Here is a 141,335-nt window from a genome sequence, read left to right on the forward strand (position 1 = left end):
TTAAACAGTCCCTGTTTATCTTTATTATTCGTATTTAACTATTTCAATTATTATTGAATTTTTAAAAATCTGTCAGAATTGTCGATATCTAAAAAAATCTCTTCAACCGCTGTAATAGAGTCCTCCGGATCAATATTACCTGTATTATAACACCTTTTAGATGAATATCGGGTATACGTTCATTTCTTTACAAAAATACGCTATTATGGCTTCGTCTTTGTAGAACACAGCGGTACTAAGTTGGTCAAGGTATTTAAGCTTTGGTATGATAAACTAACCTTTTTGTGATTCCGCTTATTATGAATTGAATATTTGATTGAAGGAACAATCATAGAATCATTTGCGTGTTTCACTGAAGCACCTGTATTTAAAATCAATGGCGGAAATGCGAGATGATGCGTTTGAATTCAAATCATGCACACATAAGGATGCAGAAGGTGTTTGTTTCTGAGTGTTTCTATAAGCAACAGCAGAATGTGCACATGTGTTCTATGCAATCTGATAAAGAAAAACAAATATTGGAGATTAACCTGGGGTACAATTAAGTTTTGAAAAAAAGACATTTCGAGATGACAATTTCTTTTTAACGTTGTTATTTACGAACATATCATAAATTCAAGTAATAAAACGTGGATTCAATTATCTAACAATTGCGACAATAGGATATACATGGTTTACAACAATACAAAAAAGAGGAAAGTCAAAGTCTTCAAAGAAATGTGGTTTTGAAATGAGAATATTATACAATACAAGTAATATGATTTATCAACTTGTAATTTAAAACTGAAACAAGTTATATTGTTGTGTCGTACGAACTGAAGTGTAGCCATATGATATTATACCGTTGACTATATTTACTATACCGACCTGACTTACATACCTATCTATTGAAGGATTAACGGTCGGGGTGATTTCAACGATAAATAGGATAATATTTACATTCTTTGTTAGGAATTGTTTGCCATAATTTGTTTATTAAATTTAATATATATCTCTGCCACTGCTATTTGGTTAGAGATCTAGGATTGTACGCGTACTACCTGTACGTGCCATCGATCAAAACAGATTGACACATTTACAGAAATGGATTAAAATATTTAATAGCTAATCTTAGCTTTAATAGCATTTTGTGGTGGAAAAGCTTGGATTAAGTGGTTTGCTTTTAATTAATACAATTAATTCTAGATGGTGTGGATTGCAATTCTTTAGTGGATAAAAGTCAATGATGTGAATTTACATGAAAAAGAAAATGGAATGTTATAGATATATTACTTCTCATTACAAAAAATGTGGTAAACAAATGTGCAATAAATCATGTGAATGCATGCAATAAATGACTATTTAAGTGACATAATTGCACACAAAGAAGCTTCGAAATCCAAATATGAAGGAGGAATTGTAAAGTAATATGCCTAGCATTATAAAAAAGTTATCTGGACGTGCAAGATCCAGCAAGCCTATAGAACTCTTGTCACCGAAGCCTTTTGTTCCGCCGCGTCCAGTTCAAAATGGAAACGTAAATCATGATATCCACCAGGAGCTAGCTGCTGCCTCGGCTGAAGTCTCTTCTCCAAAATGGAAAGTTTTCAGAACCGTAAATAAGGCTCCAAAAAGCGTTCGTGCTCCAAGATTAAGATACAATCGTACACCTGTTAGACAAACTGTCGGAGGAGAATGGGCGCTGAGACAATGCGAGGTACGATTAATCTTTCAATTTCTATAATTCTGATAATGAAAAATTGGAATTCAATTTAGTTTTTCTTCTATTTATTACATATTTTGCAATCATGTACTTGACACGGTTTCATGATCAGTTGATTCTGGCCACTGGGACTATTATTTTTACGTTAGTATGGTGTCCAAGGTTTATAAGACAATTTGTATAATACTTTTGTCGCCAAAATATCTCTTTCTCGGTTAAGCTCTTTTTAAATAGGTTAAAGTGCATATCAGGAAAAAATGATAAAAGATAAAAAAAAAAAGTCTCTTGCTTCTTGATGAAAGGGACTTTCCACAAGGTCCCTTTTAATCTGAAACTACATCTTAACTTGGAGAAAAACTGGAAATGATAAAGAGGAGAAAGAATGGGAATGAAACGAGCTCATCCATTTGTTTGATGTGTTTTATCATTTGATTTTTCCATTTGATTAGAGACTTTCCTTTTTGAATTTTCCTCGGAGTTCAGTATTTTTGTGTTTTTACTTTTCACTGCCAGGTTACATGGTAGACGCAACAAAAAGGTAGCTGGTTGTTACATCTTTTTCGTGTGCTGTAAAAACAAGTATTGAAAGAAAGTAATCCGTGTTCAACTATCGGAGGGAGGAACACAAAAAAACAAGACAGTTTTGTTTGCAAAGTTAGAAACTTGGATAGTTCGGCGAAAAATTGGTCGTGCATTTCCCCGTTAACTAATCGGAGATAAACAAAGAATATTTAATGAATACTTAAAATATCAAATAGATAATAAAGATAAGGCGTTGACAGGTTTTAAGTATCGTATAACTATAAAGATATTCACACTACTAGGCCAAGGAAGAGACTAGTGAACTGAAACAAAAGACTGAAAACAATCCACATTCCATATGGTTACCCTTATTAAAGGGGTTTCAAAAAGTCAATTCACCACCCTTGTTCTGAGTCAATATTGAGGTTAATATCTACAATTGGCACACATTGCACTGCCAGCTTATACGGTAATCGGCATATTATCTGGTTCGATAACAAACGTTTATATCTCGATTATCTAGCAGTGTACACGCACCCTTGATTAGGTGTATACTAAGTTCCGTAAAGGAATTTCTTCTTTTGAATATCAAAATAAAATTGAGAATGGAAATAGGGAACGTGAGAAACAGACAACAACCCGGCCGACCAAAGAGCGGGACATAGCTGGAAAGCATATAATGGAAATACATGTACATGCAATCAAGTGTGTCTGCAGAGACTCTCCTATGTTCAACTCATTATTCGACAAGTACCCACAAATTGTAAAGTTCCAAGGATGGATGGATGGAGGTGTCTATATGTAATCCTTAAAAATGCACATTTATCTAGTCCGCCAATATTTACAAATATCAATTTGTAAAATGCAGGCAAAAGAAAAAGCAGATATGTACCATACTAAAAGTAATACATCTTCTCTTTAGATTGCGACCGATGTCTGATAGAGAATTTAAACCATACATTTAACTGACTGACAACAGAGGCATATATCATGTATATATAGTAGATCATAGTATTATATGTCTCTGCTGACAGCAATCATGAAGCATTCCAAGTTATAATATATTTCTCAAATTTTAAAATATTAAAGATTCGAAAATACACCTGCTTCACACGACAACTTCATAGGAACACAACGAAAAAGCCTGAACTTGCATATATATGTTAGGCAACAACGATAAAACTCGAGTGTGCATGGGTAAACAATTTTCCAGCTTGTTTCTTTATTTATAGAAAAACGACGGAAAAGCTTGATATAACACATTATTTGATGGTTGTAGCATATAAAAAGGACACCTTCTAGTCTTTATTATTTATTTTTTTAGAATCATCTATAAAAACACATAGATCAATCGAAATCGAAAGTTATTAAATGCCTTTTAATATAAGAGTTAAACAACTAAAAAAACATTATGGAGTAAGAAGTTAATTCTAGTATAATATCAATATTTCAAACTAGTAGGTATCTCGCATTTGATTATAAGCCGTGTAAGATCTTGTAACTTGAATTATAAATGATTCGAGCACTGTCTGAAGCTTTTAGTGACTACATGCTAGGTCTTAATGGTATCATTTAGTATTTTAAATATTAATAACTTAACTAAATATAACTTTAGGTAGTCTACTGTAGAAAATTTTGGGGAAAAAAATAACTAAAGTATAATCAGTCTTGAGACATATATAAATAATATGGTGGTTGGTAACATTTCCCGCCATAACACAGCCTAAGTCCAAATTACTTCCCCTGCATATTTTTCCTTGTTTACAATTTTGGCTGCAAGATGAACAGAGGATCAAGCACAACGAGTGGAATAATTTCTGTCATCGCTCATCATGAGAAGAAAACATATCTTATCATTAGTCTGTTACTAAACATATCATATAATTTAAGTTTGAATGACGATAAAATTGAGAAAAAATGAAAAAAAGGGGGAGGGGTGCTGAAATTGGAAACAACTTTTGAAAGATTTTTTTTATGTATTGTCTAGGCAAAGTGTAATCATTGTTTAAAGCACATGTGTCTAGATGTAGAACGTTTTAAAAGTAATGGCTAGTCAATGGCAGGTCACCAGATCAAGAACTTTTCATAAAAGGGGGATGGGGTTGGTGCTGACTGACCTAAGGACAACCCGCTCCAGCTATGCTTCAGTGATTCCTTATCCCCCCATGGATCCACCTATGCAAGCGGAGCAGTGCTTTATTTCCCTTCTTCCATGCTTTTATAGGAGATATTCTTCTTTTTAAAGTCCCCTGTTTCTAAAATCATTCACATGCTTAAAAAAGAGGGGTGAAAGATACCAGAGGGACATTCAAACTCATAGATTGAAAATAAACTGACAACAGACAAATAATAGTACACAAGTCACAACATCGAAATTTCAAACTAAAGGCTAAAAAGGTAAATTCTTAAGTTATCATAGATCATTATACATATCATGCTATGTATATATATACATGTATATTTATATTCATAATTACTCTAAATATCAGCACAATAATGTAATTCTTTAACAAATCTGACAGAGCTGTTTGTCCTGATGATAAATATTTCAGATTACAGAAATTATACCTGAAAATACAGGTGTTATATATACTTAGATAAAAGACCAATAATACAATACTGTTAAAGCTTGTTTGAATAATATTGGGTGTTAATATTGTAGTTAAAATATAATGATGACATTTGAATGGTTAAGGGATTTTCTTGATGCAAGATAAATGACTCAAAATTAATGTTGACACGAAAACATGTGACCAATATTGGACAAATAAACCTCTGTTAAATCCCCTTTTCCGTTAACAGTTAATAACTTGATGGCAACAATTTTACTACAAAATGACAAAGAACAGTTATGATACATATATACAAGGTATACTGTGGGAAACAAATTATCTGATTTTGCATTGCCCGTTTAAGATTCATAAAAAATTTTCTTTACAAGAAATTTGTAAAAGCCATTGTAATAATTTAGTGGAAATAGAAGTACATGAATTAGGTTTATAAAATAATCACAGTTCTATTATAGAATAAAAATATTATTAATATAAAAGTAAAAAAGTCTCCAAGTATCTTTTTTTTTGCATCATGGTACATTTGTACATTGTAACAAGTTAACAATCTGAACAACATAAAATCTTGCAAATGTTTTGTTTCCTGTTGGCCTAAACCTTATTAATCTGTGGTTAACAGACCTTTCTTCAGGAATAATTAGGAGATAACTGTATTGTATTTCAAGCTCCGACGGCACCGATTCAGGATTTAATGGTCGCAAATTAAGTTTACGGGCGACGCATTAACAGAGACAGTAAAGTAAACAGGGATTTGCGACCATCAAATCCCCAATTGATGCTGTCGGAGCTTAAAATACAATATTGTTATCTCCATTCTAATGAAACTGACGGAAAACAACGTTAAAACATGTATTTAAAATCTGTTATATGCCGTCTGCGCTTGCACGTACGTCCCATAGCATCAATTGTCAATTGATGCCATGTAAATCAGTGATGTTATCCAATCAAAATGAACGTTACAAATGTTGTTGCATTTGAATTTGCCTTTGACTGCTTCAGATCATCTGTACTAAGCTACGAATTGTTTGATCAGTTTTGTGCACAACTTTGGTAGAGCTTATTTGGAATTTCTTCTGAAAAGATAAGTTATTTTGATACACATAAAAAAATGTTTCTGACTGTTGTCTGTTTTAGAAATAGGTAGCTTTCTAGATATTTTCCAATATTATCACTTTCTTTGATAGAAAAATGAGGAAATATGGTTAGATTGACAATGACAAAACTGTCTACCAAAGTTCAAATGAAGAAAGAACTGCCTTCAACAATGAGAACAACCCATACAGTATAATCGGCTATAAACGGCCTGACATGGAAAATGTGAAACAATCAACTCAGAAATCTAAAGGTTTACATGTAGTTTATAACAAATCCATTTAATAGGGAAAAAAACAAATATGATGTGATGTGGATAAATTATATCGTCTCAACTCTGCAATGGAATATCCATGATAGCTTAATAAAAGACTGTAACAAGGTTACTTAAAGGAAATCAAAGTTTAATTACTTCAGAACTTTCCTGGTGTATAAGATTGCAGTACTTTTAAAACCACCAAATTATTGATATTTATTCTTGAAGTATTTGACAATGTTATAAAGCATTTTCATTTAGCAGGGTTCAAACTAGGCTATACATTTTACAGGGTTTTGTTTTGATTTTAAAAAAATAATGTCATCAACAAAAATTATATCAGAATTTTTAAACTTTAGTTATTTTGTCTAACTGTTTTAGTTGAAAACATTGATTTTTTTTAAATTTTTTAAATTGTTTATTTAAAAAAATCATAATTGAGATGTGTATAACATTAATACACTGTTTTGATTTTTTTCAAGTCAATGTCAACAACAAAAAATTATTAAGGAATTCTGAACTTTAAGTTTGAAAGGTTATTATTTCTTCTTTACTTAAAAAAACATCTAATTGAGACGTGTATTAAATTACACAACAACCTTACACTTCTCATGTGTTAATTGGTCTTAATTATCAGCTGAGTATAAGGTAATATTTTTATACTGTTATGTGAAAATACTATTTACATGCACTATTTAAAACCCTCTTTTGTATACTGTTGAAGAGATTAGTAGGCACGCTTAATAACTTGTATGGCTTCTTTCAATAAATCCTTCTAGTCCCGTATTTATAATCACCCTGAAGATTTTTAACAATAGTTATTGGAAAGCTGATCCTTTGGTAAAACAAGGCTCTGTTTTAGACTATAGATACTTTTGAAGTTGATTTTGGGTAGACTCATCTTTGTACATAATACAGGTAAATTGATCATTCAGGTCGCGTTGGAACATGCAGGTGTCATTATCGTTTTACCTGTAAATGGAGAGAATTTAGAAAGATTTTAAATTCAAAGGTGATTTTTACATACCAATATGATAGGAGTGTAGCATGGATTTATAATACCTTATACCTTTATATTGTGAAAATATGTGAACAGATGACTTTGTTATATGTTTTATTAAAAAGGAGTGAATTTCTTTGTAGGAGCATACGACGTGGGTGAATGGTATTCTGAAAGAGAAACATTTACCAGTGATCGGGGATTTACGTAAAAGTATTGGTGATGGGACTACCCTTGTGATTCTAACAGAGGGAGTTTGTAAGTAATGGTTATCTATAAATAGACTGTTGCATTTGTTATGGGTAGGAATGATAGAATGTCTTAAGTACTAATTTCCAGGTATAAATTGTTCTACATGGTTTAAAAAATATCCAGAAGTTGAAAAATGTGGATAACTTTTAAAATTCTTACAGCAGGAGCTAACTGCCAAAACAATGGGATTCTATGTAATACAAAACTTAAAAAAATATCCCTTTCCACACACAATATTTAGAAACCCTTAATATCCACATTCAAACATCAGTGTGAAAGGTACATTCAAAACACATAACTTTCATAAAGGCTAGTTGTTAGTTCTAGATATTACCCTTAACTTAATCAATAAAAAAGTCTTATTTGATTTCTTTCACTGTGACCCTGAACTTTCCATTCTGCACTTGAAGTCAAAGGATTAATATATGTTATTCAATATCATATCATCTATATTAGGTAACAGTGACAGTATTTTGAAGTCAAACTGAAATGAAAATTAAACTTTGGGGTATGGATATTGAAGGAAAGAATTAGGTTGGTAGCGGTGACAGTATTTGTCAAATGGTGTTGACAATTTTTTGCGTTCTAAATTCATGAAGTATATGTACTAATAAAAATTAGCTACCAAAATATCTATTACGACAATGATACTTGTGACTTTTGAAATTAGAAAGTTATTTTAATACAACTAAGAAAACACATTAGTTTGAAGACAAGCTTATCAATTCACGTTGTACCACTTGTCCTATTCAGGTGTTGGTTACTTTTCAAATTATGACTGAATTTTCACCCCTTTGTTTCTTTTCAAATCATGACAACTAAACTTTCACCTCTTTAATCTTTACAATAATAACAATAGTTTTCAATCCTTTTCTTTTAAACAATACGAGACAGGTAATAAGGAAGTCAAAACAGGTATAAATTTTCCTTTGTAAAAAAGCTTTTAAAAAGTACTACTTTGACGCATTCCCCATTTCCTTTCTCAATTTTACTATTTTGTTCTCTTCTTTTGTATGCTGTATTCTTCAAAATGATTTTTAACTGCATTTTTTTCTGAAGGAAACACCATAAAAGTTTATCCCTAAAGTTAATGGTTGAAATATGTAAATGCAGATGATCTATAGTGTGCCACTCAGCAATATAATAGCACACATAATTGTGTCCTTCATATAGTTTTTACCCATAAGAATCATTATTATGTATATAAACATCAAGTTCTATAGTGTAAAAAAACAGACATGCATCTCTTCAATAATATTTTTTAAACTAGTTCACTAATAAATATTTGCTCCTATTTTATCAAGTTACAGAAATAATTATATGTTAGAAATGAACAGATTGAATAATAAGCCTTATGACAAATTATAAAAGCAAACAAATACAACGAACAAAGCCTTTACTTAACGATCCAGTTTCTACAACATTTAATTTTTCGTGATTTTATTGACTTAAACTACATTTAACTTTCTAAAATTTTGATGATGCTTTAGAAACGTTCTTATCTGTAAATACTGAAATTGATTTCCTTGTCTGTCAATGGTATATTTCACCATATTTAATGAAACACCACTACAGTATTCAATGGAGTGAAATTATATGTTCCATTTGTTGAAAAAACATTCAATTTATAATTCAGTATAGGACTAATGTGATGATTATTATGGTAAATTTGTCAACGTAGAATAGGCCCCATACCTGGATAATTGAAAAATGTGTTAAATGGGACCTGTCAGGTATATAATACTGCTGGCTAGGTTAACCATCAGGGTTGTAATGAGTTTTCATTGTCAGTTTAGGAAATACTATCAAGATGTTTACATTTGTTTCCATGTAGTAAAATTGACCATTGACTCCATTCAGTGCTATTTTGTAAGTTGTTTGACATGAACAACCCAACATGATATTATGCTTTATGGGTTGTTTATGTCATTGCTCAGATGTTTCACAACTTCTTTTCTATACATATGGTTTACACAAGTAATTGTTTGGGGCCCTTTTATATAGCTAGCTGCCGTGTGTGCTTTCCTTAGGCTCTGTGCTGAAGACCATACTTTGACCTATAATGGTTTACTTTTACTAATTACGACTTGGATGTAGAGTTCAATAATTGTCTCATTGGACCTCATACCACATCTTCTTATATCTATTTATGGTATGATATTAAATTGTGGCCATGTAACTCAAACCTGAAAGGACTACTAAATTAGAAGCTAATAAAATAATTTATTGGAATCTAAATTCAAACCAACACTGAATATAGGCAAATATAAGTCAGGAATCTGATGTACAGTAGTTGTCGTTTGTTTATGTAATTTATATGTGTTTCTTGTTTCTCGTTTTTTATATAGATTAGACTGTTGGTTTCCCCGTTTGAATGGTTTTACACTTGTAATTTTGGGGCCCTTTATTGCTTGTTGTTCGGTGTGAGCCAAGGCTCCGTGTTGAAGGCTGTACATTGACCTATAATGATTTACTTTTATAAATTGTTATTTGGATGGAGAGTTGTCTCATTGGCACTCACATCACATCTTCCTATATCTAAATGATTAGAAAATTCTTAAATTGGCGCATGTGGGAAAATTGTGAAGAAGATACCAAGGGTGTCAATAGAACTCATAAGTAAAAGAAAGACTAAACATTTTAACGGTATATATGCACATACACAAGATTTATAATCAAGAGTCCTGAAATTTTTTTATTGGATTCCTGTAATTATTTTAGGCCTTGAATGAAAGTCAGGGTAATTCTTTCAAATAGTCAAAGTCATACCAGAAATCAAGCAACAAACTTAACCTTTATCAATAGATGTATAGCATTCTGAAATTTATATTAGTTTCAGGTCAAATGTTTGTCCTTCCTTTCAAAATTATGTAAGTGGGTACAATTTAAATAAATTGTTGCTTCCACTATATTTTGTTATTCATATTTTAACAGATTATTAGTAAATCATCTGAACTAAAAGGGTTATGAGTTTAGTACTAAGATGTTGACTAGCTTGCTTTATTCTAGAATATGAATTAAATTTCTTCTTGAAATAAATTGAATCACAGTCTTTAATGAAAGCGTTCATGAAATAAAATGATAACAGTCATCCTTGATGGTAATTTGCCTTTAATCAGTATAAACAGAAATCTATTAATTCTGGCACCACCCTGTATAGTCATTGCAATATAAAAAAAATCATCTGCATTAGAGAAATAAAATGATAACAGTCATCCTTGATAGTGATTCGCATTTAATCATTATTATCATAGGTCTATTACTTCTGGCACCACCATAATAGTCATTGCAATATTAAATTTAAAAAAATCATCTGCATTAAGAAAATAAAATGATAATAGTCATCCTTGGTAGTGATTTGCATTTCATAAGTATTATCAGAAGTCTATTAATTCTGGCACCTCCTTAAAAGTCCTTGTAGTTTTAAATAAAAAAAAACATCATCAGCCTTCATGACTTTTCATTACAATATACATGTCTGTTGCTGAATTAATGGGTTCTATAATGTCAAAGTAAAGTAACAAATTATTTTTAATATTTAATTTACGTTTGACATTAATTGATTTTCTTCATGTTATGATATGTATGTTATTTTCCATTATATAAAGGTAGCTTTTATTGACTTCAATCAACTTATAAAATCTATGTTGTATAGGTTTTTTCATGCAGTGTTTTTTACTTGATAACTTTTATTAGACGAAATTAGAATAAAAACATATATGAGTTATTAAAGTTATTTATTTTTTGAAAGTTATTTTTCTAACGATTTTGCTTTTTATTGATGATTTCAATTAAAGGGTGTTTATGTTTCTGGTGAGGCATTTTTTAAGCATAGACTTTGAAGGAATCAATTTCTTTTCTCATTCCTTTCTGCAGTTTGTACATCTAGTAAATAGATAAGGCACTTATTTTTCCAGGTGGGTGTTTTCCTAAAGAAGTTATGGTCAGACCACATGTTTTTGTACATTATATTAATTCGTAGTATGCATGCTTTTTAAATGAATACCCATGAGACAAGTACCTTTGAAAAAGGGAACAACCAGTATTCTTTGCTTAATATTTTCAATAAAAAAAAACCACTTTAATTTCAAATGAGCAAAATTAAAAGAATTACACATACAAATGTATTAAGTACATTCACGTTGAAACTAATTTTCAGTGGCAATAAGATCTAAAGTTACTGCCAAATAATAATATGAGTTTCAAGTGGTTCTTTTATAACCATAATTTTACACTGAATGAAGTTTGAAGTACAGTAATATATATTCCTTTATATGGGCAGAATTGGACAGGAATAAGCAGTGTATAGACATTATATAAACAATGTTATGATCTTATACAAATATTAGATGTTTGAGTCATAGCCAACAATAAATGTTGACAGTTGTGGACATACATGGTTGAGATTTGTGTGAGGGCCAAATTGGTTTAAGAACTAATGTATTATTGTTTAAAGAAAAATAGAGGTAGATTATTTGAAAGAAATCACGAAGATCCAATTAAAGTATTTATTTTTCAATTTATCTACAGCATTTTTTTTATTTTTACAAATTAAGCTTTTCTTATTTTATTTTTCAAGATGACACTGATAACTGAACACTCAAAATCTTCAATAAAACATGCAACTGTAAAAAAAACCATGCAGTTTAATCCAAGATTACTGTGGTTTCATTTGTTTCTTGTATATCAATTTTCATGGATTGAGAGAAAATTGCGTTTTCATAGATATTTTGTTTTTTATGGTGTTACAAAAGTCTGCATTCAAGCTTATAATTTTTCTCTTCATTAAACACTTGAATTAGATGTTAACCTTTTCCCAAGAAACCCATGAAAATTGATATCCGAAATTATGACAACACAGTGTTTGAAACCATCCGAACATTTATGAAGGCTTAGCTTTGTTTGGTCTTTGACAAGACTAGCTAACATCACATCCTAAAGAAATATTTAATTTCTCAATGTTAGTGCTTTTATTTAAATGTAGCCCCTTTCAGTTTGACATACATTTCACTGCTTGACTACCTTTTAGAATTAAGACAGGAAGACATCTAGACAAAGTCTATCTTGAAGCTGTATGATCTTTTGACAGTGCAAGTATTATTTTACTCTATTACATAAGCTCAAAATCACCTCAGAGGTACAATCTTAAAGCTGACGTGTACTGCAAAGTGAGTTATTTCCCATTTAATCTTATGTTGTAAAAATTAGCTAATTTGCTTAATGATTTAAGATGCCTTGTTTTTATTACATATAAATTTGTATACATAATATTTTAAAGATATGTAAACAATAAGCTTTAAAAACCCTTATAGACCTCAAAAAATTAAATTGGGTATGAAAGCTTTAAACTGTAGATTATTAGGATCAGTGATTAAGTATAGATTACTGATCAAGCTTATTGATTCCATGAATTATAGAGGTGAAAAATAGTAGTTCTATAATCTATGATGTTTGCTTGTTAAAAAATATTTGTCCATTTTGTCATTGTACCTGAATTTGATTACATCATAAAGACAATTTAAATATTTCTGCAGGTGTTTGGTTTAAATCATCACTATTTAGATATAATGTACAGTTATAATTTAAGGTGGTCTAAGATTAACTAGTCCTGGGAAGCTTTTTTTAAAAACCAAGTAGTCTTTTTCATATCTAGGCAAAAAACAAGTGGCAGATAGGAGAAAATGCCATCTATTGTTATTCAAGTAAGCAAACAGTTTGATTATTCTAGCTTGTCTAGTAGTAAAAAAAAACTTCACAAAAGAAAGTAATAAATGAGTAAAACTAGAAAGCATTCCTTTGATAAAAAAATGGATAAATTTACTACTGTAAAAATGATAACTTGAGAATCACTTGGAAAAGTATTAATTTTATTGTAGCTGTATGAATTTATTGTTTCTACTTTGTATAGTTATGTAATTGAAAATATTTGTATCCTAGTTTGACTAGGATTACCTTGTACAGATCAAGTTTCACCACATGCAATTGTGTCAAACAGATGCTATATTTAGAACTTGTTATTCCCATTTGATCTGACTGCTAAAGGTTTATAAATAATTGATTGGTCCAGGTATTAATTCATTGTTGACTTTATGATATAGCTGTGCAAAGATGTGATGAGTTATATGCACCTTGCTTTTTTCCAGTTTCTTCACTTTCAAAGGTGATTATGGCATTCATATATGCACCTTGCTTTTTTCCAGTTTCGGCCACAGACCACAATTAATTCCTCTATCAGTTCTTTAGAACGTTTTGTATCATTAAAAAAATTGCACCGAATCTTTTTGTCTAATTTTTTGTGTGTGTAATGTATAGTTCAAGTCCAAAAATATAGCCAAAATTCAGAAAGATTGCTTTCACACATCTTACAAATTTAGCCAATACACATCCATACCCCTATTGACAAGTCAAGAGATGTTCCGAAAACTTTAAATATTACCTTTTTGCACTTGGCCTAATCACTCATTCCATATCAAAATCAGTTTAAATACAACATGCAAACAATTATTTCACCTCTCTTCTTCCATTTCCACCCAAAAAAATCGAAGAAATGAGTGAGGAAGGGAAAGAAAAAAAATTAAGGCAAAATACACTGTAATTAAAAGGAACTATATTCGTGGACAACGAAAATCGGGGTCATTAATTGTGGTCTTGGGCCTATTAGGGGCCTAAAACTTGACCAATTCTAATAAAACTTGGCATGATTTAAGCTTAGTATATTATAAAACAGTTTACAAATTTTCAAAGCCATATGATACCAAATAAAAAAAATGTGGCATTTTTTATATCTGAACTTTAGGTGCTGAATTGTGGCGTTGAATTAGAACAATTTCAACTATCAAATTTGAGCTTCTAAAAACCAAAAGATACCAAGACAAACACTTTTTAATGTCTCTATGTATAAGTTAACATCTATTTAAAGCAACAGAAAGCATACTTCATGTATCAGACTTATGAAAAATGGCCAGAAGTTAATTTTATATGAGCCTGTGCCCAAAAATAGAGGTTTTCAAATAAAGTGAGGCCTTATATCAAATGTAATATTTTTCACTTACAACAATTTTCTGAAGTTGTTAAGTTATCAAAAAAACTTTAGCATGTTATAAATGTACTTTCAATGGAAATATAAGTTTCAAATAGCATAACACATGTGGATAAAATGGTCTTTAGCAATGTCTTGCTTAAAAAAACAGGTTGTCAATTTAGGCCGTTCCCCTCATTTGCATATTAAAAAGCATATAAATGATATGGGAGATGGATATATGCTTCTTTTTGCTTAAATCTGTGCTTAGATATGATAAAACATGGAGCCTGGATGTAACAAGACTGTCACTTTCAACTATATATGTAGACAGTATGGTCTGATGCAAAGTTTATTAACTTTACTGTTTAAAACCTGAATGAAATTTCAGCCTCAAAAGGCCAATATTTTAAGCACTTGCTATCCAACAGAAGAAAATTAAGGTAGTCTGTGAAACAGAAATTGTTAAACAACCAGTAATAAGTGTTTTTGATATAGATTCAGTGCGATCTGTTTAGGAATACAACTTTTAAGTGCATAGAACTTCACATTTCACCTGCGGCGTATACTGACCATTAGACTTAGACTACAAAAACAGCACATTTTGCACTCCTTTTATGTTTTTATCTACTTTTTTTTTGTGTTCAGAGTTCACAAATGAATAAAAGAAGTGAAATAAATACCACAAACACAAATAGATATCAGAAAAAAACCTCCCAGAGAGAAATTAAGCATGCTGTTTTTGCAAAAATATTGAAAAAATTGAAAAAGCTACATTTTGGGCATTTAACCTGAAAAGTGACTTTTTCACAAAATTTCTATCAAATGAAAGTGAAAATCATTTCTTCTCATGTAGTTTGACAAATAAATACCAATAGATCATTCAGAGAAGATGTCAAAATAAAATTTCAAAATTTGCTGAAATGCACCTCTTAGGCCACAGACCACAATTAATTCCTCTATCAGTTCTTTAGAACGTTTTGTATCATTAAAAAAATTGCACCGAATCTTTTTGTCTAATTTTTTGTGTGTGTAATGTATAGTTCAAGTCCAAAAATATAGCCAAAATTCAGAAAGATTGCTTTCACACATCTTACAAATTTAGCCAATACACATTCATACCCCTATTGACAAGTCAAGAGATGTTCCGAAAACTTTAAATATTACCTTTTTGCACTTGGCCTAATCACTCATTCCATATCAAAATCAGTTTAAATACAACATGCAAACAATTATTTCACCTCTCTTCTTCCATTTCCACCCAAAAAAATCGAAGAAATGAGTGAGGAAGGGAAAGAAAAAAAATTAAGGCAAAATACACTGTAATTAAAAGGAACTATATTCGTGGACAACGAAAATCGGGGTCATTAATTGTGGTCTTGGGCCTTTCTTCACTTTCAAAGGTGATTATGGCATTCAGAGGCAGATGCAGAATTTCAGATTCAGGGATGGGGTGCAAAGATACTATAAGTAATAGTTCAACTATATTTAATGCATAGATAGATTGTAAGGCTGTCATGGTTCATCTGACCTTGACCTCATTTTCATTGTTCATTGGTCAATGTTAAGTTGTCTAGGTTAAATCTGTTTCTTAGAAACTATAAGCATTAGGTCAACTATCTTTAGTGTATTGAATGACTATAAGGTTTACATGTATTTTTTGTTTGCTTATCTGACCTTGACCTCATTTTCTGGGATCTGTTTTAAGTGTATGTGTTAGTTGTAGTAAAAGTAGTAAAAGCTATATATTTAGGACTATCACCATATTATCCAGAGTTAGTATAGAAGGCGAGACATTTCAGTGTGTACATTCTTGTTTATAAAGTAGCATTAATATCAGTACATCTCAGTTAAATGATAATGTTGATGCAGTGCCCTCTATGTCATGGTCCAGCAAACCTTGAATTAATAAGCAATGTTGCAGCCCATCATGTTGTCTTTTTCTGAATTTTGGCAACAGGCAAGACATATTTCTGTGTCAACAATTTATAAAAAAACATGCAAAAAAATCATTTAGAATTTTCTTTTGTCTAATTTGTAAATTGCACAGTAGCTGTCAATTTCAACAGCTGTAATATGAATATGTCAAAATGTAACTGTAGCTATATTTAATCATTGTTTAATCATGGCATGTATATAGATAATGCTCCTTCATTAAAATGACAATGGAACAACCAGACTAAATGTCATGTTGAAAAATCAATAATTTGAGCATTCAGTAAATAGGATAGTATAATTAATAGCAAATTGATATTAAGCAGAAAATAGAATTGAGACAGATAACCATCTATGCTGTTGACAATGCATTACTTAGTATATTAATGTATACTAAATAGTATACTGATAATCAGGAAATTGGCATCAGAACTGTCTAGTACCAATAGATTTTACATAGATAGACTGTTTGATTGCCCAGGCCAGTAGCTTTACTTAGACTGCAACATCTTTAGGTCAATTGACCGTGGACATTTCTATACTGTTAATAACATGCCCTTTTGTTTTTTATGGTTTAAACGCCTTGTATTTTAAGCTTTTAAGTCTCTGGTGGACAGTTGCCTCATTGGCAATCATTCACGGCTCTTTATTTTTCTCCTTAAAAAGCTAATGCTAAAACAAATGGTCAGATCAATGGTCAAAAATGAAAAGTTAAATGTTCTTCAATGCAGATCCTTCTTGGTTAGTCTCGATTTTATAGTGATCTTAAATTTGAAGTTATTGGGACTTATTACTGATTAAAGCTAGATAGCTAGATCACTCAGTAGTTATATATGTGAGAGTCTTGATCAGATTATTTTGGAAAAAAAAAGCAAAAATGTCTCCTTAGATAAAAAAAAATCAACTTACTTCATAAAAGACTATTATCTGATTAGGGTGCTTCCCCTTAAACACTGCTCTTGCAATTCTGTCATTTGATAATCTATCCTCTGTCATAGGTAACTGTGCTTATTGATCAAATTTTTTTCTGTTGCGTTCTTCATTGGTGAACTTATATTGACACTCAGTATAATTAAAAGATGACAATAGATAGGGTTTTATTGACTTTATATAGTGTAGATAATAAGGCTCTATAGACTTTTATCTTCAAACTCTATTGTCAATCATTACTATGGACATTAATTCCTATAACTAATTAATATTGTACAGTATATTAAAATAATTACAAACTTTGAGATGTATAATATTCTTGTGGAGGCTGAGGTATGTTACTTTTATGTATATAAACTTTATTTTTGTTATTAGAGTTGGAAATTTCTAATTAATTATTCAGGAATAGCCTATTTCTGATGTCAAAATAAAACTTTACTTCAAAGAAATGTTGAAGACTTTTTTTGCAGTTAAATTAATGTATTGTTTGTGTGATTGTGACATTATTTCCCAAGTACTTTATGTGATGATAAGAATATTTGTTCCCTATAGTGCATTGCTGCTGAAAATTTACAAGAGGTTTCTTAAACATCAGGAAATAATGAGGGCATGTCAGTTTTGGCTTTAAAAAAATGTTATGTCCCATCTAGGGTCTTTATGTGTTTATCAGTTTGTGCTTTCATTGTTTGGCCGTCCTGCTTCAGGTTAAAGTTTTTGAAGATGTTGAAGTCCAATCAATATGAAACTTAGTGCACATGTTCCCTATGATATGATTTTTCTAATTTCAATGCCTAATTTCACTGTTCACTGAACATAGAAAATGATAGAGGGAGTGGGGCACCCATGTACTATGAACACATTCTTGTTTTATTTTTGACTCTTTTTCTTGATTGGTAATAAAATTAATTGATTGCTGCTTGCTTAACATTCAATGGCATCAATGACATAAGCAAGGGGGATATTGCTCTTAGACTCTGATGATTTAAATTTAAATTAATATTTAAAGAAGTTGTGTAGTGCTTTTCATTCATGAACATTGCCAGCGCATGATGAACATTACTAAAATCAATTTTGAGATAATTTATCAGTCATACAGATATATATTTTGTAAATGTAGCCATACATGTACCTCTTTTCATATTGAATTTGTGTAAAATCTAAAACTTGACATGGTTTGCATTAATGCATAAATTCTCAATCTGAATTGAATTGCAACCTTTTGACATTGTTTTCCTTTCAAATAAAATATATGCCAATGGCATTCATACTAGTGGAAAATAACCATTTAAAGGTAAAGATCTAAATGTCTTTAGATTCCATCAAAGTATGTACTAAAATATTATAGTCTTTTATCAAAAGAAATTAAAGGTTTAGGTTTAGATTTTATCTAGTAAAATGTATAAATTTGTTGAAATGTGGCATTGTTTACATATACAATAGTTCTTTTCTTTCTTGGGTTAATATTTACTAGATATATAACATGATAGGACTGATTTACCTTCAAAATAGAGATACAGTGTTCATATGAAAAGTTTTATAAAGTGACAGATTTGTTTGGTATTAATCGCTTTGACACGTTTTAAAATGAGGTACAGGTTGAATATGTTCATGTCCTTGATAATGAGTTAATATAGAACAGATGATTTCATTGAGACATATATTTTTAAAATGGAATAAAAAATATAGTAGTCAACTTGTAGACTCTAGGTATGCATTTTCTCTGATGACCCTGATAGAAAAAAAAATGTACTTTATTGGTAAGGTCCATGGATTTATAATTGTAACTGCTTATCACATTTACAGAGTTGTCTTCTGTAAAGAAGCGTTGGTTTGAGAGGGTTTGGAAGGAGATTGTAACTTAGGATGGAAATGGATACGATGGATTGGAAATAGTTTGAATAGAATTTTCTGATGCTTCTTTTGTCAAGAAAGAATGTGTTAAAAACATCACTGATAGATGAATAGTTTAGATACTTCAATTTGATTCTTAAAAGATACTCAAACTTAACATACCAACAAATAAGTTTGTTTATTATCAATGCATAGATAATTCACAGTTTGGTCCAAAAGCAAATCCTAACATGTTAGAAATTGATTAAATGATATAAAGTTAAGATTTCTCTACTAAATGTAATTTGAAGGACATCTAATAAATTGATATAATTGGAATGTTTGATTACAGGTAAAAGGTGTCAGGTAGATAATTAACTTAATTTCTTTGAAGTTTGATTATCAAAGATAATAATGATAGCTAATTAACGAGGTGTTGCTATAATGCCCCCTAATGTCTAACACTTTCAGTTAGATTTTGGCAGTTTGTTGAACATGGTTCTTTTTCAGATCATAGGTTCTGAGGATTCTGACAGTCACTCTGATAGTCACTATAACTTAGGTAGGATTATTAATTTCTTTTTTTTGGGGTGTGGAAAATTTCAAGGACTTACATACAGGAGCCTATTTATAAAGAAAATAATATCTTTCCTTTTAGTTCTTTGATTTCAATAGACTTCAGAGCAATTTCTTCTCGACTAATGCAGTATGGTTTGACATAAAAAGGAAATACATTTTATTCTCATGTTGAGATTTGCCAACCTTTTTAGAAAAATAGCAGATTAATTCCTCCATAGTTCTGATACATATATTGGAATTGTCTACTTTTCGCTTTCTAGCCTGTCTACATCTTTATTTTATTGTGCAAGGCCAAATTTCTGTCCATATCAAATATATGGTCATTTTCAAGTAACAATCCAAATTTTCCTGACTTTTTCTCAGATGACCTCAATTAAAAGACCTACATATTAATTTTATTGTTGATCATTTTGACTGCAACACACATGAGATATTTGCCACTGGACAGTAAGCAACCTACCTACAAAGTGACGGATAGCTGTAATTCTCAAACTGCCTGGCATACTGACATGATGGGGTGTATCTTGTTCTTTATGAGGGAAAATATAGCAACATCAATATTTTTCTTCCTCTTTCAAATGAGATCCATAGGCGGATCCAGGGGCCAAGCCCCCCCCCCCCCCTCCTTTTTGTGGGAAAAATTTGGTTGATTATAAAGGGAATCATTGGAGCATGACTGGAGCGGGCCCCCTCCTTAGGTCAGTCAGCGAGCCCTCCTTAGGAAAAGTTCTGGTTCCACTACTGAGATCAACACTAAAACTGAAAACAATTATGAATTTAAATCGATTAAGCTGTAAATTAAATAGACCATGTCACAATAGTTTAATATAATATTACCAAATGTAAAAGGAACTTAAACATAGTGAAGCATACTGCTTCATGAGTTTAACACTACTTTATTTTCTGGATGATTTCAACACAATACAGGTTATATTGATATTTTAAGTTGAAAAATTAACTTTTAATGAAAGTAATCCAGGATATAACAAAAGAATCAGAGGTCAAAGTCAATATCTGTAAACTAGTGTATATTATTGATATTTCGAAAGAAAGACTATTTGAATTATATTTCATATTTTAAAATTGTATGAATAATTGGATACTGATTTCAACAATAACTTCAGAATGTTCAGTACTTGTAAGAAGTAAAACGGATATGTCTCAATTTGCCTTTTCAGAGGACTATGGATAATCTCATTGTGTGTACACCAAGATAAAAAGAATTTTACATAATTGGTTGAATTTCCAATGTTTTAAACCCAAAACAATTTTTGGGTGTACACTTTTGAAAATATTACACAGTATGCACTAGATTCTGAAAAGGCGAAATGCTTGTATCATCACAAGATGAAAAGTGTTAGAACTTCAATTTGAATCATATTTAAAAAAAAATTCCATACAAAATATAGAGAGCATATTTCCTGGTTGATTTTTTAGTACCAATATAAAGCCTTTAATTTGATTGTTACAAGACAAAAACTTTAGTAGGAATCAAACAACCGTTACTCAAAGGGAGACAATTGAAATTCTGAATCATTGAAAATCATCTGTGTGTGTAGATTCTGAAGAGTATTTATCTTACACCTGTCTTATTATTACCCTTATCTACTGATCAATATACATCTCACTTAATTAACAGTCTATTGTACAAATATAGGCACATAATAAAGGATCGATTCTACAATGTTGACCATCATGGCATCAGGGTCAATTTAATTAATAGAAATTTCAAATATTTTCTTTTTTATTATTTATTCAAAAGTTTCACTCCAAATATAGATCTTATTAATGAATTGAACAAATATGGATTTTGTGTGTATTCTAATTCACCTTGATAATTGTGATTTTGATATTGATAAAGAATCATTTCCAGTTCCACGATCAGTTCATTGTCTTTGTTAAGCATCTAAATTCGTTTATTATTCATTAAAAGTTTAACAGATTGTCAGAGAAGAAACAAAAAGAGCATAGCTTAGCAATTAATATGGATTAAAACATGAATTTTGTATGAGAAAGGGAAAACTTTAATTGTAGTCGGAATTAGTTGTTTATATATATAGTCATATCAATTTTGTATTATAGTCTTTTGAAAGGTTGGGTTGACTTTATTTACCAGCTAGGCATTTCTAGGGACGGCAAATCAAATGGTAATCTCAGTTTTTATGACATCTTTCATATAAAAGAGTTTTTTTTCTTTCTTGTATCAGATTTTTTTGTATTCCAAAGATAACCAGCTAGTGAGGATATATCTATACTATTATTAAAGGTAAAAAGACTAGATACTTTTCTTTTTAAAAAGGGAAAACGTACAAGATGAGGAATATAAAATAGTTACAACGGTAGAGTCAGATGTCCAGATATTCTACATTTGTATGGGTATTCTTATGACACTGTACTGGTAATATAATTATAGTTTATTAGTAATGAAGTATTTTGTTATATTTTGCAGGTAGAAGATCGGTGCCAAATGTTAACGTAGAAATTGCTAGCAAAGAAGACCGAGTATACAATATAACAAAGTGCTTGGAAGTTTTAGGATCTACTGGAGTTGATTTAACTGCTATTGATGGGGAAGGTAAGAGATTTCTAGTGTAAAAGATACAGACTTATAAAACATTTACTGTCAAACAAGTGAGAGGTTTAGCTAGCTATAAAACCAGGTTTAATCGACCATAGGGATGTGTTTGTACCAAGTCAGGAATATGACAGTTGTTATCCATTCATTTGATGTATTTGAGCTTTTGATTTTGTCATTTGATTAAGGACTTTCTGTTTGAATATTCCTCAGGTTCAGTATATTTGTTATTTTACTTTTTACTATGAAAAAATAGTATTCACAAAAAATATATGAATCCACAGTATTTACTTTCAGAAGAAAAAATATTTTGAAACATTATTATATCTATAATGGATATGTATATATGTCCAGCTACATTATTTTAAAGACTTCTTTTTCTTTATGACTGTGATATTGTTCATTTTCCTATCCCTTCATTGCCACAGATTTGCTTTATAATTCAGAACTTATTGCTTTTGACTTAATGTAAATTTAATGCACTACATGTATATATTACTTAAAAGGATATAATTAAAACCTGCATTATATAATGTTTTTTTTACCTAGATCTTGCTGATGGGAATCTAAAGACAACATTGATGTTAGTAGGGAACATCAGACAACATTTTGAGGTGAGGCAAATTGAAAATTAGTAAAACTTTTAATTTTGTCTGTCATGTTTTATTAAAAAAAAGTATGCATATAAGTTGTTATTTGCACTGAAACAGGATGTAATAAATACAAATTGGTAACGTTTTCTGGATATTTAATCAATTTTGATGCAAAGGAGGAAGACATAAAGGAAGAAATTAATTTATTGTTTTTGGTTTAGCAAGATTTGTACTCAGAAAAAGGAAAATAATATGCAAATTAGTTGTAATATCTCATTTTGGGGTTATAATAAAAGATAAAGCATTTCATGTTGATGCAGTGTACAATGAAATTAATTCACATTCCCAATCTGTTCAGTTTAATGTGCAAGTTCTTTGTTTGGGGTTTTTCTGTAAAAAATAATAAATGTATGACACTTTTAACATTTAAGGTAGTATATTTTAGTAAGACATGGCATCTTAACAATAGAATATGAAAATAATCATCAGGAATTGATGCTTTATACTAAAAAAATATGCTTTGAGCATCTGTCAGGATATTATATATTTAAAAGCATCTTCCAGGGGAGAATAAATGGTAGAATTATTCAAGGGTAGAAGGTGTTAAAAGTTTGTTTTTCCTTTAAACTACAAAAAAAAAATATCAAAAAGTGAATTAATATTTTTTTATTGTTACTGAAAATTAAAGCACTGTCCTGTAAATAAGTTGCCCAATCATTTTTGTACCACGAAGAAAATTAAAGTTTTATATAAAGCAATGGGAAAAAATATTTAAAAAAAATGCTTTACAATAAATTAAATCACTCATGCAGCAGCAAATATTTGATTTGAATTAATTTAATAAAATTAAATTTAATCAATTATACCTGCTTTTATCAGACTTTGTATGTGTATTAGATTATATTGTTGTCTGGGAAATTTTAATTACTATATCGATTCACGATACTGAAGCAATTATTGAAAAGCAGTGCAATCTAAACCTTATAATAAAGTTTCAGATGTCTTTAAAATGCATGTAGTAAAATGAAACCTTAATGGCAAATCAGTTTTGGCAGAAATTCATTTGAAATTCCAATGACCACATGTAAAGCTTAATGGTGTACAATTTTTAAAAATTAAATGTCAACATTTTAAAATTTATATTCTTTACCTTCTGATAGAACATACATACATTGATGCAGACTACCGGTATAACAAAACTTGAACAAAATACACAAACAAGTACTTAAGAAATAATATATCAAAACTTAGAAACTGTCTCTAATATTGTTTAAATTCAAAATATTCTATTTATCATCTGCAAGTGACAAAACTTTTTAAGTGACCACATGTTTTTCTCTTTATTGTAGAAAGAACAAAATTATGCTCCAATAAATCAGACAGAGCTCAGAGAAAAAAAGATGCCAGGGGCTATAACTCTTCCAGGTAATAATGGTGTGAGCGAGCCACCTCTAGGTGTAACAGGTATTTTGACTACACACAATTCTGCACATGCTTGTGTATATCAAATTAGTTGATCTTACTTTTCTCAAGGTTATTTCTCATGCTATGACCATTAGTGTTATTTTTCCTCACAGCTATACATATTTTTTTCTGGTTTATATTTTACTAGACATCAGATATTTTTATTTTTATGCACTGCTATTCTCTCTGTTAGTAGAGTTTTGCTTCTGTCTTGAATTCTTTGTATCATTTTCCTTTAAAAAAAGTAGTGCAAGGTCCAGATTTAGTACAACTAGTATGTAAAAGGTTGCTTAGTGTGGGATGCATTTATCCTTTGATGCACTGTTTTTTAAACTTATTTTGTTTTAAACATTCTACATTTCTAGTTTAATCATCTTTTTTTTCCTCAATTAGAATTATTTACAGATTTGCTTTATTGTAAAGTACAAACCTAGTATAGTAAAACCTGTCCAATCTGAGCTGTAGTTAAACTGCACTCCTTTACCAGGATTCCTTAGTGAGGGGGATATGACTTTTATCAGGGATCGGGTGTTTTTAAGCTAGAAATTTCTGGATTTACCCTTTCGGGATCATGGAATTCTTTTTTTTTTTTTATTTCGGGAAGTCAGGATTTACTTTATTTAAATTCGGGACCTCAGGATTTCGTGTTTTTAAGCCCGGGATTTCGGGATCAGGACCCCTCCTATCCCCCCTCCTTAGTGATTTAAATAAGTAACCTAAAATTTTCAGTTTAGTATAAAGGACAGATTATACTGTACAATCATTGTGTCAAACGCTGCTAGATGTATTCTTTGAATATATGTCTATATGAGTAAACATGAGTCTGGACAATATTTGATCAGTTATAATTTGCTTACCTTTAAAGAAACAAGACAAATTTGTGAAAAGTTGCTTGTTCTATCTGACAATTGCACATTTCATTTTTGACAAAGCACATTCTATTTAAAAACTCCTTATAATTCTTTCAATTCTTCATAGTTTTTACAAAGACAACAGTTTCTGAAAGTTTGTTGGAAATAAATTTTCTATGTAGTTAGATGAAATGTTTTGCTATTTTCAAGTATTATTTTATAAGAGTCTGATGAATTTGAAATAAAGTAAAGTATTTATGAAGATAATAAAAGAAAAAAAAAGAAAAGGAAAAGGAAAAAATAAACAGAACCAAAAATTGCCTATTCATACTATTTTGTTTTTCAATTTAGATGAAAAGACTACTTACCAAAGAAGAATTATAATCCCAGCAGAAGATCTTCTGCCAGGAACTATGGGTAAAGAAGATGTCCGACCAACAACTCCTGGCTTACCAGGAATGCTTGCTGTAAGTGTTGATAGAAAATTAATTTCTCAAATAAAGGAAAATAAATCTAGGGGTGGAATCATGTAACTTTTAACAAGGCATTTCTAAAGCATAGCATATATACAAAGCAATAGTTCCAACCTAGTTCAAGTTACTGAAGAAGTGAAAATAAGATTTACACTTTCATTTTAGGCTATCTTTCTCAATACATATTTTTTATTATATCAAAAAAGAGTTTTTTTTGTTAATAATAGTTGTGAAGCTGGAATTCTGAGTAAAATACTTGATTGCAGATTTGATCTTCCGAACATTTGCATCAAAGTAATATTTAATCAACATCCTTAAAGATTTATAAATATTATAAAAGTTTCAATGAACAAATAACTTTTCAAAATCATGTATGAGTTATCTCCCTTTAAAGAATAAATTGTATTTTTCTTCTAGTCTTCAACAGAGATAACAATGAATGGTGTATCTCAGTCAGGGGTTGAGGAGAGACGCCAACAACAACAAATCAGATTTCCACCCAGACCACACAGTGCCAAACCCATCCCTTCACCTAAACCCCCAGGGAGGGGACAGGGTGTGACAAATGCATGGGCAGATGTTCAGCCAACTGGAATGGTATGATATAAAACATTTTGCAACCAATAGTAGTTGATATTTTAAACCTTACCCAAAAAATTGATGTTGGTAGAAGAAAATATGATTATGATTTTTACCTTGTTTGGTGTTAGTTTGGTTTTTCTCTTATTTGTTTTTATAGATGCAACATTTTATGTTAGATTTATTCTGATAATTTCAAACTGAAGATCTTTTCATTTTGGTAAAACATCATTTAGTGTGAGCTAAGTTAAAATGAAGTGAAATGTTTTTGATTCTGTTGTTCTACTTTTCATTTATATGAATTTTTAAATCCCATGCTAGACAAAAGCAAAAGGTACAGCTAATGAAAAATATTTCTGTTTGCCAAAGAATTAGTAGCAATTGAGAGTTAAGTTTGGTCAACTGCTAATTGTATTTACAGAAAAATTAACAAAAGACTGTCAGCAAAGTAAAAAATAAAAGCACTAAAAAAATTAGGTCCATTGGCAATTGAAAGAAATTAATATTCAGTCTAAAATTGAAGAAAAAATTCTATATAAAGGATCTCTTTTGCTTTGCGTGACACCGTTGACCTTTGAAGTGAAATCTGCTTTAAAATCTCCTTTTGGGGTAATTAGCTAGTTCTTTAGAATGAAAAAAGACTCTATTTACTTTTAGCCATTGAGTGTTGAAGATAGATTAAAGTCCTTAATAACAGGACCTCCTACACCTAGAACAGCTGCCACAGTAAGTTATGTGTGCTCTTCTATTAGCTGTCATCTACAGAGACATTTGTCTGCTTCCACACTTATGCTTTCTGCTGACCAATGTTTGTAAAGCTGCAAAATATATTTGATTAATATGCATTTTGAAATACATTGACAGAAATATCAGTTAATCGAAATATTATGCTTTAATTGTTTTTCAGTGCATGATTGTTTATTTAATTTAAGCATGTAATTATAATCAAATAATACAACTTCAATTATATTCTGTAATGAGTTAATTTATTGTTTGACTAAGTTAACAAATGCTTTGTTTTATAGCATGTTTAATTTATACAAATATTTATTATGTGTTTAACCAATTATTAATTTATTTCTCTTCTATTTATGACTCACATTCCTATAATCTTTATCTTTCGACAAACTTGAAAGGATTTTTTACATGAAAACCTATGTGGTACCTTTTCTTATTGGGATCCATGCTTCAGATTCATGTTTCGATGTTTTCAATAGATTTTGAAATAAATGTTATACTGCAATTGTTAGTGGCACAAAAAACTCTGTTTTAAAAATTAGACACAAATAAATTGATGTGTCCCTAAATGTGATGTAAGTTTATCTTTCTAAAAGTCTCCTTTACATTGCATTTAAAAGAATGCATTACATTTGAAAGTTTTTTTTATCTGATTTCAAATAATAAAAGTCAATAATAATACTTTGATAATCAATGGTATTTTTAAATGCATTGTATTTAAAAAAGAAAAGTAGTTCAAAATCCTTAAAGTTTGTCTTGAACTAATCTGGCATATATTTCTGTTGTCGTAGCAACCTGCACCCTTTTCACTGTTTCACAGAAGAGTTGCACCTGCACATGTAAATGTTGTAAGTTTTGAAGTCAACCTTTAATAATACTAGAATAGTGCGGAAAAAAATTAATATGGTGGTGATAGGTACAAGCCTTCAATGCTTTTAAATACAACAAAAATTATCCATGTTTGTCAAGAACACAATTTTTAGAATTGATATCCTTATTGTTTCATATGCAGAAAAAAGAAAAAAAAAATGATATGACACACTAATATATTTTGTTGACTCAACAACTTGTTTCTTATACGTTTTCACTTACCTGACACTTTTGTCAATATGGATTTTTTTCACCGATCACAGAAAACTTTATTTACATAATATGATTAAAGAAATTCTAATCCTAAATCTAATATCCCTCTAAGATTGACGTATCAGTGTATCTTTGGGTGGAATTTGTTTGTTTTAATCAAATTGAACTATGGTTTATATCCATGTAATATTCAATTGCTATTTACAAGATATTCAGTATCTGGTTGGTTTTGTTTACATAATAGGCAATGTTGCATTTAATTTTTCAGAATAATAAAAGTTTTGAAGATGGAGAATTGATACAACCTCCACCGAGGCCAAAGAGTGCTATACCATTTGACCAATCAGGCAGACCTTATAATGACATCCCAAAGTATGGTGGTAAAGGTCAACAAACATACATTGTAAGTCTATATAGTATTTGTTTACAACAAAAGTTCATTTTTTGAAAAAGGAAAGAAAAGAATACACCTTATCGCTATTTAGTCCATTCCCGGAAAAACAGTCATTTATACAACTTCCTGTTTAGGTCACGCGGGCTGAAAATGGAGGTCATCAGCAGTGAACTGAGGGAGGAAAAACTTTAGAAAGTGATCATCAAGAAACTTTGATAAAGTATGATCCCCTTTTTCGAAATTAAAATTGAAGTGAAAAAATATTTTGTTTGAAGTATTTACAGTAGTTTAAACAGGTCTCAATAAAAAGTATCATGCATGGTGAATTGTTTAAACAGGGTCCCAGATAGCTTCAACTGGATGAAAAAGTTGTGTAATTTTAGAACTTATCCGGAATGGAATAGATAGTGATTAGGTGTTTTAGATATATAATTTTTTTGTGTGTTAGTTTTATATTTTGATCATCCATTCTATTTTTTAATAAATTTCTTAGCGTTTATAATTTAGTATGAGAAATATTAACGTAAGATGGAAGTAAAACCTATAACTGTCTCCTCTGATCAAATTAAACATAAGAATGTATTAATAAGTTTGTTTGTAAATTTGAACACATCTTTGTTTGTTACAAGTACACGCATAAATGAGGGTCACATAAATTCTATCTACAACATACATGTTTCAGTTATTCCACTTTGGGGTCTGCATTATCAGTTTAAGTTCAAGGTTACACAATATATTTTGATTTCATGGTTATATTTCCTCATTGTGTTCTCTTTACTATTCCACTATAATAAATATGTCTCATTCTATCATTTATTTATTCATTCATTCAGACATTCATTTTTGAATGAATATACTTTTTTAAAATATATTTTCTGCTTCATTCATCCATTTTTTCCCTCATTCATCTTCTATCAAGAAAGTTAGTTTCCGTCTTTATTCATCCATTCATCCATTCATTTACTCATTCAAGAAAAGTAGTACTTAAATATATTTCTTGTAAATTTTATTTATTCCTTTTATAGGAAAAGGTAAGAATGAAAGTATAGCATTTCTTTGCTGAATGGAATATAATGGTTTTTAAGTAGTTAGTAATTTTGAAGGATCGGTACACATAGTGATTGAAATGATTTGCATATATATCTATAAATTTGGAGGTTTATAGTAGTTTATAGTTAGAATAGAAAGGTTGAAAAGAATCTTTAAAAAAGAAAAGAGAGTGAGAGGAAATGGGTTACTTCAAAGACTTCAAAGGTTGTAGTAAACAACCTACTCCTAACTTAATGCTTCACTTCAAAATTTTTAAAAGTCTTAATGCATTTTATGAATGATTAAGTCATACCCCTTTTTATGACTTTTAAAATCAATTAAAAATTACATGTATTGATTTAAGAATTAAATATCCAGAACATTTTATAGAGGTGATACATAGCGTTGTGTATGACTTCAGTAAAGATAAACAATTCTGGCAGTCAACTGTCATCTGATTTATAATGTCTTTGGAAGATTCAATATTATCAGAAGATTTGAATAAGGTACTCATAATTCTTCAAATATTTAATTAGGTAAGCTGTTGTTTTGTCAATACTATCAGGAGATTTTGTTGTGATACATGTATTGCTTGAGAAATTGTTAGATTGTGTGTATTCAACTGACAAAGATATATACTTGTAAGCTATTCTATATAATTTATCTATAGAGTGTTTTTCTTTACAGTGCAGTGAACTTTTTAAATACAAAAAACGTTATTGATTTTAATGGTTTTAGACATGTAAACTTGAACTAGGATTCTTTGCACAGTATAATTGGACTCTCTTATTTTCGGTGTTCAACAATGAAAAGTTTGAATGAACATTACACCATGTGATACAATCAAATTCCTAATTTAAACTTCAATGCAGTAAAATAATATTTGATCTGGAAATAGTCTGTTAAAGTATAATATATAATCCACAAAAATATCAAATCATTGAGTAAAACTTGAAAAGAAATGATCGTTTTGGTTTCATTTGCTTCTAAATTAAATGCTGGTAATCTGAAACGAAAACAAATAGCATTGTGTTGTAAATAATGTAATTCAAATATATTGTAGCCATCCAGACCAAATGAAAGATGGCAAGGTTCTAGAGCAGATGCCTTGATAGACAGACAACTAGACCAGTCGCCAGTCAGACATAGCGGACCCCCTGACAGACCTTTACGACCAGGAGGACAGGATAATCCAGCTTTTATGCCTGAAATGCAGCTCAATAGAAGCAGAGAAAATCTAGGGCCTCCTATCAGGTAAACAGAATCTTTTTGATGTTTAGGTTGTTTTATTCTGATATTTTACTTTTAACTTTTATTTTATTAACAAAATTAAACATTTATTTTATTAATTTTACCTTGCTCCAACAAAGAGTGAGCATATTCTGGTAAACCCCCTTACATGTGAGCATTACACATTGCAGTCTCAATTTTCTTATCAACTACAACCAGAGCTTCATATTGTAAGATATAACATGTGAAACATTTTCAGATGTGACACTTATATATAATTCTGGATTGCTTCATAAATGTATGCTCTTCACATTGATTTACATATGAGAAAATATTAATATTTTTCTTACAACAAAGCTTCTCAATATTTAAAATTATAGCTTCATATTGACAATAATTTGGAAGCTATGCTGTGTGACTTATGTGACTTTTTTCCAGATACATTATTTTTCTACTTCTATATGTTCTTCATGTTGATGCATGTAGAAAAATCAAGATGACATCACTAAAAATTCAATATTACCGATAATAATGGAGTATTATTTACATACCATCAAAATGTTTTTTTGTTTGATCTTTTGAAAGTAAGAATGTGATTTAAAGGTTCATGATATGGCTTATGCACACACTTTATACTTTAAAACTTTAAAAAAAAAAATATGACATCTTTTTAATATATTCTTGCTTTTATACTTTGTTTAACAGTGGAATGAAAACAGGATCTGAATTAAGAGATGCTTGGAATAAACTATATGGAGGTCAAATACGTCCAGAATCAAGAGGACCAACATCATACCCATCAGAAAATCAACTTCATGTCCGTCCAGATTCACTTGGTGTTCCTAAAAACTTTCCTGATCACCGAGGGATCATACATACTAGGCCTGATACTCATAGTATGCCTCAGGTCCGTCCAGATCCACATGGTCTCTCCCGACTAGAGGATCCAATGCCCCATGTTGTACTTCCAAATAGACTTGATGATCCTCATAGTATACATCAAAGTAGAATGGAGGACCAGCAGACAAAGCCGTCCAGTTATCCATCACATTTTCATGTAAGTACATCACAATGACTTTTTATATACAGCAATTTTGTCCTTTCTTAACACATGTAGTACATTTTATATTCAGAATACAATTTGAGAATGGAAAGGGGGAATGTGTCAAAGAGACAACAACCCGACTAAAATGAAAAAAAAGGTCAAAGATCACCAATGATTCTTTTACACAGTGAGATTATCCATCACCTGGAGGCAGAATTTTAAAAAAAGTATTTGTTTCAAAACATGGAATTAACATGCTGTATGAAAGAGCAAAACAAAACATCATCTGTGAAATGCACTACATCTTTCACTACCTTATTGTGACTAATTCACCTTTAAGCTTTGACCTATAACATTCTTTCTTCAAACTGATTTTCTGGTTCAAATGTCAACATTGCTATCTGTTCATTTCTAAATGTATTGATATTAAGCACCAATTACATTTTAAACTTGTTGAATATTTTTAAATAATATTTTCAATCAGAATATATTGAATTTTTTCAGGTGAAATTTCCGTCCAGTCCTCCATATAATGAGATTTCAAATAAACCTGGTGCTAGTCAAGGAGGAAGACATAGTCCGTTGGGACAAAGTTCAAGTGCTGGCACACAAGGACAAGGGTCAAATACCTCAATTCAGTACAATGGCAATGGCAATAAAGTACTGTCAAATCATGTGTCATTTCAAACATTTGGAAAACCTACATCAAATCAAAAACTGTCTGTGTCATCATCGCCTTCATCGCCACAATCTCCACCTGGAATAGCTCTAGGACCGTCATCAAAATATCCTGATTATGGTGAAAAATCGGCAAAAGTGAAACAAGGATATTCAACATTTGACATTCATAATCACAAAGATATTGATGATGATCGGGACATATTAGATATGAAATCAAGTATATTTGATTACAATTCGGAACCGTCATCCCGATCTGTTACGCCACCTCTACCTCCATTATCAGCATCTAATTCAGATTATTCTTCCAATAGATCTAGTCCACAGATATCGCCTCAACTTCCACGTTCAAATAGTGCTACTCATTTGTCTTCTACGAAGACTCCAGATTTAGTGACATCTGCAACAAGAACTAACGGTGAAAAAAGAATAAGGCGAGCATCTGGATCACAGTTTACGTATAGGGCAGATAAAAAATCAAAACAGAAACAGACATCAAAACATGTATCTTCTGGAATAAAAGGTAAGGAATTTTATGTTATATTGTTCTTCTTTAATACACTATTCCATAATTTTCTTTGCTATGCTTGCAGATAGATAGATACATTTTAGATTGTACTATGTTTTCAGATATTTTAAATGATTTTTCTTCTACTCAAGAGTTCTTACAAAGTTCTTTGTTATAAAATAAAAGTCAAAATCCCTTTTGTTGTCAACAAAAATCATCTGTCTTACCTTTTATTGAGGATTCTTCATCCAGGTTGTATTTACACAAATGTAGCTTCAGTTTGAAGTTGTAATGTGAGAAGGGAGATAACTCAATATTTTATAATGAAATACACTATTAAATGGTAATAATACAATATCAGTGATTGTACAAGTCAAACATTTAGAAGTATTGAAAACAAGTATTTGCTGAAGAGAAGGTATGATAAGGCTTCTATTGATCTCTTTGTATTCTAAATTAAAATCAGAAAATGGCAATACAACCTGAGGCTGTTCAACATCCACTGTCTATACAAAATACTGCATATCTCATCAAATTTCTAAAGAACTTGTGAAATACTTTACCATGTGCTATATTATGAAGTTAGTGTTTTAGTTACTGGTGCTTTTATTACAATTTTGTATTTTTTGTAGCTGGTATGTTAAGTGATGTCAGAGAATCTGGAAATGAGAGTGATCTCCCCTTTGACATTGAGGATACAATTTTAACAGTAGATTCTCATGATGCAGAACCCATGAATATGCATGAAAATCTGGCTTCAAATGATATGAATAGAATGAGAGATCAATTAAACAATCTGGAAGAAATGTATCAACAAATGTCTAATCAGATGGGAACAGAAAAAGACATAGGGACGGTAAAGTCCCGTAGACGATGGAGTCTTGGAAGTTCTGACACAAGTTCTTTGCAAAGACCCATATCAAGGAAGTTCAAATCTGGTGCTGGAAGTCAACGACCTCATCATCATCATCATAGAGACGCTAAGTAAGTTTTATAAAAAAAGATAAAGAAATAAAAGTACAAATCAATGCTTAAATAGTATTTAGGCCTAGAAAAAAAAATCTGAGTGTCTGGTAACATGAACGACTCTGGTTTTTAGCCCTGACCCTAATTTTTTTATTGGATTTTCAACAAAAAAAATGGTATCAACCGACCCTGTTTTTGACACAGGCTTCTGTTAACCGACATAGTAATTTATCTAACTTGCTTCTACTTGCACAGGAAGACAGTAAAACATTTTATTAATGTCAAAAGGTATTCTAAATAGGTTAAAATCTAAGAAATTTGGACAGCAGGTGCTTCATAAACATTGCAAATGGCTGCGCTTCCAGTATTTGAATCTAATTACAGACCTTGACTTCTAAAAATCATGATAATTTTCCAGATTTCGTTCACAATATCAAAAATAAAATGTAAAAAAAAAAAGGGTAAAAAAATTGATGCCAAAGAAAATAAATGATTCAGCAGTAGATGAAAGACAAGCTGTACATGTGTACAAGGAATATACAATGTACATGTGCCTTAATTTTCTGAGATCAGTTTGTTCAAGAACAGATATTTTAATAAAACGGTTAAAAGTACCATGATAAAGTAAATGTCAGATTGATAATACTATTATTGATTCATTTTAATTTTTTAACATTAATTTTATTGTAGAGCAATTAATAAAAGATTTCAGAGACTAGAATCACATGTGGTAACTCTTGCCAGGAGTGTAGCACATCTGTCTTCAGAATTAAGGTCCCATAACTCTGTCACACATGAAATTGATGCATTACGGAAAGAAATACAGGAATTAAAAGAAGAGCAATTTATGGCAAGCCAAAAGAACAGAGCTGGAAATTTTTATGAAAATGACTTTGAGAGATTTAGAGGCTGGGTACCTTCATTGACCAATCCTAGAAGAGTTAATAAACTGACAAAGTTTTTTGGTCAAGAACCTCCTTTATTGAATATTTTCTTGAAGAAATTAGGTTATGAAGTAAGTAAAATTTATATATTACCTTCTCTTCCCTTCCCTATAAATGAAAATAGTGCATTAATTAATTGAAATCTGAACTTTTTAAATATAACTTCAACCTGCAATTTATAATGTCAAGCCAAACCATTTAAGAAGGGTATAATATCACATGTTGCAAGTTCCAACAAAGGTAAGACAGCTAGATGCTAGTTGGTCTAGTTACCATTTAGTTCAAACACAGCTAAGGTAAGATGGTTCTTATCGAAAAAAGTTTATTCTCAGTAATTTCCTGACTGGGTAGACAAGATTAGAAAGTTAAACCAATTTTGGTAGTACTAGACGAACTAAGACTGGGAATACAGTAGACTCTGGAAAATGTAGTATCAAGAGTTCAGGAAGGGTTTGCATACTGCATATGAAATAACTTAAATATGCCATTGAGAAGCTAAAAAATAGTCGTGGATCATACTAAACTGTGCAAATTGGCTGAAGCCAAAAAATGTATATATTCTAAATGGCACAATATCCGTCTCCTGTTGCTCAGTGCTCAAGTTGGCATTAAAATCAAGTCTCTTATATAAGGTGAAAATGAGAAACCCTGGAAGCAAAAATTGTTTTGAAATCAAAATGGCATGCATGAATTTCATTTCTAATGCATTCATTTAGTATTTGCAGCTTAAAAAATCAAAAAGATTATATATTTACACATTCTTTATTTTTTTCAGAAATACTCAGTTAATTTTGAAAAAGAGCACATAGGAATGATAGAATTGCCATACATGACAGAAGAAAGATTAGAGAAGATTGGTGTGCCCATGGGACCTCGACTAAGAATATTACAAGAGGCACAACTTTGTTTTAGACAAGAAAATTTCAATATTTATATTGTGTAGCACATATTGTTATAAGACAAAACAACCAAATATAGCAAAGGAATATTGGGAAATAAACCTAAAATCCATCTAGAAAATCTTGCAATAAATTTATTATATGAAAGTTCGTTGAAAGTATGAAACTATTTTGGATCCCTTTGAATGTTATCCTTATTTTTCGTTTCGTTTAAGTATTAGTAAATATCATATTTTACAGATAAAAGTATAAGGGTACTGTTATAAAGAACAGTAATGAAATTATTGAAATTTTGGTAAGTTTTGGGACCATTTATTGGTGTAACACCACTAATTCAGGCCCGGCCAGAAAGCACATACCAGAAAGTAGTACATATTTGACACAAAATAGTTCCTACGCATGGACATAACTTTCAAAATATTTAGAATATTTTATTAATCTTGGTATCAAATGAAAGCTGCATGACTGGTGATCATTGTAGAACAATTTTTGACTGATAAATTTGAACAATACAAAAATGGCATGAAATTTAAAAAGAAGGGTACATTTTGCCTTTTTGTCAGATCGGAAGTACCTGTTTTGGTACATCCGAAGTTCTGGGAACCAGTTCTTTCTTATATGCAATGTAAGGTATGTTGATTTTTTCAGTACAGGACACCAGAAGGTGTTGCTTTGACATGCAATGATTGCCACTTTATTTGAACTTAAAATAAAAGAGGTGTGCCTGCTTGAAACGGAGGAATTTAACATAGAAAGCAATGGGACCATGAATTAGTGGTGTACTTCCTATTACAGAAAATCACCAGAAATCCAATTTTTAGAAGTTGTACCTATTCCAATGAAAATAAGTCAAATATGATGTTAGTTATCATGTCTAATCATTTTTTTGGGGTCAACAGTCCTGCTTATGGGAAATTTAAGCTCTTAAATTGGCATACTCAAGTATGTTAGCCTTTTATGGTCATACAACATGCCTGCAGTTAAGACTTGACTCCAAGTTCTTAATTTTGCATTTTTTCTGATTGAAATTAATTAAACATATGTTTTATGACTTGTATATAGAAAAGAATAGCTCTTGGTCAAAGTAATCTTATGATTTTTCAAGTTTTTTTGTTTTTCTTATGGTAGCCTTTTACAATCTAGGCAAATGGTATATACTCATATAAGAATTCTAAAATATCACTGTACATGCAATTTTGAACCAGTTTAGCAAGTTATCTAGCTGAGGGATATTTAAATTGCTCTTATTAATATATGTTTTACCACAGAATTATGGTTCATACAAAAAAAAAAGCCTTTTTCCAATTTCAAGGAAAAAGGGGGGATAATTTCTCATTTATGTCTTAAGTTTGGACTAATATATTTTTATGTAATGAAGAACCTCTGATAAAAATATGACTATTAGTCAGCTCAAAGCTTTTCTAATAGAAATTAATAAATAAAACAGTGGTATTGAGAATAAAACAAGTATATTGGCCACTGGTAATATACATATGCAGTTTTCTTTGAATAACCCATATGTTACTACCAGTCCAATTTGAGCTTTGAAGTAATAAAATAGTCTTTGGACTAAAGCTTCATATGTTTTTTATTGCTTGAAATAGATCATAGAATGAAAAAAAGTAATGAACAAGTCAATATAGCAAGTTTGGTTCTGTTATAGGTGTAACACCACTAATTCAGGCCCGGCCAGAAAGCACATACCAGAAAGTAGTACATATTTGACACAAAATAGTTCCTACGCATGGACATAACTTTCAAAATATTTAGAATATTTTATTAATCTTGGTATCAAATGAAAGCTGCATGACTGGTGATCATTGTAGAACAATTTTTGACTGATAAATTTGAACAATACAAAAATGGCATGAAATTTAAAAAGAAGGGTACATTTTGCCTTTTTGTCAGATCGGAAGTACCTGTTTTGGTACATCCGAAGTTCTGGGAACCAGTTCTTTCTTATATGCAATGTAAGGTATGTTGATTTTTTCAGTACAGGACACCAGAAGGTGTTGCTTTGACATGCAATGATTGCCACTTTATTTGAACTTAAAATAAAAGAGGTGTGCCTGCTTGAAACGGAGGAATTTAACATAGAAAGCAATGGGACCATGAATTAGTGGTGTACTTCCTATTGCTGGCTTAAATTTTATGTTAGTGTGAGTTGTTTTGTTCTAATGCAAAACTTCAGAACATAAGATAAGATTATGTTATATAAGTGACAACAAAAAGAAATGCATAGCTAAACTCATGTCTGTATTTCAAAGTATTTAAAAATAGATTTTAACCTAGCTTAAGCATAAAATGGGTATATATTTTATAAGGGTATTTAATAGAGTGTTATGATGTATTTTGACTATAATTACAAACAGTTTTATATTGTGTTCAATCTATCATTTATAAACATTACTAGAAGATGACTAACACTTCCTTATACATTGTAAATATCTAATTTATATTTATAAAATTATGTTTATATGAAAACAATGTGTGATTATCATCACATGAAAGTGAATAAAATATGTAATAACAAGATAACACATTTTTTTTTATACTTTATTAAGTCCAATAACAGAAAAAAACAAATATTTCTTCAATTCAATATTTCAAAATCTGACAATAATAACTGAATTATTTCTCAAGAACAGATGTCATCTTTCTGAAGATAGAAAATGGTGTGTTTGAGGTTTTTTATTGCTCAACTCCAAATTGTTCAACTGTTGATACTCCTGAAGTTAATAATCACACAATAGAAAACATCAAAATTGAACAATGAGACTCTTTCATGTATTATCATTAATATCCTGGAAACCAACAACAAATTAAGTTTGATTTTATATATTCTTATCATTTTTCTACGGGTAACACATGAATCAAAAAAGTCCACACCAATTTCACAAGTTGACAGTTTTATGCAGCATAATATCTGTCAAAACAGGTAAAAAAGAATTGGAACATCACAAGGGGCATACAAAATTCATAAGTCAACAAAAAAACCCAATCAAAAACACTAATTTTGTCTTCACCATCTTCATTGTTAATTTTTATATCTAAGGAGAGATATGACACAACTTAACTATGATAGCCCTTTTTAGCTCACCTGGCCCAAAGGGCCATGTGAGCTTATGCCATCACTTGTCGTCCGTCGTCTGTCGTCATAAACTATTTCAAGAATCTCCTCCTCTGAAACTACTAGGCCAAATACTTCCAAACTTTAACTGAATGTTCCTTAGGGTATCTAGTTTATAAATTGTATCCTAAGTTTTTATCTATCAACAAACATGGTCACCATTACTAAAAATAGAACATAGAGGTCAAATGCAGTTTTTATAAGCCCGGGACGGGACGTATTATGGTATACCGTTGTCTGTCCGTCCGTCTGTCCGTCCGTCGTCCATACTTTGGACAATAACTCAAAAACACCTTCACCAATTTCCATGAAACTTAAGTGAATTGTTTATATCTATTGACGTAAGCTCCCTTTCTTTTTTTTTAATTTCAGATTTTAAGTTTTGGATTTATGGGGCTTTATTCATAAAAAAAGGGGTGATTTTCAACACTTCGCACAATTACTCAAAAAGGCTTTCACCAATGTCCATGTAACTTTGGTGAATTGTTTATATCTATTGATGTAAGCTCCCTTTCATTTTTTTTTTATTTCAGATTTTAAGTTTTGGATTTATGGGGCTTTATTCATAAAAAATGGGGGATTTTCAACACTTCGGACAATAACTCAAAAAGGCTTTCACCAATGTCCATGAAACTTTGGTGAATTGTTTATATCTATTGATCTAAGCTCCCTTTCAATTTTTTTTAATTTCAGATTTTAAGTTTTGGATTTATGGGGCTTTATTCATAAAAAAGGGGGGATTTTCAACACTTCGGACAATAACTCAAAAAGGCTTTCACCAATGTCCATGAAACTTTGGTGAATTGTTTATATCTATTGATGTAAGCTCCCTTTCAATTTTTATAAATTTCAGATTTTTTAAAGTTTTGGATTTATGGGGCTTTATTCATAAAAAAAGGGTGATTTTTAACACTTCGGACAATCACTCAAAAAGGCTTTCACCAATGTCCATGAAACTTTGGTGAATTGTTTATATCTATTGATGTAAGCTCCCTTTCAATTTTTATAAATTTCAAATTTGAAGTTTTGGATTTGTGGAGCTTTATTCATAAAAAAGGGTGATTTTTAACACTTCGGACAATAACTCAAAAAGGCTTTCACCAATGTCCATGAAACTTTGGTGAATTGTTTATATCTATTGATGTAAGCTCCCTTTCAATTTTTATAAATTTCAGATTTTACATTTCCGTGTTATGAATTTTTTTGCTTAAAAAAGGGGGGATTTTTCCAATTTTGGTACAATAACTAACACTTTCACAAAATTTTATGTATGGATGAAAAATTAAGACAACAAACTTAGTTAGATTTGAGGTAGCCTTAATAGTGCCAATTTTTTTGTGCATTTTTATTTATTATTTTTTTTTTTGGGGGGGGGTGTATTTGACAGGGCTCACACTATTTCTAGTTGATCATATAAATTCATTTAAAGCATAAAAGACAAGTTAAAAGAGCACCAGGCGTATCATGCGCTTAAGGGCAGCCCTTTATTGGCTTATATCTCAAAAACTAAATCAGTAAGAGCAAAAGTGACAGGGAGTCAAAGTGATGAAAAGGTCAAGATCTATCAGCCCTGAAATTTTCAGAGGAATCAAAAAACCTATTGTTGGGTTGCTGCCACTTAATTGGTAATTTTAAGCAAATTTTGCAGTTTTTGGTTATTTTCTTGAATATTATTATAGATAAAGATAAACTGTAATCAGCAAAGTAAGATCTACAAATAAGATATAATGACCAAAATTGTAAATTGACCCCTTAAGGAGTTATTGGCCTTTAAAGACAATTTTACACAATTTGTTCATCATATTTGTTAACTTTCAAAAATCTTCTTCTCTGAAAGTACTGAACCAATTGCAGGTAAACTTATGCTAAATGATTCTAAGGGTATCTAGTATAAAGTTTGTGGATTTTTTTCGTGTTTTGTAAAAAAAACATGGCCGCCATGGCTACAATAGAACATAGGTTAAAATGCAATTTTTGGCTTGTATTTCAAAAACTAGAGCATTTAGAGCAAATATGTTGAGGAGTTTAAGAGTTTATTAGGTCAAGATCTATCAGCCCTGAAATTTCAGACAAATCGATACTCATTGTGGGGTTGTTGCCACTTAATTGGTAATTTTAAGCAAATTTTGCAGTTTTTGGTTATTATCTTGAATATTATTATAGATAGAGATAAACTGTAAACAACAAAAATATTTATCAAAGTAAGATCTACAAACAAGTTTAATGACTAAAAATGCCAGTTGACCCCTTTAGGAGTTATTTCCCTCTAATAATAGTTTTACACAATTTTTCATTGTTTGCTAACTTAAAAAAATCTTTTTCAGTTAAACTACCGAACCAATTTCACTTTGACTTAAAACTTAACAATCCTTAGGGTAACTTGTATTAATTTGTGTTTTTTATACCCCCCAAAAAACAAAGTTTGGGGGGGGGGAATATAGGAATCACCCTGTTCGTCCGTCTGTCTGTCCATATGTCTCGTATGCGCAACTCCTCCTTAATGGATTGACCAATATTAATAAAACTTCACACAGTTGTAGTACACAACCTGAGGATGTGCATGAAGGAAAATATTTCTGGTCGGAATTATTTTAAGGGAGATAATTGATTTTACTTAGTTAAATATAGCTATAAATGGCAACAAGTCTGTAAGCGCAACTACTAAACAGATTAATCAACATTGATGAAACTTTACACAGTTTTTTGTACACAATCTGTAGATGTACATGAAGGAAGATATTTCTGGTAAGATTTTTTTCAAGGGAGATAAGCACAACTCCTCCTAAATGACTAGCAATATTAATTAAACTTTACACAGACCCAGTACATGACCAGAGAATGTGCATAAAGGAAGATATTCTTGGTCTAAAATATTTGAAGGGAGATAATTAACTTAATTTATATAGATTTAGTTATTTTTTGGGTTTCTACACACTGACTTAAAATATGCAAAGAGAGATAACTCTAATTATTATTAATTTTAAATGTTCTTTCATTTCATTTTACTTCAAGAAAAATAGCCAATGTTGCTAGGGGTAAAATGCATTATTTTTGCCTGACTGTGTGAAGAAAATATGACAGATACAAAGAATATTTGAATGGCATATTTTAGCACACACTGAAAAGCAAAAATAATCATTGATGAATGATTTAAACAAAAATATTGAAGGTAAGCGATTCAGGCTCTCTTGTTTATAAGTTTAATGTGTCAATGCAGTTAACATACTGTCACCTAACTTTGATTTATTGAGTGAAATCAAGTTTATAGGTTAACGTGAGGTAAAAGGATAATGCTAGCTTCTTTTTATTGATCACGGACAAATTTGATACAGTAAGCTGTGCTTATTGATCTATAACAATTGAAAAAAAGGAACAAAGTTACTAAAGGTTTGCTACATATACGACCATTCGGTTTTCCATTTGAATTGTTTCATGTATTGAATTGTCATGTTTGGACCTTTTTACATAACTGACTATACAGTATAGGGGTTTTATCATTGTTGATGGCAGTATACTATAGTGATCCATAGTTGTGTGTATCCAGGGTTTCGGCTAGCTCCAATCATAGTGGTATCATTTTTAGTCCTACGTTATCTCTAGAATTTTTTTGATTATCAAATGGGACATCCTTGCGATGAACTTGTGGAGTAAAAGAGCATCAAAACCAAATATGTAAGTGTTTCGATTAAGAGGTTCTATGAGGCAACCGATGGTCAGGTTTTTTAAATTGATGCAACACTACTTTACCGCTGTTCAAAGAAAATACACATCAGGTAGCATTCAAAAACCGAGGGAATAGCATAATTTGAAAAGAAGCGACACCTGGCCTTGAAGGCATAAAACTTTGCTCAGTGCTCGGAGCACATAAATCATGCTCGAAACATGAAATCCAGCAATTTGATTGGTTGATTTTCAGGTCTGAGTACAAAAATCATGCTCGAAAGTTTTATGACCGGGCCTGCTGGTTTAATTGTGAACATGAATGACGTCCCCTGCGTTGCATGCATCTCCATCAATGTACATCCACATTTCGTCAAAATGTCTCAATTCGGAAAGGGATACTATAGTTACAAGAATGCACACGGTGAAATGTTGCACATCTTGACTAACCATTGATATTATGTTGAGAATTCTAAACTTATATAGCTTTACTACAATTATCGTATAAACTTAACATGATAAAAAAAAATGTGTACACATTAAGGCAATATTTGATTAATTTATCAAAGTTCAAATCGCATAAATCGATTCAGAAGGCAACTCATTTATACAAACACTTGGGTCATTACATGAACTCCAAAACGAGCGAGTTCGAGTGCGTCGACATTGTGAGAAGCATCTGCCATGCATGTGTCACCACAATTCGAATCATTTTTAGTCAAAAAGTTACAATCAGTACAGCTTAGATGATCACTGGTATCTCCAAAGAGCTGAGGCTGTGGAAACATTCTAGTATCATTAGTGATTTGAGACACATACATATCGCAACAGTCAACCGATTCGTGATGGTGAAGGTAACACACATCAATGTTGTTTCGATTTTAGTCGTTCCTCGTAACTCTGTTGATGCAGTTGAGATATGAAATCACACATGGTGGAACAGTTGGCATAATACTGCTGAAAATTAGAAATTGAAACGATCACAACTGCCATATACTCTAGTTTGAAGTCGTCCATCTGTGACAATATCAAAGAAAAGATCAAGATCCAAATTAGACCTTCTAAGTCTTGGTAGTATACCAAATCTCAATGTCGCTAGGACAGGACATCATCAATATATTTGAAAGGAAACAGAAAAGATTGTTGCGTGATGTTCAATTTATTTTTGGCATTGAGAAGATTCTGAGGAAGATCTGCTTTAAAGAGGGACAAAAGATACCAGAGGGATAGTTAAACTCATAAATCGAAAATAAACTGACAACGCCATGGCTAAAATGAAAAAGACAAACAACCTATATAGGCTGTCGTAAACTAATTGTCTTGATTATGTCTGAATGGTTTTCAATTTCAAATCTTTCATAAACACAGTGTGGGAACGGAACTGTACGGTTTTCTAATAATTTGGTCATTCGGGAGACTGTCAAGCGGTGCTCCGGCATTCGCAAAATAACAAGTTGCTTGATGGAAACTTTGACGAACTCTTATGTTACTATAGAACGTTTCTGCTTCAAAATTTGATAGCTAAAACATTCTTTATGTAAATATGAACCAATAAAATAATTAGAAAGATATATGCATCAAAACGTTTTCCTTAGAATGGTGGAGCTCCGTGTAAAACGATCAAAATTGTCACACAACAGCGATCAAATATGTCAAATAAACATCGAAAAATCAATGTTTGCTACCTGAATTTTCACATGTACCTTTTCTGATACATAGTCTTACCTGTCTGAAAGTTTCAAAGCCATTGTCTTAGTTGAAATCCAAATATATTCATTTTCCCCATGTCGGATATTTTTATTGACTGTACAATCGCTCGGAAGTTTACTGTAATATCACTCGGAGCCTTCCTGTACAATAGTTTGGAGCTATTCTTTTCATCGTCTGGCCAATTAGACTACTCCGAAAGGAGAGTAACATACTTTACCTTGTTATGACTCTACGGTCCAGCTTGCAAGCAAGCTTTTCTAAGGTATTAGGGGGGGGGGGGCTATTGATTTTTTTTTTCTGGCAAACTTTTTTTTCCGAATGCGTCGTAAAACAATCTAGGCAAGTCGAAAATTATTCCTTCTTTCAATTTTAGTATTACATAGAGTGGTAGCTCAGAATCAAAAACAAATTATTTTTTTCTCCCAAAACTGGAAACAAACTTTTTTCTCTCCAAAAATCCATTTAGTCGAAAAAGCGAGACATAGCGATCCTACATTCCGTCGGCGTCGGTGTCGTCGTCGGCGGGGTCCATAAATATTCACTCTGTGGTTAAAATTTTTGAAATTTTAATAACTTTCTTCAACTGTACGTGATTTCTTCCAAACTTGGACAGAAGCTTGTTTGTGATCATTAGATAGTATCATGAAGTAAATTTTGTAAAAATAGAATTCTATATTTTCCGTAAGTTTCCTATGAATGGACTTAGTTTTTCTGCCGGGAAACATTATATTCACTCTGTGGTTAAAGTTTTTCAAATTTTAATAACTTTCTTAAACTATCCTGGGTTTGTACCAAACTTTGACAGAAGCTTGTTTTTGATCATAAGATAGTATCCAGAAGTAAATCTTGAAAAAAAATTAAGTCCATTTTTTTCGTGTTTTACTTTTGAATGGACTTAGATTTTCTGCCAGGAAAAAAACCCAATTCACTCTGTGGTTAAAGTTTTTAAAATTTTAATCACTTTCTTATACGATATTTGATTTGTACCAAACTTAGACAGATGCTTGTTTATGATCAAAAGCTAGTATCTAGAAGAACATTTTGTTAAAACTTTGTTTCTGTTTATCTACATTTTACTTATAAATGGACTTAGTTTTTCTTCCAGTTAACATTACATACAATCTGCAGTTAAAGTTTTTTTTACCTTTCTTAGATTCATATTATCTATCCTGGATCCTGGACGGAAGCTTCTTATTTACAATCAAAAGATATTATCAAGGGGAATATTTTCATTGATTTGTTTCCTCTTTTTTGTTGAGCCTGCAATTAACAGCCAAAGTAGGCGAGACACTGGGTTCTGCGGAACCCTCACACATGATGATCCGATCATTCATCTGATTTTTTATAGTTTGGTCTTATGCTGTGCTAGTTTTGGAGAGAAATGAGCGCACACAGACATTTTTAACCCTGCCAAATTCTTTATGTACCTGTTTCAAGTCAAGAGTCGTTGGTTCATGTCTGTCATATATGTTTTTGGTAAATTATTTTATTATGAATTAGGCCGTCAGTTAAGTTCGAAATGTATTTATTCTTATGTTTCATGTTGGGACCTTTTATAGCCGACTATAATTGCTTAAATCCATTTATTTTTTGAACTTTGACAATCATATCACATCTCCTTATTTTAATATTGAAGATATAAATGTGGTTTGATAAACCAACTGTTTCGTTCATTTGTCGGATGCCATAGTTGGGAATATTGAAAAGTTCCTTAATCGTGACATTGATATAAAAAAAAAATATGTTGAAGGATTTTGTGTTTACTCTGTCTTTCAGATATCAAGTCCTCTCTCATCCTTGATAAAATTTAATTTTACTGGAGCTTTTTCAACCAGTAGCTATAACATGTAATAATCAGACATCTCATTTGAAATTATACCACATCTTCTAATTCTAATATCATGTTTTTTGACATATAGATCTACGTGTCTTTTCTAGGATCAGTGGTTAGCTACCACCCTTCTACATTCGAATTCCTTGTTACAATATCCCGATCCTGTGATGAAAAATTCTTTGTTGTATTATTCAAACATGTATTTATAGTGTTTTTTTAAATTGCTGGTAAATAATATATTAAGTAAAATTCAAAATATGATAATTACCCTTCCAGAGAATCTAGTCACCTTTTCGGAATACATAAATATTTATTTTGTACGAGGATCATTTTCATTTTCATTTTAAATTAGATTCTTAACATATTTTGTACTGTCCTTTTATTTTTGTCTTGTATTATTTCTTATTCAGTGGTTGTTTGTTTATGTGTTACATATTTGTTTTTCGTTCATTTTTTTTACATTAAAAGCCGTTAGTTTTCTAGTTTTACATTGTTATTTCGGGATATTTTATAGCTGACTATGCTGTATGGGCTTTGATCATTGTTTACGACCGTACGGTGACCTATAGTTGGTAATTTCTGTGTCATTTTGGTCTCTTGTAGAGAGTTGTCTCTTTGGCAATCATACCACACCTTCTTTTTTATATCTATTTTACACATTTTGTTTTTGTCTCTGATATAGTCACAATAAAAGGGTTCCTTGATAGAATCTTAAATGTCAAAATAACTGGTTATATGCTTATTTTCACTTCAAATACCATATATGAATATAATAGGACAGCAATAAACAACCAATGCAATGCATATACAATGAATTTAATAGATTTGGCCAAGAAATTCTACAGGAAAGCTCCGAGTGAGTGTACAGGAAGGCTCCGAGTGATATTACAGTAAACTTTCGAGCGATTGTTCAATCAATAAAAATATCCGACATGGGGAAAATGAATATATTTGGATTTCTACTAGGACAATGACTTTGAAACTTTCAGACAGGTAAGACTATATATCAGAAAAGGTACATGTGAAAATTCATGTAGCAAACATTGATTTTTCGATGTTTATTTGACATTTTTGATCGCTGTTGTGTGACAATTTTGATCGTTTTACACGGAGCTCCACCATTCTAAGGAAAACGTTTTGATGCATATATATCTTTCTAATTATTTTATTGGTTCATATTTACATAAAGAATGTTTAAGCTATCAAATTTTGAAGCAGAAACGTTATATAGTAACATAAGAGTTCGTCAAAGTTTCCATCAAGCAACTTGTTATTTTGCGAATGTCGGAGCACCGCTTGACAGTCTCCCGAATGACCAAATTATTAGAAAACCGTACAGTTCCGTTCCCACACTGTGATAAATAGCGACTGAAATCCACTCTGAAGAAGTTTTACGGTCACCTTATTCGTGATTTGGTTTATCGGTAAAATATGTCGTTTTTTTATGATTAAATTATGTGCTATTGAATGGACTCTTATTCACAGCATAAGACAAACTTTTAGATATACATTTTCTGTTTTCACGCGTCTGGGTGGACACTTTTCATAGATCACTTTTATAGTTCGTGTCTCTGTGTGTTGCATTGTTGTTTGTGTTTTGTTCATTTCAGCGTTGTTGCTGTTTCGTTTTGTTCCTCTTACTATAATTGATGTTTACCTCAGTTTTAGTTTTTACAGGGATTTTTCTTTCAATCGATTTATGACTTTCGAACAGCGGTATACTACTGATGTCTTTATTTATGGCTCACATAAACGCACCCTGTCTGGTTTCTTTCTGAGTTCCTAAGAAGTCCTCAGTTTGTGTTGTTTACCTTGATTGGTGTTTCTTAAGTTTGTGTTGTTTACCTTGATTGGTGTTTCTTAAGTTTGTGTTGTTTACCTTGATTGGTGTTTCTTAAGTTTGTGTTGTTTACCTTGATTGGTGTTTCTTAAGTTTGTGTTGTTTACCTTGATTGGTGTTTCTTAATCGACGTCTGAGATTTGAACATTGGTAAACTACTATCCCCTTATTTTTGTTTATCCTGGTACTTAAGAGGATGATGAAGTTATTGCCTTTTCCAATCTTCTTTAAATATTACGCAGCAAACAGCAAATGCCACAAACTCATATATATGCAGAAAATGTTAATAGAAGACCAGCGCTCCAAATATAACTGGTTGGTACAAAACTTTGGCTAAACAACATGCTTTAGACAATAGACAGGAGACGTTATTCTAAAAGAGTTGATAGTTCTACAGGACAAGATAAAGTATGGTCATATGGTAGTTTTTTTTTAGTTCATTGATAATGTTCGACTTTGAAGTCATTTCATTTTGTTATAACCATATAATATATTGTATTTGAGTCGACGGGCATTGCATGTTGAGAAGGTTCTGCTTACCCTTCTGTAACATCTGAGATCCCCCTGTTTTATTAAGGTAAGTGATACTCAGTATTTAGTTTTGTTTGGTATGTCTTGTAGAGTTGTCTCTTCGTCGGTTTCGGTTTTTCATGGCGTTGACAGTCTGTCTTTGGTTTCTATGTTTGAATATCCCTTTTGTATCTTTCGTCTCTCTATTACTATCTAATCACTATATCCTGTGGAAGTCTGGTATACTACTCAATAGTAATATATCGGATTAAACAATATTACATCTAGGGAACATTAAACAACAACACATGGATAATTTAACAAACAAAGCATATCAAACACTCCCACAAAATTTGTAACATAGCATACATAATTCAGTTAATTCGTTAGAAAAGTCTGTGAGAGAAGAAACAATTACCAGTTGTAATAAGAAAACTAATTAGTATAACAGTGTGTGTTTTGCAAGTCATAGTTATCAAGGCCAGGTCTTTTTTTGTTGGATTAATTTGTTACATCTTTGGGATGTATGTCTAGTGATACAGAATTTAAATAAGACCTGGAAACTGGAGTACGTATATGAAATAATAACCCTGAACACGATCTAAATAGCAATCTACTGTGGAAGTCTAGTGTTTAGAACAACTTTTTGGAATTTTGTTTTTGTTTCGATATATAACTATTTCGATCTTGGCGTCACTGATGAGTCTTATGTAGACGAAGCACGAGTCTGGTGTACTAAATTATAATCCTGGTACCTTTGATAATTATTTACTGGTGGACGCTTCATCACCGAGAGTTTCATCAGCCCAGTAGTCAGCACTTTCGTGTTGACATGAATATCAGTTATATTGTCATTTTTATAAATTTTATAAAACTTTTAATTTTTCGAAAAACAAAGGATTTTCTTATTCCAGACAAATTTTACCTTAGCCGTATTTGGCACAACTTTTTTGAATTTTGGAACCTCAATACTCTTCAACTTTGTTTTTGTTCAACCTAATTAAAATATTGATATCTGATTACGTTATACTATTTATAACGTAATCAGAGATCAATATTTTAATTAGATTGGTTTTTGTTTGGCTATATAACTATTTTGATCTGAGCGTCACTGATGAGTCTTATGTAGACCTAACGCACGTTTGGCGTACTAAATTATAATCCTTGTACCTTTGATAATAATAGACAGTTGAGAAATGCCTAACCCTTTAAGCTTATGTAGTTATCCCTCTTTAGAAAATGTTAGTTGGAAGTATTATTGATTCAGTGGTAAAGTCATAAAATAGAAAATATAGGTATACGAATGAAAATTGTTCTACAAAGATATTACAACTTCTACGATGTCATTTAACTTTGAGGAAACTAGCTTTTCCTCTTGAAACAGTGTTCCATTTGGATGTTAATTCAGGGAACTGATCGAAATGTGCAAAATTCCGTTCGTTTCATATTTTTAAAACGTATTTGTGTACCCAATGATTTTATTTGATCATCAACTTGATGTTGGTGTTCATTGGTTTTAATCAAGCTAAAAGGGTAACTTTACCCCGGATTAACGACGACCTTACAACGTATCCCAATATTTACTTTTCACTACGGTGTCAGCAGTTGTTTTTCTCTTTAACTGTTACGATATTTTCAAAGTTTTTTAGTTTTTATGGTTTCATATAGATGGTCTTAATTAAGTTTTTCGATTGATAACCGTTATAAACAACACTTTGATATAAATATACCCCTGTGTCATAAATAATTTACGACTATACAGATTGTTTAATGGATTGGCATTAATATGACAATGTGCTCATAATAAGTGAATAGTTCCCTAGACAAATGAAACATACTATACTCTATTTGTTGATTTGTAGAGATGTGCTATTTATATTTTACCCTTGTGTGGAATTAACGCTTTTATCTTAAGCAAATTTTACTAAAATTGTGATTTTTATCGTGCAGTGTTGTCTTTTGATATTAATTATCCAGGTTGTTTGTTTAAAATAACTTACTTCAATATGTACATGAATTTTTACATAGAAGATTTCTCGTTTACCATTTTTTTTCTTTAAATGTCATGTACCAAGTCAGGAAAATGGCAGTTGTTATCTTATAGTTCATTTCTGCGTGTTTTGCATTTTCGTTTGTGTTTTGTTGCACCTCTGTGTTTCTTTTGACATGTTGTTTTCCTCTAATAGCTGCTGTGTTTCCCTCTGTTTTAGTTTGTAACCTGGATTTGAGTTATCTCAATCGATTTGACTTTTGAACACCGGTATACTACTGTTGCCTTTATTTGACATAGAAAGTATCTCGATTACCTGACAAGGCAATTTCACGACTCCTACTTTTATGAAAGTCTGTTTATGTATAGAACTGTGGGTAAAAAAAATGAAAGAGAAAATGTGCTTTAAATAAAGAATAAAATAAAAATAAAGAGAAGTGAATGATGTTAAAAATATTGAAGAGAGAAATATGGTCTAGAATTTCCAGAATATTGAAATAAAGATATCTCATCCAAACTCATATATAATCATGGACATGTGTGCTCACTTGAAATAAATAACTAAAACAAAGAAAGTACATAAAACATTTTTAAATCTCGTTAAAGTATTTTTTATAGTAAAAGTTCGAGGCATAAAATTAAGATATAAATTAATAAGTTTAACATAATACTATAAAACAAACATGATTTAAAATAATCCATGAGAATAAAAGCACCAATGAAAGCAGACTACCGTATAACATATCTAACAAACAGTATACCTTAACCATGTGTTAGTTGACAAATGTTAGCTCAAAAGTCAAGCCTGTTACAAACTACTAGACAGAAATGAAAAAAATGTTAGTAATGGCTAAGATTGGCGAAATCCTATAGCATTTATTATAAGATTCTTAAGCTTATTCCAGAACAATTATGTATGCACATTCTGTATAAATAACTGTTTCGAAATGTTGAAGAAAAAAAACTTAAAATGACCTGAAAGGCAATTTTTTGGGGTGATTTAACGTTTTTCAGTATTAGAAAAATAGAAATGTACTTAATAACTTTATCAACTGTAATTCTAAAATTAAGAAACATATGATGCAAATGATTTAACTTTATATGATTAACTTCTCAATCTAAAACAAAATAAATAAACAAATATAGTCAAATCTGTTGCAACCAAAACAATGTGAATTCAAACTTCGTTTATCAAATTTTAAAAACAAATTAACTGTTTTTTGTTGATTTGTGTAAAATAAATCAAACTTTCAAAACAGACTATATAACGTTACAATAGTTTAAGCTTTTAGTAGAAACTGAACCCATTTCGATTGCAACAAATTTGACAAACATAACAAAATAACCCAAGTATTTCAAAAACAAAAACAATATACATGTACTTATAAATTCAGTAAAATAATCTTCCTAATATATTAGTAAACAGATCTTTCCAAGTATTGCATTTTTGTCTATTTTCTTTCTCCAGATGAAGAATAATATACTACCTACAGATCTAACAATGCTTTAATTTCTTGAACACATTATTATGAGATATTATTCATTGAACTCTTTGATTAAATTGCTTAAGTGATTTTTGTATAAAATAACCATATATAAATCGTATTCAATTAATTACTTCTTTTAAAATCTCTGTGATATACACTCTAATCATTTCATACGTTCATTTAATGGCAAATATATACATGAAATCGATACAGTGATTAGAATCAAATGGCACCAGCACTTTTTCTCGTCATTATTTCAAAAGTGTTGAAGAATGGATTATTTTTTTCTTGGGGCTCCGTTACAACGTGGAATATGTCTTTCGGCAGTGGTTGGGTTAAAAGATCGTTTACAACTAGGACATTGCACATAGTCCGGGTTCTCGGTGACAGGAGGTGGGGGAAGACTTGACATATCTTGTCCAGTTTTCTCCATCTCTGAAACCTTCTTGGCATATCGTAGATTTTCGATAAAACTTTCGTGTTGTTTCCTCCAGTCTTTCTTCTTTTTCTGAAATAAAGATAAAATAAAATTAAAAAAAATATCAAATCAGTTTAATATATGTGAAATATGACAGCCAAAATTTCAATCCTTCACTCCTCTCGACCCACTCTCAAAACCTTGTTGTTTATCTGTCGCCTTCTTTATTACGAATGTTCTTTTCAGTTTCTTATCATCTATAATATCTATACAGGACAGGAACTTATTGCACGAGGAGTACCGAAGGTATAATGTCTTACAAAGGCCATGTGCAGTACGGTCATGTCTGAACAGCTAAAGTTAAAACCCTGCCAAAGAATCAATGAAAATTTGCATGTGATTGATTCAGTTCCAACATTGTTGACCTAAATGCTAAAGTCAAATCTAACTTAGTTGCAAAAAAGATAAATTTAAGAACGTTTCATAAATATGTTTTCATTTTGCAATAGTTATGCGAAAATGGTGCCAATATTTTATTATTAATACTTGAAAAATAGGGCTAATCGGGTCTTCGAAAATATCTTAATTCCATTTTAATTAATCTAGTGTGTCAAGCAAGGAAATTCCCCTTATGTATTTGTAATTAAAAATGCTTAGATTGTGACTCAACTAAAACCAGGCCCCGATGTATTATAATTATAGTCGCTTAATGCTCTTTGTCGCTTTCTTGGCACAACAAAAATCACGCAGATAACGGTGTTGTTATAAAATAATATACACCTGTATTAATTCTTTATTTATATTGACACGTAACATAAATATTGACAAAAAAATTACAATTTGGTAAGTATTAAAAGTTATCAAAGGTACCAGGATTATAAAAACGTGTTATTGCTCGATTAGTGGCTTTTAACACCCTAAACAATATACCATGCAAAGTTAGGTGGACAACCACGAATATATCCTGCGTTATCATATGTACTTGACCGACAGGGAAATGGATTTGTAACAAACTAGCAGTAACACGGTAACAGTTCACTTGAAGATACATCATACTATTCAGACATTATTCTAACCCCGAGGACTCCAGTCTTTGCTAATACCACGTGCTTGAAGTAAACACCAGTTTTTAAATGAATTGGTGTGACACAGACGGGATTTGAAGAACAACTGTTCCATTAAAAAATATGCACCAAACGCATATTCGATACGTTTCGGTGTTATTTGCAACTTGGTCGATACCACTACTGAATTACTCTTGGTCCCCGAGATAGCCGTCAACCAAAGAGCAAAGACACGTATTTATTTGCAATTGGTTGTTGCAACAACATTTGAATAATGATCATTTCCAGTAACGATCATAAACACCGAAAAGCGCATCGAGCATCGATAGATCAGATGGCACAACATTGATGAAAATTACTCTATTTGTTTGTTATTCATGTTATTAGCATATATCTACCAATTGATTAAAATATAAAAAAAATATAAGCTATTAGTTATAACACATATTTTTTTTCCTTTCCCATGTTATATTTGATTTGAAAATGTTCACTAAGGATAACTGAATATGTATTTAAGTGGCAATGTGTTTTTTTTAAAGAAATTGTCTCAGCTTCTACTGCCCTGACGTAAAAAAACTGGCTAGTCAGTGTTTTTAAATATGTTTACCAATATAATGCATGTGCTTCGATAAAACATGTCTATTTAAAAAAAAACACCTATACCCATGTATGGGGCTTGCATTACAAAACATATGTATATGTATAAGGGCTTATTTCTCAAAACATATATGTAACAAACATGCCAATTTGTATTAAAAGGGTTACTGTTACATTTTTGTACATTCCATAAAGCAACAAATACGTCTGCAGTTGCCACAAAATAAGCATCAAACACGCAACCTACCCTGCTACTATACTGAAAATTCAAGTAAAAGAAAAATATGTATATTCAAAATGTCTTGCATATAACTATGACGAAATCTCGTGTTTATATAAAGGAGGCATGGCTCTAGATAATTACCACAAATGAATTGCATACTTTTTTTAATTGTTTGGAGCAATAATGATTCGGGTCTTTTAAGGCCTATTTTAAAAGTTACCTGGGTACATTTTCCTATACTCTCTTTCTTTAGATGGAAAATATACGCTTAAAAAGATTTGTATCTAAACATTCAAAGCAGTTTATATGATGCAGGGGAGATTTAAGACAATAAAGTTTTACACCTTTCGGATATTACAATGAATGTTGGCATATACTTACAGGTGGTGTCTTTGACCTCATTTTAGGATTCTTGACATATTTTTCCATATCTGTTCCAGCTGTTCGTAATTTTGTTGGATCAAGAATCTTTCTTTTCTTTGTTAAATTGTCACAAGAGTTCATATGTCTTTGAACTCTGTCAGCGGCAAACTTTCTTCCACATTTGGAGCATGGAACAAGTTTTACTCTAGAACTTTCAAATGCACCGTCAACATTAGCAGCATCAGCATACATACTGATGTCAACTTTAAAGTCTTTAGGAGGAGTTGATTCTCGTTCATAGTGAGGCTGAGTATTTTTGGGGTTTCCTGAAGGCCGTTTCACTTTGACTGGCTTTGGATGTTTTGGAGGTGTAGGTGCAACCCTGTGTCTACTATCAGATCGAACAAAGTCGTCGTCCATATTGTCCCTGTACGTATCACGATAACTAACATCACTTTTATGTGTTCGGTTTGTTCTATTCGTCATCATTCTTGATTCTGCTTCAAGTCTTCTTTGTGCTTCATCCTCACGTCTTTTTCGCGCTTGTGTCGTTATTTCATCTTCTTCTTGTCTTCTTTGTTCTTCGTCGTCCTTTCTCTTACGTTCTGCATCTTCCTTCGCTTTCTTTCTTCTTTCCTCTTCTTTGCGTTTTCGTTTTTCCATTTCTTTTTTCTCCTACATAACAAGTTTAAAAAGAGATTAAAACTAGTGCAAAATAAATTAGTTGTAAGTTTTTACTTTTTTCTCTTGATTTATAAAATGCCTTTTGTTGTCATGAATGCATTGAATATAGCTAATATTACATATTCTAATATTCTAAAACCAAAAATATGAACAAATTAATCAAACTTTAACAATGGCAATGCTACAGTAATCTGTTTCCTACTTCCAATCAATAGTTAACAAAATTACATACTAATAGGCGATTACAATTATTCATTTTGTATTTGAAAACGTCGATGAAATTTGAAAGTGTAAGGTCAACTAAACTTGTTGAATCTATATGAAGTGTCTTCAATTTTATATCAAGTCTTGCTATGAAGCCACGATTTCTACTCACCATAACTTCTTCTTGCTCTCTCTCTCTTCTCATTCTCTCTAATTCATCTTTCTGTCTCTGAATCTTTTCCATCAGTTCTTGTTGCTTGGACAAAATTTCATCATCATCGCCTTCATGGATGTTTTCTTCATCGCTATCGTTTTGCATACGACTGTGCTTTTTCAGTCTTTCGTTTCTTGATTCATCTTGTTCTACTTGCCATTTCTGGAAGTCAGTCATTTTAGATCTTTGTGATGAAGGTGACATATTTGATCTGTTTGTTTTTATCTTCTGTTTCTGTAACTTTTTCAGTTGTGATAAATTGGGCGGTGGTGTATCGTCACTAGGTGACTGAGTAACTGGACCGTACAATTCGACCCCAGAGTGAATCCCGTAGGGAGCTGGGGCACTTTTTGGGACAGATTCGTCATTGGATTTAGGTTTTTTGTCCTCTTTAGTCCAAGGTCTTCCATGAATTTGAGGTTTCCTTGTTATCGGTGGTGACGCATTGTTTCTGTCGATTGGTGCTAGAGGATTAGCTTTATCACGGCCCATGGCATTACGATAGCCGTATCCACCTCGTTTTACTTCATTAGGTACTTTTCTTTTTTCGAAGAAATCTGTTTCACCGTATTTCTGTTCACTTCGTTTTTGTTTGAAATGTTGATTAATAGTTGGAATTTGAGTTGCGATGCCGTTTCCTCTTTCAATTTCGTGGCGTTCACGGAAGAAATCTCTAACCACTCCTTTCGAATTTACTCTGTCTAAAGTTCTTTTCTGATTGTCTTCGTACAATCTGACCATTTTCTCTTCTTTCTCTCGCATAATCCTATCGTGATAATCCGTCTTAAGTTGCATAAGTTTTGATGGCCTTTTGGCACTATTATTCACATTTTCCATCTCAATGCCCGGCAATGGTTGTCGAGGATGGGCAAATCTTGGTATTTTTGACGGACCTCTGTAAGCAGGAGGGCGTTCTACGACTGATCTACTCATCTGTGCTTTGTTGTTTAATAAAGTTTCTGCAAAATAGAATTGGTTCAAATCAAAATTGTAACTTTTAGTAGACCGATAATCCATCATTTTGCTCTTATTGAAATTTCGAATTCCTAAGTGCAACTATTCCAACAATACTCTTAATTAATACAGAAGCAATCACTGAAACTCTAGCTAAGAAAAAGGATAGGTTTAATAAACTTTGTACTAAGTTCCAATTTGTATGACATTAAATTTACGGAATATTTACATGTTACCATAGTGACGTAGTGTGAATAATGCATGCTCAATACCATTAACCATGTTTAACTACTTTCCTCCAAGGATTGACATAAAAATTATTTCCGTTCAGATATTGATTTTCGTATAAAGCAATAAATGTAAGTAATTGTAGGTATCTTATAAGGAATTTTTGTTAAAGATCTAATAAAAACTGGCACCATTTTACATACATTATTCATACAATCTTCTGATTAAATTCACACGAAAGGTTCCATGTTTAGTTCGAGATGCCACTTTAACGGTCGTTCATGATGAATTTAATTAAGATTGTTACCAGTTTTTTATATATATGTGTTACGTTGCGTACCTATAAAATGTTTGAAACGACGATTTACCTCTAGAGCTATTGGTGTGGTCCATGCTAATAATGAATACCAAAAACAAAGCAACCATTCCATATTTATATAAAATGGATGTTCTTATGAAGAGCTACAGATGTAGAGTTATTATTGATTTATATTCATACCTAATCTAAAATTAGCGTTAAAAGTTTTTTTCTTCATTAAATCAGTGTTGCAATACAATTATGCTTATCATGATGCTACAGTACTGTCATATATATCATATTGACATAAATGTAACGACAATTCAATTATTAAAATAAAATGTAAGGAGCTTATTTACATGTTATTCTAATTTAACTGGGGTTCAGTGTAATAAAAAAATATTTAGCGGAACTTTGTCGTAATCGGGAAAACCAAAAATTACTAAGAGCAGATCTTATCAAATCATATTTAAATTTTAAGGTCAGTGTTTTTCGACTGGAATCTTTTAGTATTTAGATTCAGTAAATTTGTGTTGAGCTCATCTATTAAAAATTTGTTCATTGAATGTCTTCGCATTATAGTGGTGTGCTCTAAATGCTTTTAAAAGTACTATTAAACATGAGCGTTACTGGTTAAGTACGGTATAACTATCATGGTTCCAGCAAGTAACCTTTCAACAGCTGTATAATAGCTTGTTTCACTATAACTTATATAATTAAACATATCTTTATTTCGAGATTTAAAAAGAAATTTAATTTCCAGAAAAAACTTCAGTTCTATGTTACAATCGTAATGCAAGTTCGATTATTTCTTATACCACCAAATTAATAAATTGAAGAAGTACAGATCGACATGGTTTAAAGCAATGAAATTCTTCTCTTTGTTCTCGTCTCCACACAAATTGTGTTTCTTCAAAAAAGAAGCAAATAACTGTGATAAATTTGTATATATTTAGTCCATAAAGGTAAGAGATTCGTAAATGAGAGATTGGAGGGAATTTAGATGCAACTAGAGCATACTGAATTTTATGTTTTATTAGCAAAATGTTATGTGTAACTTTTGTCACATAATGATATTTGTCACTTTTATCAAAATAATATAGTTACGTAGCTTTTATCCAATGGAATATGTTACGTTTATTAAAATGAGATACATGCATGCGTTGATAAAATTGTATGAACTTATATGTGAAAGTTTTATCAAAATTGTGGTTTCTTCTATAATAAATGGAATTCATGCAAAAAAATACCGCAGTGACATAAGTATAAATAATAACAAAAAAATATATATATTACAGCGAATTTTCAATAATTTCACTTTAACATCGATTTCTCAAAAAACTTCTTATTAAATTACTTTTTTTTAAATATGTGCTATTGTGACTCGGTGATATATATTTGAAGTTAGTAGATGATTGACCTTATGTTACAAAAAAAAACGTTGAAAAACTAAAGGCACAACAGTAATTGTCGAAAATAAGTCATGCATTATTTAATTATTTTAATTTTTCAGCAAAAAAAACCCCTTATAACGCTGATAAATTTAAAGAAAATTAGTTATGAAATCTTTATTTAAAAAGATACTGTACCAAAGTGCTATACATTTGCAACCATCTATTTTGACAAATTCAACAACAAATTTCACGTAAAAAAAAATGTATAAATAATTATAATTTGCACTTTTACAATTGTTTCCCAAATGCCCTAATAGAATGCAAAGTTTTGTTTTTTTTCAAATTCCGAAAGATCGCGGAGCCCATTTGTGTTCGTCTTACCTCAGTTTCGGACACTGTAGATTTGATCAATACAATTTGTCAATACATGGATTAGTCTAAATCTTATGTGTCACTTATAAAGTGCACTGTTACTTATATATTATATACATGAAATCCCGTGATTTATATTACTGGCGATTACATATGTGCATAATCCAGTTGCTATATATACAGTACGGATAATCGATGGTAAATAATCTTATATTTATAAAAAAAAAAATCCAATAAAGAAACAATAGAAGAATGATAGAAGGCATGATCCATATAAGATATTCTCGAGTTGCCTTTCTTCCAATAATAAAATCCTCAGCATGTTGCCTTATAGTAGATATCCTTGTATTGTCTTACTACAACTTATCGACTTATCACGTTGCTTTCATTGGGGATTGTCTTGTTTGCCTACCACTAGATATAAATGCGCATTGTCTTCATTAAAGATTCTCTTCTGGGCCTAATATTCTATATTTTAAAAATCAGCCGATGTCGTCTCCGAGATCATCATATTGTCCATCTAATATAAAATCATGTTGTCTAAATAAGAAAACATCGTGTTGTCTTGATATAAAGGATAAAATCCTCGTGAAGCCTTAATTGGGAATCCTCATGTTGGCTTCTACTTCGTAAATCACGTTTAAGCACGCTCCGTTGTGAGCATATATGTTATCCTCATGTTGCCTGAATAAGATCGCCGTTTTACTACTAATGATCAAATGTTACTGTTGACTTAGATAGATAACTTCGTGTTGTCTTGCTAGATTTACTAGTAAAACATCAGGTTCATGGTTACCTCATTACTACATACTAAACACATAGAAGGAAGCAACAATCAATGCAAAGCATAAGAGAGTAACCAAACATGTACGTCACTTTGAGGTCTTAAGATTGCATTAGAATCGATGATACTTTTCCCAAACTCCTAATAAATATAACTTTGCTTTAATATTGCAGTTTTATTTGGGCGTAACTGGACATTGATTACGTCTTTTAATTACCAACTAAATTCATGGAGCAGTGAGATTTGGGATGAGGGGTCACTATAGATATTTCAGAGAAAAATGTAGTGCAAATCGGTGTTGGTCTTTATTTTGTAAATATGGTGATTCATTGATTATAACAGACCAATTGGTTAAACTGTTAAATAAGCGATGAGAAAGAACACATCCATTGGCATTGTCACACATCTATATATCTGCTTGTCTACGAACAACTGTAGAAAAATATCGGAGGCAATATATTTATGATTTTATTTTAGAGCACAACTTTTCTCTGCATAACACACCAAATTATAACTTTTTAGAGTAATTAAATATTTCTGATTTAAACGTATTGGTTCAATTGTGTTTCATAAAAAAGTAAGGCTAATATAGATGCAAAAGAATTGCTTCAGGAAGGGATAAATCTTACCTTTGAAAACAGATTAAAAAAAAATATTATTGTATTTTGTATTGACACTTTAATTGAAGTTCTTGCATGGTGACGTGAATTTTAACAGAGGTCAACTTTCTTAAGCTTATGTGATCCGATTTTTACTCTTTAATCTGATTTGATTCTTTATTCGTACAAAGCGAAAACCCTAAATAAATATATATCTACAGAGGAAGAATGATGATTTTGTTAATGGCATAAACCCTATTCAAAGTGAGTGTCTGAGTGAATACAGACGGAGAAGAACATTTTGCTTCAAACATGTATCTACCGGTAGCCTTGCATGGTGATTCACATTTCCCACAGGGAACAACAAATTTGCTCAATTTTACACTTAGACTCAATATATAGTTGACAGTTGCTTCAATATTATATATTCAGGATTTACGTGTGATGCTGGATCAAGGGTCTTTTACGACACTGAGTGTCCTCTTAAAAAAATTACAGGACTCCATCATGACTTGATTCATTGAACATAGAATTTTTCATTGATCCTTTCTGTTTCTATATCTTTTCTTAAATTTTGGTAATGAATGCCACAATGATCGGGTTTAGTTTTAATTCTTTAGAGTAAGGATTTGTTCTGGATTCAACTGAAATGTGGTTTGTTTGTATGGATATTGTGAATATCATCTATGCCCTCTCTTGTGAAAATTTCAAAATTAAACAATAGATATATTACTAGTACCAGAAGTCCAGTTTAGTAATAGACTTCTGCTAATACCTTATTCTTTTTTGTTTATCTACAAAAAGTGGAATTTATCTACTGTTAAAAAACGATGTTCGGTTCCATTGTTAAAAAACGCAGATGGGTAGTACATGTAGTAACGGAACTTGAAAGTGCTGGTATTATAAATTGCATTGTATGGATAATATAAAAAAAAAATGATGATGTCTATACAAAGACACGTCGGATTGGGAAGATTTTCAGTGTATTTTGAGAGACGATTCGATATTTCTTTGTCAAGTCTAGTTACTTACTGTATTTAAGTCATTGAAATATAACGTTTTAATCAGAAACCAAGTGAACATTCAGTTAAAATCTGCTCAGGTGAAAAGATCCCTATTTTTTTCCAAAATAAAGTCTTGCTCACGATATATTGGTACAAATGTCGGTAAGCTGAAATGAAAGCTTTCTAGATGTACATAAAAACGCGAGCTAACAGCTAAGTTCTGTACGAATTTAAACAATATTAAAGTCATATGAAACGAGTCTGTGATGAAAAATAATGTTTATCCAATTCTTGAACCAATGCATGAATACATCATAAACTTAGTCCTCTGTGCACGATTTTTTCATAGTTTTCCGATTATCACCTTATAGTTAACAAATAACAAAAAGCATGGGCATTGAGCACGTGTTTAACATGTACAATCAGATAATTGTTTATTTTAATGACAGATCCATGCGTATTGCGATCACCGGATTTTTACGAGGAAGGTTACGCTCAGGTCACTATACGGAAAATATGTCGGCGAGTTGCTTCCTGGAAGCAAGCAATTAAAAAATAAGTGAAATTCTTTCAAATGTGGACAAATTAAAGAATTTCCATTAGAAAAAAGTATATGTACACAAGTTGTATAGTGAAAACTATCCATTTATTTATAAAACATATGTGCATATTTTGTTTTAATTTGAGGTTTCTAATGACTTCAAAAGATGATAGTCGATGTTTTTTTAAAAACGATTAACTATGGAAGCGTATTAGGGACATAGAAAAAATAAAATTGGCAGTGAACTTTTTTTTCAAAGTCGAAATTTTTACATTTCAAATCTCAAAATTACGACTTCAACTCGAAATTTAAACCTTTCTTATCTTAAACTTTCAACTTTCTAAAATCTTGAAATTTCAACCTTTTTTTTACTCGAAATTTCGACTTCTTTTAAACTCGAAATTTCGACTTTTTCTAAACTCGAAATTTCAAGTTCTTTTAAACTCAAAATTTCGACTTCTTTTAAACTCAAAATTTCGACTTTTTTAAAACTTAAAATTTCGACTTTTCCTCAGTATTTATACGTTTCAATTACCACATTCACAGTCATTTATATCAACGAGGCGAAGAGCCATTTACATCATTAACTTCATAATATAAAAAAAGAAGATGTGGTATGATTGCCTATATGGTACTTGAACTGTACAAATTAAAATAACGCATTATAATTGACCTACTTAAATGATAATACAACTTTGTCTATTCAACTTATAATACTTGTACCAACAAGGATATCTGATAAACAATTTTTCTTCATATTTTGAGTCCAAATAGGTTTTATTTAATGAATGGCTATTATTTATTTTGAATTTATTGAACCATAAAACTAATTTTTGACTCTTCACATTGAATAATCCGCAAAGCAGATTATGTAAAATGTGAAGAGTCAAAAATTAGTTTTATGGTTCAATAAAATCAAAATAAATTATTGCCATTCATTATAAATAAATTTATATCAAAAATAAGGCTCAAAGAACTTTTTATATTATTTATCTTGACAATAACAATGTACGTGCATGCTGGCGTATGAATACACAACGTCAGAGTGGGCGTGTCGCCATTAAAATTGGCAACATTGAAAATAAAACTAATAATTTTAACCAATCAGAAAACAGTAAATACACAAAATTTATTTATAAAGTATTGAGTTGTCAGTCTTTGAGCCCGATTAGGTCTTATAATACAGTATTAAGTTATCAGTTGATATACTAGATGGGTATTGCCTTTTTTGTATCTGTTGTCTTAAAGTTTATTACATTTGTCATCCCTAATTCTCCTGAACTTAGAATTTTTTTGGAGAATAATTGAGATAATTTATTTGAATGAATAAAACAAATCTCTTCTGTCCTCTTGTTTTTCAAGAAGTCTTGAACAATGTATAATGGACTTTAAAATATTTTAATAAATGGCAAGATCTATATGTCAAGCAAATATATATTTTCAGTTTAAATAGACATACAATGTAACAATATGTCAGTTGTTGAATAGCTAACTTTTTATCATTCATATCAATACAATTACCTAGTCCTCATTTCATATAAAGGAAAAAAGAATCAAATTAGTAACTGTAATGTTTTGAAACATGTTTACTCAACAGCTTTAAAAATGTTTGGTCATGAGGAATAAAACTTCTTAAGTAATTATGAGTCATAATATAAAAATCGTTTTCCAAAGCTTAAGAGGTGGATTTTGGTAGTTATATATGAGTCAATATACACTGGTTCTTTAAATACTTATAAACAAAATGACTTACTATTAATTAATCCATTTGGATAGTTTAGTCCAAGTGGCATCAACAGTGCCATTTTCAAATCTTATTACACTAAAAATTATCAAATGTGCATGTTCATCACCAAACTGATTTTTGATGCTTGATTAAGTGTCAAATAAATCATGTTCATACTAACAAATTAAGCCTTCAAAATATTCTAATCATGTTGAAACATCACAACAAAAATTATATGTAATTAAATTAGTGATGAAGTGACACAAACAACATTTAAAACACTTGACAATTAATCTATACAAATTGTGTTGTTATAGTAAGACAATAAATTGAATTAAACTTATATTTAATAGATATAGATCAGAATGTTTACACTATGAAAATTAAATGAGATTCAACATGGTGCAAGATTGTTTTAGCAGATAACAAAAATGTTGACAGTTTAAAACAACTGTATTTTTGTGTTATATACATTTTGTATTTGTTCGTCTAGTACATATGCATATATGAAAACAATAATAACAACAACATCAATGTGCACATTACATGTATATAGTATGTCTACTAGTTAAAAAGTTACAACATTGAACTAGAAATTGCCAATGATTTTTCATATCTTAGTATCTCATTCAGAGGAACAAGAAGTTTTAAATGGCTTCTGTCTTGTGCACTATAAGATATATATATCTTTTTTACATACATTTTATATTAATTAATAAGCACCCATACTGAATATTTTTTTAAGGGTATCCAAGTCCATCCACAATTTTTACATACATTTTATATTAATTAATAAGCACCCATACTGAATATTTTTTTAAGGGTATCCAAGTCCATCCACAATTTGTACATACATTTTATATTAATTAATAAGCAGCCATACTGAATATTTTTTAAGGGTATCCAAGTCCATCCACATTTTTACATACATTTTATTTTAATTAATATTAGCACCCATACTGAATATTTTTTTAAGGGTATCCAAGTCCATCCACAATTTTTACATACATTTTATATTAACTAATAAGCACCCATACTGAATATTTTTTTAAGGGTATCCAAGACTATCCATATCAAGCCATTGTTTTCATTGTCTTTTGGTATGTTGATGATTCTGAATCCACACTACATGTACCTTCACTAGCATCTGCATCTTCATCATTATGGTGGTTGTAACAAAAGTAATTTGTTGGACAAAAATGATTGAACAGCTTACCAGGAATTTATAGTAAACTAATTATGAATTACAAAAGCTCTTGGACAATAATAGTAATGGGTAGAATGGATAAGGAACATATTAATTATGAATGTAACAATAATGTTACCGTACCCAGGACTATCCATTTAGTTTTCTGATCTTTACTCAGTCTGCTCTAGTGGACCCAGAGACATATAATTGTATTATATGTCTCTGGCGGACCCAAGGCCAAGGATTCACTATAAATGCATATCCTTGGTAGACACTTTTATATATTATTCAATGTCAGGTTTAGACAGGGACTTTCTATTTAGTATGACAGTACCATGGTACCTGGTTTAGGTTAGGGGTATGATTTATGGTAAGGTATGGTTAAGAGTAATGTTTAGAGCAAGGAATAGTTTAGCGGAACCCTGCATGGTCCAGGTCCCTTAGTTTTAATGAAAGCCGACAGTTTTATCAAGATACTACTATCGTAGTGTAAAAAATAGAATAACACGATAAACTGAAAAAGATGTTCTGAACTTCATTTTAGAACAGAGGAAACAAAATTAATACCGTTGGTAAATTAAATTAGCATTTGATTAGTCATAAATTTGAGGTGTCAAATACTCACCTGCGTTTTTATGTGACACCACAGAAAACTACGATCTGCAAGAATGAGATCATATGGTGGTCGCCATATTGTTTACAAGTCCTAGGCAACTACAATGTCAAAGGTCAAATGTATTTTTTTTTCTCTTTAAATGCAATGAATTATAAGACATGTTGAAAATTACGTTTTGTAAATAAAATAAGACCAAGATAACATATAAAGATATATGAAAATAATTAAAAAGCATAATCTCGTTAGCGAGAGACGCACTACTTCCGGTTCTTCTAGCAGACAGCAAAACATTTGAATCAGCATAAATGAACTCAAATACTGCCTAATGCTATTTATTGAATGTGTGTAAACAATTTGTAGCTGTCTCCTTTTTCTTAACTTATATTTGAACGCATCAACATTTACGGAAATCAATTCACTGGTCATTTAATAGCATGTCAACAACAAATATTACAATAAAATTATTTATGTTCTATAGTTCATCATCATCAACACTACACAATACAGAATATTCTTATCAAAAACGAGTGAGATACCTGATTAAACAAACATTCTGTATTTCCCACTTCTGTATATGGCAGATGGGTACATTTCTGATTCCTTTCAGCTATTGGTCTGCGAATAAGAGCGCATTTGTTTCTAACCTAAACGATTACGCACAAAAGCAAAATAGTCGCGTAGTCGTTTATTGGTGAGACTGTAAACGATAAATTTGTTTCTGCATCTGTCATTTCAATAATTACGAGCATGTGTTGTTTTCACAAAGTCCTGGTTATTTATTTCCCGCACTGTAAACTGTTTGTTTACAGTGCGTGAATATAATCTATTTCTGTCTGACTACACGGTGTCCATAAAGTTTATTAAACGCTGTATTTGTTTCTAGCAGCTTAATTTAATGTTTACTAAACGATAGTCATCGATGACAAAATTTCGGGTTAGAAACAAATGCACTCTTAAGTTAGTTGCGCTTGCTGAGGAGTGCAGATTTAAATTCCTCGGTTGTAGTGACGACACTACCAAATCCTCTATCTATCTATCTATCTTCCCGTCAAGGAGTGGACTCATATTTGAGTGTATATACTCCAGCGTGAGTGAACAGCTAAAAACCTTCAAGTATGTACAGTTAAAAAGAGGTCTGTATGTACAGTAAAAAACGGTGCTGTAATTTAGATGTGGAGTAGTGTCGACATGCTGACATCTTGGATGGCGTGTCGAAAGTGTTCCACAGACGGGAAGCTCAGATATCTGGAGGTATGTTGTTCCAGGATATGATGGTGGCTGGGATGAATGAATATTTAAAGCAGTCCAGTTTGGTCCTTATCTGTCTGATGTTATTTGACATGGAACCACGGGTTCTGGTATCATGATGGCAGAGCAGGTGTTGAACAGGAACTTCTACAATATGGTTTATTATCTTGTAGAACATGATGACCCTGCTCCTGGCTCTCCTATGTTCCAGTGGTACCCAACCTAGTTGCTGAGTCATCTTAGTCACACAACCTGGTTCCCTCGAGAAAAAGTCCACCATTACGAATCTAGCAGCCTGGCCTAGATGGCTCCAATTGAATGGTGAATCATTAACATCAAGGGTTAAAACTTTTGTTTTTGATGATATTATTTTGCACAAACTAAATAAATGACTATTAGTATTATGCTCATCTGAAAATTTCTGTGTCAGGAAGAACTGAAACAGAAGCTAATAGTTCATGTCTAAAATCTGGCCTATGTTAGTCTTGTATGATTTTAAATTTTAGTTTCTTGTGTATAATTCAGAGTTTAGTATGATGTCCATTATCACTGTACTAGCGCGTATTATGCATATTTTGTAGGGGCCAGCTATAGGACACCTACGGGTGCAGGAATTCTCGCTACATTGAAGACCCATTGGTGGCCTTTGGTTGTTGTCTGCTCTTTGGTCTCTTTGGTTGTTGTCGCTTTGACACACTCACCATTTCCTTTCTCAATTTTAACAGAGAATGAGTGTTTAGGAATATTAGATTGAAATCTTTGTTGGGTGACTTTGTTGCTATTTGTCTTGCCACTACATGGTTCTATGTTGTGAATCATCTTCAAAGTAAATATTAATTATTCCTCTTTAAAAAGAACCTGCAAAATAACAAATTCACTAACATCGCTGCTGCTGGTAAAATAACCATTTGAATTACTGGTAATATATTTTACTAAACATGCTAAGGCCACATCAATTTGATTCCTTGTTCGACGGACCCGCCCGCACCTATTTTTCTCAAAACAGATTTTTTTGTTTAAAATTTATATTCCCGCATCCGGAAATGTAATCATGTCCATTTCCCACACCGCTTTTTTGGTAAATATTATAAAAATATATCAACATTTGTTTTAAAAAAACACAGTATAACCTGGCTGTATATAACGATTGTAAACAGAAAAGCACACCACCACAATTCTTAAATATCTGTTAGAATATTTGTTTCAGCATGAAACCTATTTATCCAAAGAAGGAGTGCTGCGATATAAATTTATAAAAGCGGAAATATATACCTATAAAGAACAAAAAATTGGTTTCTTTCCCCCTTACTTATATTCCCTATCAAAATATGTTCATTTTTAGAATAAAGTACAAAGAACTTCTGAAGGATTTGCCTTCAATGGCAATTATATTGTATGCTGGCGAAACAAAACTATTCATAGCCACTGCATGTTTATGCACCTGTCCTGATTGATTCAGGGGCCTGTTGTTCAGCAGTTATCGTTTATTGATGTTGTTGCTTGGTATTTTCCTGTTTGGATATATAAATTAGATCGTTGGTTTTCCTGTTTGAATTGTGTACGCTAATAATTTTGGAGCCCTGTATAGCTTGTTGTTTGGTCTGTATCAAAGCCCTGTGTAAAAGGTCGTACTTTTACCTGTGTTTGTTATTATCAGGTTAAGAACAACCCTCCCTCAGACAAGGGGTCATTTTACTGATGTAGAAAAGAAAATAGAAATACAAGGATTTGTATAGTTCTTCTATGCAAAACTTTTGAAAACTTACAATTTTGTACTCAAAAAGAGGAGAGTTAAATACATCATATTTTAAACAACTTTTTCTAAAACACTTATTTTGAATAATATTAAACTGTTAAAGTCAGGGCCGTAACTAGCCTCTTGTAATAGTGAGGCAAAATATATTCGCCGAGCGTAGCGATGCGAAAAATTTTGGGCAAGGGGTCTGGGGGCCGCGCGTAAGGCCCCCAGAAGCTCTGAGCGAAATAATGTAAAATCGTGCATTCTGAGCGTTTCCTGGACTCTTTCTTACATAGAAACATAATGAAATTTTAGCTATTTTTTTCGACAATATTTTGGTCTCAAAGCAAAAACATAGATTCATTGTAATTTAAGACTTCAAGTCTTTTTGGTTTAAGGGACACCATTAAAAGACCGATCTGTTGGATGAAGCAAATATCGTAATTCTCATAATCATTTATACTAGATCTGTCTGTCTGTCTGTTCTTGTCTTGTATTGTGCTTAGACTTTGGTGATTTTTAATGACTAGATTAAACTATAAGTACTAATACTGCTTAAATCGACACTACGGACAATCTTGACCGTGTTTTACGGTATTAGTGATTCTTATTGTTGAAGACCCTCCAGCAACTTTCAAGATGAAGAACAGGAATAAAAACTTTGACCATTGATCATTTGTATTTTTCCTATGCATTGATTTTCTGTGGGATTAGACCTGTGCACGTTTTACTTTACTCCATATTCCTTTATTTTCTGTATAAGGATCTGAACACGACTTAATGCAAGTTTAACCATTCAATGTAAAAGTTCATATTGCAATACATTATTGTTTTTTTTCAAATTATTTGATACCCGGAAATTGGTGACCTTACTTTAATTTAAACCATGTCAGCTATCTAGCCTTATCTACCAAAAAACCAGTTTTGTATTCCTTGAAATCAAATTCAATTCCCCATGTAGGAACGAACATTTTTATTCTGTGTCCAGTCATCAGTAGCATCGTATAGTCTTAAAATATTTTCTCGCACACTATCTTGACATCAGAGGACATGCAACATTGCAAAATCTGACATTTATAAATGAAAGTCAACACTCCGACTATAGTAATACAGTATTGGACAATAAATGAACAAAAAAAAAAACCCGGAACACTGAAGTACAAACAATAGACCATCAACTGAAAACTAAAAGTAAAATAGAAACATGGTTCACGAAAAACATGCAGGGGCGACACCAGAGAGTGAAGAGAACTTGCTTCTTGCTTGACACTTTTAGTGAATACAATTTGATATATATGAAGACAATCTTTTGTTTCATCATTTTTTATTTATTTTTTTATACGACCGCAAATTTTGAAAAAAATTTCGTCGTATATTGCTATCACGTTGGCGTCGTCGTCGTCGTCGTCGTCCGAATACTTTTAGTTTTCGCACTCTAACTTTAGTAAAAGTGAATAGAAATCTATGAAATTTTAACACAAGGTTTATGACCATAAAAGGAAGGCTGGTATTGATTTTGGTAGTTTTGGTCCCAACATTTTAGGAATTAGGGGCCAAAAAGGGCCCAAATAAGCATTTTCTTGGTTTTCGCACTATAACTTTAGTTTAAGTCAATGGAAATCTATGAAATTTTGACACAAGGTTTATGACCACAAAAGAAAGGTTGGGATTGATTTTGGGAGTTTTGGTTTCAACAGTTTAGGAATTAGGGGCCAAAAAAGGGCCCAAATAAGCATTATTCTTGGTTTTCGCACAATAACTTTAGTTAAAGTAAATAGAAATCAATGAAATTTAAACACAATGTTTATGACCACAAAAGGAAGGTTGGTATTGATTTTGGGAGTTTTGATCCCAACAGTTTAGGAATTAGGGGCCAAAAAGGGACCCAAATAAGCATTTTTCTTGGTTTTCGCACCATAGCGTTAGTATAAGTAAATAGAAATCTATGAAATTTAAACACAAGGTTTATGACTATAAAAGGAAAGTTGGTATTGATTTTGGGAGTTTTGGTCCCAACAGTTAAGGAAAAAGGGGCCCAAAGGGTCCAAAATTAAACTTTGTTTGATTTCATCAAAATTGAATAATTGGGGTTCTTTAATATGCCGAATCTAACTGTGTATGTAGATTCTTAATTTTTGGTCCTGTTTTCAAATTGGTCTACATTAAGGTCCAAAGGGTCCAAAATTAAACTTAGTTTGATTTTAACAAAAATTGAAACCTTGGGGTTCTTTGAAATGCTGAATCTAAAAATGTACTTAGATTTTTTAATATTGGCCCAGTTTTCAAGTTGGCCCAAATCGAGGTCCAAAATTAAACATTGTTTGATTTCATCAAAAATTGAATAATTGGGGTTCTTTGATATGCCAAATCTAACTGTGTATGTAGATTCTTAATTTTTGGTCCAGTTTTAAAATTGGTCTAAATTAAAGTCCAAAGGGTACAAAATTAAACTAAGTTTGATTTTAACAAAAATTAAATTCTTGGGCCTCTTTGATATGCTGAATATAAACATGTACTTAGATTTTTGATTATGGGCCCAGTTTTCAAGTTGGTCCAAATCAGGATCTAAAATTATTATATTAAGTATTGTGCAATAGCAAGTCTTTTCAATTGCACAGTATTGTGCAATGGCAAGAAATATCTAATTTCACAATATTGTGAAATAGCAATTTTTTTTTTAATTAAGAGTTATCTTTCTTTGTCCAGTATAGTAAGCAAGAAATATCTGCAAGAATTTTGTTTAATTGGAGTTATCTTTCTTTGTCCAGAATCAACTTAAATCTTTGTTATATACAATATACAATGTATATTCACTTTTTACTACCAACTGATAAATTTAAATAATCTTTACCATTCAGTGATTACAGGCAGTTTTTTTACATCTTAATATTTTATGATGTATTTAAATGAGTAGTAATTGTTGCAAACGCCATTAGAATATTTTAATTGAAATTAGTTTTGGAATAAGGGAAAGGGGGATGTGATTAAAAAATTGGGTTCAATTTTTCTCATTTGAAATTTCATAAATAAAAAGAAAATTTCTTCAAATTTTTTTTTTGAGAGGATTAATATTCAACAGCATAGTGAATTGCTCTAAGAGAAAACAAAAATTTTAAGTTCATTTGAATATATTCATTCTGTGTCAGAAACCTATGCTGTGTCAACTATTTAATCACAATCCAAATTTAGAGCGGAATCCAGCTTGAATGTTGTGTCCATACTTGCCCCAACCGTTCAGGGTTCAACGTCTGCGGTCGTATAAAGCTACGCCCTGCGGAGCATCTGGTTGAAATTTAACATGAGGCATTTGCCTCATTTGCCTCAATGTAGTTACGGCCCTGAAAGTAAATGTGTTAACATGGTTAAAGTCCAGGAATATTACAAAATTCTTGGACATGTTTTGACCATTTAATACTAGATAGATGTAAAGTTCTTTGAGAAAATATGAGCCCTTTTGTACAAACAAATACATTATAACTGATATAACTTATATTGATCACTCATACAACATGAAAAAAGGGATATTTATAACATTAAGGGGTTGCCCCCAAACTGAATGACTTAGATGAAGAATTGTCCCATTGTCAGTCACACATACATAGACCAGATTTAATTATTTCTTGGTGAACAGGGAAAAAATACTTCAGAAATTAAAGAAATGTCAAAGTACAAGTGATAAATCAAGTTTTAATATTGTCAAAACCTACTATTTTATGTTTACAAAAAAAAATTATAATCGCTCGCCTTTACTTTTTAAGCTTTGCCTCAATAATTTGCAAAATAAATATTTTTTTATTTAAATTTTCAAATCGCTCGCTCGCCCCAAATTTTGGAGCCCAAAAGCCATAGAACAAGAAATTACCTAAAGGCTTTAAATTTAAACATTTTTTTTTAATATTTGCTTGTTCTATATTTTCAGTTGTTCCAGTAGATGTATGGGGGATAGAATAACCAGTTTACCAGCTGATGTTAGGTCATTACTGAGGACAGGAGTGGCAATTACAAATGTTGCCCAGTGCGTTGAGGAGTTAGTTGTCAATGCTTTGGATGCAGGTGCCACTTGTGTGGCCGTTAGAGTAGACCTACCATGCTTTAAAATTCAAGTGGTAGATAATGGTAAAGGAATACGACAAGATGATCTACAGGTTGTTGGGGAAAGGTATTGATACTGATGACATTGATACATCATATATAATAATTCAATAAAAATATTACTAAAAAAAAATCATCAAGAATTCTCACTCTTACATTTTTTGGAATTCATAAATTTTATATGGAGGGAAGTGAGACTCTTAAATATTCATGGGAGTCTGACAAAAAGATTCCCTCGTTGGCAGATAATTGATATAGAGTAAGAAGGTCATAATTTGAGACAGTAAATATTTGTAAAAATAATCAGAATACATGTACTGATTTTTAAAAAGTTATAAAGTTAATTGATATCCTGGATTTTCTTGCTGTGGACACAATTTTATTAAGATATACATCTTTTTGAATTGAAAACAATTGTTTTGCTCCATTGGAATGTATAGATATTTACTACTTAAACTTAATGAAATGATTCTTTTAGGGCTTAAGTTTTCAAATTCTTTCAGGTATTCGACAAGTAAATGCCATGAAGTAAGTGATTTAGAAAATTTACATTACTATGGATACAGAGGGGAAGCGTTGGCCAGTCTTCGAGATATTACTAGCATATTAGAGATCAACTCTCGCTCACAAACCAGTACACAGACTTTCTGTAAAATATTTCAGCAAGGGAGAGCACTCCCAATCTCTGATTCTACTGTTCCCAGATCTAGTGCAGGGACCACTGTTACAGTACATGATCTGTTCTACAACTTACCAGTCAGGAAAAAATGTTGTAATCCAGCATTGGACCTGGAAAAGATTCGTCAGAAAGTTGAGAGTATTGCTCTTATAAAACCATCTGTTTCATTGTCATTGCGAAATGACGTGTCTGGTCATGTAGTTTTACAAACTCATAAAACAAATAATATTTTGAATACATTCACTTATCTTTTTGGACCTGGTAAATCTAAAAGTCTAACAGAGGTTTCTGGAAAAGAGGTTGACTTTGCTGTAGATGGGTACATAGGGAAAAAAGGTGCCAACAAAAAGGACTATCAGTTTATTTACATAAATGGGAGAAATGTTCTCAAAACAAAATTACATAAAGTGGTTAATCATCAACTATCAAAGTCATTAATATTGAGAAGGAAACTTGAGCTATCGACTAACAAATTCAGGGGTCACATTATGAATACAAGCCCAACTAAGACTACTGATCAACATGGTATTTATGTATTAAATGTTACCTGTCCTTATAAAGAATATGACATTACATTTGAACCAGCAAAAACCCTTGTAGAATTCAAAAACTTTGAAATACTTCAGCATTGCTTAGAGAAAACTGTGACAGATTTTCTGAAGGAGCACAGTCTTCACTTAGGGATTCTTGCAGAAAATTTTGTGAAGAAGGATCCTAAAGAAACTTTGGATGACAAAAATGGAAAAGAAATAACTTCAAAGACAGACTTTGTTGGGTTGAAATTTAAACCAGAAATAAGTACAAAAGATAGAAATGGATTGTTTTCGAAAATTGTGAAAAGAAAAGTAATATCTGACATATCATCATCTAGTACATTAAGTGAAAGTCCTGACACTGGTTTAACTAGTAATGAAAAAGAATCAAATACAAATGATACCATTGATATGTTAAAAAATGATGAATTTTTTACTCCTTTAGATCAGCAAATGAAGGTAACAACTCCAGGTTCTCCCAGACTTGTTGTTTTGGATTCAACCACAGAAACACAATCAAATAGAAATGGAAGCACATGTTTGGGTAAAGACACCAGCCAGGACAACACAATGTCGTCAAAAAGAAACGATAGCTGCAGTGATGGTGATTTAAGTGAGGATCCAATACCTACCCAACAAAGAGTCAAAATGGCCGTCAAGAAAAACATTATTTGTATTGATACACCTATAGTAAGGGAAACTAAAATTAATGTGTCATCTTTGTCTAAACTCAGAAAAAGAAAAAGTTCAGAAAATTGTACTTTATTAACAAAAAGCCTTCTAGAAAAACAAAAGAAATTTACAAGGTTAAAAGAACATACATGTTCAGGAGAACAACAGGGAGACACTCTAGCTGATACTTTAGAAAACCAAGACTACAAAAGCAAAAATTGTAGTACTGAGTCCAGAGCAATGCAAAATGATGTACCTGTTTTCACCTCTTCACTACAAGGACTAAGGAAGCTTAGAAGTAAAAAACATGGGAGTATGAAAAGTCAGATATCTGAGAATTCTCTTCAAGTGCTAAGAAAATATAGATTACAAAGTCGGGCAACAAAAGAGGATCAAGTTATTAACCAACCAACATGTAATACAAAACAAGGTAATGATAGGACAGAAACTTTGTCAAGTAATTGTGAAGACAAAAGTGAAAGAATTGTCACTGATGCTGAACCAGTTCCTGGACATTTGGTGGAAAAAGCAACTATTTTTAAAAATGTTAAACAAACTCTTCATGACAATGAAAACCTGGATGAATATGGCAAAAGTGACTTGTCAGCCTCTGTTTCTAATTTGACTTCTGTGAAGCCTCACAAAAAATTCCTTTGCCCACCTGTTGATGGAAAAGGGGTTGATGATGATAAATTAAATGATCAGGCAAATTCTTTGAAGAATACCAATACAAATTATGAAATGCAACATGAGCTCCAACCATCAACCAGTACAGATTTCTCTAAGTCTAGTCCAATTGATATTGAAGAGGCATGCGAGTCCATTGAAAACTGTGTTGCAGAAATCGAAAATATAATTTCAAAATCAAATAACAGAAGTAATTCAATGAATATTCCACAAGAGACATTTAAATTTTCACCATCAAGAGAATATGAAAACTTTACAACCAAATCAGAGGAGAAATATAGCAAACCTAAGTCTTTTATGAGTTCTGATAGATTCATACAAACTGTTCATTCATTTTTACCATCAGAAGGCAGTCAAAGTTTCAATAGGACTGAATCCTTGCCAGCTTTTCAAACAAATTATGCTGATACTGTCAATCAAAAATCCCCTGATGCTGATTTATTTTATACAACTTCACCACCGCACCAGTCAGGCAGGCAAATATCAACTTTCACTTTTAATCAAGACAGTAGCAATCAACCATCATCATCACATATTGCAACTGTACAGAACCCAAGCTCTTGGGATCATTTATCCGAATCTAACTCTGCTTTGAAAGGTAAAGGCAAAATCAAGTCCTTGTCATTATACAGGGGCAATAAAGACCAAAGACTTGAATCCGATATAGGAGAACATGATATTTATGAAACAAATGAAAAAACTAAGGAAATATATTCAGTTTCCAAATTTGCCTCCAAAAATCAAGATCTCAGTTTTTTATCTTACTTTGATGTTGCAGAATCAGAAACTCAGGAAGTTCCTCAAACATGTGATAGTCAACATATCTGTGATAAAAATGATGTGCCATTTGATGTTTACATGCAATTTATGTGTAAAAAAGCAAAAATAACTTATGATAATGAAATAGACAGTTCATTAGTATGCAATGAAACCATGCCTGACGTGGACGAATCTCAACCCTTCTACAGACAAACACAGGAATTTGTTGTGTTAGAAGATAGTGGCATTGACAATGAGTACAAAGAAATGGAAATCTCTGATGATGAAGATAATGAAATTGACATTAAATTCCAGAAATATGTTCCTAATTTTGAGAGAAAGACATCCGTTTCACCATGTTTATCAGAAGGGTTTTCACCTATAATAGACACAGAGGAATCTTCACTCTCAGATGAAGACTCTCATAAAAACAGTGGCCGACATTTGGAAGAACAAGAAAGTCAGACAAATTCTAGTTCTAGCAACTACTTAACGAAAACAGATCAAACATCTGATATAATCAAAAGTATGACAATGAAGAGTAGTCTTTATGAAGAATCTGAAGATTTGATGGAAAATCAACATGGAATGCCATCAGTTTATATGCCAAAGAAATTGTTTGCATTAGACAATGTAAAAACATCAAAGCCTGCAAATCAAAACAACCCTTTATTAGACCATGGTACCATTTTCAGGGAATCTTCAGGAACAAATTTTGAAGACAGAATGGATTATTCAAATGAGATATTTTCAAGTTCAAACTCAACAAGTCTTCACTACAAGCATCAACACAGGTCATTTAATTCAAATTCTATCACAGGAAACACTAATTTAATCTCTCAGAGTTCTGATGAAATGTTTGGTTCTAATACTAAAAACAGCAAACAAATTCCAAACCAGCATTGCAGTGAAACTGATTCTCATGGTATTATTATGTCAGAAACTGACGAATTACAAGAAGTGTCAGATATAAATAATGGGTGTCGTAAAGATATTAATATAAGTGACAAAAATATTCTATGCCATTCACCACCTCCATCGACAACAGTAAGATCAGATGTAGAACTCTTTTCTCCTGAAGGAGATAGTGAATTGAAAGAAGTTGAAACCCAAGTAACAAAAGTTGACAGTGATTCAGCAAAATTAATTACTACACCAGGTTCCAAAGGTAAAATGACCACCACTGAAGATTGTTTTTCTCCTGATGGTGATTCAGAACTCAGGAATGTACAGTTAGAATGTAAAACCTGGATAGAAATGACGGATCCAGTGTCTGGTAAGCATGTCATATGATGGTTATTGAAAAAAATATAAATTGAAATAAATGTAGATTCACATAGGATATAGCTTTTAATGACAGGCATGAGGTCTGTAGTTTTGAAAAACAAGAAAACACTGAGGACCTGAAACTTTTATGATGCTGTTCATTATTTTATAAGTCACTTATCCATCTGTTAATTAGGACAATTCTTCTGGTTGACCAAAGTTATGTTTTATTTTATTGATCAATCACTGCTTATAAATTTAATGTTCTAAGAGGAAATGTTTTTTTTTCTTTTTCTTAAAATAATATCCTGGGTAACTAAATGATATTATCAGCTAATAGCAACAAGGCTTCAACATTATTTATAAATATTCCAAATGTTTTATTTTCTATGCAAGTTTATTGCAGAATAAAGAAACATTTTCTTTTTATTTTCCAGGGACTAAATTGTATGTCAATACAAGAAGTGGACACAGTGTTAAATCAACAGAATGGACACCTCCAGAGGATAGTATTCAACATCAAACAGGTACAGCTTTCAGACATATCTATTGTGATTTTGATGAAGAGTTGTCTCATTGGCACTCATACCATATATTCTTATATCTATATACATGTATTAACCAAAAGATAGTAAAAATTGTCACATGTATAGGAAATTTTTATCCTGAAAGAAAAAAAGATTTTGTGAAATATTTCAAAAATTTTGTAACAATGGTTCAGTCTGCACTAGTTTGATGCCCCAGATTAGTAAATATTGATTCAGATGTGTAAATAAAAAAATTTAATCTATATATATATTCATATAAGTAAAGGTTTTTAGTTTCCAGACTAGTAGATGAAAAAGTTTTTGTGCAGACTGATATTGGTTATGATGTTCTTTGCAGATAATATATCCACACCTGTACATAAAGAAAGGAATATACCAGCTCTATCTCCTGAATCAAGTAAATCATTGAAGAGCTTGATGGATCAACATTTATCTAAGGATGATGATGATTTAGCTTCAATTAAGTGGAAGAATACAGATCAGATTAACGGTGGTAAGCTTTGATTTAGTGATGGTATATCAAATTTTTTTTTAGTTTATTATTTACACATTAAACTTGCATGGTAAACTTAACTTTGGAATTGGAATTACTTTTTAGCTTAAATATTTCTACAAAGTATAGATATATGCCAATTTGATGATAACATACATATTTCGACTTAAGGGGGCTCGCGGGTCTAAATCGAATTTTTTATTTAATATAGGATTTCGATACATTTTTCTATAAATGAACTTTATCTTATACTTAATAGAAAAATGAAATAAAAAAATGGGGTTACCGTTCATTTACGCTCACAATCTGCCTCCAAAACAAGCATGCATTTTTATTAATGTCCTTTTTTTCTGTTGAACTAATAGAAGAAATATCGGTAATATCGAAATTAAAAAAGAACTAAATTACAGAAATCGCTAAAATTTTACAATTATTTAGTTTATGTACAGCTTATTCAAAAACAACAATAAAAAATATAGATCACCGATGAGTTAAAAAAGATATTTCAATTTTATTGCCAAAAAATGGCATTTTTGCACCAAGGGAGATAATTTGGAGCTTTTTCAGTGATATCTACATTTTCAAAGTCAGTTGGGGCCAAGATGAATTGATTTTTTGGAATGATTTTTGTGCAATATGATAAAGTACAAACAGTTAAGGTGATTAATAAAATTTGTAATGAAAAAATAAATGTTTTATTTTTTTTCTGAAAATGTTATAACCGCGAGCCTCCTTAAGTTAAAACTGCATATTATTCTGACGTTCTCTGATCAATGATTTAATCACTAAGATTACCATTGATTGCACCTTTTTTAAATGTGTGCATCTATCTGTTCATAAGATTGTCATGTATAATGTTTAAGTTTTTGGTAAAGATAGTTTACCCATATCAATATGAAACTAATTACACATGCTCATAATGGTGTGTAACTTTGATAATTTGTGCAAATAGGGTTTTTACCATTGAACAAGGAATTGTGATAATGATACCAGGATAAGGTGTCCATTGAACACACATTATTGTTATAAAATTCATAATTTGTCAGCTATTTGAAAAGGAAGACTTCTAATTCATTTCAGTTGATTTTATTTTGCAAATGTTTTAACCCGTGGGAAGGAGCTATATTTAGTTTTCATTATTGATGTCATACAACAACAACAAAATATGTGAATTAAACACTGTTTTTAGCTCACCTGGCCCAAAGGGCCATGTGAGCTTTTCCCATCACTTTGCGTCCGTCGTCGTCTGTCGTCCGTCGTTGTTAACTTTTACAAAAATCTTCTCCTCCAAAACTACTGGGCCAAATTAAACCAAACTTGGCCACAATCATGATTGGGGTATTCAGTTTAAAAAATGTGTCCGGTGACCCTGCCAACCAACCAAGATGGCCACCATGGCTAAAAATAGAACATAGGGATAAAATGCAGTTTTTGGCTTATAACTCAAAAACAAAGCATTTAGAGCAAATCTGACAGGGGTAAAACTGTTTATCAGGTCAAGATCTATATGCCCTGAAATTTAAAGATGAATCGGACATTTCGTTGTTGGGTTGCTGCCCCTGAATTGGTAATTTTAAGAAAATTTTGCTGTTTTTGGTTATTATCTTGAATATTATTATAGATAGAGATAAACTGTAAACAGCAATAATGTTCAGCAAAGTAAGATTTACAAATGAGTCAATGTGACCAAAATGGTCAGTTGACCCCTTTAGGAGTTATTGCCCTTTATTGTCAATTTTTAACCATTTTTCGTAAATCTTGGTACCAAGGTGAGCGACACAGGCTCTTTAGAGCCTCTAGTTTTGTTTACTTTTCAGAAACACGTAAAGTAGAGGATCTGTTTAAAGAATGGGAAAATCCTGTTTTTAATATGCCAGCAAAGGTATTTTTTTAGAATCAATGTGTTTTTTTTAACACTTCTTTATTGTCTTTATATACACTAAAAATCATGGAACCGGGCTTATAATATTGTACACCAGATGCCAGTTACATCTATAAAAGATTCACCAGAGACGCTTGAATCATAAGGTTGAAAAGTTAAATAAAGTGTCCATTTTCACTGAACTAGAACACAATTTTTTTTAGGGGCACCCTAGAATTTTTTAAATGGTAGTTTACTTTCAGCTTCACTGGTACCATTAAATTGTGATTCTATCTTTTGTATACAGATGATACATTGAAGGATGATATAAATTTTTTCATACACCTTTGAGTATTGGATTTAAGAAAATTATAATTTATTTTGGTTGAGAGCACTTGCGAAATCTGAAAAGGGAGCTATGCAGTTTCAGAAGTGTTTTAAAACAGGGTCAGTAGTTTGAAAATGTAGTGAGTTATCAATATCTCCCTATTTTGTAAAAGCTGTAGACTTCATTTCTGAACAATCTGCAGAAAAATCCAAATCTGAGATCTGAGACTATCTCAACACTTAAAAGCCCTGCATCTGATTTAATACAGAGACTTCCTCTTCCCTAAATAGCCCAGTATATTAGGGTATATAAACCTACTGAAAAGAATTTTGCTTTCAGCCCTTGAGACTGCTTCTTATTTTATAAGCTGGCTGTTTTTATTTTGTTTCCTCTCTATTTTGTTTGTATTACAGAGCATGCCAACAACACAGATAAGTCACATGACAAGAGCAAGTACCAAAGCTCATCAAGCATTGAATCCATGTGTCTTTGATAAGGATATGTTACAGAATTTTAAGGTAAATTAGTTTGATTATCAAATAACTTCTAAATTACTATTTAGAGACAGAGTTTTATGAGTCCCAATTCCTTAAAAATTGCCAATTTATGTGATGTGACATTTATTTATCTATATAATTCATTCTTTTTGGTAATTTTTATAATAATTATGTTTGTAACAACTTATAATCAAGAAAATATTCAAATAATGCACCATAATGTATTCAAATAACAAAATTGGATGATAAAAAAAACAACCTAAGATTTCAAACAACAATGCACTTCAACATGAAAATGTAATTTACCTGAAGAATCCACAGAGAGGGATAAATACCTTTTTTCTTCAACTGTAATTGTAGACACATTTATTTTTTTCCTGATATTTGCCCAAATAAGTTTTCAAATTGTTGTTCAATGTACAACAATAAACCTTAAATCTCTGAATTCAAAAAGAAAACAAATGTATATAAATGAAAGATAAAGAAATTTTATATAACCTAGGACCTGGAAAACATTTGTCTATGTTGTGAATGTTCCAAAATTGATCCTGACTGACAAATATGACTGATGAGGCCTTTGATGTATGGGAACCAATATAAATATAATGTTTTACTTTATTTTTAAAAATGTTGTATTAACAAAATGTATATTGTAATCTAATTTAGTTATAAAATGTAATCATTATTTGATGGAAATTAATCAAATCAAATATTGAATTAAATCGCAGTTGTAAGTAAGTATTAGATAGATATGTATTGAGCTCATAAACAGTTTTTAAGTATGTACATTCCCCATTTCCATTCTCAATTTTACACTTTAACTCAGTTATACTAATTTAACATGTATTGCAGGTACTTGGACAGGTCGATAACAAGTTTATTGCATGTTCATTGCAAATAGGAGGTATGTTATAACATTAAAACATATGCATGTAAAGAGCAAGAAAGAAAATGTAAGACTTTTTTAAATGACAGCATATATATTGTTAACTTTTAATATAATCTTTACAATTATGCCTTGTTTGCATGCAAATTTTACCATGAATATAGAGAAGCAGAACAAGGGAAACAATTTGACATTCTCTATTATAAAAAATACTTTAACTGATTTATCTCCCCTTATGTATCAAAGTAGAAAAATATGGAATCAAACAAAATGTTTGTGTTTTTGTGAAAATACAGTCATAAATATGATAAAACATGTAATTTTCATGAATATTAACATTAACATGAAAATTCTGTCACATGAATTACATACTACTCTCAAAATTTGCACATTTCATTAAAGATCTTGACCAATTGTTATCTGCTACTTCAAAATCCATGATTGAGGAAGACACCCAAGCCACCTTAAAAGTGTTTTGTTTGATTAGTTGAAATAATCAGTTTATAAGTTAGAATATCAAGATCATTGTAAGAAAAAAGACTAAATGTACTGTATATTATAAAACAGTTGGTTAAACTTATAGATAAATTAATTGAAAATGGTTTCTATCTACAGAAAGTCCCTCCAGTGATAAAGAAATGCTGTGTTTGATTGATCAACATGCAGCCCATGAAAGGGTCCGACTTGAAACTTTCACCAAAGGTAAAAATCAGTATCAGAATGTTTTACAGTAATATTTAATTGGGGCTATATTGCAATCCATCTTGTTTCTTCTAATAATAATTATTAACACTTTTCAGGAACTACTGAACATAAAGATTTCATAATTGATCAGCTGTTTAACAGTTGTAAGTAGCTGTTAATTTGTTAGCAGTTTGTGTTCAGTCAAGACATTTTCTATCTGATTTCTGATATTTGAAATTTTCAATACATTGAATAAATTTAAATCTTTATTAGGTACACATTTCTTGAGTACTATTATTTGGTTATAAATTCCTATTAGATCAACAACTCCACTAAATACTTATAAAGTATGAGCGTTTTTTTTTCTCTTCAACATTTCTTCTCTGTTTTTCCATTACTTTGAACTGCATGTTGGGTATGCTTAGCCAGACAACACTTGTAATTTCTTGTTGAAAGCTGTCAAGCCAAGGTTTAGCACAGGTCCATCTATTAATTCTCTTGTTAATTTACTAGTTTATGAACAAAGAGTACTTCTGAATCTCTTGTAAAGTGAATGATAAGAATATAACGCACCTTAATTTGTATATGATTTTAGAGGCTTATAAAGTGAAGGATGGTGAAAAGAAGATTTGTTGTACAGAGCTTGTATCAGATGAAGAATTGACATTTCCAGAAGAGGTTATTAGAGTCATTACATCATTTATAGAAGAATTTAGTAGAATAGGTATGGTTTGCAGTCCTGTTTGTTATCCTAAGCTATGTGTTTACATGAATATGAACTTTCACTGAGTTGATTTATCTTGTAGTACCGTCAACTTTTGATTTCAACCACTGATGTCTCAAAGTCGTCATTTGGTTTATTTAGATTCTGTGAAGAAATTGTAAACAATTCAAAACACTGTTATGCTCATTACAACAACTTTGGTACACCTGCATGCCACAACACACAGACAAAGATCGAATTTTGACAGATGGAATTTTGACAGTGACTCATTTTTCATTCTAGGGTTATGCCCCATTATAACTTGAAAAATTATGAAGCTTACACACATTCTTCTTTTATTTTTACTAGCTATTGATTTTTTTTTAATAAAACTGAAGTATTTCTAAAGGAAAGCTGTGTTTGCTATAATGAAACTCCCGTTTGGGGAGTCACCAAAATATTATTTGTTTGAAAAGAATGTACATGTGTTGAGGATGACAATTATCATATACTTTTCTTCACTTCGTTTTTGACAGAAATGGACTTTTTTTTAAAGTGGAATATCAAAATGTTATATGATTAAAAACTATTTGGTTTATAGGTATAAGATTTTCATCAGATAAGAACAAAAGAGATAGTATCAAGCTACATACAGTTCCATCATGTTTTCTACAGAAGGATCAAAGTAGTGGGAAGATAAGAAAAGATGCATCAGCAATAAAAGCTTCAGAGGTTAGTTTCTTTTGTTTTACATTATTGCTTTATGTTTGAAGACAATTTGTTCATTTTGTTTCACTGTAGCAAATATGCTGTGAATAAAAAAAAGATACATCAGTTGTATTGCAACAAATACAGTGTTCAATATTGATTTCAAACAGAATAACACTTAATCTGTTTGAATAACTAAAATCAAACTAATTTTAAGCTTTCCTTTTGTTAGATAGGTAATATTATATGTACTTCACTATACCAAATACATATATAATTGTCAATACTTATATTAGATTTTTGAGATTTTCTAATATGAAATGAAGTATTCTTCTTCCTATTATTAACTTCTACCAAGAGCTTCTGTTGAAATGAGAAATACAAGAAAGAATTAAGTGACATTTTAGGTATTCAATTTAAATATTACAGTGACTTGACTGTTCGTGTTGCTCTCCAACTATTGCAACTCATTCAAAATTTTGCATCATTTTGCAACACTAACAGTCAAATCACTGTAAACAGAATCAGTTTTATATAGAAATTTTTTGATAATTAAATTTTTGGCACAAAGAATAATGTGAGTAGAATCTTTTTTTCTTTTAAATAATCATTACCAATTTCCTTTTGTTTGAAGGTGGTTTTTAACAACCTTGTTTTCCTATTAGGTTCTTGCACAGTCGGTAACTTATTATTTATATATTTGTACTTTGCAGGCTTTAATAAAAGAATATGCTGAGGTAAGTCTTTTGATATATAACCTAAAGCTTTTATTTCTTATCTTAATACAATGCAGGAAAAAAGAGTTAGTATATGTCGTATCCAATTATTTAAATTGGGGTTTCAGAAATCATTACTTAATCAATTTTCCATTAATGTTATTAAGAACCAAATGATTGTATATAAATGCTATTCATCTCTACATTAGAATTATATTTTTGTCTGTTTCAGGTTTTACAAGATACCAGAGGTTCGAGAGGGAGGATGCCAAACACTATACATAAAGCACTCTGTTCACAAGCTTGTCATGGTAATATTTTGATATTTTAAAAAATGTAGCTTTGTTTTTTTTTCCAGTTTTGTCAACAGACAGTTGATTTACATTTGTTAAAAAAAAAAGAATTTAAAAGAAAAAAAAAGAAAAATAAATATAGATCACTTTTTATACTGAAACTGGTAAATACTTGACAGGAAATCTGGTGGTATTTTCTATAAATATAACAGTTGCCTGTTGACATATAATCTCAATGGCGATAAACAAATAATTTCGGACGTGTAAAAGTCTTTTATTATCAAAATTAGAATTGGTATGATTGCCAGTTAGACTACTCAGAATGACTCTCAACAAGGGACCAAATGACATAGTAGTTAGCAATGATAAATCACTGTAAAGCCTTCAACAATCAAGCTATAAAAATTCTGAAATAACAAATGTAAAACAATTCAAACGAGAAAACTGATGGCATGATTTATATACAAAACAATAAACGGAAAAACTTATATGATAAACAGCAAAAAATTACAACCACTACATTACTTGCTCTAGACATGTAACAAGCACATACAAAATGAGGCAGGGTCAAACATGTTTGTGGACACCCAAGCTTCCACTTAACATGATACTCTGGTGTAACATCACAAAAAACAAAAAAATCACTGGAAATATGCTCAACTAATTGGAATTATACAAATCACAAATGTAAAAAGACAATGTACACCATTTGGTCCATGTATGAAGATGTGCATTAGAGGAGAGTTGAAAAATTCTTTAGATTTTTCCCTGAGTAAAGAGGCAATTAGCCCTGCATTACAGATAGTTTTTGTATCTAACTTGCTTTATAGTAATTTTAAATTAAATATTTTAGGAGCTATTAAATTTGGTGATCCTTTGACCCTACCAGAGTGTGAGGAACTGTTGAAGTCATTGTCTAAATGTAAACTACCATTCCAGTGTGCCCATGGTAGACCATCAGTTGTTCCTTTGATTCAGCTTGGAGACAGACATCAGGTTTGTTTAAACATATCTTTAAATTAATTATGTTTACTACCTTTCCAACATCTTATGGCAAACTTGGTTCCCTGGGTTTAGGTCAAGGATAGGGTTAGAATAAGCTTTAGAAAGCTTTCATCTTTTCTTAATGACGACATATAAATTATTTTTCTGTGTGCTTGTGCTGATCTGCTCACATACTGCTATTCTGATTCAGCTTAAGATTACAGTTGACACTAAAATCTTTTCCAACTACTAGTCTAAAGACCAATAACTTGACATTTTTTTATGTGTCTTAACTTAGTTTTTGTGGAGCCTGCAACTTTTGTTGCAGAAAGCTCGACATAGGGATAGTGATCCCGCGGCGGTGGTGTTAGCTCACTTCTTGAAAGCTTAATATTTTAGAAGGTAGAAGACCTGGATGCTTCATACTTTGTATATAGATGCCTCGTGTTATGAACTTTCCGTCAGTCACATGTCCAATGTCCTTGACCTCATTTTCATGGTTCAGTGACTACTTGAAAAAAAAGATAAGATTTTTTGTAATGTTAAATTCTCTCTTAATATTAGTAACTGGATAACTATATTTGTTATGTGCGTACCTTGCAAGGTCCTTATGCACGTCAGACAGTTTTCACTTGACCTCGACTTCATTTCATGGATCATTGAACAAGGTTAAGTTTTGGTGGTCAAGTCCATATCTCAGATACTATAAGCAATAGGCCTAGTATATTCGGTGTATGGAAGGACTGTAAGGTGTTCATGTCCAACTGGCAGGTGTCATCTGACCTTGACCTCATTTTCATGGTTGAGTGGTTATAGTTAAGTTTTTGTGTTTTGGTCTGTTTTTCTTATACTATATGCAATAGGTGTACTATATTTGGTGTATGGAATGATTTTTAGGTGTACATGTCTAGCTGACAGGTGTCATCTGACCTTGACCTCATTTTTATGGTCCAATGGTCATAGTCAAGTTTTTGAGTTTTTGTCTATTTTTTTAATACTTTATGCATTAGGTCAACTATATTTGGTTTATGGAAATATTTTATGACCTATATATCTGTTACACAGGTTTTATTTGACCTTGACCTGATTTTCACGGTCCATTGATAATTGTTAAGTGTTTGTGTCTTGGTCTGTTTTCTTAATTTATCAGAAATAAGTCAACTTTACTTGTGTATTGAAGAATTGTTAGCTGTACATGTTTGCCTGAAATGGTTCATCTGACCTTGACCTCATTTTCATGGTTCATTGATCAATGTTTCGTTTTCTTGGTTAATGTTGAGTTTATGTGACAGTTGTAATAAAGCTTTATATTAAGGTCTATCAACATAATAACAATGATTAGTAAAGAAGGCGAGACATTTCAGCGTGTGCACTCTTGTGCAAATATTTAGTAGTCCTATTAAATAGATTTTTCACTATAGTGTCTAAGGTATCAGGACTAGGAACTAACAGTGCAGACTGTAAAATTTAGCCACATCATTTTTATTCAATGGTTATTAAAGCATATGTATGATTTGACATTATTTTAGAATTTAGACAACAATAAAGGACCTCCTTATCTATATGGTAGTTGATCTTAATTCTAGGTTTAAAATGCTATTCAAAGGATATTTTAAAAGCCAGCACACACTAATCAATGCTTGTATTTATTTAGTACAGGGAAATTAAGAAACATATAACAAATTGTCTATATGAATATATATAAAAAAAAGGAGATGTGGTATGAGACAACTCTCCACTTAAGAAAACCATGAAATCAAAAATACACAATATGAAACTTTTTCTCAATCCAATAAATTTGGTACCCACGAAAATAAATGAATCCACCGTATATATAATCTGCTGTGAAATATCATTTATTTTGTTTCTTATAAATATAAGATGGATGCATCCAACCAAAATTGAAAGACCTGAACACTCACACACATAGCTGTATTATTTAATGTTTATACATACTTTCAATAATTGTACTCTATGATTTTGTTGTGGCTGTTTATTTGCAAAGATATTTTAAAAGTAAACATTTTAAGAATTTATCATTTCAGGAAAGGAAAAGACCAAATTTATGGAAGGTCGCTAAGCATTTGCAGCAGTGATGAAAATGTTGCAGACACAAGATAAAAAAAAAGACCAATATGTACACTTGTTAGCTTTTTATAGTCTAGTTATGTAAAGATCTATTATCAATATTTTACATTTTATGTAAATGCCATCAAAAAAGCCTTTTACTGGCAGTTTCCAAAATTGATAGAGTGTCCAATAAGTGTTCTTTATTAAAGCTTTTGAACTATGTAAAAAAAAAAACTTCACTGAAATTATTTTGAACTGTTTGTTTATTATGCAAATGATAAGACATTCAATATATCAGAGCTAAAAGTCCACTTTAGGGAAATTCCAAAATGGGAGGGAAGCTTTGGATGATTGGTGCAAAATTCTGCAATCTACCAATTTCAAGACTGTCAACTGGAATTCCAGAAATATACAATTCATATTCAGCATTATCTTATTATTCCTTCATCGTGGTATTGTAGTGTTCACATATTTATTCAGATACAGTTCAAACGAAATAGTGACTTGAATAACTTGTTATGATTCTTAGGGTGTATGATTACAACCCCCTTGCTATATAAGTATGGTTTGATTTTATTAGTAGGTCCTGGGATTGCCTCATGAAGTTGCTGTGATAAATTTGTAGTCTCAATAACTTACAAGTAGAAACTGTTGATTGATCATTAAAATAGGTTAGCAATGAAAACCCTTTTAAATTGTCAGTTGAAACAATAAAATAAAGAAAAGCTCTATAGAAATCAAATTGAACACTTGAAAAGCAACTCTTTGTTCAATTGATTGTTTTTATTAACGAGACCTTTTGATAAATAAAATTTCACAACTTCTATTTGTGCAGTTACTATAAGATTTGATAGTTTAATGTGATTTGAGTCGTTCATCAATGTTTTGTAGTGATTGGTAGTGTGAATTTCTTATTCATTTTGATTTTGTAAAAATTAGTGATCAGGAAAGTTAAACAAACATTACTCTCTTGTGTATTAATGATAACTTAAGAAAATACAAATTAAAATACTTTTATATTTTTTTGGATGAGAAAAATTTAATCTGAAACCCTTGTTTTTTGGAATCTTTATATTTTGAATGCCGAAACATTGTATCTTTTGGACGGTTGTAAAAGATGAATGCTAGATAATAATAAGTTAAGATGAGAGTTTCTATTTTTTTAAAGCGTTAAAAATGACACTAACCATGAAAAGAATATTCAATTATTCATTGTCACACCAACTTGAGTTTGTCTCTGAATTTAGAATTTTTCCTAATTTTGATATAGGCATATATGAGTAAGTTTAATTTTAAGTCTGATAAGAAATACAGGCCCACTTCACATTGTTATAAACAAAAATATGCTGGTTATATTGTATGAATATTACCTCAAACATCTGTGATAACTAACTGTGATATTTTATTGTTTAATAAAAATAAAACTTCTATTAATTGTTTTGTTTGAACATATGCCATTTCCTCTGCTTGCATGAAAATATTTAAAACTTTTGCTTTTGACAAAAAAAATTACACAAACATGTCAGCAACCAAAAAAAAGAAATCAGACTACTGGCTTGACTTTAAAATCTCTCTGATAAAAACCTACAATAACATTCAAAAGAAACAAGAATACAAACAATAAGGAAAATCTCTGAAGAGAGTCACCTGGAATATAGTTCTGAAAGAACTTGACACATTGTACATGTAGCATGTAATCAACGTTAGATTATAAATTTGATCCATATTATAAATTGGAGGATATTGAATTGATATACCTATAATTTATGCACATAATTAATCAACAGACAAATTGAAGTTTTCGGAGAATATACAACTTAAAATAATATAACAAAACAGAGATGTTGTATGCTTGCCAATTAGACAATAGTCAAATAATGACCAAAGAAGAACAGCTCTCATTTTCAGACAACCAATAACTATAAAATGGCATACATAACATGCATGTGGATATATTATTCTGCAATCTAATAGAAAAAAACATGAAAATTATGCTTTCATAATGGATTAATGCAATAAGTCCTTGTAAAATAATTTAGTTCAGGTTCTTTTGGTAGACCCTTTATGGAAGATGCAGCACTTGTGTACAGATTAGTGCTGATTGTCTTAAATTTAATCATAATCTGCTTTTTGGTATACAGTTGCATTGGATATTCTGGCTTGAAATAATCTGAATTGCTCAGTTCTGTGTGTTTCCTGCATTTGATTATTTTGTTTAACTAATAATTCTTGACCGAGTCATGCTGTATGCTTTTATTAAAAGTATTTTATCCATCATTAAGCCAACAAGTGATGCCCCTTCATATAATACACAGCTGCAATAATCCTGAAAGAGTCTCTGCCTTTTATTAACCCTTTTGCTGCTGGAGGGACACATGTGTCCACACTGACTGTGCTGGATGGATGCAACTGTTCTTGATTAAATTTATGCAAGCTTCTCATTGCTGTATCTTTTTCAAATAAAAGACCAATGATTAAACAGTGTCATAATTTTCTCAGTTCAATGGGTCCCCAATGTAAAGGTCATCACGGGTGATGTCATATATCAAATGACGTCATTGTTGAGTCATATTTTCTGACACATGAAATGCAACCTTGATAAACAACTGGCATCAAGAGGGTTGAACATAGGACATATTCAACTCAGCATGGTCTTTATTGGGTTTTTTTACTGTTTAGCTCTTAGATACATAACCATACAGCATGGAGTTTCATGCATATAATTATACCAAAAGCAGGTCATAAAATCATAATTTTCATTCTAAAATGCATCTTTCAGTGCATACTTAGGTCAAAATTACTTACCTAACGTCTATCAGCTCATTAAAGAGTTAAATTTGAAAACTAAAGAGCTAAACTTGCAAGCAAAATATATTAAATAAATCCAGTCACTGGTCACTCTGATGAGCTTGATTCGTTCTAAGATCTTCTAATATGAAACATTTACTGAAAATAAGGTTTATAAGAATTGACATTGTGAATGCTCTCAAGTATGTTATCCAATATGTAGATATGATATTTATAAGCAATGTCTAACAAAATAAAAGCTATGAACGGTTGGCACTGATTTAAATTAGTGTCTCATCCATGACAGTCTTGAACATTAAAAGTAAATATTAAATAAAAGACACTGCTATTTTAGTGTTTGGTACAGGTTTGCTGTCACAGTTCAACATATGGGGGGAAACCAGAGACCTTTCTTTTGTTAGAAAACCCTATTAAACATTCCAACATACTATCCACACTGATCTGTGTCCACACCTGTATTAAAAAATAAAATAAAAAATGTAATCATCCAGAACTCTTCACTAAAAAAAACCATATGTATATGTCTTGAACTATTTAGACCACTCTTCACAACAGTGGCAGATCAGAGGGGATTGGGGGTCAGGGGGTTTGAACCCCCCTTTTTTTCTGGACGATGTATGCATTTAAATGGGGACATATAGTTTGACCCTCCCTTTAAAAATGGCTGGATCCACCCCAGTGTTATTCCAATTTCATCTGCATTAAACCTAAGATCAATATATATTTACCATGCAGTCCCACTTAAAACTAAGGTAGAGCCTGTATTTCATTCCCCTGCACCAATTCATCCCCAGAACCCAGAAGTCTGTGAAGGAAAACATACACATGATGTGTGTGGTACACGTGCTATATTTAGGTTACTGGAATTATACCTCAAACAGCCTTTAATGTAAGTTAATAATAAGCTCCTTTATACAAATATCTACTAGTAAAATGGTTATATGTTTTTGAGATCTTTTTGAATTTCAGGTTTGTTTGATCAATATAATTTTAAAAAAAAAAGGGGTGTACAAAGAGTTCTACAAATGAGTGTTATTGATGTAAATGGGGACACACAACTGGTGAAAATATTGTTTAATTAAAGTTATGAAACAGAATATTTTGAAGGATTTAAAAAAAAAGTTGGGGGGGGGGGGGGGGGGGGGTTCTAGGGACAGTGGCCAGAACTTAGAATTTACATAAATATATTCTATAATTTTCAGTGGCCGATCCAGAAATTTTCATAAGTGGGGGCCCACTGACTGACCTAAGAGGGGCCCACTCCAGTCACGCTTCATTGATTCCCTGTATAAGCAACCAAATTTTTTGCCAAAAAGGGGGAATAAATTTAAAGGCCCTTTAGATTTGCAATGGTGTGTTTAGATAATTCAAAAGGATTTTTAATTAGCACTACCTCTTTCCTATGGCAGCAGGCATGATTTTTATTGGATTGACTAATATTTTTTCTACATCCTTGATTAGTATGCATGAAATGTTTGCCACTGAACATTTATCAAACAAGAAACTATCAATCTTAACATGGTTTATGTGTTATATATTTGTTTTTTGTTCATTTTTTTATATAAATAAGGCTGTCAGTTTTCTCTTTTGAATTGTTTTTCATTGTCTTATCCTGCCCTTTTATAGCTGACTATGTGTGATGGGCTTTGCTCATTGTTGAAGGCTGTACGGTGACCTATAGTTTTTAATGTCTGTGTTATTTTGGTTTCTTGTGGACAGTTGTCTCATTAGCAATCATACCACATCTTCTTTTTTTATGGTGTATATGTGGTAACTAGCAATTTTTTATATTACCGGTATTTCCTTTGAATTAGATTTTGAAGTAATTTATTATATACCTGATGAGTTTGATATATTTAATTCTTAGTATGGTTGAAATATAATATCAAAGTAAGATTGTGTGATCAGTTCAAACAAACATGGAACGAGACTATTCAAAAATGTTCCAAAGCCTTGAATTATCGTATTTATAAGAATTTATTGTGTTTTGAAGAATATTTTAATATTTTAGACGAAAAAGATTTTTTGACATTATGTAAATTTAGAATATGTAACCATAAACTTCCAGTCGAACTTGGAAGATGGTACAATATAGAAAGGGAAAATAGAAAGTGTAATTTATGTAAGCTAGATATTGGAGATGAATTTCATTACATTATTAATTGTTCACATTTTAGAGAAGAGAGAAATCAATTTATAAATCGAAATTTTAGTATAAGGCCAAACATTATAGTATTTACTGAAATAATGTCGTCTACAAATAGGACAGATCTCATTAATTTATGTAAGTTTATACAAATTATAAACAAGCGAGTGTGTCCTCCTGAATAAGTTCTTTTTGTCTTTGTTGTTGTATATATTGTATATTTATGTTTATGTACTTAATATATTGTATTATACATGCATGTCTTTCATGTACCTATGTATTTGGTGATGAGAATAAAGATATATATATATATAAAAAGTATTTATTGAGTAGTTTCTAGTCATGCATCAGTGGTTATATTGAGTTATATTTATTGTAAGACTTCATCATGGCTCAGTGAGTTTTGATAGATTTTTTATAACTCTCTAGGTTTTACTAGTATGTTTTATGAAAACTCTGTTCTGATTGATAATTGGTTAATTAAGTCATATGTCCATTTTGGAGGGAAATTCTATTGTTTTGTCAAAATAGGATTTATTTTGAACTGAATAGTGTATGCTGTTCTATGATATAATTTGTATTCATATTTGGTGGACAGCTTATTTTAATTTTTGTACAAACATAAGGTCAGTTTTCTCAACTTATTGATAGGGATCTCTAGAAACATGCAAATGTAGAAGAGTTGTATATATATGCAAAAACATACAGCAGCCATATTTTACTTATTTTAATCAAAGTTTTTAATATTTGCACAGTTTTCCCATAGAATACTATAGTAGTGTTATAGGAGATTTAATTCTTATGTTTGAATTAGAGAGAAAATGTATTTTTGAAGTCAGAATTATTGTGCATGAATGATAGATATATAATTTTAAAGAAGTATTTCCATGTTCTCAGAGAAATAATATATTGTAGATGTTAAATGATGTGTGAATTAGTACATGCAGCTATATCATTATATTAACAAAAAGTCCAAAATAAAGTCTTTGAGTTAAACTATTAGTATGTTTGAAAATGCTATGCAGATGTGATTTAGATCATTAGAATTGTGTTGGTTATATTTATATTTTGTACAGGACCACAATGTATACTACTAATGATCTGGTGATTTTGCTGAATAATAGGAGATGGACCTTTTTCATGTTTGTACAATATACATGGTAAGATCAGTGTTTTCAATTATTTTAGTTAGTCTGTCTTCATCAAAGCCGAGTATTAGAACATGCATTCTGTTCATTATGAATTGATGAACAAAAACATTATAGAAAATCAACAGTTCAAGAGAAAAATGAACAGATACATTTAAACTTACTTTTAGAATGAATTTATTTAAACTCCTATAGAGCAACACCAACAAAAATGTCTATGTTGATCATAGGCGTTATTCAAAATTCAACTGATGTTGTAATTTTGATTTTGACATTTAAGGGATAATTTGCAAATTTTTACTTGTCAGCTAATTATGTTCATAATACCATAAAAAAACATATTCACCAAATTTTGTCTGGATATGAACAGCAATAAAGGAGAAAATTGAGAATTATTAATTTTATTTCTTCAAACTTCCTGACTTATGTGACGTAGTTTAAATCTTTAAGCATGCCGGGAGTGAAAATAATCTCATTTTAAATCTTAATCGTTAAAATCATCTTATAACGCATTGACGACGTTTGGTGTAGCTATTAATCAACTAATAATTAGGATGGAATAGTGTTCAGCTTAAAATAAGAATGTATGATTTATGTTTTTATATTTTCTGAAATGATTATAGTGATCAGTATTTTTTTTTGGAAGGGGGATAACTCTGTAAAAATTAGTCTTTTTTGGGTCAGGTTTTGGTTGATTTTTTAAAAATTTATGTAAATTATGATAATTTGATGGGGTTATAAGTTTGTATTTGCATAATTTAGCCTTCTGCTCATGAAATGTACAAAACCAACCAAAGTGTTATGGGTATATACTTTTAATAAAGATGTGCATTTTTCATTAAAGAAATTGCAAATTTGTGGCTTTGTGACTATTTTGAAAAAATAGTGTGACAATTGGGTATTGATTATATCTGTATAATATATTGTTCAGCATCTAACTTGTTCAAACAAACTTTAAATCACAAAAAGAAAAAATTATATGATTAATTATTTATTTATTAAATTTGAGATTCTTTACCTTTACATGTTGACAAATTCCATAAATGTTCAACTAATGAATTTGTTAAATTGTGATTGTAGCTTGATAAAAGATATTAAAACACCTTAAGAGTTGTTTGTTATACTTTAAAGACAGCCAAAATATCAAAAATCAATACATTCTGTTGAATAGAAGTGGTAAAGTAATAATTTTATCCTATTTCTGCCTTTTTTGCAGAGTTATCTCCCTTTTTCAACGCAAATCTCCATAGGAATTTAAAATCGTGATTTTTTTTAGTTTTCCTCCAGTAATATCTTATGGGACTTTTTTCTGTGCATATTTGGGGTATAATGATAAAGATTAAAACTCTAAAATCTTCTGTTGCAATTACTTTAAGGTTGGGTCAAATTTATGCTAGATTGACTATATTCAAATCTAAAGAAGAAACGTCATGGAATGGTATAAAAAGGAATTCTATCAGAAGAATATGTGGTAGAATTTAATATGTTAAAAATTAAGTTAATTTAAAGTCAGAAGAAACCTCAAATTAAAAAAAATAATGCATATGTTTTTTTATAACTCAATGGATAGTTTTCATTATAAAACTTATCTACATATACTTTTTTTCTGAAGAAAATTCTTTAATTTTTTCATATTTAGAAGAAGTTTACTTTATTTTAATTGCTTCCTTCCAGGAAGCATTCCCCCCCTGACATATTTTCCATATGCAAAGTGACCTCAGTGTGACCCATCTCGTAAAAAGCCGGTGATCACAATACGCATGGATGTCCTTAAAATAAACTGTTATCTGAATTCACATGTTAAACATGTGCTTAATGTCCATGCTTCTTTGTTGATTTTTTTGTTGATTGTTGACAAACAGGTGACAATCGTTAAACTTTTGCTTCAAAACACGAACTTTTATTACCTGCTATTTATTCACAACAACACTGACCGATTAAAAAAAAAAGACAATTATACGAAATTTATGCGAAAAAAATTATAAATTCGTGCACAGAAGACTAAGTTTATGATGTTTGTATGCATTGGTTCAAAAATTGGAAGAACATTATTTTTCACCTGTCTCTTGTTTCTTATAACTTTAAGATGAACTTGATTTTTGAAGAACAACATTTCTCATTGTAAACAATCTTTATATAGTTTTATGAGGACTTATAAATTAAAATCATGAAAAACCAGTAATGTTACTGGAATGAATAGAGTTATGTCTTCGTACATAATATTTGTATTGTTTTATAAAATAACTACACAATTGTCCTATTTTTTACCAAAGGTGTTATTTTTATCATACAACCAACAGGAGGACCTGGCTACATGTAAATATTTCAAAAATTGTTCATATTTATTAATCCTATTTAATTCATGTTTGTATGCTTTGCCTGAAATCATTATTAGTGACTGAATCAAATGACTTATTTTCACAGTAAAATTAATAGAAAGTAAACATGAAGAGGTTCCAGTGTATGTCATAAGGGGAAGCAATTATGAATTTTGAAATTGGTATAAAGGAGAGATCATACACTGGAGAAGACTTTTAAGTGTACAGGTAGGCATCTTGATTGGTAGATTTTAATCGAATGAATTAAGGAGATGTGGTAGGATTGCCAATGAGACAATTATCCACCATTGTCCAGATAAAAGCAACTCTAGGTCACCATACTGCTTTCAACAATAATCACCACCAATACTGTATGGTCAGCTATGCAGGCACAGCATTGTTTGTGTAACTGTTCTATGGCAACTAAATGTGTCACACATAGTCAAGACAAGACAAAAAAAGGAATAATAGATCTCTTAACATCTTAAGTAGCATTAGCTCATTTGGTAAAAACTTATTGGAAAGGGAAGGAACTATTGCTGGAAAATAATGATAAAAAACTATTGTTGATAATGGACCAACATTTGGCTTTGCAGCAAAACATCTGCAGATTTAAAGAGTTGGTATACACACATGAAACAGGAGCCTCGATATTATATAGAAATAGAAATACTAGGTAGATGGTAAACCTTGATGCAAAATAGGACTGTAAAGCGTAATAATTAGTTTTTGACTTCCAATGTCAATCTATCATTAATTTGACCCTAACCTAAAAGTAATTGCAACAGAAGATTTTTAAGTTTAAATCTTTAGCGTTATACCACAAATATACACAGAAAAAAGTCTCATAAAATCTTACTTAAGGAAGATTAAATGATTTAAATTCCTATGGCGATTTGTATTGTAAAAGGGAGATAACTCAGCAAAAAAGGCAGAAAAATCAATAAAATATTATACAAAATTATAACTTTACCTCCTCTATTCAACAGAATGTATTGATTCTTGATATTTTAACCATCTTTAGAGTATAACAAACAACTAGAAAGCTGTTTTCATATCTTTTATCAAGCTACAATCTAGATTTCATTTTTCATTAGTTGACCATTTGTTGTATGTCAAGGTGAAGAATCTCAAATATAATAAAAATAATTAAGCATATTTTATTCTTTTTGTGGTTTAACAATTCTTTAAACAAGGAAGATGCTGAACAAATATAATATAAAGATAAAAACAATACCAAATGTTCACATTATTTTTTTCAAAATGGTCACAAAGCTACAAACTTTGCAATTTCTTTAATGAAAAATGCACAAAATTAAAAAAAAAAATCCCATAACACTTTAGTTTTGTACTTTTCATGAGTAAAAGATTATATAATATAGTTAAATAGGAACTTATAACACCACCAAAGTATCATACTTTACCTAAATTTTAAGAAAATCAACCAAAAACTGACAAAAAAAGACTCAATTTTGCAGAGTTATCTGCCCTTCCAATGTTAATTTCCATAGGAAATTAAAAATGCTGATTTTGAGTTAATAGATAATCATGTTCATTTTCCAATTTAATATAAATTTCTTAACTGAACTTTGCTTATGAAGTTTGGTTTTAGGATGATTTAACTCCAACCAGCAGCATAATTTAGGATTATAAATCTTGTTTTTACTTTACAGTATGAAGAGAGAAGTTCAGGACAAGCTTTTGTTTGAAAAGGAATCACAGCAGCAAAGAGTTCACCTTGAAATAAATGGTCTTAGTACAGCACTGAATCATGAGACAATAATTCATATTTGACTGTTATTACAAAGAGTGGAAGTATCTGACTAGCATTTATTTGTACTACATTTATCATATGAAGACTTACAAGGCCAAGAATCAGATGTTACAAACAAATGTGTGTGCTTTTAAAGACATGAATATCTTAATTTTACTTTCTTCTTGTGATTTGAAAAGAACTTCAGTGTATGAAATGAAGAATGTTCTTAATACTTTTAATAGTTACATGATTGTAACCTTTAATCTATAAAAGAAAAAGAAATGTTAGAAAAGTGTTTTTTTTTCATGTCACTTTTATATTACATAGATATAGGAAGATGTGGTGTGAGTGCCAATGAGACAACTCTCCATCCAAATAACAATTTTAAAAAAGTAAACCATTATAATTCTTGTATACTGAATCTTGATAGATGTGCCTACAGACATACCACTTTGAAAAATGTATATATATGTATCCTTACTTTATCTTTATTTCATAGATTCTATAAGATGTTTTTGTATGTAAGATGAATTGTATATGTGTTCATAGATTTCATTAGTTTACATCACAAAATACTACAGTTGACCCCTCAGCCAATAAGAAGATGTGATAGGATTGCCAATGAGACATTACTATTTCTAAAGACCACGATCCAATATATTGAATAAATAATAAATTATCATGGATTTCAATACAAAAGAAAGTTCACCATATAACATTTGAATACCATTTATACTACAAGTTATGATAGTTTACTGTTTTGACATCTTCCTGTATTTCTGGTTGAGCTGTATTGTTGAGTTTCTGTCACATTGTGTTTACAGTATGGTCATTACTTTTTCCATACTTTCAAAAACCTTTTAAGAATAAAATTGAGAATGGAAATGTGGAATATGTCAAAGAGACATAAACCCAACCAAAGAGCAAAAATTAGTCGAGGGCCACCAATGGGTCTTCAATAGAGCGAGAAAATCCCACAACCAGAGGTGTGCTTCAGCTAGCCCCTTTACAAAAATATGTACTAGTTCTGTGATAATGGACAGGTTAGTAAAACTTGACTCATATAATACCAAGAAAAAAACTTTTATATTATTATACTGATATAATTGAATTGCAGTAGATCCTTCAGTTTTTACATTTAAAATTAGTTTTGGTGACGGACATGAAAAACATGACAACGTTATGTATCAGTAAGCATTGGATACTTGTGTACACGTATGGGAAGTTAAGTCGCCTTCTGTGTTTAGGGTTCACAGATACTATACCTCCCATTTAGGTATAGTAACGTCCCCTACCATACGTTCCACAACATATCCACAAATTGAGAGTGAGGAGGCTCAGTTAAAAACATATCATATCCACGGCGTTCCATATGTACCAAGTAACCGCTATTACTGGTGCAAACTGAGCGGGGCTCAGTTAGAATGTGTACCAAGTATGTCCTATTACTGGTACTAACTGAGAGTGCGGTGGCTCAATTTGACCGATTTAGGTCACTCTGTATGTACCAAGTATGTCCTATTACTGGTGCAAACTGAGCGGGTGCTCAGACAGCATGTGTACCAAGTATGCCCTATTGCTGGTACTAACTGAGAGAGGTGGCTCAATTTGACCGATTAAGGTCACTCTGTATCTACCATATGTACCAAGTATGTCATATTACTGGTGCAAACTGAGTGGGTGCTCAGACAGCATGTGTACCAAGTATGCCCTATTGCTGGTACTTACTGAGAGAGGTGGCTCAATTTGACCGATTAAGGTCACTCCATATCTACCATATGTACAAAGTAACCACTATTATTGTATAGCAATATAATATTTCCCACAGAACGTAACCAAAAGTTAGCGTGCAATAAATTCTAATATTGCACTGGTGCAATAAATCTTTAAAATTCATGACGTCATCAACGTTTAAATAGAGAATAATACATGGCAAAATCCGTATCATATGTCGTATCATCCCGAGACATCAATATTAGCACAAGGGCCTTTTGGCCCGAGGGATGATAATGGTCGAGGGTGATACGGCATGTGATACGGATTTTGCCATGTATTATACGCTTTATCATATATTTCAACAGAAGAGTATAATATTTTATGAACTGTTTTCTGGTCCATAGCACTGGGTTACCTTCAGTGCTACTTGTTTCAAAGGCCTAAAAGAACTGCTCAATTATTCGAAGCACCATAGTTACCTTACAATTTGCGTGCTGCTGTTTTTAAAAAATATTTTGTTTATTATTGTATTTATTTTTGTGTTTTGTATTTTTTATAGTTGCATTTAGTGTGCCAAAAAATATGAAAACTTGACGTTTGTGACGTCACATACAAAACAATGACGTCATTAAAAAAAATGACCTATTTTGAGGAAAATTTTTCTTGAGCAAAAAAAAAAAACCAACTGACTGTAAAAAAAAAAAAAAAAAAGTAGGGATGCGATAAAGGGTAGGGGTGTGATAAAGGGTATGCGATAAAGGGTGCGCATGAAAGTTGCGCGATATGGATTAAACAGCAGGCTATTTATCACATATGCAAAACTACTGTATTTACTACTAAACATATGATAAATCTTAGTATAAACCAATTTTTAATTTCAAATATTATATTGCTATACAATAAAAGGGTTATTGCATGAATATTGGGGAATATTGTCCCTCGTAGAACATATATTGCACTCGCAAGCTTGTGCAATATAAAATTCTACTCTGGACAATATTTCCCAATATTCATGCAATAACCCTATATTACTGGTTAAAATGGGAAGGATTTTCTATTTTTGTAAATCTTTAAATTTGGGATGTTTAACTGTTTTTGTACAGGTTTTAAATGGGATGTTTAATCGTTTTTCTAAAGTTTTTAAATGGGGAATGTTTAATTGTTTTTGTAAAGTTTTTTAATTGGGGAGATTTAACTGTTTTTGTAAAGTTTTTAAATGGGGAAGTTTAAGGCTTTTGTAAAGTTTTAAATGGGGATGTTTAACTGTTGTTTTTTTTTTAAGTTTTTAAATGGGGATGTTTTACTTCTTTTGTAATGTTTTTAAAAGGAGATGTTTAATTGTTTTTGGAAAGTTTTTACATGGGGATGTTTTACTGTTTTTGTAAAGTTTTAAGATGGGGATGTTCAATTGTTTTTGTAAAGTTTTGAAATAGGGATGTTTAACTGTTTTTGTAAAGTTTTTAAATGGGGATGTTTAACTTTTTTTGTAAAGTTTTTAAATGGGGATGTTTAATTGTTTTTTAAAAGTTTGTTTAACTGTTTTTGTAAAGGTTTAAAATGGGGATGTTTAACTGTTTTTGTAAAGTTTTTAAATGGGGAAGTTTAACTGCTTTTGTAAAGTTTTAAATGGGGAAGTTTAATTGTTTTTGTCAAGTTTTAAAATGGGGATGTTTAATTGTTTTTTAAAAGTTTGTTTAACTGTTTTTGTAAAGGTTTAAAATGGGGATGTTTAACTGTTTTTGTAAAGTTTTTAAATGGGGAAGTTTAACTGCTTTTGTAAAGTTTTAAATGGGGAAGTTTAATTGTTTTTGTCAAGTTTTAAATGGGGAAGTTTAATTGTTTTTGTCAAGTTTTAAAATGGGGATGTTTTACTGTTTTTGTAAAGTTTTAAAAGGGAATGTTATTGTTTTTAATGTTTTTTAACGGAGATGTTTAATTGTTTTTGGAAAGTTTTTACATGGGGATGTTTTACTGTTTGTAAAATTTTTAAATGAGGAAGTTTAATTGTTTTAGGAAAGTTTTTAAAGTGGGATGTTTAACTGTTTTGTAAAGTTTTAAATGGGGATGAACAATTGTTTTTTTAAAGTTTTAAATGGGGATGTTTAACTGGTTTTGTAAAGTTTTTAAAATTGAGTTGTTTAACTGTTTTGTATAGTTTTTAAAAGGGAATTTTAACTGTTTTTGTAAAGTTTTAAAGGGGGATGTTTAACTATTTTTATAAAGTTTTTAAATGGGGATGTTTACTGTTTTTGTAAAGTTTTTAAATTGTAATGTTTAACTGTTTTTTGTAAAGTTTTTAAATTGGGATGTTGAACTGTTTTTGTAAAGTTTTTAAATGGTAATGTTTTAACTGTTTTTGTAAAGTTTTTAAATTGGGATGTTGAACTTCTTTTGTAATGTTTTTAAAAGGAGATGTTTAATTGTTTTTGGAAAGTTTTTACATGGGGATGTTTTACTGTTTTTGTAAAAATTTTAAATGGGGAAGTTTAATTGTTTTTGTAAAGTTTTTAAAGCGGGATGTTTAACTGTTTTTGTAAAGTTTTAAAATGGGGATGTTCAATTGTTTTTGGAAAGTTTTTAAATTGGGATGTTGAACTGTTTTTGTAAAGTTTTTAAATGGGATTGTTTAACTGTGTTTGTAAAGTTTTTAGATGGGGAAGGTTAATTGTTTTTGGAAAGATTTGATATGGGGATGTTAAACTATTTGTTATAAAGATTTAAAATGGGGTTGTTTAACTGCTTTTGTGATGTTTTTTAAAAATGGGGATGTTTTACTGTTTTTGGAAAGGGATGTTTACTTTTTTTTGTAAAGTTTTTAGATGGGGATGTTTAAATGTGTTTGTAAAGTTTTTAAATGGGGATGTTTTACTGTTTTTGTAAAGTTTTTAAAAGGGGAAGTTTAACTGTGTTTGTTAAGTTTTTGAAAGGGGGGATGTTTAACTGTTTTTTGTAAAGTTTTTAAATGGGGAAGTTTAACTGTTTTTGGAAAGTTTTTAATGGGGATGTTCAACTGCTTTTGTAAAGTTCTAAAATGGGGATGTTTAACTGTTTTTGTAAAGTTTTTAAAAGGGAAGTTTAACTGTTTTTGTAAAATTTTAAATGGGGATGTTTAACTGTTTTTGTAAAGTTTTTAAATTGGGATGTTTAACTGCTTTTGAAATGTTTTAAAATTGGGACGTTCTTCAAATTTTAATTTGGGATATTTTATTGTTTTATCAAAAGTGTAATTGGGATATTTTACTTTTCATCACCATTTTAATTACCTTTTTTATTTAAAAAAAAAATAACAACTTGGTTGGATACGTCGTGCAAAACGGAAACTTAAAACTGGTACATGGAAAGGAAGAGGCAGGTGTCTTACAGTTGGGATTTGTCTTGGTCTGCAGGCACCTTATAGTCCGGATCATCAACAGTTCAGATGGCTAGTGCAAGCAAACAGGTTAGTTTATAACATTTGACTTTTAAAACATTTTGTATTACAATTTGAAGTACCTATTTTTGTTGAGCTTGTGTCTTTTGTCACAAAATCGAGACATAGCCATCCTTCATTCAGTGGTTGACAACATCAGTGTCCACTAATATTCACTATGGTTAAAGTTTTTGAATTTTTACAGCTTACACCAAAAATGGACAAGCATAAAAAAATCCGGTTTATCTGTATTTTACTTATAAATGGACTTTTCTGCCAGTTAATATTACAATCACTCTGTGGTTAAAGTTTTTAAACTAAATTTCTTAACCTACCCTGTAATTGTATCAAACTTAGAAAGAAGCTTGTTAATCTTCAAAAGCTAGTATCTAGTAGGAAGTGTTATTCTCCTACTCCATGCTTTGAAATAGCTGGGAGTTACAGTTTGGGAGTTACATTTTTTGCGTCTGTTTGTCGTATTCTCTTCAATATGCTTACCTAAATCTTTATTATATTGCAACTTAACCTTGATATATGGTCACTTGTTGAAAAAGAAATAATCCTTTTGATTCTAAGGTCACTACAAGGTTACGGTCATAATTGCCAAAAAAATCAAATAAAATTTGAGCAGAAAAAAATAGGTTTAAAAATATTTCAAAAACAAAAACTATGCTGTGAGATTTTGCTCTTCATATTTAGAATGTGGGGGTATTTAAGCTTATGTATAAAAATTATAAGATTTGATTGCTTATTTTTTTTAAATTTCAAGTGCTTTCTTACTTCATACAAGATATATGCTTTTGTTAAAGCTTTTCCACCCAATGAAGTTATTCAAGGAAGCATTATATCTTCTCAGTTATTGTTTAGCCTGAAATGAAAGTTGCAGTATGCGACACATAGTTTTTACTATCCGGTGGCATTTAAAGCTTTATATTTCAATAGGTAGAAAACCTGGATGCTTCATATCTTATACGCAGATACCTCATGTAATAAAGTTTCCATGTGTCACATGTCCAATGCCCTTGATCTCATTTTCATGGTTCAGCAACTCTGGGAACAGCATATTTGACATCAATATATGTTTTGGAGCAATTACTTGAAAAAATAAAAGTTGTCATGTGAACTTGTCACTCATTATAAGTATTAGGATTTCCATTTTGATATATGGATTCCTTGCAACTTCTACATATCGGACAGATAGGGTTCACCTGACCTCAACCTTATTTCATGGATCAGTGAATAATGTTAAAGATAAGTGATTAGGTCCCTTTCTCAAATACTATCAGCAGTAGGTCAAATATATGTGGTGTATTGAACAACTGTAATGGGTACATGTCAGCCTGGCAGGTTTCATCTGACCTTGATGTCATTGTCATGGTTCATTGGTTAAGTTTTGTTTTGTCTGATTTCAAGTACTACTATCAACAGGTTAACTAAATTTGGCATATGGAATGATTGTTAAGGTGTGTATGTCTGTCTGTCAGCTATCATCTGACCTTGACCTTATTTTCAAAGAGCATTATTTAATGTTAAGCATAGTCAGCTATAAAGGCCCCGAAATGACAAATGCTAAACAATTCAATCGAGAAATCTAACGGTCTTATTAGGTACAAAAATGAATGAAAAACAAATGAAAACCAAATGTGTAACACATCAGCAAACTGTCTGACAGCATGTAGTTAAACCTTTATCTGGAAGACTTTCAACATAAAATCAATGTTAGTAAACCAGCCGAGACATTTAAGCATGTTCAATCTTGTAAGTAAACAAGTAAACATAGTAAGAAATGGTAATTCTGTTGTTTCTGTTTGTCTAGTATTTCGAGAAATTCAAAGACAACTTTTGGTTAGACTGATAGCAAATGACATAGTTAGCAGCTCGATTGTAAACAATACTAAACCTTGAAATACCAGAATAGGAAAAAGAAACAAACATTGCATTCGATGCACCATTAATCATTTGGAAACTTAAGATTGATTATGTTTGTCATGGTTCATCACTGTCTGTACCGATCATAAGATCATAAGCTTAATTTCACTTCTTTAGGTTGCTCTTCCCAAAGCGAGTTTAAGGATGTCCTTCCACAGATTCTGAAAAGGTAACATGTCGAAAAAATATATTCTCCAAGGTCAAAAGTCGGTAAAATGAAAATAGACTATTGGATTTTTGCTGATACAATAGTATACTAAATTATAATCACCACTAGGCATATAAGTAATTAACAAAACCTTCTACTGTATTTATAATCTGGTAAAAAAAAATTAGGACTATCAGTATGAGGACCATCATCCTTGTTTGTAGGATGAGATAATTTTGGTCATGCATTTTATTTTATTGTACATCAAAATTATAGATATTGAATTGAATTTCTTATATTTTTTCTCTTTTGTATGTCAGAGTTAATTTTGATAATGCTACTAAGGAAATATGTTTTTTGTTACAATAAGTATGTTACTATAAAAGATTTAGATAATATTCATTCCAAGGTCACATGAACTAGAAAGCACATTTAACAAAGGAAAACCTTTCCACACACAAATTCCAAAGTGGGTCAAGTCCACCCTGAACCTTTTTTGTTACACTTAAAGGGAAGACAGGTAGAACCTGTGCTTTATGATTGTAAGTATTCAGCTGTGTAAAGAACATTGAATAGTACTGATCTAGAAAACAGCGGGGATATAAACTTGTTAGAATTGGAGAGTTCACTTCTACTATAGCCATATGAGTTTTAAATTTACCAATCAAACAAAAGATTTCTATAGGCAGATCCTTATTTTATAGACAGATTCAATGGAACTGAAGTTCTGACCATTGTTGAGGAATATGGGCTAACCTACCTCTTAAAATTTGATTGCAGATTAGACTAGAAGATTGTCTAGGATCCTCCATATGGAAGACACAAAACTGATAGAGTTAGCTATAACCTCCCTCACATCATCATTATTCTGGACATCAATCTTCCAAGCCTGTCCTCGTGACTAGAAGATTGTTTATGATCCTTCATAAGGAAGGCACTAGACTGATCGTGTGAGATATATAACCATCATCACACCATCAGTATCCTGGACATCAATCTTCAAAGTCTGAGGTGCTTTACTCTCTTTCACTTCATCTTTTTGGTTTTCTGCCATTTGATGAAGCAGAAGATTTGAGTTTAGCTGTCCTCTTGACTAGAAGATTGTCCAGGAACCTCTATTAGGAAGACCCTAGACTGATAGTGTGAGACATAAACATCATCACACCATCAGTATCCTGGACATCAATCTTCAAAGTCTGAGGTGCTTTACTCTCTTTCTCTTCATCACTTTGGTTTTCCGCCATTTGATGAAGCAGAAGATTTGAGCTGACATGTCATCTTGACTAGAAGATTGTCCAGGAACCTCTATTAGGAAGACCCTAGACTGATAGTGTGAGACATAAACATCATCACACCATCAGTATCCTGGACATCAATCTTCAAAGTCTGAGGTGCTTTACTCTCTTTCACTTCATCACTTTGGTTTTCTGCCATTTGATGAAGCAGAAGATTTGAGTTTAGCTGTCCTCTTGACTAGAAAATTGTCCAGGAACCTCTATTAGGAAGACCCTAGACTGATAGTGTGAGACATAACCATCATCACATCATCAGTATCCTGGACATCAATCTTCAAAGTCTGAGGTGCTTTACTCTCTTTCTCTTCATCACTTTGGTTTTCCGCCATTTGATGAAGCAGAAGATTTGAGCTGACATGTCATCTTGACTAGAAGATTGTCCAGGAACCTCTATTAGGAAGACCCTAGACTGATAGTGTGAGACATAAACATCATCACACCATCAGTATCCTGGACATCAATCTTCAAAGTCTTGAGGTGCTTTACTCTCTTTCACTTCATCACTTTGGTTTTCTGCCATTTGATGAAGCAGAAGATTTGAGTTTAGCTGTCCTCTTGACTAGAAGATTGTCCAGGAACCTCTATTAGGAAGACCCTAGACTGATAGTGTGAGACATAACCATCATCACACCATCAGTATCCTAGACATCAATCTTCAAAGTCTGAGGTGATTTACTCTCTTTCACTTCATCACTTTGGTTTTCCGCCATTTGATGAAGCAGAAGATTTGAGCTTACATGTCATCTTGACTAGAAAATTGTCCAGGAACCTCTATTAGGAAAACCCTAGACTGATAGTGTGAGACATAACCATCATCACACCATCAGTATCCTTAACATAAATCTTACATGTCTATTCTCTTGACAAGAAGTGTGTCTAGGATCCTTCTTATGGAAGGCATTTAAACTGATGGAGTTAGGTGTAACATACAATACACCATCAGTATATTGGATTCAAACTTCCATGTATGCCATCATTACAAGAAGCTTATATAGGGTCCTTCATTTCATTAGGCTTATAGTTTAAGATATAATCTTCCTCACGCATTCAGTATCCTGGACATAAGTCTTCCATGTCGGTCCTCTTGACTAGAAGATTGCCTAGGATCCTCCATAAAGAAGGCATTATACTGATCGTTTCAGATGTAACATACCTCAAACCATCAGTATCTTGAACATATCTTTTTTCACGTCATCACTTGGTTGTCTGCCATGTGAAGAAGCAAATGATTTGGGTTCAGCTGTCCTCTTGGCTTAAACTTTGTTGAGGATCCTTCAAATAAGACTGATAGTGCGAGATATAACCAAAAACCTGGAACTTCAATTCTATTGGGTCTGTCTATCAAAATTTATTTAGCAAGAAATTAAGATAGAAGGTTGACTTTTGGCATAGCAGAAGTAAATCCTCCAATTTAACCTGGTTTTTATCCCACTGTTTTCTGGTTTGAAAATTTGAGTTTTTTTTTATAACCATTGTTCATAATAAAAATTTATATCAGGAAAAAGAAATTCTGAGATAATATTTTACCTCAAATGGGAAGTTTTAATTCAATAGAAGATAACTGATAGAGCATATAATAGAAAAAATAGGTTTAAATTAAAATTTAAGTATTTCTTTAAAAAACTAAATTTTAGGCTGTTGACTTTATAAATTTGTAAAATATATATTTGTGTTAATTCTAATTCTTTTTTAGGTTCTTTCAGTAACTTTGTTGTAATGGATGAGGAGTAAGACTTGGTGGTCTAATACTGCTAATAAATTAGGTAGGTTTATAATTCATCATAAAATAAATTTAAAGGAAGTAAAATTGAGAATGGAAATTGGAATGTGTCAGAGAGACAACAACCCGACCATAGAAAAGAACAACACAAGATTACCAATAGGTCTTCATTGTAGCGAGGGGAAATTCCCGCACTCGGAGGCGTCCTTCAGCCGACCTCTAAACAAATATATACTAGTTCAGTGATAATAAACGCTATACTAGACTCCAAATTGTACACAAGAAATTAAAATTAAAAATTAATACAAGACTTACAAAGGCCAGGACAGGCAAAAATGCGGTGGGGTTAAACATGTTTATGAGATCTCAACCCTGCCCCTATACCTCTAGCCAATGTAGAAAAGTAAGTGTTCTTTACTTCAAAGTTGTTAAAGGTCAGGGACCTGTTTACCTTCATATGTTTTGCAGACTTTGGCAGAACACTGAATCAAATTCCCACAAACATACAATTGTTCCTCAATCCATGGGAATTGACACCCACACAAATACATTTGCTCCTCAATACATTGAATTGTTACCCACAAAAATACAATTGTTACTCAATCCATGGAAATTATTTCCAACAAAAATCCAATTTTACTTCAATCCATTGATATTGTTTCCCACAAAAAATATAGGAATCTGCTGTAATATACCTACAATGTTCCAACATTGATTTTTTTAACAGATATATCATTTTACTTTTCAGGCCAATTTATCATAATATGTCAGTATGGATTGATGTTAAAATAGCCATTGGAGCTGACTTTTAAGGTAAGAAAGAGTATATCAATAGTATCATCCTGTGAATGCAGCTCCTGGGACCATTTGACAGACAGCTCTAGTAATTGTTTGCCATTGTGTGTAGTTGATCACCATTTTTACAAGAATTTAACAATATTTATATATTGTACCACATTTACAGGTTGTGACTCAATTGATTTATACATTTATACTTATACAGCGCAGGTGACATTTCACCACTGCAAAGCAATCTTGATTTTATTTCAGTATTATTTTGTGACTATACTCATAGTTAATGTTATAAAGATTTCAATTGATTACATAGATGTTATGTGTTGGTTTTGATGGGATGGTGTCACATTGATGCCTCCTTTTACCTTGATATGTTATAAATCACCTTTTTACCTGACCTGGCCCAAAATGGAGATATTGACCTTTTAAAAGTCAATTTGTAATTTTTTGTAATAATGACACCTTTTGACACCTGTATTGGGTATTACATCTATGCTATCCAATATGAAAAGGATATTCATAAGAATAGCTGACTTAAATTTATTTGATGAAATTATTGTTTTTCGCAATGCATTAATACTTTGAAGCTTATTTTCAGCATTTTATTGGAAAATTCTATGCGAAACAAGGATGCCAAAAAAAATCCATTGATGAAAGGGTTAAAGTAAATTTTTAACAATTTTTTCATAAATTTTTGTAATCTTTTACAAAAGTCTTCTGAAATTAAAGCAAAAGTATAACGGTTGCATTATTTCATGTATCGGTTGTATGTAAAAAATATCAGGTGAGCAACAGAGGCTCCCTTGAGCCTTTAGCTCTATATAACATGTATAATGTACTTGAATAAACCGACAGAGGTATTTTTAACAATTTTGATTGACCAACCCATTTTATATTCCAGGATACAGCATAACATCTTGTCCATAAGGATTTATGTTGGAAATGACCATTGACATTGACTTTTTAGGTAAGAAAAGGCTGTTACAAAGATTTATAAACTTTTTGTATTTAAAGATCATGTACATGCACAGGATTTTATAATCTTCTTACAATTAACGTTTTTTGAAAAGGGTGTCTCAAAATTTAGAAAAGCAAAATAGATTACATCAGAAAATGTCTCTTTCTTTTGTTATCAAGAGGTGTCAACGTTTATTTGGCTAAATTTTGTTCTTTTGTATAAAAAAGTCTGCAGTTCAAAATGTATGACAATGATCACTTTAAGAGAAATTGATGAAATTTAAACCTTTTATTATAATTCCCAAATTAAATCTCTGAAATAAAGACATTTGTATGATACCGCTGTTCAAAAGTATGAAATGGATTGAGAGAAAACAAATCTGGGTTACAAAAAGAAACCGCATCAACAAAAGATCAACAGAAGCACTGAAGTGCAACAAATAACACATAGAAACAGACTATTTGATAACAGTTGCTATGTTCCTGACTTGGTACAGACATTTTAAGAAAAACACATATATTAACCAAACCTCTTGTTTATGTGATATGCCAGACAACTTGAAAGTGTCTTAATTCTTTTTCAGTCTACCATTACCATGATAACTATGGCTGCATAAAAGAAATGTGATTATTTTGTATTCTCTTAATGCTGCATTTGAAGTAATTGACCAGCTGATTCTGATTGAACATCTTGAATACTCCTACGGAATATCTGATAATGCCTTTTCATGGATTAGATTTTACCAAAGCAACAGGACATAAAACTTATCTCTAATAAATATTGATAATGATGATATGCAGCTACATTTTGGTGTACCACAAACTCTGTATCAGGATTGCAAATGTACTGTATGTTTTTTTAACCTATTCATGAAATTTGCAAAGTCACAATATGAACTAATGTTACTACCCTGAAGATAATGAGGTGTGTTTTGAATGAACAAAAGACTAGAGGCCAGTGTGACAGACATAATTGCATAGATATATGAGTTCAAATATGGTTTTTTTATGGAATTAACAAAAGTTTTAAACATTTAAGTAGAATTTGAAAACTTATTTAATCTTGCTTACCATGACTTGATAAGTCTCTGAATTCGTTTATAGGTATTTTCATGCAGTTGTAATAGTATTTCATTTGTGTAGTTTTGTTTGATTTATTGTTTCAAACTTTTTATTGTATCTGAGGTGCCATATTTAATTTTGTAAATTGATAAGATTATTGGTTATTTTTTGTTCTTGTGTGACTTCTTAGAGTAGTTTTTGTAAGATAATTCTCTTCATAGATATTGTATAAAAATAATAATTCTTTCAGTAAGAGTAAAGAATGAAGCCTGCAGGTCATACTTAGGAAATTTTGACAGAAATTCCTACTCCTTGTGTTTTCCCTATGATATAAAACAAAAGTGTCCTTTATAACATTTTTTTTTGTCTTAAATGAGAATTCTTCAATAGCTCATAAAAAGGTCATTACTATAATCTAAGCAGATTATACATTTCTTTTCTAACGATTTGAGACCCAAATATAAGGTAAAAGTCTAAGTCATCCTTTTCCGGTCATTTAAAAAAAAAAAATATCTTGAATACCTATTAATATTTTTGTTCTATTTTGCTCGATTTATGTTCTTCTGATTTATAGTATCAATTTTAAATTCCATATTTTAAAATTTCACTTCACTACACCCTTAAAAAAATGTTAAATCCCATAAAAAATATAAGCTAAAGGAATCTTTTTTTGGTTTAATTTTTAATGATATATTAAAGATGAAAATGTCTGTATTTATTCATCTTCGTCTTCCATCCAAAACTCCAATACAATATAATCTAAAAAGTGAATCCCTGGATCATGCATGCAGGGTTGGGTTTAGAGAAAACACAGAATTAAATGTTTTATAAGAACAAGACTTTAGGGATCGTACAGTGATTTAATCGGATAGACATATTTTGGTTCCTATGGCACCTTCATCAGGATTAAAACTACAGAAGAGTACAAAATCCTGTAGTGTTAATTTGCATTTCATAATGACACCGTCAGGATAAATCAGGAATAGAGAGTGAAGGTAGATGTGAAAGATAACTGGATCAAGAATGTTAAATAAAATATGTTTTTGTAAATTTGGACGACATTTGACTTGCAATTATGTATCATTTGCACCACTGGATGTAGTACAGACTTGCAGTCCCGTACCATTTCAACACTTGAAAGAGTACGTTTGTCTGAGCGAAGCCAATTGGAAGCACGTACCTCTTAGTGAAGCTAATTGGGAGCACACCCTCTGTCATGTTGCGAAGCTGATTGGAAGCAGTATATATATACCTCTGTCTGCTTAAGTTAATTAGAAGCAGTACCCCTGGCAGAGCGGTCCCAATTAGAAGCATGTAACTTTGAGTGGAAGCCAATTGGAAGCATGTACCTCTGCAAAATTTGATTTAACACGAGTTAACAAATTTTATTTAACATTCTTTTTAAAGTTAACTTTCATACCATCTTTCATTTTTTATTTATTACTATTCCCCCTGTTGACATTGTGAAGTGCAAATTGTCACTTCACCTTTTTGTACTCTTCTGTAGTTCTTATTCTGATGAAGGTTCCATAGAAATTAAAACATGCAAATATAGTTTAATACTCCAACAATCCGTGAAGTATTGTTATAAGGGCTTTAGAATTATCATAAATGAATCTTTTATAGACCATTTTACTGGGAATTTCACTTAAATGTTACTTTTTAAAATGTAAAATACAATAAGGAACTGAGAGCTTTACCAATATCTTGGTGTCTGTCATTATTTGTCTGATGTAAACTATTTCAAACATCTTCTCCTCTGAAACTACAGATTCCAATCAAACCATGATCCTTATGGTATCTAGAATAAAGTTTGTGTTTTATTTTATGTTTTGTCCAAACACATGGCCGTCTTTGCTAAAAAAAAAACATAGGGATAAAAAGCATTTTTTTGTCTTATATCTCAAACACTAAAGCATTTAGTTCAAGTCTGACATGGGGTGAAAGTGTTTATTGGGTAGGTTATATCAACAATGATATTTTCAGATGAATGAAACAACCCACTTGCTTGCTACCACTAAATTGGTAATGTTAAGAATATTATGCAGTTTTTGGTTGTTTTCTTGAATATTATTAATGATAAAGATAAACTGTAACAACAAAAATGTTCAGCAAAGTAAGAATTTCAAATAAGTTTTTTATGAACTAAATTGTCAATTGACCCCCTGATGAGTTATCACCCTTTAAAGACATTTTTTCCCAATTTGTTCTGACATCTAGTTTGCTTTTTTTTTTAAATCTTCTCCTTTGAAACTGCTAATTCAATATCAGCCAAACTTAGACTGGATGAGTTTCAGAGTATCTTGTATAAAATTTGTATTTTATTTCCTTAATTTGTACATCAAGAAACACACCCGCTACGGTAAAATGGATTTTTTTGGGGGGGCTTTTGAAGAAAATTAACCGATACAAAGATCATTTAAGTGTAATTTTTATGCCACGCATTAAAAAGCAAAAATAACCATTGATGAAAGATTTAAGCAAAAATACAGGTGAGCGATTCAGGCTTTGGGAGCCTCTTGTTTATTCCATTGTAAAAAGTGAGGTTACAATCATTGGTTCTTTTCATTGGTTTAGGTGGCAGAGTGGTCTAATTATTCCAACAACTGTATCATTAGATTATTTCAATTAAACACTTAAATAGGTTGTGAGTTCAAATTCTGTACGTAGGAAGTGGTGCGTTCACCTCCAACTTCTGGCCAAATCTTCTGTCTTCTCAACACTCCACTTTCATCCACCAATAAACATGACTGTAACAAGGGAGGTAACAGTGTTGAAAGTTGCTTTACACGCCAATCAATCAATCTTCTTGGGTTGATGAATTCATAAGAAAAGATTTTGCAATGATATCAGTTTGTTTATTAACATTTGTAAAAATAAATGCTGAATAATCATTATATATTTGAAATAAATATATTTTACTAGAAACAAAGGACTTTATTTGGCACTAAATAGATTTGAACAGAAGCATAAAGTACTTAATATGACACCAAATAGATTTTACTCTCTATTAGGATTGTAATTGAAGTGTATTCTTTTTAACTTATTCATAAAATTTGCAAAGTCACAATATGAACTAATTTTCCTACCCTGAAGATATTTAGGTGTGTTTTGAATGAACATATGACTAGAGGCCAGTGTGACAGACATAATTGCATAGATATATGAGTTCAAATATGTTTTTTATGGAATGAACAGAAGTTTGCAACTTTAAAGTAGAATGTAAAAACTTATCTAATCTTGTTTACCATGATTTTATTAATCTCTGAATTCGTATATCTATAGGTATTTTTATGCAGTTGTAATGGTAATTCATTTATGTACTTTTATTGTTTCAACTTTTTTATTTTATCTGATGTGCCATATTTCAGTTTGTTAATTGATAAGATTATTGTTTATTTTTTGTTGTTGTGTAACTGCTTAGAGTAGTTTTTGTAAGACAATGCCCTTCATATATATAGTATAATAATAATAATTCGTTCAGTAAGATTAAAGAATGTAGCCTGCAGGTCATAATTAGGAAATTTTTACAGAAATGCCTACTCCTTGGGTTATCCCTATGATATAAAACAAAAGTGCCCTTTATAACAATTGTTTGTCTTTAATCAGAATTCCTCAATAGCTCATAAAAAGGTCATTACTATAATTTAAGCAGATTATACATTTCTTTTCTGAAGATTTGAAACCCAAATATAAGGTAAAAGTCTAAGTCACCCTTTTCCTGTCATTTAACAAATTTAAATATCTTGAAAGTCTATCAATATTTTTATTCTATTTTGCTCCTCAACTTATGCTCTTCTTATTTATAGTATCAATTTTAAATTCCAGACTTTTTAAATTTCACTTCACTACATCTTTAAAGAATGTTAAATCCAATTTAAAGAGGAAAATGTCTATTTATTCATCATTGTCTTCCATCCAAAACTCCAATACGATATAATCTGAAAAGTGGATCCCTGAATCATGTATGCAGGGTTGGGTTTCGATAAAACACAGAATTCAATATTTTTTAAGAACAAGACTTTAGGGATCGTACAGTGATTAAATCAGATAGACATATTTTGGTTCCTATGGCACCTTTATCAGGATTTAAACTACAGAAGAGTACACAATCCTGTAGTGATAATTTGCATTTCACAATGACACCATCAGGATAAATCATAAATAGAGAGTGAAGGTAGATGTGAGAGATGGATCAAGAATGTTAAATAAAATATTTTTTTTTATAAATTTGGACGACATTTGGCAATTATGTACCATTTACACCACTGGATTTAGTACAGACTTGTAGTCCAGTATCATTTCAACACTTGAAAGAGTACGTTTGTCTGAGCGAAGCCAATTGGAAGCACGTACCTCTTAGTGAAGCTATTTGGGAGCACACTCCCTGTCATGTTGTGAAGCTGATTGGAAGCAGTACATATATACCTCTGTCTGCTTAAGTTAATTAGAAGCAGTACCCTTGACAGAGCGGTCCCAATTAGAAGCATGTAACTTTGAGTGGAAGCCAATTGGAAGCATGTACCTCTGCAAAATTTGATTAAACACGAGTTAACAAATTTTATTTAACATTCTTTTTAAAGTTTACTTTCATACCTTCTTTCATTTTTTATTTATTACTATTCCCCCTGTTGACATTGTGAAGTGCAAATTATCACTTTACCATTTTGAACTCTTCTGTAGTTCTTATTCTGATGAAGTTTCCATAGAAATTAAAACATTCCAATATAGCTTAATACTCCAACAATCCCTGAAGTATTGTTATAAGGGTTTTAGAATTATCATAAATGATTTTTTATAGACCATTTGAATAAAAAAAAACAATAATGTTCATTTTGCTGATTATTTATTTTACTGGGAATTTCACTTAATGTAACTTTTTAAAATGTAAAATACAATAAGGATCTGAGAGCTTTAGTCATATCGTGGTGTCTGTCATCATCTGTCTTGCGTAAACTATTTCTTCTTTTCTGAAACTACAGAACCAATTCCAATCAAACAATGATCCTTATGGTATCTAGCAAAAAGTTATTGTTTTATTTTCTGGTTTGTCCAAAAACATGGCCACCTTTGCTAAAAGAAGAACATAGGGATAAAAAGCATTTTTTGTCTTATTTCTCAAACATTAAAGCATTTAGTTCAAATCTGACATGGAGTGAAAGTGTTCATTAGGTGGGTTTTATCAGCAATGCAATTTTCAGATAAATAAAACAACCCATTGGATTGCTACTGCTAAATGATCCTAAATTGGTAATTTTAAGGAAATAATGCAGTTTTTGGTTGTTTTCTTGAATATCATTAATGATAAAGATAAACTGTAACAACAAAAATGTTCAGCAAATAAGTTTATATGACCTAAATTGCAATTGACCCCCTGAGGAGTTAATGCCCTTTAAAGACAATTTGCTCATCTAATTTGCTTATTTTAAAAATTCTTCTCCTTTGAAACTGATGAATCAATTTCAGCCAAACTTAGACTGGATGAGTTTCAGAGTATCTAGTATAAAATTTATATTTTATTTCTTTGTACATCACGAAACACAGCCATTGTGGCTAAAGTGGAACATAGGGGTAATATGCATTTTTTTTGCTTTTGAAAAAAATATGACAGATACAAAGAACATTTAAATGAAATTTTTTTGCCACACATTAATATATATTGAAAAGCAAAAATAATCATTCATGAAAGATTTAAGCAAAAAATTACTGGTGAGTGATTCAGGCTTTTGAGAGCCTCTTGTTTATTCCATTGTAAAAAAGTGAGGTTATAATAATTGGTTCTTTTCAGGGGTTTAGGTGGCAGAGTGGTCTAATTATTCCAACAACTGTACCATTTAGATAATGTCAATTAAAACACTTAAATAGGTTATGAGTTCAAATGCTGTACGTATGAAGTGGTGCGTTCACCTCCAACTTCTTACCAAATCTTCTGTCTTCTCGACACTTCCCTTTCATACAATACACATCACTGCCACAAGGAATGGAACAGTGTTGTAAGTGGCTCTACACACCAATCAAGCAATCTCTTCTTGGATTTATGAATTCATAAGAACAGATTTTGCAATGATATTAGGTTTTTTTATTAACATTTGTTATAATAAATACTAAATAATCATAATATTCTTCAAAAAAATAGATTTAGCTAGAAAATAAGGACTTAGTATGGCACTTAATAGGTTTGAACAAAAGCATAAAGTACTAAATATGACACCAGATAAATTTACTAGTAATAGATACTTAAAATGACACCATATAGATTTGAACAGAAACATAAAGTATCTAATATGGCACCAAATAGTATGACATAGTTCATTAATCATAACGAACAAATTAAAAAAATCTATTTAATTGATGCATGAGCTCTGTATCAGTCAAACAAATTTATTGAAATTTGCATGTTTTCATTGTTTTAAGTTGAAAATCAATCCATCATACAAAGAACCCTCAGATGTAAATTTGTAAACAAAAATATCTGTTTTCCTTTATTTTAACACAAGGTTCTTTTTTTTCTTTTTTGATCTATTTCCTATATTGCCATGGTTAAAGCTTATAATCGATACATAGTGATAATGTTAAGGATAAAAAAGGGGAATAATCCATTACAGTAATAACATAGTATTTGTTAAAAAAAAATCGTAAATTTTGTGAAAAATATTGCTTAGATTGTAATGAAAATTCATATATATATTATAGATACAATATGCTATTATAGATGAATTACCAGTGTCAAATTTTAGGAAAAAACTGAGTATTTATAACAAATCTTATATTCTTTCTTATAGAAAAACACCCAATATAAACTTACAAAGGTCTACAAAGAGGTCATCATCAATTTACAGATTTATTTGATTATAAACATCTTGTCCATGCATATACTTAAAATAATACAGGACTTTATATTCATATATACATGTAAATAATAATCATATAATCATTATGCATCATAACATAATATTTTATTTCCATTAATGATATATCTCTTGAATATTTTATCATGATGTTATGTTTTTTTTTATGTATATGTTTTGTTCGCTATTATTTTCTTGTATAATCATATGAAATTATCTTGAAGAAAAGGGACCTTAATAAAGATATTGTGTATTTCCTAGACATTACATTAAAATTCCTGCTAGTATGGTCCTCCGCGGTGACACAAACATTATTTTTGCCACCCCAAAATGTTATAAATTCTAACCCACGGTTTGTATTCTATTATATGCAGTGGTTTTATTACATCTATCATCTTTTCTCTATCAAGTATGGATTGTGTGTAAACAATTTTTTGTATTGTTTTGTTTTTTACTATTCAAGATATCATTTCGAAACTTCACTCTATTTAACTAACACGAAAGGCGAATGACTAAAAGTTGAACTATAACGTCAATCAATATTATAAAACACAAATCAATATAGAATACAGAAATCAATATATAAGTATACACCAATCAATATATAATTGTACACCAATCAAAATATTATACACCAATCGATATATAATACACCAACCAATAATATAATACACCAACTCATAGAATACACCAATCGATATATATAGTCCACCAACAAGAAGTAGAATACAGCAACTTATAGTAGAATACACCAAATGATACAGAATACACCAATCAATATAGAATACACCAATCAATATAGAATACATTAATCAATATGGAATACACCAATCAATATGGAATACACCAATAAATATAGAATACGCCAATCAGTACAGAATACACCAATCAATATGTAATACACCAATCAATATGAAATATACCAATCAATATGGAATACACCAATCAATATGGAATACACGGCCAAATAATATGGAATACACCCATCAATAGAAGAACACACTAAGCAATAGTAGAATACACCAATCAAATATAATACACTAATCAATAGTAGAATACACCAATCAATATAGAATACACCAATCAATATAGAATACACCAATCAATATCGAATACACCAATCAACACTTTATCGAGCAGCAATCAGTTGTTGCAGAATAGAATTGAGAAATGAAACGGGGGTAACCGATGGGTCTTCAACGCAGCGATAAGATATCGCACCTATAGGATCAGCGAAAAACGATATGGCTGTTGACGCACCCAGTCACCTCCTTTATGATTTTGTGTTGTTTCCTTATTGCAACACTTGATTTTTGTCGAGCCTGCAACTTTTGTTGCAAAAAGCTCGACATAGGGATAGTGATCCGGCGGCGGCGGTGGCGTTAGCTAACTTTTTAAAAAGCTTTATATTTTAGAAGGTGGAAGACCTGGATGCTTCATACTTTGTATATAGATGCCTCATGTTACGAAGTTTCTGTCAGTCACATGTCAAATGTCCTTGACCTCATTTTCATGGTTCAGTGACCACTTGAAAACAAAGATCAGATTTTTTGTAATGTTGAATTCTCTCTTATTATAAGTAATAGGATAATTATATTTGATATGTGCGTACCTTGCAAGGTCCTCATGCACTTCAGACAGTTTTCACTTGACCTTGACCGAATTGCATGGATCAGTGAACAAGGTTTTGGTGGTCAAGTCCATATCTCAGATACTATAAGCAATAGGGCTAGTATATTCGGTGTATGGATGGACTGTAAGGTGTACAATTCCAACTGGCAGGTGTCATCTGACCTTGACCTCATTTTCATGGTTCAGTGGTTATTTTTAAGTTTTTGTGTTTTGGTTTGTTTTTCTCATACTTTATGCAATATATCTACTAAATTTGTTGATGTAATGATTGTAAGGTGTACATGCCTAGCGGGCAGATGTCATCAGACCTTGACCTCATTTTCATGGTTGAGTGGTCAGAGTAAAGTTTTTGAGTTTTGGTCTTTTTATCTAATACTATATGCCATAGTTCAACTATATTTGGTGTATGGAAATATTTTATGATCTATATGTCAGTCGCGCAGGTTTAATTTGACCTTGACCTCAATTTAACGATTCATTGCTTAGTGTTAAGTTTTTGTGTTTTGGTCTATTTTTCTTAAACTATTAGTAATAGGTCTACTATATTTGTTGTATGTCATCTTGGTTAATGTTAAGTTTATGTGACAGTTTTTAATCAAGCTTTATACTTAGGACTATCAACATCATATCAATGATTTAATAGTAAAGAAGGCGAGACATTTCAGCGTGTGCACTCTTGTTAAATTCGGAGTGGATTTGAGAAATTCAAAAAAGGGGACACTACATCAGAAAATAAAGACCTGAGCAACACGAACGCCACCAAAGACTGCAAAGAGAGCGAGCTCATATGCACTTGAAGGGTAAGCAATTCATGTTATGCATGTAAGTTCTACTAGTAGTGTTGGTCCTGTAAGTACCAATCTTGTGACGTTTGGTGGTGTAAAAATATAGGGACAGAGGAGACGTCTCACCTACTGTAACAAAAAAATATATAACATCCGTGGGCATCGGCAAAAATATAAATACATGTATTCGTAATGGCGTCCGTGAAACCGGGAAGAAATGCATTTTGAAACGTCTTCGAACGAGCAACAGTTAACCGAGTTTTCGTATAAATATATGTTTGGTTTTTTTTTATTATTGAACCAATGTAACTTTGTGGTCACCCAATAGTTCTATGTACTCATAAAAGTACTTCAATGTTCATTCACCTTAAAAAATATATATATTCGTATGTCCGTCATTATGGACATAGATGTTTTAAGGCGAATTATTTACAGCGGCGTAGATCTCAATATGTCATTCATTTATGGGGAATTTGTTGCAATAAACGCGTAACAAAGAAAATAAAAGGTATAATCGATGGCAACAATTTTCTAATTATCATAGAATATGCAAATCATTGGTATATAACCATACACCTTTGAAGTAACGCCGATACATATCTGGTCATCTCACAAAAGGTTAGTTTTTTTTTCATTTAATGCATTTTTTTTCAAAACGTGAACATGGTGAAGAGATAGAATAACTTAGTGATACATTAAGTTTAAAATATCAATTTTATCTTTTTTTCACTAAATCATATATTTTTCTTTTTTTCTTAAATATCGCGTTATAGTTTAGAATTAGGAGATAAATGTAATTGTATCTTAAGCTTGGTCTTCGTAAAACGTAAATTTTACTGTCGCAACTTGAGTTTACCTAGGAAGTCAGTTGTTATTTTAGATAGCAAGGATATCCGTCAGACTTTTATTAAAAATAAAGAAAGAAGAAAAGTGTAGAAACAAGATTGCGATGTACTCCTCAAAACTGAAGTATTACAGTTTACACTGATGAACAATATATAGCTGTGTTGAGTGGAAATATTGCACATATAAATGTTTTCATTACAAATTTTATTTATTATTTTATTCGTTGTTTCTTTATCATATGGTACATTCATCTACCCCAAAAAAAAACCGTTATGGCCCCAGATGCCTTTTAAAATGTATATAAGATAAGATATATTTATTTCCAAAAGTATTATTAATTTTTTTATCACACAATTGCAATAGACAATAAACAAAAATATATCATTGAAAATGCTCTTAATTATCATTCCTTGGTGCAAAAAAAGAAATTTTTGGGTAAAATTAAATACTTTTTTTAACTCATCGGTGACCTATATTTTTTTATCATTTTTTTCAAATAAGCTATACTTAAATTGAATGATTGGAAAATTTAAGCGATTTCTGTAATTAAGTTGTTTTTTTTATTTCGATTTTACCTCTATTTCACCTATTTGTTCAACATTTTTTATTTTATTTTTCTATAAAGTATATGATTACATGAGTTATTTTATAGAAAATATATAGCGCAATCCTATATTTAAAAAAAAAAGATTTATACCCACGAGCCCCCTTAAAGAGTTTACCCCAGACATTATCATTATTTTTCTTTTCATTGACGCAATCGTATATTTTACTTTTGGCGCAAATGATACTATGTATGTTTAAAAAAGAACGCTTTTTTGGCGCAAAAATGTGCTTTTTATTGCGCAAATGAATTTCTCCCGCGACGCTTACCTCTTACTTAAATTACAAAAAAAAGTGTATCCTTTCTTTTTTATTTTTCACTCTATTCGGTCCGACCTTTTTTTTATTAGTTTATCTTGACTTTTTTCTTAAAAAAATGTTATCCTGCCTATTTTTATTACTCAAAACTTCTGTCCTGTCTTTTTTTTTTTTAAATTGCACTCGAACATACTGGACCATCACACATTCGAATCAAAGTTACTACAGTGCAGCATCCCAAAGCAGGGAACATATTTATATTATTTTTTTTTATATAAAAGTTTAAAAAGCGACATGGAAGAAAAATCAATTTACTTTTAGCCAAAAGTAGAAAGTAAATAAAACTAAACCTAAAAGATACAACAGATTAGATAAATTACAGCGCATTGCTTAATATGAAAATGTTTTCTTTTATTAAGGGTATATCAACAATGAAGGCTTTTATACTGTTTGTGGTAGCAGTGGCATCAATTGTACATGTGACTGAAGGTCAACTTCCCGGACTTGGGGCGGCAGGCGGACTTATCCGGCCCTTAATTGGTTTATCTCTCCTAGATAGTTTTATAGGCGGTGGAAATGGCGGGAATGGATTTTTCGGCGGTGGTAGAGGAGGAGACGGCCGTGGAGGAAATGCCGAACAGGTCTTCCTTATTGAGCGAGAGCAGCAACAAAGTAATTTCCAGTTTGGACCACCACCAGGTGGTTTCTTTGGACAGCCGTTTTATGTACCTGACCAACGTAAGTGAACTTTATTTTATTACACAAAATACTACTTGATAGTGAATTATATCTAGAAATTGAGGTATGTACATGTAAGTAAATTTTATTCAAAGTCGGCACACATGTTCACAATGACAATCAAAACATTAGACCGGATGAGAATGTAACCGACTATACTTATTCACTTAGCTGTCTATTAGATAAAATGTATATATGTCGCTCCTCTACTTTTATTTTTTACCTTTTTGTACATAGAAAATGAAAAGCGGGAATGGAGTCCATCATTTACACTCGCTCAAATGGTGTTTATATAGCACGATACTGATTTACAATAATTAGGTATAAAAATGTATCTCCCATGTACACATACAGTTTTATAAATTCAATGTTTTATATTTTAAGTGTTGTTGCAGACTTAGATAAATCTTCAGCTGAAGGCTAGTTTTTCTGAACGTCAAAATATCTAAGATATAATTCATGGCAGCCGTATATATTCGTTTTCATCTAACCATGGGTTGGACATTAACACTCGATTATTTTGTCCCGAGCGTTGATCAGCCGGACAGGTGTCGGCAAGGGACATATAAAACACTTACAATTTCGTTTCCAAAGATTGTACCCCATTTACACAAAATATATTTCGTCCACTTCAGAGAAAAGGATTTCATGGCTAGATGAGTAAAAGAGGACCGATTTGATGTTTTCAATTTATTGTGTAGTAAATCTAATACATTATTATATGATAATTTTACACCGTGCAATTTTATATGTTTTACTTTACAAAGCAAAGTCTTTATTTTACTGGATATATTATATAGTTTTTATATACTCTGCATTTATTTATTGTCGTGAAAGGCGAAAATCGTAGTTTCGTGGATATCTGATTTCTAGATTTTCGAAAAACCTATGAGAAAATTTGAGATCTGATTAACATTTAAATTCCTGGTATACTTTTACCTACAATTGGAACGAAAATTTGTATACAACGAATTAAATTGAATCTACAGCATTGGATTGTCTTGATATTAATTGCTTCACCTTATTTTTTGCTTTTATTTTTAAGGATGGTAAATGTTGCAGAGGCCAGATTGTATCAATTAGTAGAAAAGAGGTTCATATGCAGAATGTTGGTGGCTCTTGATACATGTCATTGGCTTGACTCTTTGAAAAAACATTGCAAAAAAAATCCGCTTGTTTATAATTAATTATCACTATTTCGCACATCATTAAAACCTTTCCATATCAGTCTCATTATTTAATACGAATAAAGTTTTTATGCATATTTGTTTCAAATATTGACATTTTTTATTATCAATACTTTCAAGCATTATAAATTATAAGTTTTTCCACTTTTCGTGGAAAAACCTTTTTTGTTTCTTCTGATTTTTTTTGGTTTTTTTTCCTTCTGCCGTCTGAGATGCTTTTTTGTTTACAACATATCGAATGGATGTTTAGCCAATGAGGTTGTACGCAGTGATGGGGGTTTCAAGACTCACCCTGTGTGTCCGCACACTTATTCTTATAGGAGTTATCTCCCTGCGTCCCCCTTTTCTTGTACCGCTATATCTTTTAAACCGTAAAAGATAAATTCACAAGTTTATAAGTCGTAGTGGCCTACTGTCTTTTGATATGAAGTCCTTAGTCCATTTAAAGAAAATTAAAGTCAAGGTCAAATGTCAAGGTCATGTTCTAAATTTTGAATTTTGCTTGTTATCGTTATTCAAAAGAAACTATAACAGAATAAGGATATGAAGTGTTTGCCAAATAACTGTTTACAAAAATGTTTTTTATCGGTTCTATACAGATATAAGAAGATGTGATAGGAGTGCCAATGAGACAACTCTCCATCCAAGTAACAAATGATAAAAGTAAACCATTATACGGTCTTCAACACGGAGCTTTGGCTCACACAGAGGCTATTTTTTATTTTCTTTTGTTAGTTTTGTTATGCTTCGTAGCAGTCTATTGAGTCAAGACAATTGAAACAGATGTGTCCAGTTGTTATTATGCTATGCTTGTACACCAATGTTCTAAGTTGATGAATACTAAAGTCCGCCATATTTTCCACGTACTTGACGTGTTATAAATATGACGTGTTATAAATATGTCCTGTCTTTTGGTGGAGGTGTATGTTGTCCCTTAGGTGTTTGCTGTCTTATTGGTCGTTGGGTTGCTGTCTCCTTGACAGATTCTCCATAATTTCATTGTGTACCTTATTCTAATTTAAGAAGCAGTTTTATTTATAAGATTGGTTTATATGAGGGTCTGGATTGGAATTCTTCATTTCTGTATCCTTTATCATTTATGTATGTATTTTTTCTTTATTTAAGAATTGAATGCTTCTTTTTGTAAATTTATTGGGTGGTAAAAGCGTTGACCGAAGTACATTTTGTATGAAGCGCGGAAGCGCTTCATTCTAAAAATGTACGCACGGTCAACGCTTTTACAACCCTATAAAGTTTCAAAAAGAAGTATTCAATACTTATAATTACATTTTTTTATCTAAAATCGTGAAAACACGATTTTTATCCAGTTTTATTTAATTCACCTGTGCACTTTTTTGTGGGACCTCGTGTCATCATGCATGATAAATGTTATTGTCTGATGCAATTGTTTACGGAATAACATGTTAGCCAATCAGAATAACGTATTATAATGAAACTTACATCTAATGTAATTATTCTATAATAAAAAATTTGCCTATTTTACTCTGTTTTTTATACACACCTTTTTTCTCTGCCCATTACTTTTTGTGTCATTTTCTTAATTTAAGAATTGAATGCTTCTTTTTGTAAATTTATTGGGGTGTAAAAGCGTTGACCGAAGTACATTTTGTATGAAGCGCGGAAGCGCTTCATACTAAAAATGTGCGCACGGTCAACGCTTTTACAACCCTATAAAGTTACAAAAAGAAGCATTCAATACTTATAATTACATTTTTTTAGATATGATCATGAAAACACGAATTTTATATATTTTGTATTTTATTCACCTGTGCACTTTATTGTGGGACCACGTGCTATCATGAATGAAAAGTTTTATTGAGTGATGTAATTGCTAACGGAATAACACAGGATGTGCAGTTAACCAATCAAAATACAGTATTATAATGAAACATACATCTTATGTAATTATTCTTTATTTTTAAGCGCATTTTTCTGCCGTGTTGGTCCATTATTCTCTATTTTGTAAATCCTATCCATGCACCGCCTCTTATATCAATGCATGAATCTTATGCAATATTACTATTTCTGTTTTTGCCAAATACGTTGGAGGAGTGGAATAGATTACGTCTTGAGTTGTAACATATGAATTTTAAAGTTATACATTTCGCACAAGTGTCCAACCGTACGGGGCGCCGAATGGGACTCTTGTGGTTTTGTACAAAATTCAATTCTGTCACAACAAAATCATTTTTGTCTTACAAAACTATGTGCTACAGACTTGTTTTGTGAGAACTTCAATTTTGTGATGACAAAATTCATTTGTGTAGACAAAATTCATTTTTGTCATGACAAAATTCATTTTTGTAGACAAAATTCATATTTGTCATGACAAAAGTCAATTTTGTCTTAAAGGTATGCAAATATAAACATATTTGCATACAAAATTGACTTTTGTTACCTGATATGGAAATTAAATCACAAAAGTCAATTGTGTACGGTAAGATTCAATTTTGTGAGACAAAATTGACTTTTGTGAAACAAAATTAACTTTTGTGAGACAAAATTGACTTTTGTGAGACAATATTGACTTTTGTGAGACAAAATTGACTTTTGTGAGACAAAATTCAATTTTGTCATTTTTGTTGAGACAAAATTCAATTTTGTCATTTTTGTTGAGACAAAAGTCAATTTTGTTAATTTTGTTGAGACAAAAGTCAATTTTGTAAATTTTGTTGAGACAAAAGTCAATTTTGTTAATTTTGTTGAGACAAAAGTCAATTTTGTCAATTTTGTTGAGACAAAAGTCAATTTTGTGACGACAAAATTCATTTTTGTGATGACAAAATTCAATTTTGTAACAACAAAATTGACTTTTATGAGACAAAATTGACTTTCGTGAGACAAAATTGACTTTCGTGAGACAAAAATCAATTTTGTTGAGACAAAATTCAATTTTGTTGAGACAAAATTCAATTTTGTTAATTTTGTTGAGACAAAATTCAATTTTGTTAATTTTGTTGAGACAAAATTCAATTTTGTCAATTTTGTTGAGACAAAATTCAATTTTGTCAATTTTGTTGAGACAAAATTCAATTTTGTTAATTTTGTTGAGACAAAATTCAATTTTGTCAATTTTGTTGAGACAAAAGTCAATTTTGTCAATTTTGTCTCACAAAAGTCAATTTTGTCTCACAAAAGTCAATTTTGTCTCACAAAAGTCAATTTTGTGTAACAAAAGTAATTTTTGTGTAACAAAAGTCAATTTTGTGTAACAAAAGTCAATTTTGTGTAACAAAAGTCAATTTTGTGTAACAAAAATCAATTTTGTGTAACAAAAGTCAATTTTGTGTAACAAAAGTCAATTTTGTGTAACAAAAGTCGATTTTGTATGCAAATTAGTTCACAGAAACCAAACTAAACTAATTTAAATACAAAATTGACTTTTGTCGCTCAATTTTCAAATTAGGTAACAAAAGTCAAGTGTGTGTAACAAAAATGAATTTTGTCATGACAAAAGTGACTTTTGTCCGCTGATAGATAATTTTGTATGACAAAATTTCAAATTTGTAGTATGATACAAATTTTGTTAAACTGAACTCATTTTTGTTGAACAAAAGTCACTTTTGTCCGTACAAAATTGAATTTTGAATACAAAACCACAAGAGTCCCATTCGGCGCCCCGTAAACCGTGCATGTTTATTTAAGATGCACAATTCTGAATATCTTCTCTAGTACATTTAATGTTAATAATTCGATACTTCAAACTTGTGATAGCCGGATCTTCTGAAATTAAATACCACAACACTTTAATCTACCTGTCACTTTTACCTATCTACCTAAGTTTTCTCGGTTAGACTCGAAAAGGCAAATATCATTTAATTTAAAAAGATTTATTTTATTTGGTTAATGTCCATACAAGTTTTAATTTCCTCTCAGATACCAGCAATGCTATGACATTTTATTAATTTATGCACTGAAAATTCGTGGAATTAGGACACAGTATAAAGGATTATAAGAGAGAAGGGTTTTAGAATTTACATTTCTGTATCGCTATGTCTACTCGAAGCCAGATGGAGTGATTTATAGGGATATTTTAAAGTATCTAGTACTTGTTGAAATTGGGATACGTTTGTGTGAAGTAGACTTTCCTACGATTTATATCACTCACTGGTTCTTAGTGAATGATAAAAGTGGTACACGTACGACAATTACATGTAATTCTAAAATGTCTGACACGACATCCCTAGTGGACGATACTTTAATGAATTACGAGGCGAAGACGAGAAAGAATTTAGACGGAACGATAAACTTAAAGGATGAAAGTGAATGTGAGGGCCGATTACATGGATTTATTTATTTACATGGATATGATCCGGACTTAAAGTATAAAGTTCCATTGTTTGTCCAAGCTAATATTGCAAGAACATGTAAATTCTCAAAAGCCAATCCAACAATCGCCTCGTTTCTAAGAATGAGAACAATGACATCGATGTCAGATGAAACAAAAAATAGACGATCATTTCAACAACTGCCGACAATGGAAGAATAACGGGAAAGGGCAATGCATTTTTTGTGACTATTTTCAGTAATGGAATATGTTTTTATATACAGTGCTTTATGAAAAAACGGTGATAAAGGATATATTTAATTAAATGATAACATATAGAAACCAATGCAATGGAGTATTTCTTACAGTGTTTACTTTTTATATGATTTTTAAAACGCATATATTGGTCTTCATTTGAATCAAAATATTTACTATGGTAGATGTTGTAATGAATATTAGTAGTATTTTGAGATAATTAGAATACTGTTTTTTTTACTCAGAATTTCTTTAGCATATCACCATGAATTTATATGCAATATTTTACTGTGATATATCTTTCTAGCTTGACAAAAATATAATCCCGTTAAACACCTGTTTCAAGGTGCTTTTCCCAGACATTTAATTTTTCACTTTATCTGAAATTAAATCACACATTTGAAAAAAAAAACCTACTTTATAATTTAATGTAGTAGGATAATACTATAAAAGGTATCTAAAAATAGCTAAATAAAAGTGATCAAATCTGAATAAAATATGTCATCCCCCACTATGATATTTCTCTCCAACCTTTTGTGTTAACTATCTGTACCTTAGGTACATTTAAGATTAACATTTCTATTGATGTATTCACTTTCTATCAGTTGTCATTAGTATTCTCCTGATTTCATAGGAACACTTGTATCTACATAATAATCATTTCATTTTGCTCTTTTATCAAATGCTTGATTAAATTTCATTGGAGAAATATGAATTTTAATTTGTTTGCTTTGCACTGTTTAATTTGTGTACAATTGAAAAGTTTTAAATTAAATCTTTTTACAACAAAATTGTTCGACACAACATTATTATAACTAAAGGATATGTTGAGTCACGTAATTATAGTTATATTCAAATAGTATTAAATAAATCATTAAACTTTATCGTGGCACTTTCTGACCATACCCAGGTCCGGCTTCCATAGATAAAAATTAATACTTAAATTGAATTAAATTAAATCTATTTGCAAAACAATATGCATTTATATTTTTCTACCCCTATTTTTGCATTTTACCTAATATTTCTGTTTGTTATGTTTGCTTTGCATCGTTATCAATATAATAGAATTTTATGCGACTGTCATACAAGTGAGAGGTTTAGCTAGCTATAAAACGATGTTTAATCCACAATTTTCTACATAAGGAAATGCCTGTAGCAAGTCAGGAAAATGACAGTTGTTATACATTTGTTTTATTTGTTTGAGCTTTTGATTTTGCCATTTGATTAGGTACTTTCCGTTTTGAATTTTCCTCGGAGTTCAGTAATTTTGTGATTTTACTTTCTAACCTTTCACAAACACGACTTTCCAAGAGTTGGAGTACGCGGAGAGTAAATTTGTCTTGGAAATTTAAGGTTGAATGCTTATTTTAAATGAGGAAATTAGAGGAGAAAATATTACAATTATCACATTTATTTGATGAATTTAAACAGTGAACACCGACCTAGACAAACTAAAATGCATAACTATCACTAATCTTCTGTAGTAAAGAAAGTTAAATTCACTTTTGCAGTCTTCAAACAACAAACGTTCTTGGTAAAATTGTAAGTTAAAATTTCAAGTACAAATGTAATACCGTTCGTTTTATTTGAACTTCAAATGTTCAATTTAAAATGTCATTGTTTTGATTTATGGATATATTCCTAACATTCAAAACTAATAAATAATTTTTCACAATAAAGAAGATAAAACAAATTGTTTGATATATCATTTGTGTACAAAATAAATGAAAGAAGCTAATTAAATCCTGTGTTTTTGGGTGAAATTTCTCTGTCCAAAATATTTTGTTCTTTATCAATAACCAAATTCCATTTGGCAAGAAACAAAATTCGGTCACAAGATTATAGGGTCTCGATGACTCGAATAGAGATTGTAATGTGCGACAATTCTTTATTGGGGGAAAAGGGGAAGAGTATATTATTTTCGCAGACAGAATTTCATTTATACCCGATGCTTGGCAGGCTTTTAATTCCATCCACAACTATGTCCTGAAAACAGCTGCATTGGTTGTTACAAAATATTCATTTTCATCTGGTCTTTGGTGAGACTGTCGTACAAGTGAGATGTTTAGCGCTACAAAACCAGGTTCAATCCACCATTTTCTACATTTGAAAATGCCTGTACAAAGTCAGGAATATGACAGTTGTTGTTCATTCGTGTGGTCTGTTTTGTCATTTGATTTTGCCATGTGATTAGGGACTTTCCGTTTGAATAATCCTCCGGGTAAAGTAGTTTTGTGATTTTATTTTTTGGTAAGATTATTTATCTTCCGTTCATACCGGGCCGGAATAAGTATAACCCCTTTTTAAACGCTATTAAAAAATTGTTCTATTGCTGAACTACAACGACCACTGTCTCAACATTTATTTTTAGGGCGAGCGCTCATACAGATGTTTAACCCGTCGAGTTGTTAATTTTATTTTCATTTTTTAAACCAAGAGCCTGTAATACTGTGATTGTCGTTCGTTACTAGCTCATATTTGTTTTTCATTAATTGTTTTCGCATAATATTGGTTTTCTCTTATGAATTTTTCAACTTTTATCATCCCGGTGCCATGTATATAATTTTCTCTACTGTTTGGATTTTGCTTATATTTGAAGGGAGTACAGTGACTGCAATTGTTTACATCTTTCTTCTCTCGTATATTTGTTGTATTCTTCACGATATATCATTGACACCCATACTACATCTCTTTATTTTTCACAACAAAACGGAATACATATGCTTTTTACAACATTATTGTGTATTTTGTAATATGTGCATGAAACATACATTTCTCAAAATAGCTTAAATCTGAGATTACTATAACATAATCTCAGCTTAAATCTAGAGCTCAAAATGTTGATCAGCTTTATTAGCTTAGATCTGAAGCTAAAAATGTTGATACGCTTAATTATCTTAGATCTGAAGCTAAAAATGTGGGAATTTGGCATTTTTGTATTCATCTGAAAGAGATAAACATTAAATATGACAGAACATTCATTTTGTTTCAATGAGTGGAAAAAGTCGGATAAATATTCCCAATTCTGTTATTTATAAAATATTATACCATGTTCATGTATTTGAAGATATCTAAAAAGAAACACACGACTTGAAATCTGTGCAAGAAAGTTTTTAAACATAACAGTGCTATACTTTCAAAGTGCCTTTCATAGTCTATCTTTAAAAACATGTTCTCAATTTCCTTAAACTTTTCACAGTCTGTTTGCAGAGTGAACATGAAAATGTGTTTAATGTAAACAACAGGGTTCAAGCTTTGCAAATAAGTGGTCATCGTGATAGTAACTCGACAGTGCAGGTTGTTTTTTTAATTTGGTGCATTATTAAGTTCACGAACAGATAATATATACAGGCAAAATGATAGGTTTCTGCTGATGTACAACTTGTTTTGAAACCAACAACATTTCGTGATTGGTCCAATTCAGAACGGACCATGTGTTTCTCGGTGTCGGTTCTCTTTAGAAGTCTGTTTTCGATGGGAAGACAATTTTGTTGGTTGGTGAGGTCTGGCCTGCTGTCTTATACTTTTTGTATCAGATCTGATGAAGTTGTTGTATGCAGGCTAATGAGACAACTTTCCATCCATTGTCTGTTTTCTAATATGAATTATACCACATTTTTTCACGTCGTTGCATTTCATTGCCGGCTAAAATGTTATGACTTTTTGGTTATTGTTAAAGTTCGTATAGTGGTTTAGAACTGCTTAACAACTCCATTTTGAGTTAGGTGCATGGATATGTGTCTCATATGCATTCATACAACACCGGCGTATTTGAAGCAAAGGAAGATATATTTCTAAGCATGTGAAAAGTACTAACCCCCAATCTCTTGTCTGAAACGTCTCTTTAACGTTGAGTTTTTAGAGACCTGCTAGGGAGTAATCACAATCCGTATAGAAATGGACACATAAAAGAGAAGTAGAATTATAAACCAGAAACAAAAATATACAATCATCCACAATAAGACCAAAACAAAGAAGAATTCGTTATTTTAATATGTATGTACTATGTATGTTTAAAAAAGAACGCTTTTTTGGCGCAAAAATGTGCTTTTTATTGCGCAAATGAATTTCTCCCGCGACGCTTACCTCTTACTTAAATTACAAAAAAAAGTGTATCCTTTCTTTTTTATTTTTCACTCTATTCGGTCCGACCTTTTTTTTATTAGTTTATCTTGACTTTTTTCTTAAAAAAATGTTATCCTGCCTATTTTTATTACTCAAAACTTCTGTCCTGTCTTTTTTTTTTTTAAATTGCACTCGAACATACTGGACCATCACACATTCGAATCAAAGTTACTACAGTGCAGCATCCCAAAGCAGGGAACATATTTATATTATTTTTTTTTATATAAAAGTTTAAAAAGCGACATGGAAGAAAAATCAATTTACTTTTAGCCAAAAGTAGAAAGTAAATAAAACTAAACCTAAAAGATACAACAGATTAGATAAATTACAGCGCATTGCTTAATATGAAAATGTTTTCTTTTATTAAGGGTATATCAACAATGAAGGCTTTTATACTGTTTGTGGTAGCAGTGGCATCAATTGTACATGTGACTGAAGGTCAACTTCCCGGACTTGGGGCGGCAGGCGGACTTATCCGGCCCTTAATTGGTTTATCTCTCCTAGATAGTTTTATAGGCGGTGGAAATGGCGGGAATGGATTTTTCGGCGGTGGTAGAGGAGGAGACGGCCGTGGAGGAAATGCCGAACAGGTCTTCCTTATTGAGCGAGAGCAGCAACAAAGTAATTTCCAGTTTGGACCACCACCAGGTGGTTTCTTTGGACAGCCGTTTTATGTACCTGACCAACGTAAGTGAACTTTATTTTATTACACAAAATACTACTTGATAGTGAATTATATCTAGAAATTGAGGTATGTACATGTAAGTAAATTTTATTCAAAGTCGGCACACATGTTCACAATGACAATCAAAACATTAGACCGGATGAGAATGTAACCGACTATACTTATTCACTTAGCTGTCTATTAGATAAAATGTATATATGTCGCTCCTCTACTTTTATTTTTTACCTTTTTGTACATAGAAAATGAAAAGCGGGAATGGAGTCCATCATTTACACTCGCTCAAATGGTGTTTATATAGCACGATACTGATTTACAATAATTAGGTATAAAAATGTATCTCCCATGTACACATACAGTTTTATAAATTCAATGTTTTATATTTTAAGTGTTGTTGCAGACTTAGATAAATCTTCAGCTGAAGGCTAGTTTTTCTGAACGTCAAAATATCTAAGATATAATTCATGGCAGCCGTATATATTCGTTTTCATCTAACCATGGGTTGGACATTAACACTCGATTATTTTGTCCCGAGCGTTGATCAGCCGGACAGGTGTCGGCAAGGGACATATAAAACACTTACAATTTCGTTTCCAAAGATTGTACCCCATTTACACAAAATATATTTCGTCCACTTCAGAGAAAAGGATTTCATGGCTAGATGAGTAAAAGAGGGCCGATTTGATGTTTTCAATTTATTGTGTAGTAAATCTAATACATTATTATATGATAATTTTACACCGTGCAATTTTATATGTTTTACTTTACAAAGCAAAGTTTTTATTTTACTGGATATATTATATAGTTTTTATATACTCTGCATTCATTTATTGTCGTGAAAGGCGAAAATCGTAGTTTCGTGGATATCTGATTTCTAGATTTTCGAAAAACCTATGAGAAAATTTGAGATCTGATTAACATTTAAATTCCTGGTATACTTTTACCTACAATTGGAACGAAAATTGGTATACAACGAATTAAATTGAATCTACAGCATTGGATTGTCTTGATATTAATTGCTTCACCTTTTTTTTTGCTTTTATTTTTAGGATGGTAAATGTTGCAGAAGCCAGATTGTATCAATTAGTAGAAAAGAAGTTCATATGCAGAATGTTGGTGGCTCTTGATACATGTCATTGGCTTGACACTTTGAAAAAACATTGCAAAAAAAATCCGCTTGTTTATAATTAATTATCACTATTTCGCACATCATTAAAACCTTTCCATATCAGTCTCATTATTTAATACGAATAAAGTTTTTATGCATATTTGTTTCAAATATTGACATTTTTTATTATCAATACTCTCAAGCATTATAAATTATAAGTTTTTCCACTTTTCGTGGAAAAACCTTTTTTGTTTCTTCTGATTTTTTTTTTGTTTTTTTTCCTTCTGCCGTCTGAGATGCTTTTTTGTTTACAACATATCGAATGGATGTTTAGCCAATGAGGTTGTACGCAGTAATGGGGGTTTCAAGACTCACCCTGTGTGTCCGCACACTTATTCTTATAGGAGTTATCTCCCTGCGTCCCTCTTTTCTTGTTACCGCTATATCTTTTAAACCGTAAAAGATTTTAACAAACTGTTTTCACCAAATTGTTCGTCTACTCGAATGATTTGGTTAATTTTAACTGGCAGTGGAGTGATCGGAAGACATCTTATGGGAGTTATTTCCCTTTGAAAATTTAAAATAGGCGATATGTTGGATAAATTCATAAGTTTATAAGTCGTAGTGGCCTACTGTCTTTTGATATGAAGTCCTTAGTCCATTTAAAGAAAATTAAAGTCAAGGTCAAATGTCAAGGTCATGTTCTAAATTTTGAATTTTGCTTGTTATCGTTATTCAAAAGAAACTATAACAGAATAAGGATATGAAGTGTTTGCCAAATAACTGTTTACAAAAATGTTTTTTATCGGTTCTATACAGATATAAGAAGATGTGATATGAGTGCCAATGAGACAACTCTCCATCCAAGTAACAAATGATAAAAGTAAACCATTATACGGTCTTCAACACGGAGCTATGGCTCACACAGAGGCTATTTTTTATTTTCTTTTGTTAGTTTTGGTATGCTTCGTAGCAGTCTATTGAGTCAAGACAATTGCAACAGATGTGTCCAGTTGTTATTATGCTATGCTTGTACACCAATGTTCTAAGTTGATGAATACTAAAGTCCGCCATATTTTCCACGTACTTGACGTGTTATAGATATGACGTGTTATAAATATGTCCTGTCTTTTGGTGGAGGTGTATGTTGTCCCTTAGGTGTTTGCTGTCTTATTGGTCGTTGGGTTGCTGTCTCCTTGACAGATTCTCCATAATTTCATTGTGTACCTTATTCTAATTTAAGAAGCAGTTTTATTTATAAGATTGGTTTATATGAGGGTCTGGATTGGAATTCTTCATTTCTGTATCCTTTATCATTTATGTATGTATTTTTTCTTTATTCTATAATAAAAAATTTGCCTATTTTACTCTGTTTTTTATAACACACCTTTTTTCTCTGCCTATTACTTTTTGTGTCATTTTCTTTATTTAAGAATTGAATGCTTCTTTTTGTAAATTTATTGGGGTGTAAAAGCGTTGACCGAAGTACATTTTGTATGAAGCGCGGAAGCGCTTCATACTAAAAATGTGCGCACGGTCAACGCTTTTACAACCCTATAAAGTTACAAAAAGAAGCATTCAATACTTATAATTACATTTTTTTAGATATGATCATGAAAATTTTTTTTTATATATTTTGTATTTTATTCATCTGTGCACTTTATTGTGGGACCACGTGCTATCATGAATGAAAAGTTTTATTGAGTGATGCAATTGCTAACGGAATAACACAGGATGTGCAGTAAACCAATCAAAATAAAGTATTATAATGAAACATACATCTTATGTAATTATTCTTTATTTTTAAGCGCATTTTTCTGCCGTGTTGGTCCATTATTCTCTATTTTGTAAATCCTATCCATGCACCGCCTCTTATATCAATGCATGAATCTTATGCAATATTACTATTTCTGTTTTTGCCAATTACGTTGGAGGAGTGGAATAGATTACTTGAGTTGTAACATATGAATTTTAAAGTTATACATTTCGCACAAGTGTCCAACCGTGCATGTTTATTTAAGATGCACAATTCTGAATATCTTCTCTAGTACATTTAATGTTAATAATTCGATACTTCAAACTTGTGATAGCCGGATCTTCTGAAATTAAATACCACAACACTTTAATCTACCTGTCACTTTTACCTATCTACCTAAGTTTTCTCGGTTAGACTCGAAAAGGCAAATATCATTTAATTTAAAAAGATTTATTTTATTTGGTTAATGTCCATACAAGTTTTAATTTCCTCTCAGATACCAGCAATGCTATGACATTTTATTAATTTATGCACTGAAAATTCGTGGAATTAGGACACAGTATAAAGGATTATAAGAGAGAAGGGTTTTAGAATTTACATTTCTGTATCGCTATGTCTACTCGAAGCCAGATGGAGTGATTTATAGGGATATTTTAAAGTATCTAGTACTTGTTGAAATTGGGATACGTTTGTGTGAAGTAGACTTTCCTACGATTTATATCACTCACTGGTTCTTAGTGAATGATAAAAGTGGTACACGTACGACAATTGCATGTTATTCTAAAATGTCTGACACGACATCCCTAGTGGACGATACTTTAATGAATTACGAGGCGAAGACGAGAAAGAATTTAGACGGAACGATAAACTTAAAGGATGAAAGTGAATGTGAGGGCCGATTACATGGATTTATTTATTTACATGGATATGATCCGGACTTAAAGTATAAAGTTCCATTGTTTGTCCAAGCTAATATTGCAAGAACATGTAAATTCTCAAAAGCCAATCCAACAATCGCCTCGTTTCTAAGAATGAGAACAATGACATCGATGTCAGATGAAACAAAAAATAGACGATCATTTCAACAACTGCCGACAATGGAAGAATAACGGGAAAGGGCAATGCATTTTTTGTGACTATTTTCAGTAATGGAATATGTTTTTATATACAGTGCTTTATGGAAAAACGGTGATAAAGGATATATTTAATTAAATGATAACATATAGAAACCAATGCAATGGAGTATTTCTTACAGTGTTTACTTTTTATATGATTTTTAAAACGCATATATTGGTCTTCATTTGAATCAAAATATTTACTATGGTAGATGTTGTAATGAATATTAGTAGTATTTTGAGATAATTAGAATACTGTTTTTTTTACTCAGAATTTCTTTAGCATATCACCATGAATTTATATGCAATATTTTACTGTGATATATCTTTCTAGCTTGACAAAAATATAATCCCGTTAAACACCTGTTTCAAGGTGCTTTTCCCAGACATTTAATTTTTCACTTTATCTGAAATTAAATCACACATTTGAAAAAAAAACCTACTTTATAATTTAATGTAGTAGGATAATACTATAAAAGGTATCTAAAAATAGCTAAATAAAAGTGATCAAATCTGAATAAAATATGTCATCCCCCACTATGATATTTCTCTCCGACCTTTTGTGTTAACTATCTGTACCTTAGGTACATTTAAGATTAACATTTCTATTGATGTATTCACTTTCTATCAGTTGTCATTATTATTCTCCTGATTTCATAGGAACACTTGTATCTACATAATAATCATTTCATTTTGCTCTTTTATCAAATGCTTGATTAAATTTCATTGGAGAAATATGAATTTTAATTTGTTTGCTTTGCACTATTTAATTTGTGTACAATTGAAAAGTTTTAAATTAAATCTTTTTACAACAAAATTGTTCGACACAACATTATTATAACTAAAGGATATGTTGAGTCACGTAATTATAGTTATATTCAAATAGTATTAAAAATAAATGATTAAACTTTATCGTGGCACTTTCTGACCATACCCAGGTCCGGCTTCCATAGATAAAAATTAAAACTTAAATTGAATTAAATTAAATCTATTTGCAAAACAATATGCATTTATATTTTTCTACCCCTATTTTTGCATTTTACCTAATATTTCTGTTTGTTATGTTTGCTTTGCATCGTTATCAATATAATGGAATTTTATGCGACTGTCATACAAGTGAGAGGTTTAGCTAGCTATAAAACTATGTTTAATCCACCATTTTCTACATAAGGAAATGCCTGTAGCAAGTCAGGAAAATGACAGTTGTTATCCATTTGTTTTATGTGTTTTAGCTTTTGATTTTGCCATTTGATTAGGTACTTTCCGTTTTGAATTTTCCTCGGAGTTCAGTATTTTTGTGATTTTACTTTCTAACCTCTCACAAACACGACTTTCCAAGAGTTGGAGTACGCGGAGAGTAAATTTGTCTTGGAAATTTAAGGTTGAATGCTTATTTTAAATGAGGAAATTAGAGGAGAAAATTTTACAATTATCACATTTATTTGATGAATTTGAACAGTGAACACCGACCTAGACAAACTAAAATTCATAACTATCACTAATCTTCTGTAGTAAAGAAAGTTAAATTCACTTTTGCAGTCTTCAAACAACAAACGTTCTTGGTAAAATTGTAAGTTAAAATTTCAAGTACAAATGTAATACCGTTCGTTTTATTTGAACTTCAAATGTTCAATTTAAAATGTCATTGTTTTGATTTATGGATATATTCCTAACATTCAAAACTAATAAATAATTTTTCACAATAAAGAAGATAAAACAAATTGTTTGATATATCATTTGTGTACAAAATAAATGAAAGAAGCTAATTAAATCTTGTGTTTTGGGGTGAAATTTCTCTGTCCAAAATATTTTGTTCTTTATCAATAACCAAATTCCATTTGGCAAGAAACAAAATTCGGTCACAAGATTGTAGGGTCTCGATGACTCGAATAGAGATTGTAATGTGCGACAATTCTTTATTGGGGGAAAAGGGGAAGAGTATATTATTTTCGCAGACAGAATTTCATTTATACCCGATGCTTGGCAGTCTTTTAATTCCATCCACAACTATGTCCTGAAAACAGCTGCATTGGTTGTTACAAAATATTCATTTTCATCTGGTCTTTGGTGAGACTGTCGTACAAGTGAGATGTTTAGCGCTACAAAACCAGGTTCAATCCACCATTTTCCTCATTTGAAAATGCCTGTACAAAGTCAGGAATATGACAGTTGTGTGGTCTGTTTTGTCATTTGATTTTGCCATGTGATTAGGGACTTTCCGTTTGAATAATCCTCCGGGTAAAGTAGTTTTGTGATTTTATTTTTTGGTAAGATTATTTATCTTCCGTTCATACCGGGCCGGAATAAGTATAACCCCTTTTTAAACGCTATTAAAAGATTGTTCTATTGCTGAACTACAAAGACCACTGTCTCAACATTTATTTTTAGGGCGAGCGCTCATATAGATGTTTAACCCGTCGAGTTGTTAATTTTATTTTCATTTTTCAAACCAAGAGCCTGTAATACTGTGATTGTCGTTCGTTACTAGCTCATATTTGTTTTTCATTAATTGTTTTCGCATAATATTGGTTTTCTCTTATGAATTTTTCAACTTTTGTCATCCCGGTACCATGTATATAATTTTTATCTACTGTTTGGATTTTGCTCATATTTGAAGGGAGTACAGTGACTGCAATTGTTTACATCTTTCTTCTCTCGTATATTTGTTGTATTCTTCACGATATATTATTGACACCCATACTACATCTCTTTATTTTTCACAACAAAACGGAATACATATGCTTTTTACAACATTATTGTGTATTTTGTAATATGTGCATGAAACATACATTTCTCAAAATAGCTTAAATCTGAGATTACTATAACATAATCTCAGCTTAAATCTAGAGCTCAAAATGTTGATCAGCTTTATTAGCTTAGATCTGAAGCTAAAAATGTTGATACGCTTAATTATCTTAGATTTGAAGCTAAAAATGTGGGAATTTGGCATTTTTGTATTCATCTGAAATAGATAAACATTAAATATGACAGAACATTCATTTTGTTTCAATGAGTGGAAAAAGTCGGATAAATATTCCCAATTCTGTTATTTATAAAATATTATACCATGTTCATGTATTTGAAGATATCTAAAAAGAAACACCCGACTTGAAATCTGTGCAAGAAAGTTTTTAAACATAACAGTGCTATACTTTCAAAGTGCCTTTCATAGTCTATCTTTAAAAACATGTTCTCAATTTCCTTAAACTTTTCACAGTCTGTTTGCAGAGTGAACATGAAAATGTGTTTAATGTTAACAACAGGGTTCAAGCTTTGCAAATAAGTGGTCATCGTGATAGTAACTCGACAGTGCAGGTTTGTTTTTTTTTTAATTTGGTGCATTATTAAGTTCACGAACAGATAATATATACAGGCCAAATGATAGGTTTCTGCTGATGTACAACTTGTTTTGAAACCAACAACATTTCGTGATTGGTCCAATTCAGAACGGACCATGTGTTTCTCGGTGTCGGTTCTCTTTAGAAGTCTGTTTTCGATGGGAAGACAATTTTGTTGGTTGGTGAGGTCTGGCCTGCTGTCTTATACTTTTTGTATCAGATCTGATGAAGTTGTTGTATGCAGGCTAATGAGACAACTTTCCATCCATTGTCTGTTTTCTAATATGAATTATACCACATTTTTCACGTCGTTGCATTTCATTGCCGGCTAAAAGGTTATGACTTTTTGGTTATTGTTAAAGTTCGTATAGTGGTTTAGAACTGCTTAACAACTCCATTTTGAGTTAGGTGCATGGATATGTGTCTCATATGCATTCATACAACACCGGCGTATTTGAAGCAAAGGAAGATATATTTCTAAGCATGTGAAAAGTACTAACCCCCAATCTCTTGTCTGAAACGTCTCTTTAACGTTGAGTTTTTAGAGACCTGCTAGGGAGTAATCACAATCCGTATAGAAATGGACACATAAAAGAGAAGTAGAATTATAAACCAGAAACAAAAATATACAATCATCCACAATAAGACCAAAACAAAGAAGAATTCGTTATTTTAATAATCTGTCACTAGTAATACCAATGTTTCAGCAAAACAACATATATAACATAACAAAATCAAACAGAACACAAAT

General features: G+C 31.1%; 5 protein-coding genes and 1 long non-coding RNA gene across 15 annotated transcripts; 5 read left to right on the forward strand and 1 right to left on the reverse strand.

The window, feature by feature from the left end:
- The first annotated feature begins 210 nt into the window (after nt 1-210).
- On the forward strand, nt 211-36,050 carry LOC134711530 (uncharacterized). 8 transcript variants are annotated; one of them, XM_063572169.1, is made up of 16 exons: nt 211-1,696; nt 7,286-7,400; nt 22,136-22,261; nt 22,811-22,875; nt 24,204-24,318; nt 25,521-25,636; nt 26,060-26,239; nt 26,879-26,947; nt 27,751-27,807; nt 28,311-28,445; nt 30,529-30,719; nt 31,401-31,752; nt 32,245-32,941; nt 33,559-33,910; nt 34,583-34,907; nt 35,612-36,050. In XM_063572169.1, exons 1-16 carry the CDS (start codon nt 1,409-1,411, stop codon nt 35,777-35,779), a joined length of 3,351 nt encoding a protein of 1,116 aa, XP_063428239.1. In that variant the 5' UTR covers nt 211-1,408; the 3' UTR covers nt 35,780-36,050. The 8 variants fall into 8 exon arrangements, with proteins under 8 accessions (XP_063428239.1, XP_063428240.1, XP_063428242.1 ...); XM_063572170.1 differs by having other exon boundaries at nt 24,204-24,279; XM_063572173.1 differs by lacking the exon at nt 211-1,696 and adding an exon at nt 3,971-4,083.
- Nucleotides 36,051-50,983: 14,933 nt separating this feature from the next.
- LOC134711532 (zinc finger C2HC domain-containing protein 1C-like) lies at nt 50,984-65,461 on the reverse strand. 2 transcript variants are annotated; one of them, XM_063572179.1, is made up of 4 exons: nt 65,378-65,461; nt 55,622-56,622; nt 54,580-55,236; nt 50,984-52,404 (listed from the first exon to the last, which is right to left on the reverse strand). In XM_063572179.1, exons 2-4 carry the CDS (start codon nt 56,594-56,596, stop codon nt 52,174-52,176), a joined length of 1,863 nt encoding a protein of 620 aa, XP_063428249.1. In that variant the 5' UTR covers nt 56,597-56,622; nt 65,378-65,461; the 3' UTR covers nt 50,984-52,173. The 2 variants fall into 2 exon arrangements, with proteins under 2 accessions (XP_063428249.1, XP_063428248.1); XM_063572178.1 differs by lacking the exon at nt 65,378-65,461 and adding an exon at nt 63,591-63,657.
- A 153-nt stretch (nt 65,462-65,614) lies between these two features.
- LOC134711533 (DNA mismatch repair protein Mlh3-like) lies at nt 65,615-87,915 on the forward strand. Its single transcript, XM_063572180.1, has 15 exons — nt 65,615-65,709; nt 72,274-72,513; nt 72,950-77,052; nt 77,480-77,569; nt 77,928-78,083; nt 79,901-79,965; nt 80,686-80,790; nt 81,622-81,673; nt 82,271-82,357; nt 82,935-83,063; nt 83,644-83,774; nt 84,464-84,487; nt 84,699-84,777; nt 85,613-85,755; nt 87,789-87,915. The coding sequence occupies exons 2-15, from the start codon at nt 72,290-72,292 to the stop codon at nt 87,837-87,839; spliced, it is 5,439 nt and encodes a 1,812-aa protein (XP_063428250.1). The 5' UTR covers nt 65,615-65,709; nt 72,274-72,289; the 3' UTR covers nt 87,840-87,915.
- Nucleotides 87,916-108,181: 20,266 nt separating this feature from the next.
- Nucleotides 108,182-111,902, forward strand: LOC134709448 (uncharacterized). The gene is made up of 4 exons (XR_010105969.1): nt 108,182-108,249; nt 108,955-109,019; nt 109,903-109,968; nt 110,543-111,902. It is a non-coding gene; the product is annotated as an uncharacterized LOC134709448 (long non-coding RNA).
- An 8,296-nt stretch (nt 111,903-120,198) lies between these two features.
- On the forward strand, nt 120,199-123,958 carry LOC134709449 (uncharacterized). Of its 2 annotated transcripts, none has more exons than XM_063569607.1 (3): nt 120,199-120,300; nt 122,412-122,730; nt 123,776-123,958. In XM_063569607.1, exons 2-3 carry the CDS (start codon nt 122,424-122,426, stop codon nt 123,781-123,783), a joined length of 315 nt encoding a protein of 104 aa, XP_063425677.1. In that variant the 5' UTR covers nt 120,199-120,300; nt 122,412-122,423; the 3' UTR covers nt 123,784-123,958. The 2 variants fall into 2 exon arrangements, with proteins under 2 accessions (XP_063425677.1, XP_063425676.1); XM_063569606.1 differs by lacking the exon at nt 120,199-120,300 and adding an exon at nt 120,855-120,903.
- An 8,998-nt stretch (nt 123,959-132,956) lies between these two features.
- LOC134709450 (uncharacterized) lies at nt 132,957-134,498 on the forward strand. Its single transcript, XM_063569608.1, has 2 exons — nt 132,957-133,272; nt 134,317-134,498. The coding sequence occupies exons 1-2, from the start codon at nt 132,966-132,968 to the stop codon at nt 134,322-134,324; spliced, it is 315 nt and encodes a 104-aa protein (XP_063425678.1). The 5' UTR covers nt 132,957-132,965; the 3' UTR covers nt 134,325-134,498.
- The last annotated feature ends 6,837 nt before the right edge of the window (nt 134,499-141,335 follow it).

Source organism: Mytilus trossulus, chromosome 3 (assembly GCF_036588685.1).
Source record: "Mytilus trossulus isolate FHL-02 chromosome 3, PNRI_Mtr1.1.1.hap1, whole genome shotgun sequence".
NCBI lineage: Eukaryota > Metazoa > Mollusca > Bivalvia > Mytilida > Mytilidae > Mytilus > Mytilus trossulus.

Excerpts from the sequence above, each read along its gene's own strand:
- LOC134711530 (XM_063572169.1), top strand. The coding sequence starts at position 1,409 with ATGCCTAGCATTATAAAAAAGTTATCTGGACGTGCAAGATCCAGCAAG. Across the intron at positions 26,948-27,750 it reads CACCTAGAACAGCTGCCACA|CAACCTGCACCCTTTTCACT; the intron begins GTAAGTTATGTG and ends CTGTTGTCGTAG. Across the intron at positions 34,908-35,611 it reads TGAAGAAATTAGGTTATGAA|AAATACTCAGTTAATTTTGA; the intron begins GTAAGTAAAATT and ends TATTTTTTTCAG.
- LOC134711532 (XM_063572178.1), bottom strand. The coding sequence starts at position 63,642 with ATGGCACTGTTGATGCCACTTGGACTAAACTATCCAAATGGATTAATT. Across the intron at positions 55,237-55,621 it reads GAGAGCAAGAAGAAGTTATG|GAGAAAAAAGAAATGGAAAA; the intron begins GTGAGTAGAAAT and ends CTTGTTATGTAG. Across the intron at positions 52,405-54,579 it reads TGAGGTCAAAGACACCACCT|AAAAAGAAGAAAGACTGGAG; the intron begins GTAAGTATATGC and ends TCTTTATTTCAG.
- LOC134711533 (XM_063572180.1), top strand. The coding sequence starts at position 72,290 with ATGGGGGATAGAATAACCAGTTTACCAGCTGATGTTAGGTCATTACTG. Across the intron at positions 72,514-72,949 it reads CTACAGGTTGTTGGGGAAAG|GTATTCGACAAGTAAATGCC; the intron begins GTATTGATACTG and ends AAATTCTTTCAG. Across the intron at positions 77,570-77,927 it reads TAGTATTCAACATCAAACAG|ATAATATATCCACACCTGTA; the intron begins GTACAGCTTTCA and ends TGTTCTTTGCAG.
- LOC134709449 (XM_063569607.1), top strand. The coding sequence starts at position 122,424 with ATGAAGGCTTTTATACTGTTTGTGGTAGCAGTGGCATCAATTGTACAT.
- LOC134709450 (XM_063569608.1), top strand. The coding sequence starts at position 132,966 with ATGAAGGCTTTTATACTGTTTGTGGTAGCAGTGGCATCAATTGTACAT.